Source organism: Schistocerca gregaria, chromosome 8 (assembly GCF_023897955.1).
Source record: "Schistocerca gregaria isolate iqSchGreg1 chromosome 8, iqSchGreg1.2, whole genome shotgun sequence".
In the NCBI taxonomy this organism is placed as follows: Eukaryota; Metazoa; Arthropoda; class Insecta; order Orthoptera; family Acrididae; genus Schistocerca; species Schistocerca gregaria.
Window position 1 is genome coordinate 368,274,658 of NC_064927.1, and position 144,179 is coordinate 368,418,836.

The following is a 144,179-nucleotide window of genomic DNA, read 5'->3' on the forward strand; positions in this document are numbered from 1 at the left end:
GAGTGCCTAAAATCGCTATACAGCCCAAAAATTCATGCTGCCATACAACTGGTGTTACCCAGCTAGGATAAAATTTCACGATACCACTCAAAGCTAGTGACAGGCACACTAAAAACTCTACCCTTCACCTACAAGCTGGCGTGGAAAATGAAGGAATGGGAGCTACTATCTTTATTTTTGGTAGGCACTGTGTTCAGCTGACGAGATGCTCGTGTTGGACAGAAAGGAGTTTAATAATTACGAGGGCTGTCCAGAAAGTAAGTTACGATCGGTCGCGAAATGGAAACGACTATGAAAATCCGATAAAGCTCTGCAAAGATGTGCCTCTAGTATGACTCTAGGTAGAATTATGTCGCTCTTTTCATTCCTGAGCTCTTAGTGAGCGCGTAAAGATGTTATAGAAAATAATGTCTCCCGCCAAGTAGGAGGGCCTGGTGAGAATTTTCCCCTGAAGCTATGCAACCAACATTACATAACTGTCGTGCGGTTTCTTCTTCAAGACAATTCTCAGCCTCATTCTGCAGCGGCAATGAAGATGTTCCTGCATCGTTTCAATTGGAAATGTTCGGTTACCCACAATACAGTCCGTAATTGTCCCCCACTGAGTTTCATCTCTGCTCAAACGAACCGCTGGCTATGAAGACAACATTTTGGCACAGACAACGAGCTTTAGGCCAGCGTAGAGAATTGGAGGAAAGCACTGGCGGCTGCCTTCTATGATGACGGTATTGGAAAGTTGGTACAACGCTACGACGAATGTCTGAGTCAGAACAGCGACCACGTAGAGAAGTAGCTGAAAGGTGTAGCTAACTGTTACAAATGAAACATTTCTGATTTTCACTGTGATTTTCATTTCGCAATCAGCCGTAACTTACTTTCTGGACAGCCCTCGTATATTACCAGTAAGCATACAGCTGAGGACAGTGTGACGTCAGAGTTTGCTAAAGACGCTTCCCCCTGCATTTCTTGACGATCATCCTGCAGCCCAGGTAATCGAAGCCAATACAAATCTACAGCTACATTCAGATCACATGTAATTTCCTGGCAGAGGGTTCATTAAACCACCTTCACAATTCTCTATTATTCCAATCTCGCACAGCACGCGGAAAGAACGAACACCTATATCTTTCTGTACGAGCTCTGATTTACCTTAATTTATCATGGTGATCGTTTCTCCCTATGAACGTCAGCGCCTAAAAAATATTTTCACATTCGCATGATAAAGTTGTTGATTAGAATTTCGTGAGAAGATTCTTCCACAGCGAAAAACGCCTTTGTTTTAATGATGTCCATCCCAAATCCTGTATCATTTCAGTGACACTCTCTCCTCTGTTTCGCAATAATATAAAACATGCTTCCCTTCTTTGAAGTTTTTCTATGTACTCTGTCGATCCTATGATTCAAATGGCTCTGAGCACTATGGGACTTAACATCTATGGTCATCAGTCCCCTAGAACTTAGAACTACTTAAACCTAACTAACCTAAGGACAGCACACAACACCCTGCCATCACGAGGCAGAGAAAATCCCTGACCCCGCCGGGAATCGAAACCGGGAACCCGGGCGTGGGAAGCGATAACGCTACCGCACGACCACTCGATCCTATCTGGTAAGGATCTCACACTGCGCAGCAATATTCTAAAAGGGGACAGACAAGTGTAGTGTAGATAGTCTCCTAAGTTACATTTTCTAAATGTCCTGCCAATAAAACGCAGTCTTCGGTTAGCCTTCCCCCACAACATTTTCTCTGTATTGCTCCCAATTCAAGTTTCTCATAATTGTAATTCCTAGGTATTTAGTTGATTTTAGGGCTTTAAGTTTGAGTGATTTATCGTGTAACCGAAGTTAACGGATACCTTTTAGCACTCATGTGAATGATGACCTCACACTTTTCTTTATTTAGGGTCAATACAAGCTACCACAATTGAGGGGTAATGCTTCTCTGCTCTAATTACAACGCGAAATTGTGAAAAAAACAGCACTCATAATCAACAGGCCATAATGCAACAGATGCAATTGGGAAATTCGTCATCCCAGTTGACTGGAACACGAGAGGGGGCGGCATTGTAATGTGCATTCTAATAAATGTATGGGCGGGACCTACTCTCCTCATCTCTCCCCTTCCCTCCCTCGACCTCTGGGGATGCACAGCTTTTCCAAATGGTTCTACTGCTACCGCACACTGTACATTTCTCTGTGGCAAACGGCCTTCCAGCCGATGGACGAATGCGAGATCTCTGGCTGCACCCATCACGACTTAGAGCGATGTTTCAGACACTGTCACTTTGCCAGCAATGCCAACAAAACAATGTGAGATAAATGATGGCTACCCCAAGCATAATTTGCTTCTTACTCTAAAATGTAGCCGTATTGTGTCATTCCGCACACAGCCCTCAAGCCACCATGTGGTCAGAGCACAGCTGCATCGGACAACCACATCCAATAGGCATGCTCCCAATGTCTCAGGGAGGCAGCCGTTCTGTGACGGAGAACACTTTTCTTTAACATGAATGCATCTCTTCTAAGGGGGCATCTATTAAAGAGGGAAACGCTATCAGGATGATGATAAATGTCCTCTGCCCTCAAAAATAGGTGCAGCTCATTTTCTTTTACTTTTATGAGCAAAATCGGAATAGTTTGTGTGTTTCACAGCAGGATACAATTCAGGTCTCTCCCCCCCCCCCCCCATCCCCCCCCCCCCCACCATCCCACTATTTTACAAAGTCCAACATAGTGAAAAAAAACATAGCACCACCGGCTATTACAGAACACCAAACTACAGAGAATGGGCTACACACACCCTATATATATTATCCACTCTGCGACGAATTGAAATAAAACTTCCACTATTTTGCTACAAAATTAACGATCACTGCAGAATGTCCTCATTATTTTGAAATCATCAACTTAGCAAAGAAAATTTGAGGATTGATTTAAATTCCAAAGAATCAGAAACATATATGTTAAGCCATTTTTTTCAGCTTCATGGACAAATTTCAGGGGTTCAGAAAGTCCCTCACTTTCAAATCAGTATCTGTAAGTAAACTGTCATGTGCATGTGTATCAAAAACATTTCATTTCAGATACATAAAATAACATTACAGAATACGGTTTTCGTACCATTTGCTCATATGTCGGGAATAGAAACAATCCTTTTACATCCAACAACAGCAAGCGGAAATTCAATAGGACGTTGCAGTTTTGTACACTATAGCAAGCCCCACTTTACCAGTGCAATGCTATATCACACACTCTCTCTCAATATATTGAAAAACAAATATAGTCTGCATGATAGCATTGAGCATATTACATATACATGTATTACTCCACAGGAGCAGGTAGCCAGATGTGAAAGTCGTTGCACAAGAGAGATTTCCTGCATTGCTCTTTCATAAGCAACACATCCAAGCAGTGTATACAACAGCTTTGTACACTGACATACACTTTGCTCTTCTACCGTCGGTCCGACACAGTTTTAATCTGCCAGTAAGTTTCTTATCAGCGCACAACCCGCTGCAGAGTGGAAATCTCATTCTGGAAACATCCCCCAGGCTGTGGCTAAGCCATGTCTCCACAATATCCTTTCTTTCAGGAGTGCTACTTCTGCAAGGTTCGCAGGAGAGCTTCTGTGAGGTTTGGAAGGTAGGAGACGAGATACTGGCAGAAGTAAAGCTGTGAGGACGGGGCGTGAGTCGTGCTTGGGTAGCTCAGTTGGTAGAGCACTTGCCCGCGAAAGGCAAAGGTCCCGAGTTCGAGTCTCGGTCCGGCACACAGTTTAAATCTGCCAGGAAGTTTCAAATTTTAAAATGATAAATCTACTTCAAAAATGGTTCAAATGGCTCTGAGCACTATCGGACTTAACTTCCGAGGTCATCAGTCCCCTAAAACTTAGAACTACTTACACCTAACTAAACTAAGCGCAACACACACGTCCATGCCAAAGGCAAAATCTACTTCGTTCTGCACTATTGCAGTTGGACTTGAGTGTCCAGGTACCCCTATCCCACCTCTATTCTCCACATTTCATGATACTTTTCCATAATTTTATATATTCTCAATCAATTTACGTAATTTTGCTAGTTTTATCGTGATGTTACGTGTTTCGTCGTATTCCCATCAATTTTACGTATTTCCATCAATTCGTTGTAACTGTACCAGGTTTTTGTCGATTTTTATGGATTTTAAATCGTTTACACTTTTTCGATTGTTTTCCATATGTATATGGCCATATACCCATGCGTTGTTTGATTTTATAGAAGGGTATTTGCGTGTCCTACATACCAGCCTACTAAAAACTTTTAGGAATTCCCCCTTCCCGATGATCTACATGCATAAATTTATGGATAGGACGATCATCAAAAGTATAGTAAGCATGGCCTCATACGTAGATGAGGCTCAATGAGTGGTAAAGATAGGAAACTTATAGTGTGGAAGCAAATCCTTGTACTGATACGTCTCATGTAGCAATCCACTTGATGCAGACTCAAAGTCTGGCACAGTTCTACACGTTCATTTGAGTTCCACTCTGCCATGAAGGAATCTGCCGCAGGGAACTGACGTGTGTACAGAGCAGATTTCAGCTGCTGCTCTGATATTTTCCCCATGAGTACATGCTCTTATGGCTTACCAGGTGAGCTTCGCTACTTTTGTATACACCTTGCAACAGTGGTAAGTCCCCACAACCATGTCAGGACGTCTACAAATTATAGATTTAGTGTTTTTTTTTATTATAGTAATAAGTTATAAGTTAGTTTACATTGTGTCGACTGCACTTACCATCCTAGAATGTTTCCCTTCTCCATACCTACAAAGTGCGCACTACCAGCAATGTAATTTATAGATGAACAGATAGCAAATTATGCATTCAAACTGCAACCGTCTGCACAAACCGCTCTACGAACATACATAGAGAGACTGTGTGTGCATATTACCAACCATGAAGTCTCGATTTCAGCCATTTGTACATTATTTTCAAAAGTGCCATAGCCTTGCAAATACCGAAGGAAAAAGATTCTGTGGATGTAAGCACATTTAAATTCATTATATTAAAGAAAAGAACATCTTCGATGCAAGTTATATTACTGATATTTCGTAACAATACCGTCTAGATTATCCAGTGATAACAAACCAAGGTACCATGCTGCACTTACCGCACTTTCTTTTATAATCTTAAAGCTACATGATGATGGCACATGATCATCACAATTCCGCTAATTCGTGTGTTAGATATCCATTGGATGGAGAGTGACAATCCTCATGAGTATTATTGATGTGTACAAGATAGAGTAGCACATTAGTCAGATGGTACAGTATAGCACTGTACTCAAATGCGCCCAGTCAGTCACAGCCAAATATTCTACAGATGCATTGGATATGCTCTGTTTTCTGTATGTCTACGTCCTATTTGGTTTATAAGCACCTCAAGCAGCGGATATACACTGACGTAGCCTTTCTAGGGCACTACAATAGTGTAGAAGGAAGTAGTTCTAGCATTTTAAAATTTGTCACCATAGTGATTGGGGAAGCAAACTTGCAGGCTCGATGTATGTCTCATTATGGACAAATATATCCTCCATTAAAGTACTAACAGCATTGCAGTTCGCATTACTAATATGTCAGAAACCATATACCTTTAACAATATAGCAGAAACATGTAGCCTTAGAAGTGCGTGTTTGTGTTCTTCAGTCATTTCTCCCATGCTGGTACCTTCCTAGTACTGACTCTAAATAGAGGTATAATACTTCAGAATTGATAGCATGGTCGATTTACGCGAAATGTTTCAAGCTGCATCCATCTGGAGCTCCATCATGTATAAACAACATGTTTCTTTCTAGCTGTCTGTTGTATCACCACTATACTCGCATGTCTACTACACGTTGATAAGGGCTGCTACCCTCTTTGACATGCACAGATCTGGAGAGATCTTGAGCGTTTGCAGAGCGCTGTGGGAAAGATTCCTGTAGAACAGTCTTGGCTGAACAGCAGTTATGGACATAGGTCACCCAGTTCCTTCACTAGAAGTGGAGTGTAGTGGGTGTAGGACCCTCATCCTTCAGATCAGTTGCAGATTCAATTGCCTACCATGTTGCAGGAAGGATAGGTCAAGGACAATGTGGGAGGGATCTGTCAATCTCTGACTTTATCCTAGGAATGTGAGATACGCTGTGACGCCCATCGACATAGGGAAATCGTATGTTCTGTGCAAAGATCGATGCGCTGGAAAAACACAGATAATCTAATTACATTGATATGGAACACTGGTTGGTTCACATTGGTGTATATGGCTGAATGAACGTATTGCACAGTCATCATCTGAATTCGCAATCTAGTGTATCGTACTTGCAAAGTAGTGGGGGACAGATTTTGTCATGATACAGAAACTCGAAAGCATTCTGCTGGCTTTGAAATTATGGAACAACTGTTTTATTTTGGTGTATATGACTGAATGGACGTGCTGCACAGTCATCTATGTGAATTCGCAATCTGGTATATGGTACTTGCAAAGTAGTGGAGGTGTGATTTAGTGATGATACAGAAACTGGGAACCGTTCTGCTATGTCACAGGATGACGTTGAAATTACGAAACAACTGGTAAAATTTCTAAAACTGATTGCAGTATCAGCTGCAGTGCATATTACAGTACATCATCCTATGTCAGTGGTGTCTTTCCCATCCCATCTGTCAAAGCTACGCTGTTGATTACCACATAATAATTGACTGGCACCATTTGGTAGGGATGGAGGGAGGCTTGGTAGAACACTGGTTATCTACTACTTGTCACTGTGCAGCATGGAATTAAATATAGAGGTCACCACATCAGACAATTGTTTGAAAGCATTCCTCAATGCTGCAGACTCCTGTTTCCATGTGCTGCGATGTCGTCTGTCGTCCACATTAATGTAAAATGAGGAAACAATGCTCTTCAAAATGAAACACCAAGAAGTGTGTTACCCCGTCACTGTGGAAGATGATATTAACTCTATATGTCACCACCTTCAATATCTGTTTGGAACGCTCTACAATGCTGCAAACTCTCTCAGTTTTCACACGTCTGATGTATTTCACATTCTTGTCAATGTTCTACCATCTTGTGTGTTGTGGGAGCTGCATAGTTTCCACCACATAATGTTCATCTTTCTATGACAGCCACTCGATCACAACAAGTTAATGTTAGTTTATATCTGACACAGACCTCAAAGTCATGGTAGAAAAACAAAATGTATAGCTGTGTACAAAGCTGTAGTCCTCGTATTAAACTGCTTATGAAGGAGCAATTCATGAACCTTCTCTTGTGACTGATAGTCTGTTGGATATGGTCTTCCTCCAGCACAGTCAACAAAACTTTATACAGGTCTGTGCAGTGTCTTCCACTTCTGGCCACCTTCCCCAGTGGAGCGAAAGTGTAATATTCTCGATGTCAACATTCATATCATTTTTTTCCCGATATATCAGATGAGAGAGAGAGAGAGATGTGGTAAAATCTTATAGGACGTTCTATCATAGGAGTGGTGTAACTTTTGATGCAGGTAGTTCTCTCAAAACTACACCATTTTGCTCATAAAACTAACAGAACTGAGATGTGTCTATTCTCATAGAATCATGACTTTTATTATTATCATCACAATTGCATGTTTAAAAATAAATGTTACCACATGTCCTACATTATTTCATACTTCATAACTTCTAATTTTAAATGAGACAGCACTTGAATTATAGCTCATTGTGGAACCTAGAAATGATAGTGTTTTCCCGACGTGTGGTTACATTGCGAGAAACAGGCTGTGAGGATCTGATTGCTTATAGAACTAGAATGCAATATTCTGCTGTTGTACATGATTGTCTGCTGGATGACAGAAGCTGTACAGCAGATCAGTATAGGGGAGTTACGTAGCAAAAATGTCAAATGTAAGCAAGCAGACGATATTTGTTTTCGATGTATCGGAAGAGAGACGTGATAAAATCTTATAGAAACTTTTATTACAAGGCAGGCTCTCACAATTTGTTTCGTAAACGCCAGTGTGATACAAGATTCCATTGGTAAAACGGGACTTGACATAGTGTACAAAACTGCAACGTACTCTTGAATTACAGCTGCTGTTGATCGTAAAATGTTATGTTCCTAGCATGTGAGCAAGTGGTGTGGAAAGCTTATTCTATAATGTTATTTGATGTATCTGAAATGTTTGTTGCGCACACGTGCATGGCAATTTATTTACAGAAACTGATTTGAACTCTAGAGATGTTTTGAAACCATGCAATTTGTCCATCAAGCTGAAAGATTTGGCTTTACATACATGTTTCTTTCATTGGAGTTTAAATTCTCGTATTTTCTTTACTACGATGATGGTATCAGAATAATGAAGACGTTCTGCAGTGATTGCTAGTTTTTGCAGAAAAATAGTGGAAGTTTTATTTCGATTTTACGCAGGGTGGACAAATACGAGGCGTGTGTAGCTCGTCCTCTGCAGTTTGGTACTGTAGGTGTTTTTTTCACTATGTTGGAGGGAGAGGGAGAGGGGGAGAGAGAGAGAGAGAGAGAGAGAGAGAGAGAGAGAGAGAGAGACGAACTGTATCCTGCAGTCAGATATAAAAACTGTTCCGATTTGGCTCATAAAACTTAAAGAAAGTGGACTGCGCCTATTCTCGTGGGAAGAGGACGTTTATTATCGTCGCAGTTATTCTCCTTTTTAATAATTGCTCACTTTTAAGAGGTGCATTGAGATTAAATAAAAGTTTTCTCCATCGTGGAATGGCTAGCTATTGGAGGCTTGTGCCTATTGTGTGTGGTCGCCCAACGCACCTGGGATTATGGGGGCTATGCGTGGGAGGGGGGGGGGGGGGAGGGGCGAGGGGGCAGCATGGTACAGCTTCATTTAGGCAAACAAGCATGTTGCACTTCGGGTAACAGTCATTTATCTCACGTTGTTTAGTTGGTGTTACATTCTTTTGTGTTGGCAAGGGACTGAAGCCTGAAACTTCGCCCCAAGGCAGCCCAGGTGCAGCCAGCGAACTCTTGCCCATCCTCCAGTGGGAAGGTGGTATGCTACAGAGAAATACATGGTGTGAGGTAGCTGTTGACCATTTGAAACAGCCATGTCCCCAACGTAGGTGGGGGGATGGATGAGGGAAACTAGGAGGGTCTAGAATTATGCTAGTACCTGTCTGTACATCGAGGGGAACGCACTTTCAACTGACGCACCTCTCTCCTGTTGCAGCCTTTTGGGATGACAATTGTCCCCAGTACAACTGTTGCATTACGACCCATTGATTGTGATAGCTAGTTTTATTTCATGACAATTTCGATATATAATTAAGACAGTGAAGCATTTTCCATCAGTTGCGGTAGCGTGTATTGGCTTCGATTACCTGGGCTGCAGGGTGATTGTCGAGCAGAGATCTATGGCGAACTCTCATGTCAAACAGCAACAGATAATATCCTGAGCTGTATGCTTATAGGTAATACAATGATTAAAATTTCTCTCTGTGCAACACCAGCATCGCATCACTTGAATACAATTCCAACCAAAAACAAAGACAGTACCTTCCACTTCATTTTTCCCCGTCAGCTTGTAGGTGAAGGGTTGAGTTTGAATATTCCTGCCACTAGTTTCGAGTGATATTATGAAATTTTCCTAGCACTATAACACCAGTTGTACGGAATCATCAATTTTTTGACTGTATAGCAATTTTAGGCACTCCAAGCGTGGCACCTTGTACATAGTTGTGTAATTAGGACTGATCTTTATTATTAATTACGTAATTAAGACCGATCTTTACTTTAGGTTTCCCAACCAAAATAAATAAAGTACACTAACCTATCGTTCCTCTCCTGCAGCTGGACAGTTTCCAGCTATTAGAGGGTGCACTTGGTCTTTCTATCCAGAAGGACTAGGGTTCGAGTCCCAGAAAGGGCCCCACCATTTTTAATTTCCCGCCAATCACCGAGTGGGGTATGGGTGGGACGTCGGCGCAGCTCTGGGACAAAGAAATTCCCACAAAAATTTGAAATTACCGCCAATAGGGTTGGAGGAGAGGGAGGGGGTTGGGCCCACGTGCATGGGGAGGGGAGTGGGTGGGGACCCGCGTGCTGGCTCAGAAAAACACATGACATCATCCAGGGTTAGGGGGGGGGGGCTGTGGAATGCAGGGCGGGGTAATTAATTGATCAATTTAATGAATTTGCATACCAATTTGATATCAAAATTGGGGTAGGAGCCTCCGTACCCTACTAGTTTTGTCAATCTCCTAGTACCTCTCTCTTTATTCATCTTCTCCTTCCGCCTCTTCTCTCTGTCCATCTCCTCCTCCCACTTCCACTCCATGTCCTACTCCGCCTCCCTCCCCCCTTCTTCTCCCTGTCTCCTCCTTGCCCTTCACTATATCCATATCTTCCCCTCCTCTCTCCTCCGCCTGTATATCTCCCCTTTCCCCTCTTTCTATGACTGGGAGCCTTGTTTATTATTACTGCAAATTCACATTCCGTAGCTGTATTATATTCATAAGCTGGTAAGCCATAAACACAACTTTACTCTTTTCTGTTACAACATATTGTGAGGAAGGAAACTAAACAGCACAATGTTGGACACACAATGTTTGTCTGAAATGTACAGAACGAGAAAGAATATACAGGGTGATTCAAAAAGAATACCACAACTTTAAAAATGTGTATTTAATGAAAGAAACATAATATAACCTTCTGTTATACATTATTACAAAGAGTATTTAAAAAGGTTTTTTTCACTCAAAAACAAGCTCAGAGATGTTCAGTATGGCCCCATAAGAAAAAATCGCAGGAGGTAAGATCAGGGCTTCTTGGAGGCCAGTGATGAAGTGCTCTGTCACGGGCTGCCTGGCGGCCGATCCATCGCCTCGGGTAGTTGACATTCAGGTAGTTACGGACAGATAAGTGCCAATGTGGTGGCGCTCCATCCTGTTGAAATATGAATTGTTGTGCTTCTTGTTTGAGCTGAGGGAACAGCCAATTATCTAACATCTCCAGATACTGGATGCGTGCTACATTTTCATCACTCGTTCTCGGCCGTCCGGAACTTTTCCTTTTGCATAAACACCCATCCTCTGTAAACTGTTTATACCAACGTTTAATACACCACCTATCAGGAGGTTTAACACCATACTTCGATCGAAATGCACGCTGAACAACTGTCGTCGATTCACTTCTGCCGTACTCAATAACACAAAAAGCTTTCTGTTGAGCGGTCGCCATCTTAGCATCAACTGACGCTGACGCCTAGTCAACAGCGCCTCAAGCGAACAAATGTACAACTAAATGAAACTTTATAGCTCCCTTAATTCACCGACAGATAGTGCTTAGCTCTGCCTTTTGTCGTTGCAGAGTTTTAAATTCCTAAAGTTGTGGTATTCTTTTTGAATTACACTGTATATAAGAGAAACAGTTTGCTTTGTGGTTTAAATGAATTGTTATCGTAATTAAAACTAAATGCGAGAAAGAAAACAAAACCGCACATTTTCACAGCAGTGTACAGCACAGCATGTTCTTTCTCGCAGTCGGTGTTAACATTGTTCTTTACAAAAATATGTTGTATGTCCATCTGAATGATTAATGGAGTACTGTGTTAAAATTTGAAGTAAATCGGTCTAGGACTTTTGAAGTATTGTAACATTGCTTCTTTCGACATTAAGCATAAATTTATATATAAGTTACAGGGTTGTTGCGAGAGTTTGCTTATTTGAAACGCGTGCCACACAGTAGATGTCATTCATTGTTTTGTGCGGTTTAGCACATTCGAAAGGGCTCGATAAATTTGTTTCTTAAGCTTACTTCAGTAGGGATGATACAAGAGACGAGAGAGGAGTGCACGCTCGCCATGGCGACGTCCTTTTCCATCGCAACCTAGTGTGGGTTCAGGTAACAGTTTAATATCCCGCCTGCAGATCGTGTTCCTTGATCGAAACTAGATTGTTTGTGGGTGTACATGTTTACGGATATTGGCAGTGTGCGCAAAAATAAACCAGGACATCGCAGAACTTAGAGAAAGTGAGGTTGGTGATTTTGAATTCCCCCGAACGCAAGCATGCAAGTGCTCTTGCAATTTCTGATTGCACAGTGAGACAAACTGGCAATAGTGCACACGCTTTTGTTTCACGAAGAAGTGCATGAGAAGCCTTGATCAGAAACCTACCTCATGACGCCCTTGCGCTCTTCAATGTCGAGGCTTTTTTTTTTTGTCTGGATGCAGTAGTAAAGAAAACCTGCAATACTGAAGTGGCAGTAACGCCCCGAGAATTTCACGAGCAGCTCCTGCATACAGAACGTGTGACTGTTTGGTGTGCATTATCCGAAACTGCGTTATTGGCCCCTTCGTTTTTCGAAAAGGACGATAGCGCAGCAACGGTCATTTCTGAGCGTTATGTTCAGATGACTGACGAGTTTCTTCTCCTCGAACTTGAAAAATGGATATTAGGGATGTCCGGTTCCAACAAGAAGGCGCCACACTTTACACGGCACGAACATCAATGAATCTCTTGCGCGAGCATTCGTGTAGCTATTACCAACATAGATAGGGATATGCTGGCCAAAGTGGACAGAAACTTCCGATATCGACTGTCCAAATGCATTGAGAAGAACGGAGGCCGCTTTCCATATATTACTTTCAAAAGCTAACTAAATAAAACTTTAAATGTACCTCTACGTAGAGAAGAGAGAATTAAATCGATATCTCCAATACTTTGGTTTACGTTTTTTTTTTTTTTTCAAAATAAGGAATTTTCCGCGTCGCATATACATAACGTATGTCTGTCCGAATGTTCATTACAGTACCATGTAAAAATCTGAAGTAAATCGTGCTAGTATTTTCCAGATTCTCGGTAACAATATTCAACAACGCCTAGTCATAATTATTGTTGTATAGATTACCGTTAGGCCAGGCAGGTCGTCCGCCGCGTATCTGTGACCACTGCCTATTTCGTTTAGTATTTATTATCAAAGTATTCCGTTCTGGCGTTCAAACGGCAAATGTGTTTCGCCATTTCCTTACTAGCTCCTGTCGGTCTTCTCATGCACATCACCATCCCTCACACAACTTTGCGCCACTAGAACTGGATGCGTTGCAACAGACGATTCTGACAGCTAACAATCTGCGGGAGCGCCCGTTAGCTGCTTCTTCAGTAAACCACAGACCTTCTGACGTCCCTTACTGCGTAAGATTTCGTAACTCGCTCCATGTTTTATGTTATTTGTAATGAAAGGAAGAGAATGTATATAACGTCCGGCGCGTCGTGAGGACAAAAGCCACAGCTTCGGTCCACGTCCATGTGGTGAAGACTTGTTTCTTCTCCTCGGGCTTTTCGCACCTTCCCTTCACTGACAATGGGTTTTGTTTGTACTTGATCTGAATCTAGTGGTAAACGTAGCTCCAGTTGGTTTCGTTAGCATCACCAAACTCGTAGCCAACAAACACTTTGAGTACTGAAAGTCCCGCATTGTTCGCCTAAGTATTTTGTCTACTTAAATTTGTCCTGCGCGTCGAACTGAAACAGGCGACGCTTCTAAAACAATTCCACGAGTACAGGAAAGTAGAATGTTGATCTGGGTGAGATTAACGTTTGCTTCAAGCGATGTATGCAGAAATTGCGTGGCAGTACGATCTCTGCGGCGACACACCCCGCCGGGAACACACAGACGGAAAACGACGCAGTTTTTCTGACACGCAGAGGAAAGGAACACTTCACTGTGTACGATGAAATTACCTCCTAACGCTCTACCTCTAGAGAACTGTCCAGTCACCGCCTGCGAGAGGAAAGACATGGACGCACAAAAGTTTATCTACAAATGCTACAATCAACTCAAGTTTCGCATGCAACGTCGGAGTCAGCTGGGCGATGGTAATGACTTGCTGAAACTAGTAATATGAACTTTTTTGTAATAATCAGTGATGTTGATTAAATAAAAAAACTAAAGACATACACAATGAAGTCCGAAGTCTCGTCTGAAGTGAAGGTTCAAAAATGGTTCAAATGGCTCTGAGCACTATGGGACGTAACTTCTGAGGTTACCAGTCCCCTAGAACTTAGAACTACTTAAACCTAACTAACCTAAGGGCGACACTCACATCCATGCCGAGGCGGGATTCGAACCTGCGACCGTAGCGGTCGCGCGGTTCCAGACTGTAGCGCCTAGAACTGCTTGGCCACCCCGGACGGCCGTATGAAGTGATTCCTGTCACTAACTTGTGATAGGTGATAACCAGATCCGGTTTCTAGCCTATACAAACCGCACCTGTGGTCTTCTTTGCAAGCTAAATTTTCTAAATTTTGCTTTTCCTTAGAAAGAATCGTCCTTCATTTTATCTGCAGCCAGTTTTACACGTTAGCATGTCCACTGCAAAGAATCTGTCCTGTGACAATCGGTGATTGGAATACGCAAACTATGACGATAAACTCTCCTGCACTTAGCGTCCGTTAAGCAACAGCAGACCGTAAGTAACATGGGGCCGCTTTCCGACTTCCTGGAGCGTACAACACCAAATATCGGCCAACGGTACTCATCGAGAACGTTATACGTTGTTGGCTGAAACCCCAGGATGCCTAACGTGCCATTACATGTCGTTAGCACAAGCTCTGAACAATAGGCGGTCTAACCATAAGCATTTAACTTTATCAGCCTGGGAGTTTGAGCTACCTCCCTAGTACATAACTACAGACACTAGAGTTGTGGTTAACACAGACAGACAGGTTCAACTGCGTATGTAGAAAAAAAGAAGAAAATAAAAATTTACAGTTAAAAAGAAAAGGGCGGAATATATCGAAGAAGAGGCAAGAAAATCAGCATTGGAGTCCTGACCAGAACCATTCGTAACAACTAAGAACGAACTGTCGCCCACAACCGGAGAAATCCAGATGACGAAATGGGAAACATAGCTCGGAAATAATGAATAAAAAAAAGAGGCGAGATATGAAACAGAAGCAACGGAGACCACACACAACTTTGAACAACAACTACTGAACTCAGACAAGAAATCAAAGGAGGAAGAAACAACAAAGCGGTGGATCAAGATGACAAACTGTTGTGTACATAGTTCCGCGTAGTCAGCGCGTACACAACTTTCCCACTAGAGCGCGCCCCGCTAAGCACAACAGCGCAGGCGCAGCGCTCGTCCGTCTCCGGTCTACGAGATGGCGCTGCCATAAAAACGGACCAAATTCTGCTTCCGCCGATCCGCGTATTAGTATGTAACGCAGCCAATGAGATTGCTGATAACGTAGAACCTTTTCACCTCGCGGATCACACTCGCGCAGTGATACCTGAACGCGCGAGGTATTATAACGAGCGTACAGACCTCCGATTAGTCAGTCTGCATTTGTCTGTACCAGTCTGAATTAATCTGCAGTAGTCTATAGTCAAGTTTCAGTCTGCGCCTAATAAGATTATCTATTCCTGTACATAGCCATGAAGATAAATGACTAGACACTTTGTCAAGTATTAGAGCTATGTGAGAATAAGATTAACGTACCAAGACCAAAGGAACTTCAGATTGTCAATTGTAAACAGCATCCAGAATCAAGTTACGTAATGTCTATGATTTTTATTATTTTAATAAATGTGTGTGAAAATTAATTTCTGTTTAAAGTTGGTGGCACTCACCTACTTCGTTAGAGCGACAAGTCAAATAATCTGGTGGTGAGTGTACCTAAGGTCTTACAGTACGCACACCACACAAACGGATAAAACATTCAAAGCCAATCGACAGCATCGAGAGACTGGGGAACGAGCTGACGAAGCAGTGCCTAAAAATAGGAAAACTCTCAGAAAACTGGGAAACAGTAAAAATAAAGGTCCTGTGCAAAGGGTAGAGAAGCAGAGGAGCCTCGGATTCATTCAGGAGTGGCGCTAGATAACGCTTTCTTAAGAATATTTACGAAAATACTCAACAAAAGACTACTCGACGCTGTCGACGGAAACATTCCAATATGCCAGTCTGGCTTTGTAAAGGCCAGGAGCACAGTACAGGCAGTGAAAAACTTAAAGGACAAATAGAAGATATACCGACGCACCAAACAGAAAAGTACTACGCAGTCTTTGTAGGTCTCGAGAAAACGTTAAACACAGTATATACACAGGAAAAATTATGGAGAAATTGAAAGGACTGGCCAGAGAGGGAGACCCGGTAGTGAGGCAATCGAGGCATGCATTTAACGAAATGTGATCCAAATAAACAACAATGTTGAAATTTCAGAAGACCCTCTGAGTCCAACGCTGTTCAACGTCTTGTGATGATACAGTGCATTCAGGCCTTACCATAGATAAATGTCCGCCGTCGTAATGATACACAAATTTTTTAATGATAATAAAAAGAAAAGATCTTGTACATTTTGTACGAATATATGATGCTGTAAAAATGTGTGTTACGGCGTGTGTTTCTTGTTACGAGCGTGGTGCGTGGCGGTGGCAGAAGAAACAGCTTTCCTGTATAATATATTTGTCCAATGACTACCCTTTTATCATCTGCATTTCTTCTTGGTGTAGCAATTTTAATGTACAGTAGTGTAACATTTTCAAGCTAAAAGCATTTGTTATGATTGATATCACAGGTTTAATTGGGTCTACATTTCGTGCGTTCGTTCTAAACAATTTTAAACTGAATACTGGCGCACTAGAGATACTGAACTGATTGGAGCTTGCACGTAGTGAACATCTGTGAGTTACTATAACAACTAATACAGAAGGCCGTGATAAGGCAGTCCAAATCTTCAACATTACAACTACTATTAATGCCGAAATGCTTAAGGCCCCGACGACCGACCACCAAGACATAATCCGCGACCTAGTTAATTTCATCTTCGGAACAATACAGGTATAGTGGTGTGCGCCTGTTGTTCTAGTTAAGGATTACAGCCGTAGCAGTAGATATGAAAAACGTAATAGAGGAATACTCAAATGCAGTAGTTAATCTGTACGCAGACGACATGGTGACATGATCAGCAATAGGGGAGGGCTTACAGAAGACATTACAGAGACCAGAAACTTGGGCAAAGAAAAATGACCTAAAAGTAAACCAAGAGAAGACAGTTCAAATGAAATTCAGGAACGGAGGAGAAACATCACCTAATGACAGTGTAAGTGTATACAATGAACCTTCAAACTGATATGGAAATATGAACATCTGGCATACATTACCAGACAACAGAAACACCCTTCGGTATGCATCTTCAGGTAAGGCCGCAGTAGCAGCCATCAAAGCCTGGTGCAATATCATGAACACAACCAGTCTTTCGACTAGCACAGCGATGACACTGTTCAAAGATGCAGTGGCACGAGTCACAACACATGGAAGAGGGAATACGGGGGAGAAACTTAATACGATCGACGGTATGAAAAGAATAGAAAATGTCACGACGATATTCATGAAATTGCTACGAGTAATGTCAAAAACAGTGTCGTCTCGACTTCCATACGAACTCATGAAAGAGACTTACCCCACAGATGACATCAGATTACAATAATGGCTACCGTTGAGTCTACTTCATATTGGTTAACGTCAGAACAGCTCTTGTTTAAATGTAATGTGGTACAATTGCAACATATATCTTTATCTGTAAGAGTCATGGAAATATTCGAGTAAAAAATTGAGCAGCAATCTTAAATATTACAATGACGTAGTAAACAACGTCAGTAAAATAATTGATGGACCGTCAATTTAAGCATATGTTGACACGTTAATAGTTGCAACGCTACAGTATTCGAGGACGTGCCAGTCAGGTACAGTTACAGGTAATTTACCTCGCACCTACCTACTTAAACATTAGTTCGGGTAAATAATGACTTAACTCAGCTGTTATCTTCCGATCAATATGACCTGAAAAGGCAATTGCTTTCCCATAATTTTTAATATTTAAATCGTATTGATCCAAACTTGATGACTTTGCTTTTCTAAACATTATAAATACATTAAACCCCAAATTAAAAAAAATAACTTTTCTCCTTCTTGCTAAAACTTAATTGTTCCACTTGTGTTTCTCGGGTCAATATGACACGGAGGGGGGGAGGGGGGGGGGCTTAAAAATTCATAGAATGTACAAAATCATAATCAAGTTTTATTTCTAAATGCGTAGGGTACATGCATAATAGTTCTTTACGACAAAGTAAATATCTAATTCCTTATTGTTGAAATGGGCGAAGGTTACACGACAATTCAACTTGCTGACTGCGTTCAAATTATTATAGCATATTATGGCTAACAGTTACATTTTATGAACTGCTGTGTACAGACGCAGTTCATTTATCTATCTTAGTAATTTCTGTGTGGCTATCGTGACAAAACGAATTCTTTCTGCTGAGCAACTACTGTAGAAGCAGTAGGAAATGCATCCGACGCCGTGGAGAACATTTCTCAAGAAGAAAATCACACCAGTGATGACAACATTCATCCTTCATCTGATTCAGAAGACATTTCAATACTGATACCTCAAATAGCAATGTGAGAGCTATTCAACTGATTCAATCTAAGGACAAAAAAAATCAAGTGCAGCTTACAACCTTTCCCGCAAATTGGCAAAGCAACTAGCGCAAACACTATAAAACCTGAAACTTCCTGGCCGATTAAAATTGTATGCCGGACCGAGACTCGAACTCGGAACCTTTACCTTTCGCGGGCAAGTGCTCTACCAACTGAGCTACCCAAGCACAACTCACGGCCCGTCCTCACAGCGTTACTTCTGCCAGTACCTCGTTTCCTACCTTCCAAACTGTACAGAAGCTCTCTTGCGAACCTTGAAGAACTAGCACTCCTGAAAGATAGGATATTGCGGAGACATGGCTTAGCCACAGCCTGGGGGATGTTTCCAGAATGAGATTTTCACTCTTTTAAAGCTATGATGAACGATAGTATTTAGAGTATTGTGGTGGAAATGAGCAACATTGAGGGTCGAGGAGTTTATGAGAATAGTTGGAAACCATTACATGAAATTACATTTGAAGCCTACACTGTCCTGTTATTACTGGATGATGTGCATAAATTATGTGGTGAATCAACAAAGATTCTGTGGGATCCAGAAAGAGGTAGAGCCATCTTTCCTTTCGTAATGTCGCTGAAACGGTTCTGTTGTTTCTCACGTGTGTTACAAGTCTGATCAAAAAGCACTAAGAGTAAATGATAAACTGGCACCTGTAGGAGTTCTGAGGGACAAGTGGGTGGAAATGCTTTCAAAAATATAGAATCCTGGTACAAATGTAACCGTAGATTAACAACCGATGGCTTTAAGATAACGTTTTCCATTCAAACAATATATAGGAAGTAAACCCTCAAAATACGTTGTAAACTATGGACATTTAGTGTAGTGTTACTTCTTATGCTTTGAAGACAGAAATCTGCACAGGAAAATTTCTTGGACAAGCACATGAAAAAATTCGAGGTATGAGGATTGTCATGGATCTGACGCATGAGCTAAAATGCATAATGTCACATGTGACAAATTCTTCACATCAAGGCCAAGGACTTCTCAAAAAGACTTCTTACAATGCTGGCAACTGTGAGTAAAAATAAGCCTGTACTCCCTAATAATACCGGGTGACCAAAAACTCAGTATAAATATGAAAACTTAATAAATAATGGAATAATGTAGGTAGAGGGGTAAAAATTCACACACATGCTTGGAATGACATGGGGTTTTCTTAGAACCAAAAAAAGCAATGTTCACAAAATGTCCGACAGCTGGCGCTGGACAGCAAAACGTCAGTGACTGCACATGACAATCGTGTATAAAAGGACCTGTAATGAGAGAGAGATAAGCAGATGCGCCAGCAGTCGCAGCATGCTGACGTTACCTGAAAGGCGCTTTTACTGAAGCTGTATTATCAGAATGGAGAATGTGCTAGTTCAGCGTTACGATCCTATCGCCATAGGATGGGGATTCGAATGGGTAAAGGTCCGTTGACAAATACAGCAATGGCGAAAATGATTTCGAAGTTCGAAGACACGGGTTGTTTAGACGATAGACCCCGTAGTGGCCGACCGAGTACAAGGCGTAATGCTGCTGAGACATTTCAGGAAGAAATGGAGACCGTAGCGGGTTCATCTATGCACGGGGAAGTCAGCACTCGTGCAGTCACACATCGCACCGGCATTCCATACACTACTGTTTGGTTGGCACTGAGGCGTACCATTCGATGCTATCCGTACAAAATTCATCGGCATCATGAACTGTTACCTGGCACTTTAGTGAAGCGGAGGGCATTTGCGGTGTGGGCGTTTCAAAAGATGGCGCAAGATGACGATTGGTTGAGTAACGTGTTGTGGACCGACGAAGCTCATTTCACGCTCCGAGGGTCTGTCGACGCCCACAACTGCAGAATTTGGGCTACCGAAAATCCTAGAACTGTCGTGGAAACTCCATTGCACGACAATAAAGTCACGGTATTCGTTGGATTTACCACATCTACCGTTATCGGGACTTTTTTTCTTCGAGGAAATGCGTGATTCTGGTTTTGTAACTGCTACCGTGACGGGTGAGAAGTACGCCGATATGTTACAGAATCGCATCATTGTGCTGGAACGTAAGATGTTTATCCAGGACGGCGCTCCACCTCGTATTGCTAGACGCGTGATAGATCTCTTGCGCGCGTCGTTTGGTAATGATCGTGTGTTCAGCAGCCACTTTCGTCACGCTTGGCCTCCCAGGTCCCCAGACCTCAGGCCGTGCGATTATTGGCTTTGGGGTTAACTGAAGTCGCATGTGTATCGTGATCGACCGACATCTATAGGGATGCTGAAGGAGAACATCCGACGCCAATGCCTCACCACAACTCCGGACATGCTTTACAGTGCTGTTCACAAAATTATTCCTCAACTACAGCGATTGTTGAGGAATGATGGAAGACATATTGAGCATTTCCTGTAAAGAACATCATCTTTGATTTGTCTTACTTTGTTATGCTAATTGTTGCTCTTCTGATCAGATTAGCGCCATCTGCCGGACATTTTTTGAACTTTTGTATTTTTTTGTTTTAATAAAATCCCATGTCATTCCAAGCACGTGTGTCAATTTGTACCTCTCTATCTACAATATTCCGTGATTTAGTCAGTTTTCAAATTTATACCGACTTTTTGATCACCTGGCATATCAAACAAAGGAGATGTTCACACTTTATAAAGTTCGTTTTTGCTAAGGATACCATAATCGTATTTTTCGTTCCAAGGAAGAACGAACAGGTCGTCCTGACGAGCTCAGCGCACAACGGTGCAAGTTAAGGGAGCATTTGACACATTGGATCAGCTTATTGGCACCTACACATGCAAGAGCAAAACCAATCGCTGGCCAATGATCATCATCTACAATATTATTGATACTTCTGCCTATAATGCTTTTGTGCTGTGAAGAGAAATAAATCCTGGGTGGAAAAAAAGTTATTCACAGAATCAGAATATTTCTCGACGAATTGGGAAGACTCCAAGTTACTCCTTACACGGAAGCTAGATAAATGCTGCCACAAAATGAACAGGCAGCGGCCATTGTCAGAAGAATACAAACAGGTAGTCCATCAACCCAAAGTTCCACCAGTGGCAACTCTGCCCATCGAGTTGTGACGACAAAACACCAATGAGGTGTTGAAACTCGCCAATCCCCAAATTGTAAACTCTATGCAAAGCTCTATTCTTATTTCTCCTGTGATTCACAGTTTATACGCTAAGCAAAACTCTATTGCGCAAAAGGTAATTGAGGGCTGGAGTTCATAAGTGCTGAGATGGTTGGCATGTAATACCTCAAAATTTTTTATATCGCAGCAAATAGGTACGTGTGTGAATTCCTATGGGATCAAACTGTTGGTATCATCGGACCCTAGTCTTACACACTACTTAAACTCACTTATGCTAAGTACAACACACACATCCATGCCCGAGGGTGGACTCGAAACTCCGGAGGGAGGGGTCGCGCAATCCGTGACATGGCGCCTCTAACCGCACGGCCACTCCGCGCGGCCTTCGCAGCAAATAAATCTACATTTAAAATTATAATAATTTTTAACAATTTGTAATCGTCACACCCCTTAAATACCACACCTGGTCATTAAGACCAGAAAGAGCATATGTGTATAGCTTTTTAAAGGAAGGTACCGTAGTTACACAAGAAATTTTACGATAACTTAGTAACTATTTACGAGATCATGCGAACTACCAAGAAGAAATGCTAGAAATTCTTTTTTTTCCTTTTTTAATAAACGCTAGTTTACAAAATTAAAGCAACAAACCGCCATTTCCCCATCCTGTGTCTACAAAATTAAAGCAACAAACCGCCATTTCCCCATCCTGTGTCTAATTGACGAGATAGTCATACAAACTGTCAACAAGATGTCCATGCGATCGTGTTCTGCACGGAAGATGGCATTCCGGCCAACGGACAATCATGCCAACGATGACGTCAGGGCAATTATGAAACGAGGTAATGTTTACCGGGTAGCCCCACGTCCACAGTCACAGACGGTGCAGTATGGCACAGAGAAGATGCCTACCAGCCCTCTGCGGTGGAGGGCCATAGAAAAATGAAGCAGAACAGTCGCAAATTGATATGGCGCGATGGCTTAATGCGAATCGTTCTGTTGTTTCTCGGATGTGGTGGCAGTTAGACTGAAGCTGTATCCCGAAGACCAGGACAGGGCCGACCGAGTGCGACTTCAGAAGAGAGGACCGTTATTTGACTGTAAGGGCACGAAGGTACCGCCTTCGTAGTGTACGGCAACCGGCTTCTGAATTCGCCCCATCCACTGGACGTGTTGCATCAAGGCGAACCGTGTGCAGAAGGCTTCGGCAGAGTGGCCTTTACTATCGGAAACCAGCTATATGTCTACCTCTGATGCATCTTCACAGAAGGGAATGTCTAGAGTGGAGTCGCCAACGTGCCACTTGGGCGGTCGTCGACCCATGGGCCAATGTTATTGTCACAGATGACTCCCTATTTAGCCTGGAGAGAGATTCTCGATGGATTCCCATCTGGAGGGAATGTGGAACACGACTTCGGGACCCAAACACTGTGGAAAGATACCGATATCGAGGAGGATCCCTAATGGTGGGCAGGGAATATCTTGACCACTCAAACCCTTCTTCATGAAATTATATGTGTGAATAGGCAAGGTATAATTGCTGTCAGGTACCGTTACGAGATCTTGGAACCTCAGCTGCCGTTGTTGAGAGATGCTGTGGGATCAGACTTCGTATTGATGGACGATAATATTCGACCTCATAGAGCACAGCTGTTGATGTTTTCTTGGTAACGGGACATAACAGCACACATGGCGTGGCCTGTCGCGCTCCCTAGCTGAATCCCATAGATCATGTCTGGGGTGCATTAGGGAGACTGGTTGCATCACCGTTTTACGAGAAAAATCAGAGGCGCTAAATAATGACGCTAGGAAGCCAGAATTTGGTCAGAAGGTGTAGTCTGAAGTTATCAATAAGTGATGCTTGTTTCCAAAACCATAAAACAAAAATTAACGCCAGAATCCATGTTTTTCGGAAAAATCAGAGGCGCTAAATAATAGACTTAGAAACTTGAAAATTTGTTTTATGCGTCAGTAGTCCCCAAAAATAATAAGACAGAGTCCACGTTAAACTACCTCTTATAGTTTTTGAGTAATTAAATAAAAACTAATTTTTTGTAACTAAAATGTACCTAAGTGTTGTAGATTAAGTACTTGAAATTTCAATGATAGAGGATTTTGGTTAAACCAGATTATCAAATATATCAAATAATAGAGCTACACCAAGTTTAAGACTTTTAACATAAATAGCAACTGATATAAATCATAGCAAAGGTATGGTTCAGGGGTAACAATCTACCGCCATAAATAAATTCTGTTAAGCAAAGTATTCATTCTAGCGAACTGAAACTTTCTACGTGCTTTCAAACTGCTTATCTGCATACCAGCAAAATTTAAGAAGTTTCTGAAGTAATTGGTAACTATATTATTAAAGATTATGTGCCCGAGATAGCGGTCGTTTGTAGTCTGCTGCCGTATGCAAATAGACGGAGACAAGAGATGTTTTCTCGGCAGTCCGCACCGGCACCTTATAAATACAGCCCCTGAAGCAGTAGGAAGGTTCACCTCGCTCTCAGACACTGCGAGGTCCACGCCAGTTAAACGTCTGGTCGCGCTCTGCCTCGGATGACGTCAGAGCCGAGCTGTGACATGCGCGTGTTTGGGAGTGAAAACGAATAGTGAACTCACGAGGACTGTACACCGTCCTGGATCGTTTAGAATTCGGTAAAATAACTGTTAGTGTTCCGTCCGTGTGAAATTCAACGTGGCAAGTGGTGAATTTATTTCCACTTTTATGGCGAGCATTAATTTTTCAACATTTAATGCGAACTTTCAATTGAGTGATGTTAGTCGGGGCGAAAAACAATCTGGTAGGATGTTACCGTAGAGGTCGCCTCTGAACTGCTAAAGGTGCTGTTAGATTAGCAAGACTTGTTTTCAATTGAACATAACGCCATTTTAAGTGTTGTTTGTGAGAAACTTTAATTAAATTAAATCTTGATTGGAACTTTAAACTTTTACTGAAGTCATAGTCGTGATCCCGCAAAGGAATGGGAAACGGACACGGAATGTGGCCGTGCAGACTGGAAACTAAGGTCACTATGTTTCCCTTCGCTTTCTGGCTGACCACCAAATTAGTTGTCAGGCTCACGTGATTAAAGACGGCATCAAAACTTTAAACCAGTGAAGTAACTTACTCGCCGCCCCAAACGCTGTAGTCACTAGACGAAGCTGTAAAATGTGTGTCCTTATGCTTCTGATAACTATAAGATGAAAAGTAACCGGACACCCTCAAAAACATATTTTTTCGTATTAGGTGCATTGTGCTGCCACCTACTGCCAGGTACTCTATATCAGCGATCTAAGTAGTCATTAGAAATCGTGGGAGAGCAGAATGGGGCGCTCCGCGGAATTCACGGACTTCGATTGTGGTCAGGTGACTGGGTGTCAGTTGTGTCATACGCCTGTACGCGAGATTTCAACACTCCCAAAAATACCTAGGTCCACTGTTTTCGATGTAATAGTGAAGTGGAATCGTGAAGGGACACGTACAGCACATATGCATATAGGCCGACCTCGTCTGTTGACTGACGGGGACTGCCGACATTTGAAGAGGGTCGTAATGTATTAGACATCTATCCAGACCATCACACAGGAATTCCAAACTGCATCATCGTCCACTGCAAGTACTATGACACTTAGGTGGGAGGTGAGAAAACTGATTTCTTGGTCGAGCGGCTGCTCATACGCCACACATCACGCCGGTAAATGCCAAACGATGCCTCTCATGGTGTAAGGGGCGTAAATATTGGACGATTGAACAGTGGAAAAACTTTGTGGGGAGTGACGAATCACCGTACACAATGTGTCGATCCGATGGCAGGGTGTGGGTATGGCGAATGCCAGGTAAACGTCATGTGTCAGGATGTGTAGAGCCGACATTAAAATTTCGGAGGCGATGGTGTTTTTCATGGAGGGGGGCTTGCACCCTCTTGTTGTTTTGCGTGGCACTATCACAACAGAAGCCTACACTGATGTTTCAAACACCTTCTTGCTTCCCACTGTTGAAGAGCAATTCGGGGATGGCGATTGCATCTTACAAGAAGATCGAGCACCTGTTCATAATGCACGGCCTGTGGCGGAATGGTTACACGGCAATAACATCCCTCTAATGGACTGGCCTGCGCAGAGTCCTGACCTGACTCTTATAGAACACCTTTGGGATGTTTCGGAACGCCGACTTGGTGCTAGACCTCACCGACCGACTTCGATACCCCTTCTCAATGCAGCACTCTGCTGCCATTCCACAAGAAACCCAGCACCTGATTGAACGTATGCCGAAGCTGTTATCAAGGCTGAGAGTGAGCCAACGCCATATTGAATTCCAGCATTACCGATCGATGTCGCCACGAACTTTAAAGGCATTTTCAGCCAGGTGTCCGGATACGTTGGATCACATAGCGAATAGTTTTTTCTTAAACGCAACCACACTCCAAGCACGGAAAACATCCTTATCCCGCAACATCATTTCCTCCGTACTTCACTGTAGGTGCTATGCATGATGGCAGGTAACTTCTTCAAATGGTTCAAATGGCTCTGAGCACTATGGGACTTAACATCTGAGGTCATCAGTCCCCTAGAACTTAGGTTTAAGTAGTTCTAACTAACCCAAGGACATCTCACATGTACATGCCCGAGACAGGATTCGAACCTGCAACCGCAGCGGTCGCGCGGTTCCAGACTGAAGCGCCCAGAACCACTCGGCCACAACGGCCGGCGGGGTAAGTTCTCCAAACATTACCCAATGTACGGGTTTGGGTTTGGCGAATCACAGGGAATAGGGTGATTCATCAATCGAATTCACGAGTTTCCAGACATCCACTGTCAAGCGGGGTCTTTCCATGAGCGAGCGCAAGCATCGCTTAGAAATTGTAAGCAGGCAGTTTAGGTTTTTATATTGGTAACGCCACGTAGCGCTCTGTATGAAAATCACTGGCTGTGCTGTGTGCAGTCTGTGTCTGGTTTGCATTGTTGGAATTTGCTATTGTGGTGTTGGGCAGTTTGATGTTAACAGCGCGCAGAGTTGCGCAGTTGGAGGTGAGCCGCCAGCAGTGGTCCATGTGGGGGGAGAGATGGAGTTTTGAGAGCGGATGATCTGGACGTGTGTCCATCAGAGACAGTAAATTTGTAAGACTGGATGTCATGAACTGATATATATATGATGACGACTTTTGAACACTATTAAGGTAAATACATTGTTTGTTCTCTACCAAAATCTTTCATTTGCTAACTATGCCTATCAGTGGTTAGTGCCTTCAGCAGTTAGAATCTTTTATTCAGCTGGCAGTATTGCGCACGCTGTATTGCAGTAGTTTCAGTACCGAAGATTTTGTGAGGTAAGTGATTCATGAAAGGTATAGGTTATTGTTAGTCAGGGCCATTCGTTTGTAGGGATTTTAGAAAGTCAGACTACGTTGCGCTAAAAATATTGTGTGTCAGTTTACTGTTGATCATAAAGAGCGATATGCTTGAGTACGTTCAGTTCTGCTCACCTGTTTGAAAATAAAATTTTGTATGTGGTTTACCAGCACAGTAATTCACTAATTTTTCCAAGGGGACGTTTCAAAATGACTACCAAAAAAAAATGGTTCAAATGGCTTTGAGCACTATGGGACTCAACTTCTGAGGTCATCAGCCCCCTAGAACTTAGAACTAGTTAAACCTAACTAACCTAAGGACATCACACTCACCCATGCCCGAGGCAGTATTCGAACCTGCGACCGTAGCGGTCTCGCGGTTCCAGACTGCAGCGCCTAGAACCGCACGGCCACCATGGACTGCCAGATGACTACAGAAATGAGTGGGTTATGCGGAGCTGCTCGATCACTGTACCCCATTCTTTGAAACTCCTTTGGAAAAGCCACTGTGCTGGATGAACATACGAGGGGTTCCTTTCGCTGAATTCTTACGATTTTTTTACTACCACCTTCTGCAGTGCTCTACAGACCCCGTCCGTCAGTACACGAGGCCTCCCTCTTATCGGTATAGCTGTAGTTGTTCCTTCACGTTTTCCACTTCACAGCCACGTCACCAACAGCTGAGCTGGGGTAGCTTTAGAAGGGCTGAAATGTCCCTGACAGATCGGTTATTCAGGTGACGTCCAGAGACTACCCCACGTTCGTAGTCAACGAGCTCTCCTGATCGACCCGTTCTGAGGTTACCGCGTCTGTGCTGACAAATCAGTCTTCCCCCGCCTCCGTTTACAGTGGCAGGTCCGCTTCTCGTGCCGTCTAGTAGTCAGTTCCGTTTTATAGTAGTGTGTCAGGAAAATTTCTCTTCAGATGGTGTATAGTCTGAACACTTTCTCGGTGTATAGCGTACGCAAGTGTTTACAGTCATGCAGTTCCTTCGGGTCCTATTTTAGTCTCGTACAGAAAAAAGTGTACTAACGTTTGTCGTTTCTCAGTTTCTTTACAATAAAGCTTTACAGAGACAAAAACTGATGCTACCACCTTCTTCAGGAGCCCAGCAACTCATTGACGACAGAAGTAAGAGAGAAGTCTCCTAATGGGTACGTTCATTTTACGTCGTCTGATGGACCAGTTGGGTGGAACGTCCCGGCTTTTTCCATCTGACAGCATTTTGTTTGCGTATCGGTAGAGACAGCAGCTACCTCTCTGAGCTTCGAGTAGAACTGCTTTTCTAGAGCGCTTCTGACTGCTTCCCGTCACGTCAACTGCAGCTATCGTTTAGAGTGGTCGACACAGTGTTCGGGGCTTCGTCTGGGCTTCGGCCGACGTGAAGAGAAGTCAGTGACGGGGATTTGCCCTTACGATAGGACAGGTTTAAACGTTAAACATCGCCCCTTTAACCTACAATGTCATTACCATGGTGGTTTCCGGTACAAATTTCCATTACCGCATGTCATTACAGACACCTATGACGTCCATCGAAATTTCGTTATCCCAGCTGATGTTGTCAGTAATTGGATAATAAATAAAACGATTTCTCATAATATAATGCCTCGACTCGCTTGTCTGATTCCACGGAACCGCGATGTCGGGTACAGAGAGGATCGAAAACAGGATGAAAGAGGCATGAATTACGCCTTTTGGGGCTTTTAATTATGCGCTGGTTGCACTGGAGGACTCCGGTGTCTTCAAAGAGACGCATTATCTTTCCATCTACACCACTTTCTAATTTGTCTTGCAAAGGTACTAAAGATGCACATCAAAATATTTACAAAAAAAATTTTGTCCTCATGTTATGCCTTTAGAGTTCTGTCATCATTGTGTAACAGCCAGTATCTTTGAGTTCCATACTCTTCATACCTACATTCATTTCTTAGCTACGGAATTCTTTTCTCAGGAACAAATGCACCTACTGTAAACACTGTTTTCAAACTACAGAAAAGGACTGTAAGAATAACATGCAAAACCTTGAGCATATTGTAAAGACCTATCAAAAATTATTGTTGCTCGACACTGTCAGCAGGAGAGCGATCTCTGAAAGAGTAAAATGTAATTTCTTACTAGAGAAGTTTTATTTACCCAGACCGCAAAAAATACAATAACAGACGAGTAGTTTCGACAGGTATGATATTATTATACATGACGTTACTTCTTCAACCACTGTCGTTTACGACTAGATGACAGAGCACTACATGAAACGCACAATGGCTGATGTAAGTGGACTATCCCAATTTGGCAGTTTAAATTTCCAAAACTAGTCGTCTACGTGTGTATTTATTGCCATTTGGTAAATGAAACTTCTGTAATAAATGGTTCAATTGGCTCTGAGCACTAGGGTACTTAACATCTGAGGCCATCAGTTCCCTAGAACGTAAAACTATATAAGCCTAACTAACCTAAGGACATCACACACATCCATGCCCGAGGCAAGATTCGAACCTGCGACCGTAGCGGTCGCGAGGTTCCAGACTGAAGCGCCTAGAACCGCTCGGCCACAATGGCCGGCTTCTGTAATAAGATTACATTATTCACCTATTAAAAATATTGAGTACATTTACAAACAGTTTTGCACATCGAAACTAATCTTGATAATAAATGCACAGACAGTTCTATCCATGACCATGGAACAAGATCCAGACTGAAGAACTAATAAATGTAAAACGCAAAACAGCAATATATATCAAGGAATATAACAGTATAAAAAATTGCCCAAATACATTAAAAAGACTACAAAAACGAATTTATTCAGTAAGACAGTTATAAAGCACTACTTATTCGATACATTCTATACACTAAATGATTCCATAGATAACATAGAGAGTACGCATTTCGTGAACATTGCAAAACAAATACATAATATAATTGTAACAATACATCTGTCATTTCACTTGACACTTTTCATTTTTTCTGGAAAACTTTACTCCACAGAAAGGCAATACAAAACACTAACATCTTATCCTCCTATCTGAGCTCAACATCGCACTCATTACGGACGGATGCTGACTCAATTTTTATCCTACAAATGCGGAACGCAAAATGGAAACTAAAGGCCCTGATATAAGCTGACAGAGTGTGTACTGTCACATTATCAAATAATATGTAAATAATGAGTAATGTGTGTGGCCCGTCGGTAAAGAGAAATGTAACACTAGTTTTTCACAATAACCTTTTGCAGCACAGTATTGGACACTGAGGTTGCGGGACTTTAAAAAGCCTGGCTTTGTATTCAGAAAGATGGAAGCTCCAGCACAGCTGCACTCGGCATTCTTGACTGAGGACGGAACGTACCAAACTCAGTGGAAACAGTGGACAAACGAGAAAGTGTGAATATTTGGAGTCCGGGAGGTGGGAGGAGGGAAGGGGGGAGAGGCGGTTGGCACTGGAGTATTGATGACAATACGCAACTTTAGGGACGTTAGGGAATTGGAGATATTGTCTCTCTTTCAGTCAACTCCAAAAACAATATTTTAAGTATACTATGCCCAGCATCTGGACATCTGTGCAAGACTTTTTCGAAGACAATGGGCGCCACTAATCTCCTGAACTAGATGTTAAACATGATATCCCTAGCCACCGAACTTGAGTCGTAAATGGTAGGCTGGGAACTAGTTCGCAACTGCTGTTGATGATTTTTGGACTTGCATAAAAACCGCAATGAAGTAGTCTATTTTTATTTTTAAAGCAGCAGCTTTACACCATATCATTAAATTGAGGCGCTATGATTGCACCAGGTGGCGTCTTCACAGTACGTTCAGTTCTCAACGACTGCTTTAAGTTTTCGCATCTCCGGTTCAAATGGCTCTAAGCACTATGCGACTTAACATCTGAAGTCATCAGTCCCCTACAACTTAGAACTACTTAAACCTAACTAACCTAAGGACATCAAACACATCCATGCCAGAGGCAGGATTCGAACCTGCGACCGTAGCAGTCGCGCGGTTCCGTACTGAAGCGCCTAGAACCGCTCGGCCAGCATGGCCGGCTTAGAGAGTCGTCGGATACCCCAAAAAAGTAAAGAGTGAATGGCTACATGACGCACTTTGCATGTGGTTTTGTGCAAAGAGGAAGTGTGGTGTTCCGAATTCAGGCCCGATATTGCAGAAAGAGGCCGTACGTTTAATGAAGTTTTCTAATGGTGACCCTGACTTCTAAGCCAGACAGGATTGCTTAAAAAGGCGGGAAGACGGATGTGGAATACGTCAGCTGTAAATGCCTTTGAAAACCTGTCAGGGGATAGCGTAACTGCTGAAAATTTCATAATGGAGTTCGGAAATCATATTTAATGCGACAGATTGACTGCATGTTACACCACGAGCCACTAGCTTCCAGATTATGTGACTGTGTGAAAGGCTGCAAACAGAATAAGGGCAGAATCACAATAATCGCTTTCAGTAATGCAATCGGGAAACATAAAACCACTGTTATTTTTACAGAAAAAAAGAGCTTTGACACACACGAATCGGCCTTCTTTGCCAATTTCGTATAATTCACAAAATAATTCGTGTATTGACAGTATGATTTTTAACAACTATTCGGCCTACTTTCAAGATTTTGCGTGAAGTGTAAAAAATTTCTGTAACTACGTTTGCCTCTGAAGTTTCGTCATTTTTTTGGTGTAAAAAAACTGGCCAGTGCCAGCATCTAAGTGAAATTTCTACTGCTTGGTGTAATTAAATTATCGTTGTTTATTCATCTGCAGATAATAATGATAGTGATGTTAGAATAGTTGACGAATTTGGCGAATAACCTGAGGACACTATGACTCGTATTAAGAAAAGAAAGTAGCTGAACAAAAGATTAAGACTATTTTGAATGCCAGGCAGAAAAATCTTCGGCCGAACTAATGTTAGTGAAACGTTTGCGTGTTCATACCGAACATATGCAAGACACGAATATGGCTCAAAAGAAACCTAATTTGTGATTTCACTGCTTTAAACTCCGCGTATACGCACTTTGACTGCATTTAAACGATGTTATTCTACTATTTTCTGAATTATGGTCGCTGTTAGTACAGATAAACGAGGTTCACTTGTATCTAACCTTTTTGGTGTAACAGTCTTCCGAACACTAGTATAAAAAAATGTTTTCTAGTACTGAGGGATACCAAGAAACGTACATAGAGTCGTCGTATTCGTAGCTGCTCGCCAAAGGTGAAGAAATAAAGCAATAGTAATTTTGATTTCGAAACACAACTTGTTAATGTAAAGTAAAGCTTGGTAATACTCTAAAGAAGATGAGAACAGCGGCGTAAAACATTCTTCCAACCCAGCGGGTTGTGAAAAAGCGAACTGTTCTTTCATGGTCTTCAGAACGACCACCCCCGACCTAAAGTTGCATCTGGTTTGGAGACTGGACTGTTTCGTGAGGTTTAGATTTACTCTACGTAACACAGAAAAAATATTACCTTAACTCCTCCCTCGTTGATACTCATCTCACGCAGAAAGCAAACGGAGCGCCTTAAGTGAGAGTTTCAACAGACGTGTCGCACAAGTTAAGTGGAAACATCTGGGAGCGCGACGTGAATTAAAACGACGCGAAAATCTACCAGCCTCTTTCACTGCTGTTTCGTTTCTACCTGACTTGCGTCTCATCCACAGTAACAAATGGCCGCAAAATTTAAATGAAATTTTTCGGTTTGGCCCAAACACTGCAGATATAATCCTTTTCTCATTTTCTTGGTTAGCACACAAATTAGTTTCCCACCTGGGAGAAATCTTTGTCACAATTAATATTTCCTCTAACATGCACCGTAAATTTTTTTCTGACATACTTACAGTTTCATCTGTCGCGTACGCAAATCATCACCAATATGATATGCTCGTACGACACTGATAGGACGGAGACCTTGTCTGTGATTGGCCGATCATCCCATAACATGGAACTCCTCCCCCGTAACATTGCTAGTTATCACCTATCATCTTCACTAATTTCTCAACCCTTGAACACGAAAGAAGAAACTCTTTACAAACTCTTTCCAAAGTTGAATGAATTTTGTTGCTAGTATACCATTCAAAACATAGAATTTTACGGTGGCTTGGTGTATCGTTTATCCATCTGAACCAAACAAGCACAACATTGCTCCTTCAAAAATCCGCATGTACAAAATTTCTTCTTAAATTAGGCTGGTAATTGACTTGAGCTATTGTGGGACTTCTACCAACACAACAGAACTAAGCTCCCATTTGTACCAACCTAGGCGGAGGACATTTCATCTCGCCGCCGCGCGTTACGTAGCTGACGCCAAAGTTGTGGAAGACACAGGTCTGTTGGTGGTCGCGGTGGCATCTACTCGTAAAAAATTGCTAGAGGGCGCCACTGGGCTATGAAGGTAGGAGTAAGACCTTAAATGGGCTCCAGGGTCGCGTAGCTCGGACATGAGTTGACCAGCTCAGTCGCGGACATTTTGTGTGGTGAAATCAACGACAAAGCCACGAAAAGAAACAATGGGCAGGCGGTGGATAATTACAACGTTCGGTGCCTAATGACTGACAATAAATGCAGTCTTCTTCTATGCATGGGGGGAAAACGCTCCTAGTTAACTATTAGTAACTGAGATATTCATAATTCTCGCTTAATCGGTCTGTTGCTAGCTTAACAGTTCCGGATTTTCCATTCTGCTGGTAGCTTCACAGCTCCCACTACAAGCAATCACAGAGGCTATCGAACAGTGTCAGAGCGGTATCACAACATCTCACCATGAAAACTTGTACAGTGTAACCATGTCTTAGTTATTGTAAATCAGTATGGGTCAGAGGAAACGAATGGCCGTATATCATAATGCTGCCAGGGCGCGTCAAGTTTCTCCGTGACTGGTGTCCCCGTCTAACGAACGTACCACCTCTGCCGTTCTGACTGACGCACTCCCTTCGTCATGCTTGGGAAAAACGTTCTAAATTTGCGCGGGACGCTACCCTGCAGTTCGGTGACCAAGAACGCAATGTAGCAGCATTTCTTCTTAATGCCCACCAAATTCCAGAGTTCCGCCGTTGATCATCGGGTCGTGAAGTGTGATATACTGACCATGGTCATGAAAGGGAAGAAATATTCGTCATCCGAATGGGAGATCCCATTAGCCTCATTCTACTTGAAATATTACACGAAAACCTCTCACGCTCACGTCGTCTTACCAGGAGTAACTGCGCCTGTCTTCGCCTTATCCAACCGTAAGCAGACGACTAAACAAGTCTGCGCATTCGCATCTAACTGAACGATACACGCATTTGTTGTCGTTCTCCAGCATGATCTGAAATCTGAAGAGTCGTTTCCTTTCTGAGGTAAAAGTTCTACATAGAAACATAAGAGAACAACAGGAATGAGTAATTTTTCAAAATAAAAATATTATCTCATCAATCAATAAATACCTGTAGTTTTCAGCATATAGAAGATTTTTTTTCCCTTCAGCGCGTTTGCTTTAGCGTAGCTGACCACTCCAACATTAGCACCAGTCGCAGTACTCACCTGAAAGAAAAAAGATCAGAATTATTGACTCATTTTTGTTCGATAACTCTGAATTATTTGCGACATAAAGTTCATATCGAAATAGAAAAATTAGGTAATATACCCACGAATGGAAAGGATAATGTAATTGATGTGGATTATAAAACTATCCCGAGCTTGCTTTTGAGGAACACAACTCAGTACTTTTCATATAGGATGAAACAAGTTCGCTGCATCTCGGTCTAATGTACATAGTGTCAAACGGTCTGTCAAAATAATACGTTTCCTCAGCGGTTATTATTAAAATGACCGTCTTGTGTTTATTTTTACGTTATATGCAGTATAAGTTTTGCTACCTAGTTCATTGATTAAACCTAACGATAAAACGTGCAGAAAAGAAAAAATTAGAATAATTTTTCGCGAAATCAACAAAAAAATGGTTCAAATGGCTCTAAGCACTATGGAACTGAGGCTATCAGTCCCCTAGACATAGAACTACTTAAACCTAACTAACCTAAGGACATCAGACACATCCATGCGTGAGGCAGGATTCGAACCTGCGACTGTAGCAGTAGCGCGGTTCCGGACTGAAGCGCCTAGAACCGCTCGGGCACAGAGACCGGGTCGCGAAATCATTCTCGATTTCCTTGCGTTATGATAACTCAGACTTCCGTCTTGGGACGTTATTGTAAGAATGACTCAACAGTTGCTAGGATATCCAATCGTCAAACATTGTTCACTCAGGCAGATCGCACAAAAGTTATAACCACAGGAAGGTTTGGCACAAGCTCTTTTTTTGAAAATCGTTGAAGGCAGGCCATATTTCTCAGCAAATATGAATGTTTTACTTGCAGCAACGGTAAAACATTACAGTGATCCGCTCGAGTGAACTTTCATTAACGGATGTTTCAAATAGCTACATTTTAGAAACAACAGCGATACAGATGGCCGTACCGTAGGTGCAACCACAACGGAGGGGTATCTGTTGAGAGGCCAGACAAACGTGTGGTTCCTGAAGAGGGGCAGCAGCCTTTTCAGTAGTTGCAGGGGCAACAGTCTGGATGATTGACTGATCTGGCCTTGCAACATTAACCAAAACGGCCTTGCTGTGCTGGTACTGCGAACGGCTGAAAGCAAGGGGAAACTACAGCCGTAATTTTTCCCGAGGACATGCAGCTTTACTGTATGATTAAATGATGATGGCATCCTCTTGGGTAAAATATTCCGGAGGTAAAATAGTCCCCCATTCGGATCTCCGGGCGGGGACTACTCAGGAGGATGTCGTTATCAGGAGAAAGAAAACTGGCGTTCTACGGATCGGAGCGTGGAATGTCAGATCCCTTAATCGGGCAGGTAGGTTAGAAAATTTAAAAAGGGAAATGGATAGGTTAAAGTTAGATATAGTGGGAATTAGTGAAGTTCGGTGGCAGGAGGAACAAGACTTCTGGTCAGGTGACTACAGGGTTATAAACACAAAATCAAATAGGGGTAATGCAGGAGTAGGTTTAATAATGAATAGGAATATAGGAATGCGGGTAAGCTACTACGAACAGCATAGTGAACGCATTATTGTGGCCAAGATAGATACGAAGCCCACACCTACTACAGTAGTACAAGTTTATATGCTAACTAGCTCTGCAGATGACGAAGAAATTGAAGAAAAGTACGATGAAATAAAAGAAATTATTCAGATAGTGAAGGGAGACGAAAATTTAATAGTAATGGGTGACTGGAATTCGAGTGTAGGAAAAGGGAGAGAAGGAAACATAGTAGGTGAATATGGATTGGGGCTAAGAAATGAAAGAGGAAGCCGCCTAGTAGAATTTCGCACTCAGCACAACTTAATCATAGCTAACACTTGGTTTAAGAATCATGAAAGAAGGATGTATACATGGAAGAACCCTGGAGATACTAGAAGGTATCAGATAGATTATATAATGGTAAGACAGAGATTTAGGAACCGGGTTTCAAGTTGTAAGACATTTCCAGGGGCAGATGTGGACTCTGACCACAATCTATTGGTTATGACATGTAGATTAAAACTGAAGAAACTGCAGAAAGGTGGGAATTTAAGGAGATGGGACCTGGATAAACTAAAAGAACCAGAGGTTGTACAGAGTTTCAGGGAGAGCATAAGGGAACAATTGACAGGAATAGGGGAAAAAATACAGTAAAAGAAAATGGGTAGCTCTGAGGGATGAAGTAGTGAAGGCAGCAGAGGATAAAGTAGGTAAAAAGACGAGGGCTGCTATAAATCCTTGGGTAACAGAAGAAATATTGAATTTAATTGATGAAAGGAGAAAATATAAAAATGCAGTAAATGAAGCAGGCAAAAAGGAATACAAACATCTCAAAAATGAGATCGACAGGAGGTGCAAAATGGCTAAGCATGGATGGCTAGAGGACAAATTTAAGGATGTAGAAGCTTATCTCGCTAGGGGTAAGATAGATTCTGCCTACAGGAAAATTAAAGAGACCTTTGGAGAGAAGAGAACCACGTGTATGAATATCAAGAGCTCAGATGGCAACCCAGTTCTAAGCAAAGAAGGGAAAGCAGAAAAATGGAAGGAGTATATAGAAGGTTTATACAAGGGCGATGTACTTGAGGACAATATTATGGAAATGGAAGAGGATGTAGATGAAGACGAAATGGGAGATACGATACTGCGTGAAGAGTTTGACAGAGCACTGAAAGACCTGAGTCGAAACAAGGCCCCCGGAGTAGTCAACATTCCATTAGAACTACTGACAGCCTTGGGAGAGCCAGTCATGGCAAAACTCTACCAGCTGGAAAGCTAGATGTATGAGACAGACGAAATACCCTCAGACTTCAAGAAGAATATAATAATTCCAATCCCAAAGAAAGCAGGTGCAGACAGATGTGATAATTACCGAACTATCAGTTTAATAAGTCACAGCTGCAAAATACTAACGCGATTTCTTTACAGACGAATGGAAAAACTGGTAGATGCGGACCTCGGGGAGGATCAGTTTGGATTCCGTAGAAATGTTGGAACACGTGAGGCAATACTGACCTTACGACTTATCTTAGAAGAAAGATTAAGAAAAGGCAAACCTACGTTTCTAACATTTGTAGACTTAGATGATGCTTTTGACAATGTTGACTGGAATACTCTTTTTCAAATTCTAAAGGTGGTAGGGGTAAAATACATGGCGCGAAAGGCTATTTACAATTTGTACAGAAACCAGATGGCGGTCATAAGAGTCGAGGGGCATGAAAGGGAAGCAGTATTTGGGAATGGAGTGAGACATGGTTGTAGCCTCTCCCCGATGTTATTCAATCTATATATTGAGCAAGCAGTGAAGGAAACTAAAGAAAAATTTGGAGTAGGTATTAAAATTCATGGAGAAGAAGTAAAAACTTTGAGGTTCGCCGATGACATTGTAATTCTGTCAGAGACGGCAAAGGACTTGGAAGAGCAGTTGAACGAAATGGACAGTGTCTTGAAAGGAGGATAGAAGATGAACATCAACAAAAGCAAAACGAGGATAATGGAATGTAGTCAAATTAAATCGGGTGATGCTGAGGGCATTAGATTAGGAAATGAGACACTTAAAGTAGTAAAGGAGTTTTGCTATTTAGGAAGTAAAATAAGTGATGATGGTCGAAGTAGAGAGGATATAAAATGTAGACTGGCAATGGCAAGGAAAGCGTTTCTGAAGAAGAGAAATTTGTTAACATCGAGTATAGATTTAAGTGTCAGGAAGTCATTTCTGTAAGTATTTGTATGGAGTGTAGCCATGTATGGAAGTGAAACATGGACGATAACTAGTTTGGACAAGAAGAGAATAGAAGCTTTCGAAATGTGGTGCTACAGAAGAATACTGAAGATAAGGTGGATAGATCACGAAACTAATGAGGAGGTATTGAATAGGATTGGGGAGAAGAGAAGTTTGTGGCACAACTTGACTAGAAGAAGGGATCGGTTGGTAGGACATGTTTTGAGGTATCAAGGGATCACAAATTTAGCATTGGAGGGCAGCGTGGAGGGTAAAAATCGTAGAGGGAGACCGAGAGATGAGTACACTAAGCAGATTCAGAAGGAAGTAGGTTGCAGTAGGTACTGCTTGAATACTGCTCAGCAGTGTGGGATCCGCACCAGATAGGGTTGATAGAAGAGATAGAGAAGATCCAACGGAGAGCAGCGCGCTTCGTTACAGGATCATTTAGTAATTGCGAAAGCGTTACGGAGATGATAGATAAACTCCAGTGGAAGACTCTGCAGGAGAGACGCTCAGTAGCTCGGTACGGGCTTTTGTTAAAGTTTCGAGAACATACCTTCACCGAAGAGTCAAGCAGTATATTGCTCCGTCCTACGTGTATCTCGCGAAGAGACCATGAGGATAAAATCAGAGAGATTAGAGCCCACACAGAATCATACCGACAATCCTTCTTTCCACGTACAATACGAGACTGGAATAGAAGGGAGAACCGATAGATGTACTCAAGGGTACCCTCCGCCACACACCGTCAGGTGGCTTGCGGAGTATGGATGTAGATGTAGATGTACTGGGAGATGAAGAAGCTTGCAAAGGATAGAGTAGCATGGAGAGCTGCATCAAACCATTCTCAGGACTGAAGACAACAACAACAACAACGACGACGACGACAACAAAGTGACACAGTAATAAACTGTACCAGTAATTATCTAACCATGAAATGGTTTCTACCTTCTGTGTGAATAATACTAATTTAGGTGTTTGTTTCGCTGACAGAACTTCCGAAATTTCGACTCAACTACTAAAAAGCGTCCCGAAAAAACATTTGTAATTCTAAAACAATAATGTCAGGTTGGTGGAACAGAAAATATTAAGCTCTTCAAGTAGCAAATGATTAAGGAAAGTAGCAAGTGCTTCACGTACTATGAAGTATCAAATTTTTGAGGCGGTATTGGAGAACATCGTGATGGCTTCCGCACATCACTTACGTAGGGAACTTTTATATATTATTACGTAAGTACAGTAGGCACACAAACATAGTAGTTGCCATCCTTGCCATCCTGTATTTCTTTATGTATCGCGAACGATATTTATCACAGTGAATTCCCTATTAGAAGGAAAGATGGAATATCTGCAGAGGTGGAAAAGGAATGGAAAAATCGAGAGACTTGCAGATTGGCATGAGGGGTTAGGTCTACAGGTCGCGATTGTACCTTACACGACATCGATATTTTTTACAGTCCATGTTGTCCATGTCGGGCTCAACCTCTCATTAGTTGAGATCTTGCCTCTACTTTCTAGTAAAAATTAGGCGTGTTTTAGATGCCAGTAAATATCTGTTCATTAAATCAGATCCACACTTGTGTCTGGAAACGGTGTAACGAGTTTGCGAACAGAGCACAACTGTAGCGACACAGTCATAAAGTACGCTGGAGGTGAGGCATCGATGGAAACGGCGGGCAGCTTACAGCTGCAGAATGTATGGCTTCACCTTGCGCCGGGACGTCGTCTTCGGCGTTCTCAAATAGCGAGTGCTCGTAACTCATAATGCCTTTTCTACACGACGAGATCATGTACGAAGATCGATGCAGCCCATCCATATCTTGTTATTAACATCTGCATTGCAGCCTGTACATGTGAATATAGGCTACTTCAGCGAAATCGTCCTAGGGTATCAGCCGAGATACAGATTCGTCCTCTTCACGTTCTGGCAAAGAACGAAATGGAATAAATTGTGCAACAGCACCAAAGTGTTTCTCAGTTCATGCGGGAAAATGTCCGCATGCATTCCTTAGGTTTCACCAGGACATGAAACTCGGTAGGACAAAGCTCTTACATCGTCAAGTAATTTGATGCCGCTATTTTGAACAAAACACACGTTTAAAAACCAGTTTCTGCGTTTGTTCACGACATTTTGTGACGTACACGTGTTGGCCATAACATTCCATCTGCAACGAATACCCCTACTTACACTGAAACTAGATTACTTTTCCTTTTCTCAGCGTTCTATGAATACTATTTTTACAAGGTCAGCGTTTCTCTTTCTCGTATTTGTGGCCGTTGACATCTTATGTTAATCTTTCTTCTAGCTCACATTCTTCTTCTTTAGCTAACTTTGTGTCAGTAAGCGTGACCTACCGTTGTTGTAATGTAAAATTCCCCCAGTTTCTTTTATTTTAGATGCTATATATGTAAGCAGGCTGTTTAGGTTTTTATGTTGGTAACGCCACGTAGCGCTCTATATGAAAATCACTGACTGTGCTGTGTGCAGTCTGTGGCTGGTATGCATTGTAGGAATTCTCTATTGTAGAGGGCAGATGTGTGTGAACAGCGCGCAGCGTTGCGCAGTTGGAGGTGAGCTGCCAGCAGTGGTCGATGTGGGGGGAGAGATGGCGGAGTTTTGAGAGCGGATGATCTGGACGTGTGTCTATCAGAGACAGTAAATTTGTAAGACTGGCTGTCATGAACTGATATATATATATAATGACTTTTGAACACTATTAAGGTAAATACATTGTTTGTTCTCTACCAAAATCTTTCATTTGCTAACTAGGCCTATCAGTAGTTAGTGCCTTCAGTAGTTAGAATCTTTTATTCAGCTGGCAGTAGTGGCGCTCGCTGTATTGCAGTAGTTCGAGTATGGTTCAAATGGCTCTAAGCACTATGGGACTTAACATCTATGGTCATCAGTACTCTGGAACTTAGAACTACTTAAACCTAACTAACCTAAGGAATCACACAACACCCAGTCATCACGAGGGAGAGAAAATCCCTGACCCCGCCGGGAATCGAACCCGGGACCACGAGCCGCGCACAGAAATTCGAGTAACGAAGATTTTTGTGAGGTAAGTGATTCATGAAAGGTATAGGTTTTTGTTAGTCAGGGCCATTCCTTTGTAGAGATTATTGAAAGTCAGATTGCGTTGCGCTAAAAATATTGTGTGTCAGTTTAGCGTTGATCAGAATAAGTAAAGAGAGAAATGTCTGAGTACGTTCAGTTCTGGTCAGCTGTTTGAAGATCAAATAATGTAAGAGGTTTATCAGCGCAGTAGTTCAATAAAGTTTTCTAAGGGGACGTTTCATGTGGGATGTTTCATTAATGGCTTCATAAAGAAGAGTTCCATACCTGTGTCGAGTACTGAAGTTACTGGCAGCTACTTGTGTAAACGGCAGCTACGCCGGAAACGACCGAGAAGAAGAAGAGTCTGGTCTTGCGCTCTCTTCTGCAAACCGCCGCCACGCCGCTCTGCTACTTCAGGCGCTAGTTTACAGTTACCGCAGTTAGTTGCCTATGTTCCAGTATTATAATCCCCGACCCGTTTTCCTACTCCAGTCGCTCAAGGTGCTAGCGCAGCAGCGCTGTCGGTAAACCTGTGCCTAAGCTAGACCAAGTAGTCATTACATACGGAGCGTAAGTCGTGGTTTTGTGCTTAGTGCTCCATCTTACTCTGTGTGACAGAGGTTGCATCTTGCACCATTTTCCTCTCTCCTAAACACCTTTCTCCCAACTGATACAATCGTGAACAGTACGTGGAAAGAAAGACTAACATTGTGTATCTGTATGAGGTATAACACGATTTCACTGTCATGACCATTTCGATGTATGTTGGCTGAAGTAATGTACACTACTGGCCATTAAAATTGCTACACCACGAAGATGACGTGCCACAGACGCGAAATTTAACCGACAGGAAGAAGATGCTTTGATATGCAAATGATTAGCTTTTCAGAGCATTCACACAAGGTTGGCGCCGGTGGCGACACCTACAACGTGATGACATGAGGGAAGTTTCCAACCGATATCTCATACACAAACACCAGTTGACTGGCGTTACCTAGTGAAACGTTGTTGTGATTCGTCATGTAAGGAAGAGAAATGCGTACTTTCACGTTTCCGTCTTTGATAAAGGTCGGATTGTAGCCTACCGAGATTGCGGTTTATCGTATCGCGACATTGCTGTTTGCGTTGGTCGCCAATGACTTAGCAGAGTACGGAATCTGTGAGTTCAGGAGGGTAATACGGAACGCCGTACTGGATCCCAACGGCCTCGTATCACTAGCAGTCGAGATGACAGGCATCTTATCCGCATGGCTGTAACGGATCGTGCAGCCACCTCTCGATCCCTGTTTCAACAGATGGGGACGTTTGCAAGAACCTTAAGGAGTCTCCGTCCTTTTCCGGCAAGTTTTCGCAACACACTAACTTCATCCTCCAGGCTGCACGCTTCTGTCATCCTTTTAACCGCCTTCAACAGGGCGTCAAATTTGTAAGGCCTGAAGACTCAATGTGCTTTTCATTCTCTGAAGTAGTGATTGTGCTCCGCTCCCACTTTGGCTTCGTTTACGCCAAGTAAACCATTAACTCTGGCTGCCAAGGCGTCCAGTATGGCGTAGCTGTGGTCCCGTTGCATTAGTAGCTACTTGGCACCGAGCAGTTGATCACTTACACACCACAGACGCTTTCAATGGCGCTGGGTAAGTGTTCACAGGTAGAGAAAGATGCCCTGCCTTGGTCGGCGCGCGTGAGATCGGACAGGTTTGCGCGACCTTGCGGCGATGATGACAGACTCCTCGCACAACGACTCGTCGAGCTTTTGTTCCCTGCAAGATCTCCGCACACATTCTGCAAGCGCATACGAATATCTGCGATGCTCTGGTTTTACACCAAAAAGAAGCTCGGCATCTCATATCGGAACTTAATGAAACTATAGGGGCTGAAGCGAGAAAATTCCGCGATGTCCAACAAAAAAAAAAAAAAAAAAAAAAAAAAATCCCCCTGTTTTTCAACCGGAACTGGGAGAGAAATAAATGTGTTGCATTACTTACTGAACGCCATTCGTATGTGGTCCTACTTGCAACTGTACCCACGCAAGAGATTTCCCACCAATGCATTACGATATCTCAACTGATCTGTACCTGCTTTTACCCGAACAGATATTTATCTTCTGTAGTTTACGGAAATGTAAGCAAATCTGGATAGCGGGGAATCTAAAAAGTTTGAGTCAAAGGAGTTCTAAAGCTATCCGATAAATGGAACCTTATTTGAGAAGTAGGCTAAGTCGGCTACTACGAGTGTGGTATTTTTTTGGGGGAGGGGGGCAGGGGGGTGGGGGGGGGGGGGTACCTCAGGAATGTTAGGACAGTTTTATCTCTTGCGCGCAGTGAAGTTACAGTATGTGGGAGCTGGGGTGTGAGCAACAGAAAAAGGACGCACTAGGACTCTGGGTGGAGATGAATGGTTACGTGGACAGAAAACACAAAACACACGTGACGATTTCACTGTATTATATCTCTTTTTCCGACAGGCCCCGGATCTGCAGGGGACGACGGATTAGCGAAACGCAGATAGTAGCAGCTGCTATATAGAAGGTAATACGCCAGAGAACTTATCTGCACTCTGAAAGCACTTTACAGGATTAAGAGCTTTCTCGGCACAAACCGTGTTCTTCACCGCTGCTCGACGCTCCCGCACTGCGCTTAACCCACAAACGCTATACTTAATTTATTACACTTACTTCAATGGACGCCATATTAATAAAATGTTGTTGATAAGTAACCCAAATAAGGAAATATAAACGTGTTATACTCAGGCACAACACAATTTCGTTTGGCGCTCTGAAGATTCTTTTTGTGCCATCTTCCCAAAACTTCTTGACCGTCCTACTGTTCGTATGTTTTGCAGTTTCAGACTTGTTCCTGTTAACTGTCTCGACGCGAACTTATTAGGGTCAGTCTCCAGTCTGTAAATCGTCCGCGTGGTTTACAGTGGGTCAACGACTTCCTTGAGGTCCCCCTATGCGTCAGCTAACCATCGTTTCCCAGATAGTGTCTATGATGTCAAAGATCTTCCTGGTTAATCTAAAGACGCTCATCGTTTTATGCGTTCAATACATTGTAAATGTCTTTTCCGTACACTGAAACAAATCGTTTCGCCACGGAGTACAGTTATTCTGAACCTTTTATGGAGAATTGTAGGACCCTTATGGTTGTTCAGGCCGCGTGTTCTGAGAAGAGCAACCCGAAACGTCACACAGGCGAGTATGACATAAAATTTAAAAATCGTTGGTAGACAGACTCCCGAAAAACCACAGTTAATATCTCACGAAAACCTGATTACAATGTTTCAAAAACCTAATTTCTTGTAGTAATGTACGAAATCACTTTTTTCCACTTTAAGTATACATAATTTTGGGGAACGAAAACAGTGGGAGAATTTTTAAAATAATAGAAAAATGTCAGGAATATGAAGGATTAGTAACTGTATTAAATTCGGAATATGACAGTTTCATATGTAGTTGGGAAATCAAGTAAATCGTTCAAGACCCATCAGAATGAGCCGCGTATTATTCAACCGTTATATCAACAGAAGTAATATCACATTATCGAAGATATTTGCTATCCAAGTTCAGTACAATAAGGCACCTCTGGATGTACTGATAAAACTACTGACTTTCCGATCACCACTGAAGGCCGAATGACTACTTTGGATTTGTGGTTGCTGCTTTGAATCCATAACTGCACCCCTATCACTGTACCTTAACGTGTCTGGATTTCCTATGCATTGGATGACAGAATTAGGAAACAGGATACCTTCCTCCAGTCTCTCTCTCTCTCTCTCTCTCTCTCTCTTTCTCTCTCTCTCTCTCTCTCACACACACACACACACACACACACACACACACACACACACAGATAGATAGATAGATAGATAGATAGAGGGCGACGGGCGGGGGGCGACGGGCGGGGGGCGACGGGCGGGGGGCGACGGGCGGGGGGCGGGGGGCGACGGGCGGGGGGGCAGGGGGGCGACGGGCGGGGGGGCAGGGGGGCGACGGGCGGGGGGGCAGGGGGGCGACGGGCGGGGGGGCAGGGGGGCGACGGGCGGGGGGGCAGGGGGGCGACGGGCGGGGGGGCAGGGGGGCGACGGGCGGGGGGGCAGGGGGGCGACGGGCGGGGGGGCAGGGGGGCGACGGGCGGGGGGGCAGGGGGGCGACGGGCGGGGGGGCAGGGGGGCGACGGGCGGGGGGCAGGGGGGCGACGGGCGGGGGGCAGGGGGCGACGGGCGGGGGGCAGGGGGCGACGGGCGGGGGGCAGGGGGGCGACGGGCGGGGGGCAGGGGGGCGACGGGCGGGGGGCAGGGGGGCGACGGGCGGGGGGCAGGGGGGCGACGGGCGGGGGGCAGGGGGGCGACGGGCGGGGGGCAGGGGGGCGACGGGCGGGGGGCAGGGGGGCGACGGGCGGGGGGCAGGGGGGCGACGGGCGGGGGGCAGGGGGGCGACGGGCGGGGGGCAGGGGGCGACGGGCGGGGGGCAGGGGGCGACGGGCGGGGGGCAGGGGGCGACGGGCGGGGGGCAGGGGGCGACGGGCGGGGGGCAGGGGGCGACGGGCGGGGGGCAGGGGGGCGACGGGCGGGGGGCAGGGGGGCGACGGGCGGGGGGCAGGGGGGCGACGGGCGGTGGGCAGGGGGCGACGGGCGGGGGGCAGAGGGGCGACGGGCGGGGGGCAGGGGGGCGACGGGCGGGGGGCAGGGGGCGACGGGCGGGGGGCAGGGGGCGACGGGCGGGGGGCAGGGGGCGACGGGCGGGGGGGAGGGGGCTACGGGCGGGGGGGAGGGGGCTACGGGCGGGGGGGAGGGGGCTACGGGCGGGGGGGAGGGGGCTACGGGCGGGGGGGAGGGGGCTACGGGCGGGGGGGAGGGGGCGACGGGCGGGGGGGAGGGGGCGACGGGCGGGGGGGAGGGGGCGGGGGCGACGGGCGGGGGGAGGGGGCGACGGGCGGGGGGAGGGGGCGACGGGCGGGGGGGAGGGGGCGACGTGCGGGGGGGAGGGGGCGACGGGCGGGGGGGAGGGGGCGACGTGCGGGGGGTAGGGGGCGACGTGCGGGGGGGAGGGGGCGACGTGCGGGGGGTAGGGGGCGACGTGCGGGGGGGAGGGGGCGACGGGCGGGGGGGAGGGGGCGACGGGCGGGGGGGAGGGGGCGACGGGCGGGGGGGAGGGGGCGACGGGCGGGGGGGAGGGGGCGACGGGCGGGGGGGAGGGGGCGACGGGCGGGGGGGAGGGGGCGACGGGCGGCGGTGAGAGGGCGACGGGCGGGGGGGAGAGGGCGACGGGCGGGGGGGAGAGGGCGACGGGCGGGGGGGAGAGGGCGACGGGCGGGGGGGAGAGGGCGACGGGCGGGGGGGAGAGGGCGACGGGCGGGGGGGAGAGGGCGACGGGCGGGGGGGAGAGGGCGACGGGCGGGGGGGAGAGGGCGACGGGCGGGGGGGGAGAGGGCGACGGGCGGGGGGGAGAGGGCGACGGGCGGGGGGGAGAGGGCGACGGGCGGGGGGGAGAGGGCGACGGGCGGGGGGGAGAGGGCGACGGGCGGGGGGGAGAGGGCGACGGGCGGGGGGGAGAGGGCGACGGGCGGGGGGGAGAGGGCGACGGGCGGGGGGGGAGAGGGCGACGGGCGGGGGGGAGAGGGCGACGGGCGGGGGGGAGAGGGCGACGGGCGGGGGGAGAGGGCGACGGGCGGGGGGAGAGGGCGACGTGGGGGAGAGGGGGGAAGAGAGGGGGGGAAGAGAGGGGGGAAGAGAGGGGGGAAGAGAGGGGGGGAAGAGAGGGGGGAAGAGAGGGGGGGAAGAGATGGGGGAAGAGATGGGGGAAGAGAGGGGGGGAAGAGAGGGGGGGAAGAGAGGGGGGAAGAGAGGGGGGGAAGAGAGGGGGGGAGAGAGGAATTGAGGGAGGGAGGGAGAGAGAGAGGGAGAGAGGGAGGGAGAGAGGGAGGGAGAGAGGGAGGGAGAGAGGGAGGGAGAGAGAGTAGCACGCACGCAATTCAAATAGGTCTCAATAAATGTAAGACATTCATAGTCCAATGGCTACGTTGGTGTGCAGGGGACGGCAACACACCCACCGCATTGCCCGACTACTATTCTGCTAACTTTCATAACTGACTAACATGCGGGCAGGACGTGGCTGGCGATATACAGTCTTTAATACAGCTTAAGGTACTGTAGAGTAAATAAAAAGTTTACTTCACACTTGATTATCTGCTCTGACTGCAACGACGCATTGATTCGTGAGCTCTATCGGTAATCCACCATGTCCTCAACACTTTGCTGCTGTTGAGAGCTAAAGCCCAATAAATCGACTGCGGAAAAGTTTTCTTACTTCACGAACTTTTGCAAAGATTTGCCACTTCAACGGCGAGCCCTTCAGTATAGTAACCCTGACAAATACGACAGTCGCCTTTGATAGCCTTCTGTCTTGCATAGTATGGCCGGTAAAACGTATTTACTGTACATTTATTCCTAAGTCTATTCGTATAAACATTTTACGTAAGTCGCTTTTATTCACCAAGATTCCTGAGATGCTCAAATATGACAATTGGATTTATTTATATTCGGAAATATTGTGTAATGTCTTCCGAGGGTTTGGCGTAAACTTTTCAGCTAACAAAAAACCATCCTAAACTTAGCACTAACGCAAGTATTATGTGTACTAAGTTTTTGAGTTATGTACACACATCAAAGAAGGTTTCGCATCACCCCGGTTCCCAGAACCCCTGAAGATAGATGTTGACTGTGGATATTGCATCACAGACACAGTCCCTTTAACTGTTCCGAGACGTCACTAAACCCGCCAAAAGATGTAAACAACCATGCATGAGCAGCGTCTATTAGACGGAGGGGGTCCGACAGCCGATCAGTTCCAGTCATTCCACCAGGAAGGAGGTACAAAGCTCGTCTTGTTTGTATTTCAATCATGCCAGACAGTCCATATCGTGGTTCGATCGTGATCGCATTGTTACTTTGTGCCAGGAAGGGACATCAACGAAGGACGTGCCCAGGCCTCTCGGTGTGAACCACGGCAACGTTGTTCGGACATGAAGGAGATACAGAGAGACAGGAACTGTCGATGACATGCCTCGCTCAGGCCGCCCAAGGGTTACTACTACAGTGCATGACCGCTATCTACGGATTATGGCTCGGAGGAACTGACAGCAACACCTCAACGTTGAATAATGTCTTTCGTGCAGCCTCACGACGTCGTGTTACGACTCAAAGCGTGCGCAATAGGCAGCATGATGCGCAACTTCACTCCAGACGTCCATGGCGAGGACCATCTTTGCAACCACGACATCATGCAGCACTGTACATATGGGCCCAACAACATGCCTAACGGACCGCTTAGGATTGGCATTACGTTCTCTTCACCGATGAGTGTCGTATATGCCTTAAACCAGACAATCATCGGAAACTTGTTTGGAGTGAACACGATCAGGCTGAACGCCTTAAGACACAATGTCCAGCCAGAGCAGCAAGGTGGAGGTTTCCTGCTATTTTGGGGTGGAATTATGTGGGGCCGAAGTACGCCGCTGGTGGTCATGGAAGGCGCCGTAGCGGCTGTACGGTATGTGAATGAAGTCCTCCGACCGATGGTGCAACCATATCGGCAGCATAGTGGCGAGGCATTATTCGTCTTCATGACCGACAATTCGAGCTTCCTTCAGCATACCGACATCGCTCGACTTGAGTGGCCAGCATGTTCTCCATCGAACATGCCTGGCACAGATTGAAAAGGGCTGTTTATGGACGACGTGACCAACCAATTATTCTGAGGTATCTACGCCGAACCGCCGTTGAGGAGTGGGACAATCTGGACCAACAGTGCCTTGGTGAACTTGTGGATAATTTGCCACGACGAATACAGGCATGCATCAATGTAAGAGGACATGCTACTAGGTATTAAAGGTACTGGTGTGTACAGCAATCTGGACCACCACCCTGGAAGCTCTCGCTGTATGTTGGTACAACATGCAATGCGTTGTTTTTATGAGCAGTAAAAAGGTCGGAAATGATGTTTATGTTGGTCTCTATTCCAGTTTTCTGTACAGGTTCCGGAAGTATAGTAACCCAGGTGGTGCAAAACGTTTTTTATATGCGTATATCTTCTTAAGATGCCATGGTCAGAATTTAAACCTAAGGAGAATTACACACCCACAGATAGCTGTCCTAATTTATTATACCATACTGGCCCTATACCTAAGTTTTTGATATTGTGCCATACATAAATGCGCTTTTTAGTCAACGGAATCAACATTGCGGCACATTTCTAAATTTGTACCGCTTTAGTGACGTTTTTAGAGAAATCAACATTGATTCCGCAAACAGGGATCCTGCGAAACTCAGCTCGTTCTGTTCCTCCACGAGATTCACAGCGCCGTAGACAACGGCGCCCATGTTGATGCCGTGTTCCTTGACTTCAGGAAGGCATTTCACACCGTCCAACACTGCCGTTTAGTGGAAATAATACGAAGTTGTTGAGTATCGGAGCAGATTTGCGACTGAATTCAAGACTTCCTTACAGATAGAACTCAATACGTCTCTCGTAACGGAACAAAATCGACAGACGTAAAGGCAATTTCCGGAGTACCCCAAGGAAGTGTGATAGGGCCGTTACTGTTTCCAATCTGTATAAAATGATCTAGTAGAAACTGTTGGATGCTCTTGAAGGTTGTTCGCAGATGATGAGATTCTCTATAACAAAGTTGTAACTCTAGAAGACAGTATCGATTTGCAGAATGACCTGCAAGGGATTCATGAATGGTGCAGGTTCTGGCAGTTGTCCCTGAACGTAAATAAATGTAATATATTGCGCTTGCGCAGGGAAAAAATCCATTACTGTACAGCTACACTATTGATGACAAACCGCTGGAAACAGTATCTACAGCAAAATATCTAGTAGTAACTATTCAGAGCGACGTTAAGTGGAATGACCACACAAAACAGATAGTGAGAAAAGCAGATCCCAGACTCCAGATTCATAGGAAGAATCTTGAGGAAGGAAGTGTCTTGTAAAGCGCTTGTTCGACCGATTGTTGAGTATTGTTCATCTGCCTGGCATCCCTGCCAGGCAGGACTGATAGAGAAGGGAGAAGAGTGTCATCAAAGAACAGCGCGTTTCGTCACGGGATCATTAGCCGGCGCGAGAGCGTGCTCAACAAATTTCTTTGGCAGATGTTAAAAGAGAGCCGTTGGCATCACTGAGACACTTGCTATTGATATTTCGACACAGCACTTTCCGAGAAGAGTCGGATAACATATTACTTCTCACCCACGTACGTCCCGCGAAATGAACACGAGGAGAAAATTCGGGAAATTAGGGCCAATACAGAGGCTTTTGTGGCACAAAAACTACTCTACGCCACACACGACGAGGTGGCTTGCGCAGTATGATGTATATGTAGACGAATAACGAACCTAACACTGGTTTTTGACAGTGCCATTTAAGCGCTGTCAGTGGACAACTTGGTTGTTTCTATCACGTAAGGTATTTCAGTGCTAGTAACTTTTTTTCAAGACCTACCGTCGTTTCTAGCTAAGGTGGTTTTCCTTCCACAGAGCGTTCCTAAATGTGCATGCTCGCCTTGTATTTCTCTGTCAAGTGGGGTCATTGCCTGTTATCCATCTTTATTAATACTGGTTTCACTCATCTGACAGCCGTGAAATACACTCTAAGAGGAAAAAAGAATGACACACCACGAATGAATTATCCAAATGGTATGGAAATCTGTAAATGTGATGCACATGTGCACACAAACAAGTGAATACACTTCCAGAGGAACTGTATGACTTATTCAGGAGAAAGAGCTTCAAAAACTGAGCAAATTAGCGGCGCGTTGGTCCACCTCAGGAGCTTATATAAGCGGTTATTCGGCTTGCCAGTAGTTGATAGCTGTAGGATTTCCTCCTGAGGGATATCGTTCCTAAATCTGTCCAACTGCCGCGTTGTATCGGCAAAATCCCTAACTGGTGGAGGACCGTCCCCATAATGCTCCAAATTCCCAACTGGGAAGAGATTCGGCGACCTTGCTGACAGAGGTAGGGTTTGGAAAGCACGAAGACAAGCGGTAGAAACTCTCGCCGTGTGTGGGCGGAAATTATCTTGCTTAAATATAAGCCCAGGACGGCTTGCCATGAAGGTTACGTTAGTGGATGGTTAGGTTAGGTTCACAGAGCGTACAATATCATCGACGTTCCGCGTCGACTTACCGCTGTGCTGAAAGGGTACCGCAGATGAAAACCAAAGAGGTCCTGCTATGAAATGAAATGGTCCTGCAGACCATCACTCCTACTTGTCGGGCCGTACTGGGGCGGCAGTCAGGTCGGTACCCCACCGCTGCCCTGGTCGTCTCCAAATACGTCTTCGTTGGCGCTGGGGTCCCAAGTGGGACTCGTCACTGAATACAGTTGTACTCCAGTCAATGAGATTCCAGGCCGAAGACGTGTCTGGAGACGTATCAGCGTAACAATGCAGCCTGTCACGAAGCAGCATCTGTGTGAGAATGGTTTGAGGACAATAATAACACTGATGAGCCAAAATATTATGACCTCCTGTTTAACAGCGTGTTGTTCCACTTTTAAACACAGTACAACAGAGATTCACAAAGTGCTTGACAGGATTCAGAAGTATGTGGCACGAGATGTCTTCGAACAGATTGTGTTCCAAAGGGTACGTATCAGGCGTATTTGCTGGCAGAGACATCAATGTGAGTTCAATATAATGCCCTTCAAACCACTGCAGCAAGATTCTGACCTGCAACACCGACAGTTAACCTGCTGGAAGATGCCATCGCCGCAGGACGAGACTTCAAGCATGAACTGATGCAGGTAGTCCACAATATGTCCATGTAGTTCACTAACGTGCCGTTGCCTTCGATTACCGCCAGAGATCCTACGGAAACCCAACTCAGTGTACCACATAGCATAATTCTGCCCTCACTGGCCTGCATCTATGGCACGGTGAGTGTTTCGTGCAGCCATTCGCCTGGGGGACGGCGTGAAAGGACCCAATCGTCGACATGATGTAAAAACAAATGCGATTCAATCCTCAGGCGACACTTTTCTATTGATCCACGGCGGAAACTCAGTGATGCTGTGCCCACTGGAATCGTAACTGACAATTTCGTTGGGTCAACAGATGAAGACGTAGGGGACGTGTGATGTGGAGCTCCGTGTTCAACAATGGCCTTTGAACGGTGTGCTCTGAAACACTTGTGTACTTGTGTACTCTGGCGTCTGATCTGCCACAATCGCTGCCTTTCATTAATTACACGGTGTCCGATCCTCCAACGTCTATGTTTTCTGACGAGACGTGGTCGTCCAATACCATGCAGCATACTCGTTATTTCACCTCCTTCAACCACTTTCCACAGGTGCACACGACAGTAATACGCCAACATACGGCGAGCTTCGCCGTTTCAGAGATTCTCGTTTCCAGTCGCAACGACTCACCAATGTGCCCTTTATCAAAACAGTTTGGATCAGTGGCTTTCCGCAGTTGCGGGCTGTATCTTCGCTATTATGACTTCCGCTTACATCCTCTCCTTAACGTGTCACGCGCCCACAATGTCACTAGGAGGCATTCAACCTCGGGGTGGGCAGTGGTCATAATATTCAGGGCTGATCAGTGTATTCCGCTTGGCATGGATTCTACAAGTCCTGGGCAGGATTGCAGGAGTATGTGGCAGCGGATGTCTACACACAGGACTAACCTGCCCAGAGTACCTACCTGAACCAAAACGAACAACCTCTGATATGAGTTAGAACGTCCAGATCCCAGCGTCTCACTACTATCTGGTTTCGGCCCCTAAAGAAGAATGCGCTGTCAGTCCTGCACAGACTTTCATACGCCTCATTGAAAGTGTCCCCAATAGAGTTCCAGCCGTCATATAGGTGAAGGGTGGATATACACTGAAACGTCCCCACAAAAGAATGGCCCTGACTAACATTAACCTATACGTTTCACGTAGCACTTACCTCACAAAAATCTTGGTTACTCGAACTACTGCAATACAGCGAACACCACTACTGCCAGCTAAATAAAAGATTCAAACTACAGAAGGCAAGAACTACTGATAGGTATAGGTAGCACATGAAAGATTTTAATGGAGAACAAACAATGTATTTACCTTAGTGGTCATAATATATATAGCAGTTCATGAAAGATTTTAATGGAGAACAAACAATGTATTTACCTTAGTGGTCATAATATATATAGCAGTTCATGACACCCATTCTTACAAATTTCAAATCTCCGCCATCTCTCTCCCCACATCCACCACTGCTGGCGGCTCACCTCCAACTGCGCAACGCTACGCGCTGTTAACATCCAGCTGCCCAACACTACAATGGCAGACAACAATGCAAACTAGCCACAGACTGCACACAGCAGAGCCAATGATTTCCATACAGAGCGCTACGTGGCGTTACCAATAAGAAAACCTAAACAGTCTACTTACAACACCATACTAATGTCCACTAATAGTTGTCTGGATACTTCTGATCAAACAGTGTATATTGTTTTTTTATCACACTGTATAACGGTGAGACGAAACGTCCATCGAATGCATGAACTGCGAAGCACAAGTGATATACGCCGACCGATCATTATACTAAAATCGACAGGAGGATAACATAAAGACAAGTATGTCGTGTCTTTGCAATTGAGAAATCATGTGGTTTATCTAGATAGCCTCCTGCAACTAAGAAAAAGATCAGAGATCGTGGAGGTAGCATAGCAACCGTCCAACAGGTACGGCGAAGAGCACTCAGAGTTCTCGCTGTATTGACTGCCCACTTGACCACAGCTTCCTATCAACATACAGTACGAAATAGCGCCCAGTAATCTGCAAACTGAGGACTGGGCTGCATTTGTATATTGCAAGGCAGCAACCATAAGTTCCAAGTAGTCAACCGCCCACATGTGAAGGCAGCCAGCAGTAGTTGCCGAAGCGTCAGCAGTTTCGCTATATAATGACGCAGTAACACACCCGAAAGAATTTTAGTGAATTCGAACCAAAATGCACAAACGATGTATTAAGGGAAATCACTCAGATATTTGTCTGAGATAGAAACTTATATATATATATATATATAACCAGCTGGTTACAATTACACTTTCCCTATTTAACAAGCTGTAACACGGGTTACTACTGGTTATTACTGTACGGGTACCAAACTTGGCAGCATTAATTTCCACAATATGGGGTACAAGATTTCCATGCGTCACAGCGCCACGGTCCATTTCGAAATATGGCCACCACTTGCCGTGATAAGTCATCGTCATTCATAGTCACACACACACACACACACACACACACACACACACACACACACACACACACACACACCCGACCAATCGCAGTGCACTTCTTGACGTGCCAACATGAGCCTGGAGAAAAGGAGCAGGAGATTATTGGCGAAGCTCTGTTATCAAAACAACAGTAATACTGCACCTGCACTTCGAGAATAGCGTAAGTTAAAATGATTACGAGAGGGTCCTCTTTCTCCACCTACTGTGCAGAGCATGATGATGAATTTCGAATCAGCTGGAGAACTGGGAGTCTCTCCGGAAAGAGGCCGAATACTGTTTGCATCACAGGTGGTTGATGATATCGCTGGCTTCGAACCATTCTCAAATGGTATACCTACAATATCCGTACCATACAGCAGCTTGCGCCACAGAACCTATAACGTGTTGACTTCGCTCTCCACTTTCTCGCAAGGATTATAGTTGACGAGGACTGGTCCTGGACCGTCCTATGGACAGACGAAGCTCAGTTTTCTGTGACGGGTGTGGTGAACACAAAGAATCGCCGAGTGTAGAGGTCTTCACCTCCAGTAACGGTGCTTGAAGTTCCTCTGTGTGGTGAACGTGTCACCATAAAGTGTGGCTTAACGGCTACGTTCATCATTGGCCCATTTTTATTTATTTTAACAGGTGGGCGCTCAAAAACCGAAGTCGTGCAATGTGACTGTCCAGCGTTAATGAGTTATGCTTCGCCAGCATATCATACCCGCCCCACAAGAGAAAGACGCATTAAATTCAATAGTTTTCATATAAGATGGGACCCCATCGCACATCACTCGTGAAGTTCACCTGCTTCCCCGAAACACGTTTGGAAACAGTCGAATTATCACCCGATTATTTCCAGATGCTTCGCCGGCACGATCACCTGATCTCACTACCTGATGGGCCGAGTTTACCAGTGGAATATTCACACGTATGCTAATCTGAAGCGTAGCATATCAAGAGAGGTGGCCAGCATACCGATAGACATGCTTCGTTCTGCTGTCAAGAATGAAATCCTGCACTTTCAGACTCTTCTGGACACTAATGGGCGCCATATTGAGCCCCATTTCGTAGCATTAATGGTACCGGTATGTAATGGTATGATGTACCATAGCAACACATTCAAAGTATTTCCATTGAATTGATTCCGCATTATTTCTCTTTTCCGTGACTTTCACATTAATGCTACGAAGTTTTTGTATGTCCATCCTTTCGACAGGAGGTCTTGCGGACGACGACCGTTTACTATTGAGAGAAAATGAAACGCCTACAACCGCCCTTATGATTTTATTTATGTTGTGGCTACCAGTTTCGGTGCGTCAGTGCGCCATCTTCAGGCTGTAGTTGAAGCTGAAGGGACTGACATGATCCATGATCCATATATACACAGCATCAGTGACCAACATAACTGATAACGCAGTCTATATGAAAACTTCGGTGGCAGCACTGTCAACTGCCAACTCAGTGCTGACACCAAAGTTTTCATATAGACTGCCCAACCAGTTATGTCAGCCACTGATGCGGTATGTATAGGGATAGTGTCTATTCCTTCAGCATCAACTGCAGCCTGAGGATGGCGCACTGAAGCGCCGAAACTGTAGCCACAAAATTAATAAAGTCATAAGGACGGTTGTAGGGGTTTCATTCTCTCACATTAATACTACCAAGTTTGGTCGTCGTACGGTAATTAGTTTCCGTGTTATAACATGTTAAATAGGGAAAGTTTAATTCTAAGGAAGCGGTATGTAAGTGCACGGAGATCACATTTAGATATAACAAGAACCGCCACAGTTATATATTTAGGTACGTTTGTTATGTACCTTACCTGTCCGTCCACAGTACCAATATGGGGTCGTAAGTCGGGTTCTATTGATTATAGAGATAAGGGTTTTAGATAGCCCTTGTGTTAGAGGACATTTATATGCCTACCGGAAAAACAATCCTACTGTAGCTATCATACGGCACAGCGTTAAAATTTAAACAGTATATATTCCTCCAGTCCAGCCAAATTGAGCAAATCTTCTGATTCTTTTACATTAGGCGTGGACTAGGCTGGGCTTTAGGCGCCTTATAAAAGCACGATTTGTTAATGGGCGGTTCCTATGAAAAACCCAAAAAATCGGTTATGAAAGTACAAGTTGAGGGGATGACCCATTATACAATTTCTATTCATGACAAATCGTCGACATTTGTTCTTCAAATAATGTTCTTGGGGAAACATTTTTCGTGATCATTATCCGTTACCGAGGGCCAGAGGCTCAAAGTTACCGTACTTATGGACGTAACATCAGGTCTGAGGCATAAATGTAATTCCAACTGAAGTAGTGAACACATGGCAAGGGTTCAGGTCTCATCGCAAGTGTTCTGCAGTCACCAAACTATGTTTCTAGCCATCATTTTTTTTCACCAGTAAAACTTCATGATGCGCTGTCTCTGTATAACCGGCACTTGAGGCCTATACAGGCTGTCTTGACCTGGGAACTATCCGATGGTGCCACCTGGCGGCGCATGCAGCCTACGAAATTCTTTGAACTTGGAAATCAAAAACCGCAATTTTAATATACTGTAGTGTAAACCAATTATGATGTGCATTTTTATGCAAAGTAATATAAAATGAATTTGCGTTGGTTGGGAGTAGATTTTGATTTAGCCTTATATCATGCATACTTAATTGTTGTTTATGCGTGTCCAAGTATATAAATGTGTCTAAGTATATAAATGAACTCTCAAAACTTTAATGATGTGTACATTTCGTTTTGTATAAGCAGTACGCCCTGCTGTAAGAGGGAAAAGAAGGAACCGACGAAAAAGTGCTCTCGTCACAGCACAAAATGGAGAACATCCCCCTCATTAGAAGACTCTGGCATCATATTGGGGAATCCGCTTTCTCAATTCTCATTACGCTTTCCACACAAAAAATTTCGGCATGCGAACATATTCGTGTGAAAGATAGTAGCAGAGAAGAGAGAGAGAGAGAGAGAGAGAGAGAGAGAGAGAGAGAGAGAGAGAGAGAGAGAGAGATTGGTGAAGCAAAGAGCAAAGGGAGCCATAGAGAGGAAATAGTAATGGTCAGTGAGAGGCAGTGGCAGTAAAAGAGAAAGAGAGATGAATGAAGATAGTAGCAGTGGAACACACACACACACACACACACACACACACACACACACACACACACACACACACAGAGAGAGAGAGAGAGAGAGAGAGAGAGAGAGAGAGAGAGAGAGAGAGAGAGACTGTGGAAATGAAAAAGTGAGGTGAGTGGAGTCAAAATACAGAATCGGGCTGTCTGGACACCCCCCCCCCCACCCCTTTCTCACAAATCCATCCACCACCCACCCAGACCGGCAGGCTTAAACACGAAAAATCTGCCCGTTTCCCCCCATTCTTTTTGCCCAGTTGCTAAGGTTTTCCGGTTTAGAAGTCAGACCTCCGAGCAAACCACCCCATGGACGTGTGTCAAGAGGACAGAATGGTGGCTGAAGAGAGAGACAGGAGACTGTAAGAGAGAAGAAAAGACAGTGGCAATGGAAGAGAAAAGTATGGCCAGTATGGCAGAAAGACACTGAAAGCGGCAGAGAAGGGACAGTGACGAGGAAAAGCGACAGAAAGGGATGAAGGCAGTGACAGTGAGACAGAGAAACATGAGGAAGTGCCAATGGACGAAGAAAGGAGACAGTGAGAGAGACATATGTACTGTAGACAGTGGCAGCAAGAGGGAGATGCTGAGTATGAAAGCTTCACTACAAAGAGAGAGACAAAGGAGAAAAGTATTTACAACGTTCCGAGTTAAAACAGCACGAATATGCTCACATTTGAAAATTTTCGGTGAAGAAGGCGAACGAGGATTGGCAGAGTCTTGTAACGAGGAGCTTATAACCCTTCCTTCTGCTCCAACAGGAACATTGTTAAGCTGGTTTAATGTAGTACATGAATATGGTGTGGATAACGAAATAACTAACTTAATCCAGCAGACTTTAACAAACATTGCCTCTGAAGAAAAAATTTTGGTCGAAATCTACAACTATTTCGATATATAGACGCAAAAACTGCAGCTAGATAAGACCAAAACATGTCAGAAAGAAATGCCTGGAATAAATATGGGAACAAAAAGTAAAAGAATCATCATCAAATCCCTTTCTTTTGTCGGTGACCGTGAAACAGTTACCAAGATTGCCACTCGAGTCAGACACACCTAAAAGAATCTTCATATGATCGCTGACAGAGCTGCTTTCCACATCTTTTATGAGAAGACGCAGTACATGGACTCAATCCATGCAGATCTGCCTTACGTCACGGCGAAGTGTGTCAATGTTACTCACGTTCAACACCTCAAGTTCTTTGGTGAAATGATCGGTAACCTGGCAACAACTAAGTGAGCAATAACATCTCATGCAGAGAAATTGCTTAATGCATACACACTCATTTGCAATCTTTAAAACACGAAATCCCGTTCTACCAAAACCAAAGTACGCCACCAGGAAACAGCCATTCTCTCAGAAGCACTGTACTCATTTGAGACATCATTATTAACCAGGAACGTCAAAGTTATCGAGAAAATGGAACGACAAATAGTGCGAAAACTGTTCTTGTCACCTGCCGACCTATCACCTTACAATCAATTACGTCCTTCACATCATTAACAAATAGCAAGAATTGTAGTAGCCTAACATATTTCTCTGGTGTCCAAATGAAATTTAGGTCTGTCCTTTAGTGTTCTGTAAACCGCCTCTGGTATAAAATTCATCCCCAGACGGTCATTGGACCATTCAGCCTTCTGTCATTGTGGTGTGCCTAACAACTAACACTTTTTATTAGCGTAGAATTAACTGCAGTGGATACACAACACATTATTATGTCTAATATGGTGTAAGAAGCCAGCTTTCATTCAAAACAGCTTTCAGTCTCCTTGGTATGGGTAAATACAGGTTCTGTAAGGTTTTAAAGGGCATCGTATACCATTCTTCCTGCAAAATAGTGGTAAGTTCGGGTAACGATGAGGTAGATGAATAACAATCACGCACACTTCTCTCTGAAGCAAACCACAAACACTCAATAATACTGAGATCTAGTGACTTAGGTGGCGAGGGAAGATGAACCAATTCACCCTGGTGCTCACAAAAGCAGTTCTGGACGATGTGAGCTGAATAGCGCCGTTCCCGTCTTGGAACATAGCATCACCATTGGGGAACAAGCACTGTACCATGGGATGGACACGATCAGCCAAAATGGTCACGTAATACTTGGCAGTAACGTGACCTAGAAGAGTAACCACGGGGCCCAAGAATCATTATCAGGTGGGTGCGAAAATCATCACAGAACCTGTGTCTTGATTCGCTCTTGGGATGGGAACTCGGCCAAAAGTCATAAACAGTGTGAAACAAGACTCAACCGACCAAGTACTTTCTTCCGTTGCTCGACAGTCCAGGTTTTATTGTTGCGGGATGATGGTTTCCTATTATAGGCGTTTGCTTCATTGATGAGCGGTTTTGGACTTCCAGCTCGCCGTGCAGTTTCCAGCTTGTGAAGCTCCCTTCATTGTACAGTGACAGAAAAGAGGAGTTGTGCGACTTAACGAAAGTTGGCAGGCGTGTGTCTATATCTGAATGATGATGTGTGTTCAGATCTCGCCCCAGTTACACAAAAGTGGCGCTACTAGCGCCACTAGGAGGATGCTAATCAGATCTGCTTTAAATACATGCTGTAACGGTCGTCAGAGTTAGTAACCTTTAAGATTTAACGTAGTGAGTTAACGTTAGTGAAAAATGTCTTTTAGTCGACTAGGACGCCGTTATCGACTCCTCACTGAGTTTGAACAAGGTCGTGTAAGTGGACTACGAGAAGCTGGATGCGATACTGCAGAAAGACTTGTCGGGAATGTAGCCACTGTACGTTCTGGCAGCTTTGGCCACGGTGGCAAGAAGAGCGGGCTCCGGACGGCCGGCCAAGTGGCACTACCGGGACGGAAGACCATAGTGTGTGGCGTATGGCTCTGGCGCGTCATTCTGCATCTGCAGCTGCAGCCTGAGCAGCGAGAGGCACCGCAATGACACAACGGAGTATTACAAATGGGTTACTTGAAGGACAACTCGGAGCCACGCGCCTTGTAGAATGCATTCCACTTCTAACATTCTGCGTGGTATCTGTCTGTTCTACATCGTGTCTCCCTACCACTTTCGCGCAATGACGCTCTGAGCGTGTTTTTTAGGGAATTAACTAGTTTGAACCTGGGACCTGTTGCTGCTAAGGAGACGCCAGACCACACACGACATGTAGAGTTCAGAAGAGTTCAGTGAGACTAGCGATCAAATACTTAATGATTTCAGCGTCAGCTCCACTGCACTCCCTGTAAAAGAATCTTAATACTAACTAAATTTAGTGGAAGGGGTTCAAGGCTTTCCTATTTTTAGTTAGCTGGTAAAATAACGTCGAAAAAGCAATTAAATTTACCATTGGAAATTTTATTCTACTCACAAAACATTGTTTATAAATTGCACTATTGATAAAAGGAAATGTTTTAATACAGGATGGTAAAAACCAACTGCGTTCAACAAAAGTGTGAACGAATATTCCCTGAATGGGAATGTAAAGAGACGCCAGACCACACATGACATGTAGAATAGTTTCAGATCTAGATAGCTTACCTCAAGAACTCGCCTATCTAAAGACAGTATTCAGCGAAAATGGGTATTCCATCCGGCAGATTAACAGGCCACTAACAGTTAAAACTAAGAAGCAGGAAGTGGATAAAGAGGAGAACATGCCGGAACAATCTTTAGCTTTTCTTCCTTTCGTTGGCAACACTTCGTTTAAAATAGCAAGAATCCTCCGAAAATTTCAAATAAAAGTGGTTTTCCGCCCACCATCGAAGATTGCTCAACGTTACACCCGCCTTTTGCAGCCAAGCAAGTCCGCTATTGCTGAACATTGTACTTCTACTGGACATTCAATGGAGTATGAGAAAACAATGATTTTGTTCGCAGCAATGTCTTTCTGGGACTCCATTATTAAAGAATCAGTAGAAATACGACTGGCGGAAAATCTGTTAAACCGTGACAGCGGCTACCAGCTGGACAGTGCATGGAATCCCATCATCTCCACGATTTGCTCAAATCGAAGACGACAGAGTGCGTCGATGGCCGTGGCAAACAGCAACGCAGAGGGCGACTGAGTTCCGCTATTCCACCAGCGAGGGCGCTGCAGGCGGGCAGTGTGGTTCAAGTATCAAGTTTTCTACGCATGCGCAGAATACTTACAGTACGCTATATATTGCGGAACGGAGGACTCACCTGAAGATAACTGACAGGTACACAGTTGAAATATCGTGCGAAGTATTGAACGAGGACCGGCTGCAGGCCCGAAATTTGTTTGAACAGTCAATTCGCCGGGAAAATTTTAAAATTCACATTCCCTGAATGGGTTTCCAAGTTCTACAATGGATCGAAGGAAGACCTATGCCGTATCACATCTATAATCTAGGTTTAAATTAAGTTTCACAAAAGAGGACACTATCAAAATGGTCTACAATGACCCTCAGTTATCTTTAATTACTTATCTAACTTGTAAATTACAGTGGATGATGTGGCTTCTCAATAACTATATAACAGAAAAATCATCGCGTTTCAGATTTTTACTTCAAGTGGCAAATGTGAACACCATGAGCTTTAATTGACGATCGACACTAGTATTACGCAAAAAGGGGGTGTAACAGATGAGACTTCTGCAGTTCTGAGTGAAGCTTTATGCGCTGTTATGCGGCATCGCGTGCGTTCATTACCTTGTCGGTGTTCGTCAGGGGGCGGCGGTCAGCACAGCTCCGCTCACTTCGCTGTCTCGGAAGCAACTCTCCCCTAACTTCTCCTTACTACAATTTACCGAAGTTGGTTTAAAAAAAAAACTATGGGGCTGTGTTTTCATCTGACCAATCGGGGTCTCAATGTTAACCTTAAGCTCCACCTACAAAAATTCAGTCTATCCAATGAGAAACGTTATACTTTTCGTGGTGGGGCAATGTTTTTAAAGTTTGCAACGTAACAGAGACGCGAAAAAGCCTCACGCTAAAACTTGCGGGTGGTGTGGCCATTTTTGTGTTATCGTAAGAACTATACTGTTCTTCTGGAGGGCTCTAGCTTTTAACATGGGCTGGGAGTGGTCCTAGTGTTAGCTGGCGACGTGGGAGTCCGTCCCTTATCGTAGGGCCTTCTAGCTTAACACGGTTCTGCCCTCGGCTTCTGTTCTCGTTTCTCCCCTCGGAACTGCGTCTGTCTCACGGTGGGAAGGTATGACATGCATTTAGGCATTCTTGTGTTAGTCTGTGATATTCCATTTGCTCACTCGTTACTTGTATTACTTTGGTTAATTTAATGTCATAATTTATTCGGAGCTATGTGACATACTACTGGATTTGCTTATCATGTCAGGGTTTTCATGGAAGGTGTTGGATTTGCCTGACACCTTACGCACTGACCCCAAACCACCATCGTTAGCGACTGCATGTGAGTGCGATTCTGGGACAGAAGCTGATGTAAATCATATCTTGTTTTCCGCTTCCAAATACGACAAAGAGCGATCGAAATATCTGAAGGCTTTGATGAGTATTGGTTACCTCCTCCCTCAATGAGCGTCTTTTGGTTTCTGAAGATATACGCCTGTATAAAGTGACTGTTCCTTAACAGTATAGGAAACAATCTCTAGGATTCAAATTTCCATTTATATGTGGCACTTATTATTCAATTTAAGAAGGAGAGTCAACAGATAACATGTCCAGTTTATTTATCATCCTTTTTGTTAAACGTTTGTTGCGAAAAGTGGACTACTTGAGCTTCCAGCTCTATAAAATATGAATAGAGTACAAACTCTGGTGGCCAAATAAAACAAGGAATGAACACAGAGAAACTTGCTACAGCCAGTAAATGTAGTTAGATACATGGATCGTCCGAATTGTGGATGGATATGCCAAGAATCTACCGTACTTCAGATTTGTTAATCGTACATATACTAAATCAAGGTGAACTACGAAACAGCCCTCTAATAGGTGAACAAACATTTTAGAGTTAGTTGATTCCGTCCCTGAAAGCACGATTCTGCAAGGTCAATGATATACTAAATTACACCGGGAGTATCCGGCGAATGGGTGGACATTACAAACATTTATATTTCAAATTATAATCTTTCCTGATTCCAAAGTTATTCTGCAAAAACGTGCTTTAGTTCGGGAGAACCAGAGGAAAGATGTGTTTCTGTTGTTTTGCAATCCAGGCCTCATCTCTCTTTACCACGGATTTGGTATAATACGTAGTTGTTTCAACTCAGAAGGCTCTGGAATTAACCTTTCTCATATCAACTTAAACTTTATTGGCGCAAAGGAGTGTCTTTCCTGCTGCTGCTTTGATTGCTATTTCATTTGTGTGGCAGTAGATTCTCAGTCTCTGACACATATACAGCTGATCAGCCCGTCTTTTACAAAACTTTTCAGAGTTGACAATGCTGTACGTGCTCCAGTGCAGGCTACGTATACACTGGCTGTTGATATACTTTCCGGAATGTGAGGTCGTGGTGCAAGAACTTTTCTGCTCCTTACGTTTCGTCCAGGACTGCGCTGGACTTCCTCAGAGGCGCTGCTCCGCTGAGTCTTGCCGACTGACTGGTCGGGTGTCTGAGAGCGACTTATATATTGTGAGAAAGGGGGGCGTGGTTCAGGTGACACGTGATGAGCAGTGATAATCCATAGCAAAGATAAAGTTGACTATCGATTACCACCTTGTCAAAGATAAAAATTGTTAGCAATTTTGTAGAGCCACTGTCCATATATCGCTAAGTTTCATAGACTACTCTTTCCTATTAAAATCATCGTGATGTTTATAAATTTCAATAGCTTCTCTATATAGCCGTGGATAGTAATTTAACGTTGTAGATAAAACTTCGGTATCCGAAAACTTCACTTGGTGGTTGCCTGGTTGAAGAGCATGTTCCGCTACAGCTGATTTTTCTATTTTTCCAAGTCGACAAAGACTTTTATGCTCTTTCAGTCTCGTATTTACGCTTCTTTTGGTAGTACCAAGATAAACTTTACCACAGGTACACGGAATTTTATACTCACCACATGTCGACAGGGGAGGGCGTTTATTCTTCACAGATCGTAGTACTTGACATTTTCTTTGTTGGTTTAAAGACCGGTTTTATGCCATGTTTTCGTAAAATCTTACCGATCGGACCTGTTACTTTTTTAATAAAAGGGAGAACTACTGTATTTTTCTGTCGTTATGGTTCATTCTTATCTTTTGGCCTTCTGTTCCTTGGACGCAAAATTCTATTTATCTCTATTCTTGGGTAGCCATTTTTTTCAAAAGCCTGCTTCAGATGTTTCACTTCAGCATCCAAATGTTCAGGTGTACATATCCGTTCCGCTCGATCGACAAGACTTTTTATGACACCCCTTTTTGTTGTTGATGATGATTAGAATTTTTATGTAAGTATCTGTCCGTATGTGTTGCCTTCCGAAAAACTTTATATCCCAAGCTTCTATCGGACCGTCTCATAACTAAGACATCCAAGAAAGATATTCTGTTATCCTTTTTTATTTCATGGTAAACTGTATTTTTGGGTGAATGTTGTTTAGATAATCAAAGAAATCGTCCAAGGCCTTTCTGCCATGGGACCAAGCCACAAATGTGTTACCTACATATCGATGCCAACGAGATGGTTTGTTATTAGCTTTGTCTAGGGCTGATTGTTCAAATTTGTCCATGTAAAAATTGGCAATCGCAGGGCCTAATGGATTACCCATTGCTACTCCATCAAGTTGTTCATAAAACTCATTATCCCACTGGAACTGACTTGATGTAAGACTATGTCTGAAAAGAACAGTCAAATCTTCTGGAAAAATATCCGCTTATTCACAATGATTCCTGTTAACAAAGTTATGATTTTCATAGCTCAGTCATATCGGCCGGCGTTACTAAAAAAAAAGAAAAAAACTTGGTACACGGACAATATAAAATCTCACGAAAGAGGAAAAAGACGACGAGTCTGTCTACCAACGACATATGTAAATTAATGAGAACAATTTAAAATGTGTGATGGGCAGCAACCAGGCCAGCCCACGGAGCAAGGGCACCCCATCTCGGGTCGAAGCAGGATACGTGGCACCCTTCCAATACCTCGAGCGGCTATCGAGGCTAACGTGCCCGACGTCACAGAAGAGTAGAAACCACTTTAATGGGTAAGATGTAAAACCGTATCAGCAACTTTGGCGTCATCCGCTAACACCAGAGGTAGTCCAGTACGTTGCGGGCTCCACACTCACTGTGCGATGGATCCTCACGTCGGAGAATGTTTAATGTATCAAGATAACGCAAACGTAACTTGCAAGATCGCTTGCTGATGTCCTACCGGCGGATTACATGTGCATCACTTTACATATTCACAAAAGCATACAGTATATCACGGTGCAAATAAACATATATCTCGCAGACGAACGACAACAAGTACAAGAATAGAATAATACGCTTAACGTGTCCATAATTTACAAAACTACAAATTGTTTTGTAACACGTCTTGCCAACTACACCCGAAGGACGATCTAGCAATGACCAGAAAACTGTCAGAACGAGAAAAACAATCAATTATATTCCACTTTCGCAAGTTGAGTGACACCCTGTGCATCAATGTGCCAAAAATTAACTTTATAACTACGCGATATAATAAACAACGATTTTGGTGAACTCTCTTGTACCCTGTGTCAGAAACTTGTGTTAGAGAACCACGGGAGATCGGTCGGTGCTGAACTGTGGGGCTGAGAGAGTAACAATGAAGACTGAGGTACCCGCGGAGGAAGCGCCATCACCCGGGAAACTGTGTTCGGCTGTGGAGGGGGCGGGATGAGCCACTTGCCCATCTTGAGATGGGGCCTGATGGGAACCACGGCCGTCGAAGTGGTGAGTATCGTGCCACACGTCGTACCCTGTAGCGTATTGCGGTGCCATTAGCTTACAATCGTCTTTTGACACTTAGTGTATAATTAAACGAGTGAATACGCCAAACGGTTAAAAACTTAAAAACTTAGGTAGAAATGAATTTACTTTGACCAGCGACGATGCACTGCCGTCGCTTTCTGGTGTGTATTTTAAAATGTTTGATGTCATATTGTCGTTGCTTTAGAAAGCAACTATTTTTTAATGTCCATCTTCAAGTTTCTGTGCTCCAATACGTTTCGTGTGTGCTACCGTTGAAAATCTGTTTCTTCGGCTGATACTTAGGTCATTTTGCGGAAAATGGTCAGAATGTAATAGATTATTGAGTTAATTTCTACTTTGCGTGAGAAACGGAATGCGTACTCTTATGTATTGGGGGGAATGACATTTCGTTCAACGTTATCTTTTGTTGTGAAACATGGTAGACGCCGCGGGTCTTGGTACAACAGCAGATTTCGAAGATATTTTTGAAGTGAGCAGGAGTGTTGAAAGTGAAATTCCTCGTTGTTTTCAGGTGCGCTACGAAGCGCTCTCGCCTCTTGGAAGTAGTAGGCCTATGTAGTTAATTGTTGCTGATGTTAATTTATAAAAGAAATACATAAATCATTGTCCCTAACTGCCCACCTGAAAGATACTGTTTGAACTTCAGCTACATACACATAACTTACTCAGAATGAAAGAAAAAGTATTTGATTTAGCATTTGTTAACTTAAATAATGTAGCCACTTGTAAACAACTGTAGCCAGTGGTAGTCACAAACCGTGCTTAGCCTAATGGATATTGAATTGGAAGAGGCAGCGCTGGTCCACACTGAACAACAGACCCAGTAGGGTTTGCAAGCTGTATTAAACTACTAAATATCTGAACAAAGTGCACTTTTCCAACAATGGAAAGAATTGTAACGCAGGAAGCAAATGTCTACGTAACGCGCCAGTAAACTTGTTTTGATCAAAGTTCATTCATATCTCTGCTGTTTAGTAAATTTCGTAAACACTGATTCTAAAACCACAGTCGGTAGCGTATGTTTAAGCTTCATTCAGATGAGATAAGTTAGTATGTAACACTAAAACCATTTCTTTCTTTGCAACCTATTCCTTGGCCCAAAAAATTCTGGACACGATATGCTATCAGTGAAGAAGAACAACAGTGTAACATCCTGGAGAGTTTGTGAAAGTAATGAAACTGTTATTCAGCCGCGCTAATACTTTCAGATCATACGCACAATTCCGCTTTCACTGTCTATCAAACTGTTATTCATGTTAACCGAGTGAACAGACTGAAAAAAGTAACTTCCATTCCATATGATAGCAAGAATTACGAAGAGACAGTTTATTTCTGTCTGCACAGAACACAATCTTGTTTGTCAGTTACTGTATTAAATTTATCACAATATCTATATTTGCAGTAAACACATTTCCCTCTCTTTCCTTCTCTTATCCTGCACCACATGGTTTCCTTTCTCTTCTTATATATGTGTAATATAAAACATTTTCCTGTTTATGGGTGAGCGACCATACTAGGTTTATCCACAGGCGTCTTTACCAATGATGTCGATTAATGCCAGTCCTTTTTACTACATTGTGTGGGCACATTCATCTTTTTTAAGTGAAATGCAGTACTTTCTGACCACAATAGCCATATCAGTCTCACATTTTCTTCTCCACAAACACCACTGCAATATGGTTACTTGTGATCTTCACGCCAATATACTATCGTGTAGGTATAGTTCTCGCACCAAATTTTTCAACCTTGTTACGCTCTTGTTGTGTCACTATATTTCACCAGCTGAATGTGCTACAGCTCCCTGGCGGTGAGAAGCAACGTTTGGTGGTGTTTGGAGGTTAGGTAGAGATCAGAAAGTCGACGGTTTATCAGCCAAGGAACGTGGGTACGGCGATTCCGAGGGCAGGTGCCTGTCTCACGCCCAAAAGCGTTATTAAACGTTTATTACAATATTGAACTTACGATGCTCACAAAATAAAGCAGCCGACGTGTCGGCGTTCAGTCAGCCAGCGCTGGAGGCAGCGGCGGTGGAGTTCCGCCGTGAAGTGCGCCGGCCAACACTCGGCATTGAGCTACACGAGGCCGGGTATCTCGCCTGTGTCAAGCTGTCCGCACACGGGACGAGTTGGTTATCGTTGACGTGGCGCTCTACGTGTTTTGTGACTTCACTTCCTGCTATTTCACGTTGAGGAGGTACTTCTTCACAAATATAAAATAAGTTCTGCGTTATTTCGGCGACGTGTGACGTAAAGGAGAAACAGTTGGAAGCAAGAATGCTCACTACATCACCGGCAGAAACTTGAGCCCCGTAGAAAGTATGACGCTATATTTACTTTTCCTGTTCAGCAGAGTTCCGTATCGGTGGGTTTTATGTTATACCTTACGCCCCACGATTATATGCCTTTTCTAAGCATCAGCACATTAAATGTCTCGAAAACGAATCCCCGTTGTAAGATTTGTTGTAATAAAAATACGGGAAGCGTGATATCAGTGGTTAAAGAATTTTCATATTTACAAGTAGTTATTATAGCGTCATACGTCGCTTGTTACCAGACTAAGCTGTTTTAAGGCAACAGAAAATTATAGAAAAAAAAAAGGTGTCGTTGTTGGGAGAATTTCTTATACTTACATGCAAATTAATAACAAATCGGCGACTAATGCCTACAGGGGACTATAAGGTAGAATCCAATGGCTCTTGTAACAAAGCTACAGCTTAGTGTAGAATTTATAGGCATTGTGTTACACTGGAGAGGTTAGGCAGGTATATGGTTTGAGTCCTGTTGCATCTAGCTATCACGTTTTCCAAAGGGCTGAGGGATTTTCTTACGAAATTAATAGAAATTATCTCGGTAATACTGAATGCTATGTGAATATAAGTGCGTTCTCTGTCAGGAGTAAGTTTACTCGATTTGGGAAACTTTTATGAGCTGATCTCTTCAACGACCCGGACATATATCTTCCCATTTTTTCTCATTACATGTTCACGGATATTGAAATCTTTATGTTTACCGCAGACAGAACAGCACTACTATCATATGGGCAAGGGAAGAAATGTGTGTTTTAATAGAGTTAATGTATGAAATTCACGAGTGTCCATTTGTGTGGGCGAACTATATTGTTTGCGAACCAAATTAAGCCGAAGCCTGCCGCTGGAGAAGAGTGAGAACGCAAATGGCGTTAACTAGATCGTCCGCATGCCGACGGCGCTATGTGTCGTGACTTTCGACATCCCGTCTGTGTGCACATCAACATTAGCTGCCTCGTCAGGTGTGCCGATTTCCTTAGCAGGCAGATGCTCCTGCGAAAACTAAGGCTGCTCAAAGCTTCTGGTAGATGATGGACAGGGCACAAGGAAGGCGTCTACCAGCTCTGCTCTGAATAGTTGAAGACGTGTAGAGAAGTGCCGTGGCCTTCTGTCACCAGAGAGAAACTGACGCCACCGAAGTCTGCCATAGGAATGGAGCCCGAAGACAGTAGTAGCATGTCTCTGTGATGACGGATCACGATCTCTCCCAGCCCTTGCTAGTTAGGCTTCCAGAAGGGATACAAGATGATGATGATGATGGCCACAGCTTCCATGTAAGTCTCGTCTTGGTATTTAGTACTGCAGCTCACAGTGACCGAGTCCCGCCCGACAGGACTTGCTGCTCGATGGAAGAGCGAACGTGTCTGGACGAACAGAGGGTCGACTGACATATTCTCCCCCTTCTCCATAAGACAGCTGCAAATTGAACAGACGCCACCTGATCGGTAATATAAGGGACTTTCAATAAATAATGTACACATTGTTAGGTTGCTTTTTCTCACGGGTTCTATATACCATATTATTCTCCACTCTTTTGATTACAAACTCCTGTTTCTCCAAATTAATCTCCGTTGAATGCACCAGACTTAAGCTACCTTGCTGGGAGAGCCTCTGTGCATGCATGGTACCACTATACTGGTTAATGTTGGAGCCATCGTCTCGCTGCATCATTAACCTCCTCATCACCCATGTACTGCTTCACATGGACTGCATATTTCGTTGGGGCAAACAGATGGATGTCGGAAGGTGCGATATCCGCCTGCAGGCTGGATGAGGAACAATAGTCCAATGAAGATTTGTGTTCTCTTCTTGGATGTGTAGAGTTATCTGAGGTCTTGTGTTGTCATGGAGAATGAGAAGTTCGTTTGAATTTTTGTGGCTTCAAACACGCAAAAGTTGTTTCTTCTTAGGTGCCGAGTAATACCGGGGCCACACACCTCTGAGTACCCGAGATGGTGGACAGGTGTGTCGGCACTACCATCAAAGACATCCAGAAGTGCAGCGAGGTGTATGAGGGACTGGACAGTTTTATTTGAGGCTTGTTGCGATGGTAACAGACGCTCACCCTATCACTCACCATTCTTTTGTTCACTACAAGATCTTCACAGACGTTCTGCAAGCGCCTAGGAAAATCCGCAATGCTCTGGTTTTTTGTCAAAAGAAACTCAATGACAGGTCTCCGCTCGGAGCGCACCTCCATCACAGAGGACACTTTGAGGACTACATATAGCACTGCCACCAATAGGAACTTCATGAAACTATGTGTGTTGAAGCGGGAATATTTCCCCAAGTTCCATAAGAAATTCTGCAATTTTCAACATAAATTGGCCAAGATGTCCCTCGCACTTTTTTCTGTAGGACAGTCTCATTTGCTCTCCTATGGGACCCAACAATGACATTATTCGCTCTGCTTTCCTCGTTTGGTCAGCTCGCTTGGTTGCTTCAGCATTTCACAACTTCACCTTGCAGATACTCTTTCTGCTGTGCTATTATTCTAAACAGTTACCCTTGCATCCAACTTAGGCGTGCTTATACAGAAACCATTGTGATGATATTCCTACGTTGGTATCAGGTTGTCCTATTTCATAGCTGGTTCGAGTGCCCAGCTCATTGAAGGCATCACAATCACTTCGTGATTTGCTGCTGCTCTATCAGTGATCCTTGTCGCTCAAATTACCCTTAGATATTAACCCGTTATGCTCTGCTTCTGGTGTTGCGGGGGAAAATATGGATATTTTTCTGGCTCCACTTAATATACTACCATCTTGGTCAGCAGTGCAATAAATGCTTTCCCCTAACCATTTACATTAACCAAACAGCTTTAAATTGCTCTGTCTCTTTTACTAATGGAACAGTTTGAATAAGGGAAATACTTGGTTAATATTACTTCAAAAGTAGTTACATTTTAATGCTCCAAGGCATGGAATGATTATCTGTTCATACAGCTACACAGATGTCGTCCCTGGAACCCATTCAGTGTTTTTGTCTGACGGATCTTAGTCAACATTAAGCTAGAGAGTTTCTCAAACTGGTACACAGGTAGTTGTGGTGCTTTCACTTGGGGACCTGACATCACACGCCCTACACTCAAGCACTGATTCAGTTACACTATCACAGACAGCTCTGGCCTGTATTTGCAGCTGCTACAGTATTCATTTAGGGTGTTTCTGCATATTATTGCTACATGGGTAACGTTTAGTTTTCGAAACCATGTCCGATTTATTTACGATAAATAACTGTTTTTTGTTTTTTCATACTGTGTATCTACAGCAGCAGAGCTCTTTACGGTACTCGTTTCTATTTATTCCTAAGAAATGTTTGTTATTAGTTTGCGATTGTTCATGGTAGTTTTAATTCGAACTATTTTTTCCTGATGTAGAAATCCTCGTAGTCGAAATTGTCGTTATTGTTTATGTTACAAAATATCGGCAATCATATGACGTCATAATCATCATGTTTTCATGTTGTATGTCAAGCTTTCGGTATGTCACTGGCCGAAGCAGTCAGCTAGTCTCTGTACACAGAGTATATACAGGGTCACGTTACAGAATAATGGTAATTAGTCTTTAAATAAATAATATCTGTAGCATTCGAATGAATTTGATGTAAAGTGAAGTAGTTCTTAAACCAGAAGTTGTTTCAGCCACCACAATATCTGGGATTTTGCCACTCGATTAACCTACGTATCTTGACGTTGTATTGTTTGTCAAAATGACCTCATACAATCTACATCTACGTCTACATCTACATTTATATTCCGCAAGCCACCCAACGGTGTGTAGCGGAGGGCACTTTACGTGCCACTGTCATCACCTCTCTTTCCTGTTCCAGTCGCGTATGGTTCGCGGGAAGAACGACTGTCTGAAATCCTCCGTGCGCGCTCTAATCTCTCTAAGTTTACATTCGTGATCTCCTCGGGAGGTATAAGTTGGGGGAAGCAATATATTCCATACCTCATTCAGAAACGCATACGACATATATCTCAGATATACGCAGGACAGAATATGTCACGCACCAAAATCGCTATATTACTTGCACTGTCGTACGATACATGCGGTAAGAAGAATGAGGACTGAGGTATTGGACTGCCTCGTGGTACAATAATTAGGTTCCCATGTACTTCGAATTAACATATTATTTCTTATAAATCTGAAATTTTTCATAGTAACGCTAAGGAAAATAAAACGATTGCAGTTTGGTACTGCACTCGACTTTTCACCACTCTTATTTCAACAATTTAACCTTATATCGATTTCCATTGTACAGCATTCTACCTTCGAGCGCTGTAGCTCCAGAGAAACTGTCGTTACAGGATTGGCTGACATAGAAGAGTAGTATATTCCGTCACGTTTTCCTTCTCCCCCTCTTCCCCCCTCCCCCCTCCTGTAATATACAGATTGCATTCCATTCATTGTACTACAAACAAGTGAAGTTGACGTTCATTCATTGAATCACGGTGTATAGTTTAGCTGAAGTGATTCACATTCTAATAACGGTACTAGTTGAATTCCAGCTCTTGTTGATATCACAGATAAAAAAGCTGCTTGCAATAATAACCACATGATGGTAATACAAGAGGAGAGGTGTGATGCTAATTCTTTTTCCGCAGGTGGGTAACGCAGTACTGCTGATCAGCCACTTCTTTATGGGCGACAGCGAAACTCCTGTGCGTGAGTACTTCAGTGCCCTGACAATAGTGACTCTCAGCTACAACGTACTGACCTCTTGTTTTCTTATTAGTAAAAGAATTAAATTTGCTAAATGAGTCTGTAACCACTGTGGACATTATGCGAATGAAGGCATCTAAATAGCTTGCGATTTTTAGTTTGTTTCTAACGTTATCAGATCTTAAATTTGATCACGTAAAAGAATGTTTAGTGCCAGTTGCAATGCAACCCATCCGAAGACGGGACGATCCACCCTTGAACGAAAATATCCATAAAGAGTCCCACATCCTGATGTATATCCTCCTCATAAAAGGTCAATGAATGCTTCGTGACTGCTCCTGTATTCATAATAGCCCTGCCCAACCACGTGGTATCATTCTGTCTCTCACATTGCTTCTTTTACCTGATTAGGTTTATCCGATTTTCTAAACGGATCCTAGCGAAACGCTGCCACAGTTTCTTCATAACGTGATTATTCTGGTGCTCATTGCTATTCGGCCAAGCTGTGCTGCCGGATAGATACACTACGTACAACGAGGGAACATGCAACGTAACACCAACAAAGCGCGGACGCTTCCTCCATGCCTCCATCAACGCTGACACGAAAGTAGCAGTTGCTACTGCAGCGATCAGCAGCATCGGAACGGTCCTGAGTATCACTAGCCCACCAACAATATTGCATTCAACCAAAACCAGCTTCACCAACAACATTAAAAAACAGAAGTACAAATAACAACAGAACGATCATCATCACTCTCATGAGTGGTGAGCATCGTCAGAACGGCCAGCAGCACAGCATTGCAATTACAGTCACGACCACGGTTCACCACTACCACAGTTGTTATCACTTCCACCTCAGCTATGATTTCTCTGCCTTCAACACAACCACCTCAGACCCTGCCTGAAAGCACCATCACAATTACGAGAGCATGGTGTAAGAATCTCGACCCGCCAGCGAAAACTGCGTTTTAGGCACGCCCCCCCCCCCCCCCAACACACACACATATATATCTGCTTTAAATCCCTATCACATCAGTGTACTTTGGTTAACATTTTTCCAGTGAGAAGCATATTTCTGGAGGTCCACGATGTGCACAAGGCTTGTATAACCTTTTTGTTGGACTCAGTTTCCACCCTGACATATGGAAGAAATTTTTACACAGACAAGATTGAAGTCAAAGTATGTCAAATCTTGTGACTACAATGTTCCAGTCCTTCGACGTTCAATCCACCATCCCCCCCCCCCCCCCCCCCCGGCAACTTCCCTATTGCTTAAGCCTTTTGTAGTGTTAAAAGCTATTTGTTTTCATTGCAGGATTATTCTCAATTTTTTTCATGAACCTGAAATCTTGCAGTTTTACTCTTTCCGAGGAAATTAATAAGATGAAGCCTATTTGCAATCACAAGCCATTCGTTTTCAACAGATGAAATCGAGTTCACCTATTTTAATGCAGGGCCACCATTTTGCACCGATGGTTTGATTGCAGTCTTAGAGCTGTGTACATCATTTGAACATTTAACTTTGTGTTGGCCTTATTCCAGAAATGTTGTTGTAGCCACTGTGCACAAAAATTTCTCATACTTTATTCCTTGTATGAAAACTGCTGCACACTTGGTCGGTGATACGCTTTGCTGTACCTATAAGGAGGCCTATGAGTATGAAACCACAGTTACGAGAAAACTTCCGAATACAACTGTATTTGAACCAATTTTGTATTAGATACTGCCAGTTTCGTGGATTATAGCCACATTATTAGGTGCATATATACGTTAATACATAGTCAACGAACTGGCGAGGAATACAGACAGGTCCAACCATAATTGCAGCCATAAACTCCCTAGAACAGAGAGCCAATGAACAGGACTTTTTGGTGAGGGAGAACATCTGCTTGTATGCATTAAATGATTTTTCAGCGATGTTGGTACCGTCGTTCAATCTATGAATGCTGATGCTCTCTCTTGCAAACAAAGTTGATTCATTTACTATACGTTCTACAGAGATTATGGTTTTAATTACGGTTGGGCCTTCTGCATTCCTCGTCATGTCGTTTACCACGTTTTAACGTTTATTTGCACTTGGTTATGTGGGTATCGGTAGCGCCTCGTAGAAATTGATTCAAATATAACTGTTTCCGCAGTTTCAGCTATAAAATGTACAAACACAACTGCGAATGCCCTGACCACGGAGTCGTTTGTAAAAACAGATGGCTAAACACAAATTTAATGTCAAGTACTATGAGGGCAAAGAAAACTTTTGATGCTATGTACCAGCAAGGTCGCCGTTTTGGAAGACGTCATCTTGGATGACATAAATAATCTTCAAAAGAAAAAGGAGTCATGTGACAGATGAAACTCATACAGTATTACAAGACAACAATGTCAAAACATACTGGCCCGTTTGGAGCACTGGTCTAGAACTCGTACCATCGGTCATACACGTGGTAGTAGACGTGGTACATACGTGTCCGTCAGATGCATCTAATCAATGCAGTAAGATGAGTCGCCATAGACAAGTGACAGAATGGCAGAAAGGAGATACTGTGTTTCGATGTATCAATGATCACACAGTGAATCAAACTGCCCGATTTGTGGCATATTAGCGAGGACTGCCCAACTTGTCTATGGGGAACCAACTCACCCGCCTTCCAAGACGCCAACACCGCTTCTCGCATGGGTACATGGTTTGACAAACGTTGAGGGACCTTGCTGAACCTCGACTGGCCTGCTATATCACCTCATCGTAATTTGGGTATGGAAAATCCAGGACAAGATGTAACAGTATTGTGGAAAGGATGGTTGTTACTCACCAAATAGCGGAGATGCTGAGTCGCAGATAGTCACAACAAAAACGGTCACACAATAATCTTTCAGCCAACCAGGTCTTTACCAAAAATAGACACCAAACACAAACCAACTCTCACACAGACGAAATTCATAGATACATGACCACAGTCTCCGGCATCTGAAGCCAGACTGAACAGCAGCACATGATGGGAAAGGCAACTGGGAGGGGGCAGGGGGTGGGGGGGGGGGGGAAGGGAGAGTTTGCAGGGTAAGGTTGGGGGACATTAATGTGCTGATGTGGGCGATGCAGGGATGAGGCTGCTAGAGGGTAGGGCAGCTAGGTGCAGTCAAGTGTTAGACTGTGAGCAGGACAGTGAGGGGGGCATGGGCGGTTAGCGGAAGACGAGAGAAGTTATAACGAATGAGAGATATAAATAGTGGATGCGTTGGTGTTGGTGGAATAGAGGGCTACACAGTGCTGGATTGGGAATAGGGAAGGGGCCAAATAGGTAAGCACAATGACTAACCAAGGCTGAGACTAGGAGGGTTGCAGAAAAGTAGAATGTATTGCAGAGAGAGTTCCCACCTACTCACTTCAGGAAAGTGTGGAAAGGACCCAGATGGCGCAGGCTGTGGGCATGACAACCAACTGTATCAGTAACCACTGACAAACTGGCTAAGAAAAAAACTTGACCACTTTGTTGCTCAGCACACTGGCCCACAAGACATTCTTCATTTCAATGACTGCTTCATAGCCCATGCCATCTTCATCCTTGCCACCAACACCAACTTTTCTCAGTTGTGCAGGTGGTAACTCTCTCTTCAATATATCTTACTTACCTGCAGCCCTACTGGCCTTAACCTTCGTTAGTCATTCTCCTTGCCCATCTAGCACCTTCCCTGTTCCCAATCCAGCACTTCTATTCCACAAATGCACACAGTTTTTTACTTCTCTCCTTTTTTCTTCTCTCCTCTTCCGTACCCCCTCCCACGCTCGCCTGCCCTCCGTTTAACCTCATTTCTGTATGATCCCCCAGCAGCACATTGAAGTCCCTCACTCTTACCCTGCCATCCCTTCCACACCTCTCCCCCCCCCCCCCCCCCAGTCACTTCCTTACCCCCACCCAGTTGACTCTCCCATCAAGCACTGCTGTTCATAGTCTAGCTTCAGCTACCAGAAACTGTGGTCAGGTGTGTGATCCTAATATGGTATTCTTTCGAACAGCAATCAATACCTATGGGATCTTCTAATCCAATAGTGCCTTCAGTTGCATATGGCATACGTGAGTTGCCTTATGGATTAGTCCTCACGCTGAACTGAGAAAATATTAACGGACAGAGGCGCTGTTACATGATATTAGGGTGATGGCTCATGGAGATGGGTAATGTTTGGTGCATTATGGTTCAAATGGCTCTGAGCACTATGCGACTTAACTTCTGAGGTTATCAGTCGCCTAGAACTTAGAACTAATTAAACCTAACTAACCTAAGGACATCACACACATGCATGCCCGAGGTGGGATTCGAACCTGCGACCGTAGCGGTCGCTTGGCTCCAGACTGTAGCGCCTACAACCGCACGGCCACTCCGGCTGGCCCCGAGGCAGGATTCGAACCTGCGACAGTAGCAGCCGCACGGGACCGGACTGAAGCGTCTAGAACCGCTCGATCACAGCGGCCGGCGTAGGCAGTCTCTTTAATAGAAATGTTGCACGTTCTAAGTGTTCCGCTACTAAAACGCAGTCTTTGGTTCGCCTTCCTCATAACATTTTCTGTGTGTTCTTTCCCTTTTAAGTTGTGCATAACTGTAACTCGTACGTATTTAATTGTATTTACGGCCTTTAGATTTACCTGATTTTCGTGTAACCGAAGTTTAACGGGCTCCTTTCAGAACTCATGCGGATGAGATCACACTTTTGATTACTTAGGGTCAAATGCCAATTTTCACACCATACAGATACCTTTAGTTTTGCAATTACTTTTGATCTTCTGATGACTGTACTAGACTATAAACGACAGCATACTCTGCAAACAACCTAAGGCGGTTCTTCAAATTGTCTCCTAAATCGTTTACATAGGAAAGTAACAGCAGAGGGCCTACAGAACTCCTTGGGGAACGCCAGATATTACTTTTGTTTTAAGCAATGACTTTCCGTCAGTTCCTACGAACTGTGGCGTCTCTGACAAAGGACTGCTGTGAAAACCTGCTATGAAGCATTATGGGCGACAAAGTGACTGACGAATCGTTGGCGGTATAACAAATAAACAAAATTTATGTGAGCACTGACTGATAACATTTATAGCCACTGTAATTTGCTGTCATCCCACCATCATATATGGATATTGCCTGAGAATTTTAACGGTCTAACCATAATGACGTTAGACGGTTCGTTTCGATTTAAGATTTCTCTCGTCCAGTTCATCAAATGTGTATTAGCTGTCTTTTTATATAAATAATGAGTATCTAAATAAGAGAATTTAAGTCGTAATGTTATTCTGTAAGAATTGATATCTTTGGATAATTATTTTATACTGACACAAAAATGTATATCTTTCCTTCAGCTATTGTGACATCTCAGCACGCTAACATTTATGTTCTAGTTCTCAGAGAGGCGGAAGTTTATGTCTGCACTGTTAATATCCTGTTTAACTGTTTCTTCTTCTTTGGAGCATGGAAGGTGAGTCCTGTAAGTTAGACCAGTAGTAGTATAGAATGAGGGCTAAATATTTAAAGAAAAAGATTTTTTCTCTATGTAACCTCTTTTTTGTACGTGGTAAGGATATAATTACCGCACTTTCAAGACTACCGAGTTGTTCTTTGAGGAACGTCAGTTTAAAACTCGTTCTTTCGATCAGAAACATACGACCACTAAGTAACGTAACGCTCCATTAACAAAGCAAAATCTCCACCAAGTTACCAGTGCCCTTAATAACAGTCTATACAGGGGTCTCCAAACTACGGGCCCGCCAAATATTTGAGGTGGTACCTATACTGCCAACAATTGAGTTTCGAAGCCTATCGCGACCAATACACCGCGACATTGGCTCTGCTACTCGCTACAAGACTGCATAACTTAACTTATTGTTGCGCCGCTTGAAGTAACAATGCGTTGACATACTCTTCCTCTGTTACGTCTTGCAGTAATAGTGTTGCTAACAATGATTTTGAGATTTCGTTAACTTTAAAGGACGCTTTCGTGAAGAATGTGCAGTGACATACTTTTTGTCGGTGAAATTCGCATGAGTAAAATACGCCAGAATTTTGTTCAGTTACGTCCATCAATCAAAATTATGTAATTAAATAAAAACCGTAGTTCATTTCAGTGCTAGCTATTCCCACAACCTTAGATTTTTGCGATTTCATCTTTCCTGTAGCCTTACATTACGGTGATCGTGGAGTGCTAGGGTGCTTTAATCCCACTAGGAAGATCTTGGCCCTTATGACTTCGTGGAGGAGTCAATGTGGCCCACGGACTAAAATGTTTGGAGACTCCTGGTCTACAAAAAAAGTCAAACGTTGCTATGGGCGGCAAGGAACAAAAGTGGCAAACTAGGTCATAAGTGACACAACTGGTTCATGACTGTCACTTCTGTGGTGGGAAATAGCAACAAGTACATATCATTTATCCGTAAACAATCAATGAACTCAATGGTAAGCAGAGTTTGTTAAACCTAACCTAACGATAGTGAAGTTTCTCTGTGAAATTTCGGAACTAACATCCGTGCTCTTTAGTTGTATTTTGGATATGAACACCATGTTGCAATTGGAAATGGCACTAAAAGAAGCTGGAACAAATCACCAAGTAAAACTAGAACCAAAACATGAAGGGTTAAAATCAACTGCTTTGCTTCGCCAGAGACAGCTTCAGTCATCTACATCTACACCTTCATCATCGCTCTGCAAGTTACCTTACGGTGTGTGGCGGAGGGGAGTTCTGATACCAGTAACCAACCCCCCCCCCCCCGCCCCCTTATCCTGTTCCATTCTCGAATAGCACATGGAAAGAATGACTGTCGTTGTGATTTGTTTAGCTCTAATTTCTCTAATTTGTTCCCATTTCACTGGACCTAAGTGGAAGGAAATACTACATGGGCTATTCGGAAAATATGGAATGATCAGTCGCGAAATGGAAACCACAGTGAAAATTCAACAAAGCTTTGCACAGCTGTGTTGAGCAATGTCTCTAGTGTGTCTACAGATAAGCGTTACATCGTACTTCCCATTATGTAGCGCACACAGAGAGCTTTAAGATGCCTAGAAAACAGTGTCTCCCATAAAGTATTGGTGCCTGCCGAGAGATTACGCCTGATTTCATGCAACCCCACGTCACGAAACTGTAATGCGTTTCTTTCTTCATGACAGTTCTCACCGCTCACCGCATGGTCAATGAGGACGCTCCTGCAGCGCTTTCGATAGGAAGTGTCTGATCAGCCATCATACAGCCTGGAGTTGGCTGCCTCTGATTTTCATCTCTGTTCAAATGAACTGCTGGATCTGTCTGTCCTTACTTTCCTAATAACCCTCGTATGTTCTCCGATTCTTTCCGGAAAGTGGACTCTCGAAATTTTAGTAGTGAATCTCTTCATGATGCATAACGCCTATCTTGCGTCTGCCAGTAGAGTTCGCTGAGCACCTGCATAGCGCTGTCGCTTCGATTAAGTGATCCTGTGACGAAACGAACCGATCCTCGTTGGATATTAGCTGTATCTTCTATCAGCCCTACCTGGTAACAGCCCCATATTGATAAGCAATACTCAAGATCTGGTTGAACAAGCACCTCGTAAGTCACTTCTTTATTGGTTCAATTGCACTTAAGATTCTTCTTGTGAACCTCATTCTCGCATCTGCTCTTCCTATCATTTACTTTATCTGGTCATTTCACTTAAGGTCGATCCCTATAAATACTTCTAGATATTTTACGTTGGTTACTGTTTCTGGCAATTTCTTTCCTTATCCTATGTCAGCGCAGTGTATTAAATTTATTTACTTCCAGCGTCAGCTGCTGGTCGATACACCATTCATCAATGCTCTGCGGGTCCTTCTGCAAACCCTTACTGTCTTCACAGGTTGCTACAGAAAACCACATCCTATACAAAGAGCCTTAAGAGTTCAACTATATCACTTATATACATTGTGAACAGTAAAGGCAGAGTAATACTTCTTTGGGATTCAAATAAATCTCCTCGGAAAATACAGTCTGAGGAAACAGGTCTAAAAATATTTTTATTCAAAATCAAGTACATGACTAACTAGGTGGACGCTCAGAAACAATTATACACTGGCACTCCAACGATTAACAAACTTCAAACATTCATATTTCTACGACAAATCATCCAAATAAACCGATTAGACAAAGAAAACAAAAGACATGAGAGCCGAAGAGAGAGAGACTGCTTACTGACCCTCAAAAGTCATCTACAATAAAAGAAATTTCCTTAATGGAAAAATCAGGCCTTATTCCGCTGTAATGATATATCAAGTACTCCATGCAGCAGAAAACACAGAAAAAGAAAGAATAAGAGAAAAATCCTTCTAAAGATTATCGGACGAAAAATACAGGGTTATTACAAATGACTGAAGCGATTTCACAGCTCTACAATAACTTCATTATTTGAGATATTTTCACAATGCTTTGCACACACATACAAAAACTCAAAACGTTTTTTTAGGCATTCACAAATGTTCGATATGTGCCCCTTTTGTGATTCGGCAGACATCAAGCCGATAATCAAGTTCCTCCCACACTCGGCGCAGCATGTCCCTATCAATGAGTTCGAAAGCATCGTCGATGCGAGCTCGCAGTTCTGGCACATTTCTTGGTAGAGGGCGTTTAAACACCGAATCTTTCACATAACCTCACAGAAAGAAATCGCATGGGGTTAAGTCGGGAGAGCGTGAAACTTGCCCACACGCGTTCAACCGTTTCTTCGCTCACTGCAGGCCGACCCGTTGATTTCCCCTTACAGAGGCATCCAGAAGCTTTAAACTGCGCATACCATCGCCGAATGGAGTTAGCAGTTGGTGGATCTTTGTTGAACTTCGTCCTGAAGTGTCGTTGCACTGTTATGACTGACTGATGTGAGTGCATTTCAAGCACGACATACGCTTTCTCGGCTCCTGTCGCCATTTTGTCTCACTGCGCTCTCGAGCGCTCTGGCGGCAGAAACCTGAAGTGCGACTTCAGCCAAATAAAACTTTATGAGTTTTTCTACATATCTGTAGTGTGTCCTGACCATATGTCAATGAATGGAGCTACAGTGAATTTATGAAATCGCTTCAGTCATTTGTAATAGCTCTGTAGATGAAAATGGGAGACATACGAGTACTAAGGAACGACAGAGAGCTCTGTAGGAAGCTCCAAAACCTTTCAGACACAATTCAGAAGAATCGTACTATTTTCGCTGGAATTTATTTAGTGAAAAAAGAATGGAGGAGTGCAGAACACCAACAAACATATATTCCAGTATTTCAATGAAAAACAGAAAAATATAACTGGATCAATTAAACTCAAAAAAGACCTTGAAGAAATGAACCTTTCTGAAGGAAATTATCAAACACAGGAAAGTTGAGACTCTAAATAAAGCGCTGGTGGGTTTTCAAGAAAAGTATCGTAACAAAGCAACAGCTGAAATAATGGAGTGAAAAAATAGAAAAATAGGGTAATAAAGGAGAAAAAAAACACTCTCGGAAATAGGCATTTATAAGAAATTATTGTAAGTGGCAAATGGTTGGCTGGATCCAACACACACAATAGATTTTAGACTCTTATTGGTGGGAGTTACTAACTAGTATTGACACTCAGTATATGGGCTGTTGAAAATGGCTGATGAGTAGAAACAGGCTTAGCTATTCAAATATTTTATGCAAGCGTATGAGTGCGATAAGCTTTATTGCTTACTCTAATGCGTAACTCGTCTGGCACCAGTGGATAAACCTGCAATGGGCACAGGCATACAGATTTATAAGGATTTATAAGCACTACAGGCACACGCTGCGTCAGTCTGTATAGCTATTGGCTACTGACGTCGTAAGCCCACTACAGACTACAACTGGCCAGATCATGCCACGAGATGCCTATCGTATTATCCCGTCCTACAATGACTGACTGCTTTTGTTATCTTCGCATTTTTTTTCATATTGGCAATAAATATTAATACTCCTTTGAAGTGACAGAAACGCATGTCCTGTATCAACAATAGTATCACTGCGACAATAAGCTAAAATAATAGTAAGCCCACTCGACAATTAATTTGTACCTTTCCACTTTGGAATGAACAGCAACTTGCAGTGCGTGTAGACGACGAGTGTAAAGGTTCATAGCTCAAGGGAGGGGGTGAAACAGCGCGAATGCTGCTTCGTTCCACGTATGTAAGAGAAGGGGTCATCCTGTGAAAGAACAGCTGGTATTTGCAGGGGTACAGCATGTACTGTTCTATACCTAGCAGTGAGAGATACTGAGTTGCTATATTTGGATAGCACAAACGCTTTTCATTTGACCAAGAAGAAGTGGAAGACGAAATTAATGTGAGAAGAAATCAAACTCATGGCCTGATGTGAGTTAAAGCTTCTGTAATATTGTATCCCAAGATTTGGGCGTGTGAAAAATTTTTCACAAAGAAGATTCTAAAAAATGTCATGCCTGAGCAGAATAACAATAGGGAAGATTTGTTTCTCGATCTTTAAGAACGACTTCAGTGGGAGGTAAAATTCTTCTGACATTTTATCACAAGTCTTCGTCACGAGGTTATGGATACGATACCGAGGGAGCCCCACTGTAGAGCCTCCACTTCCATACAGAGCTACAATGAGCAAATTTAAAATCAACTGTATGCTCTACATTTACCATTTCTTTTAGTCAGTGTATTGTCCACAAGAAATTAAATTTGTGCCTCTATGAGAAACTGTCAATTGAACTTTTCATCGAGACGTCCTCGCACCCCGTCACAACGCAATATTCATTAAAGGATTTTTGGCAAGAAAATTCATTGCTGTAGTTCCTCAGCTATTTTGTGTGCCAGACCTAAGTCCCGTCCTGGACATAGTTCATAGATTTGACTACGACACCACCAGGTCTTGTCCCGACTTCCTGCAACAGCCAGAGGATGACGTCATCAGAAAAACACCTGCTGTACCTGAGCCACGTCTACCATGCAACCACAATCATCGCTGTCTCCTGCAGGTAACATGCGCTAACAAACGCTTTCTGTTAATGTTCAGGGTTCTTTTTCATGCCTGTGAAGCCGTTGATTCTAGGGAAAGCAACATTGAATTCAAAAAAACAACAGCCATTGATTTCATTACATAGTAATTTATTACTTATTTTGGTGGAAAACTAGCGTTTTCTCCATGGCTTCGCCCACAAATACGTTCAACACATCTAATGAACACACCTCCTCGTCCTCATCCTCCCCATCTGTGTCTCCATCTCTTCCTCCCTCTGTCTGTCCACCTTATATTCACCCCTCTATCTACTTATCTTCTGTTCCCCAAACGCTCTCTCCCCATCTCCTCCACCCATTCTCTCTGACAATATTTTCTGCTCCCTACATCTGACAATATCTTCCTCCCTCCTCTCTTTTCATCTCTGCCTCTCTGTTTTCCACCTTCTCACTAACCCTGTATACCCTCCACTTGCCTCTTTCATCACCCCCTTGTATCCATCTTCTCTCTATTCATTCATCTTCCCTCTCACTCTGCCATCTGAGCTCTATCCATCTTTACTTCCCCTAGCCATGCTCATCGACACCTTTAGCCCCTGCAATGCACATCAATAAAGCAGGCCAATACTACTCTCAGAACATACTTGTCATAAGGTCAGGCTACATATCGAGTGCTTGAAAATCATTTGTATGCCCTTTGCTAAGCAAAGCAGGTGAATATAGCAGGCTGATACTACTTGGACACAACTCAACTTTCATGCAGGGCAGCCTACTTGTCAGGGCACAGAAACTGTTCCTCGGTCCCTGTCATGCACGTTGCCTTGACAAACAGGTTGATATAGCAGGTAGATACTGTTCACACAGAATGTGCCTGTCGTGCAGGGAAGTCTACATACCAGGAGCTAGAAGAAACTTATTTTTGCCCGTATCTGCACTCTTATTAGAGCTAAGAGGTTATAAATCTTATGATGCTGACACCCATTAGGCCTGATGTTTCTTTGTCAACAGTTAAAGAGTTTGGTGAGGAGATCCCGGACATACACACAACACGCACAGCTTTATATTTATAATAGACAGATTACTGTAAGGATGTTCCACAGTGATAAATATACTGCTTTTCATTAAAATTGCAACAACATGAGGACAGCTTTAAACGAAAGTGAAATGGCCATCAACTGTACAACATGACTGAATACGCAAATAAATAGGACTTCAGCACAACTGTACAATCCCACCTACATTCTGTATAGAAGGAGAGATTGCACAGTTGGTAACTTAAACAGTAATCATATGAAAATCTTAATTGCTACTGAGAAACTCCTGTTATGCCTCAAGTATGTAGGAGAAATGATTACCAGCATGTGTCAGAATAACACAGCGGCAGTATCAAGGCCTATCAGGACTGCCGTCTTTCATTCTATGACTTTGCTAGTTGTGTTTGTAGCAATCCCACAACTGTCATGCGAATACGGAATCGATAGGTTCAGTAGGGTCATACTCAATCTTATGGAGGATTTATTGGCCCCACATGACTAGCTGCTGAGAAGACATTCACATTGTCCCCTGTCATGCGGGATCTTACTGCCATGAAACATACCTCAGATAATGACATGGGCTTGTCACAGCAAGCCAAGTATCCACCCAGACTGTGTGACAATGTTGCAGCATTGCAGACTGCCAACATAGCAACAGTTTATGAAACTTCCCATGATGTAGCAGCAGAAAGAGACGTGCAATTGTGAGTTGGCTGAGGACAAATCTGGAGTGAGCAGAGGCGCTGCTGTACTACTACTTTTCAGATAAGTCCTTTTTCTGTGAACAGAACCAAAATAGACGTACCTGACAGTGGAGAGACTGAGGAGGAAGAGGGTTATTAGATTACATTTCTGTATTATACATGCCTAGCACCTAGTGTCATTGTATGACATGCAGTTGGGTACAAAATATCATAAATCTAGTTGCATAGTCATATTAATTTGCTCACTTGTCAAAAGACTGAAAAACCAACTTGCAGCCTGCGCCGTCCCGAGTGCAGGGAGAGAGTCAATGCAGTTCTGGAAGGTACCAACAGGGATGCGGAGCCATGCATTGCTGTGTCCAGCTGAGCTAGGTCTTCAGGTTTTTCAGTTGAGGATCCACAGAGCGTACAGCCTGATAGAGGCAGTCACACAGATTCTCAACTGGGTTTAAATTCGGGAAGTCTGGTGTCCAAGGGAGGACAGTAAACTCATTCTCGTGGTCTCCAAACCACACACGTTCTCTGCCAACGGTGTGACACGTTGCATTGTCTTGCTGGTAGATGCCCTTAGAGCTGAGGAAAAACTAAGTCCAGATAGAGGTGGACATGGTCGCCAAGGGGACATTCAACTTGCGTTAATCAATTGGGCCTCCAGGATGACGGTATCATCCACGGATTGCCGCGAAAACATTCCTCGGATTATAACGCTCCCTTCTCCAGCCTGAACCCTTCTCACGATTTTTGCAGCATGCTTGCTTTCAGACGTTTCACATCGATGGAGTATAATATGTGATTCATCTAAAACGACCGCCTTCGGCATTTAGTGGGCATCCATTTGCGGTATTGGCAAATTCCAACCTTTGTCGCCGATGGACAGCAGTCAATTTTGATGCATGAACTGCAGATGCCTATAAGCAGCAATGTTCGCTGAACGGTCATTGAGGGAGACAACTGGCAGCCGTTGGTTTCTCTGCGTGGTTAGTTGCTTGAAGAGTGTTGCACATCAATGCGCCTGTACACATCTCCGGAGCTGTCGTTAACCCCCGCCATCTATGGCCTATGACACACTGCAATTGCCTTGGCGCCAGTTTTGGATAGCGCCATTTTGCCGCACACAGTACTCTTCAACCACGACGGCACGCCAACAATTTACACTCTTATCGGTTCAGAAATGCACGCACCTTTGCCCTGAAAGGCAACGGATCATGCCGTTTTCGACGTCAGATAAATCGCTGTATCATCACATTAAAACGACTACGCTGTTATCCGCATCCGCTCCCCCCCCCCCCCCCCCCCCCCCCTCAACACAATTCATATATCCTTCACCGATAGTGCTGCCACCTGTCAACCGCGAATGATTACTGCGGTGATCACGTCAGTGACACTGGAGCATGTACATCATGAGCAGTTGTATTGCATGCATATACCTAGTAGCAATGTGAATCCCCACGTCTCTCTGACGACGAATTATGCCACAAATTGGAAGCATTATGGGTGCATACTGATCTATTGTCCCCCATCCGCCACCCACAACTCTCATGGAGAATGGTATCAGCCGGGGCACACTTATCGCTCGATAGCGGCGTACCAGGAAAGCTCAACATGACTGAATTCACGCGACTTGGAAGCGTCACAAGCAACCAGAGGGCATGAAGTGTTGGCCGACAGGCTCGAAGTGATGGATCGGTGCGATGATTTACTGAAGATACAGCTCGACTGTGGGATCCTGTGTGCGAATCAACCATAGCATACGGTACCACGGTAGATTAATATATCAGTCGCTGGCGAAAGACGACGGTTGTGTGTCAGTCCAAGCAAACATCCCTCACACCGGATCACTAACACCATCTGGGGGAACAGTGTCCATTACTCATATCCTCACACATTCTTCGACGTATTCTTATTTTGCCATCAGTGAATACCAACGTGTTCCACGACATATCTCTCAAGGGGGCCATTTTTGGTCAAATGGAGTGAAAAAATGACTCCCTGCCCAGAAATTATACAACGGAAAATAGGCAAACGAAGAATATGAAATGGAGGAATAGTATATCGAAATGATCAGGGTAAGGTCTAGTTTCACAAAATTAATTTTACTGCTTATAAGTAAACAAATCAATTAAGAAAAATTTAATTGCTGATTTGAGGGAAACGTGAACTATGTCATGAGCAACTACCGATAGCTGTGTAAATGAAGTGCCAAAAACTTCTTGTCAAAATATTACTTTTTCAACGCCTAGCTACTTTGTGCATACGAAGTTTTATTCGTGTAGAAACCATGGATCGTTCCTTTCATGTTCAAGCACATAGCGGTGTCACATACCAAGAAAAAGTAGATGCACTTGCAAAGGAAGCAGTATCGACAGGTATTCATTTAAATATAATATTTTTGCATACAGGATTTTATAACGTTATCAAATCTGGCAATTCCCAGTAGCAAAAAGACTGGAACTCATCATGCCAGTTACAGCACAGTACCTATAGAGCAGCAGGAGACAAGATCCACACCAAACCCTGTTTCTACAACACCAACTGCAACCGAAGAAGCATCCCCGGTTTGAACAGGATGAGACTAAACCACGGGAATTTTTCAAGCCATTCACACCACCTTCGTCCACGTGACATACCCTCCTGCGACTGAGCTAACGAAGCAGTTGCCAATGTGGAACACCACCTATTGGCTGGTCCCCTATTAAGGATTCAGCATGAAGTGCTAATGAAGAATCTGATACCTCTCTCTATGTCCAGTAGACTCTCATAGGGTCAGGAGTTGCTGTCATCTGTAGCTTAGATATGAAAATATATTAATGTATTTAGTGCTTGGTCATAACAAGTGCTGTAGACATACATAAAAATACTGTAAAATATATAAAGGAAAAATTGTACTAGTAATCTTTGTGATATGATACATGTTAGTAATAATGATTCTAAAACGTGGATGCACACATTCACTGTTATTATCTGACCTATTCAGTACCTTAAATAATCTTGTTATCTACGGTTGAATAACAAGTTAACTACCTTTTTTACTCGTTTTTGTTTTTCCTAACGAGTTTTCGACTCATTGGTTCGTCTTCAGGGAACAATTGACTAGTGCCCGCAAGAGCCGCTAGTTCTTTGGTAACCAAACATTATAAGCAAAGATATCATCCAGCTGAACATAATTTTGTGGACCAAACTTTTTTTACGTTGCAAATTACACTTTACACAATGGACAATATTAAACCCAATTAATAACTAAAATACCCAGTATTATAGGTTATATCGTTATGATGCTATAGTTTTTGGGGCTGTGAGTTAGGTTTGCAACTGTCTGTGCACCAGTCAATTACGTTGTGTGGCAAGTATGTTTTGCATGTTGTTATTGTCAGTCAGTATTTTTGGTGAATATGTAGACCTTTTCGCCGCCCCCCCCCCCCCCCCCCCGCAACACACGCACACGCACGTGGCAGACAGTTGTACTGTGTAAATGCCGACAACCAAGGAAGGACCAATAAACTAAATAAAAAGACAGAATCCCAGGGTTACGTCCCTTTTAATCCGACCACTTCCCTTCCTTTCCTTTCAGTCTTCCATTCACAGCATCATATTGTCACGCACATCGTGCAGCCTGGCTGGCGTTAACTGCTAATGCCGTCTTCGCAGGAAAGCCGGTGGCTGTTGTTTTACGCTCTCCCGTGGTTGCTCCTACAAATCAGTCGCTACACGGCGCCAACAGTTCCTGTGGAGGACCGCGGCATCATGGAAAAGATCACAGCTTTCGCTATCGTCTGTGAGTCCTATTCAACTTAATTATTTCATAAGCAATAGATGCTATCATCAAAGCATAGCTTGAATTTCGCTGCATTGTTCTTCATTGTTACTTCACCTTTCTTATTTTAGGGCGATCCTGTCCTTAATAGCAAGCATTTAGTTCGACTTTACTGTAAAAGATGTAAGGACAGTAAATTATGATAACGGAGACAAACCGCAGACGGAGATGAGATGTGAGATACAATACCGCAAGAAGAATTCGACACAGCATCGAATGATCAAAGTCGAAGCAAGCTACCTGGAGTGGCTGACATTTCTTCAGAATTATCGTGATCCTTGGGAGAGCCAGCCATGACAAAACTATTTTCTCTGGTATGCAATATACATGACACGTTACTAACACAGTCAGACTTCAAGAAGAATATAATCATTCCTATTCCGAAGAAGACAGATGCTAACAGATGTATTGCCGAATGATATGTTTAATACGTCATAGTGACGTAACACTGACAAAAGTATTTACACGACTGCTAGGGTAGTCCATGCAGTGCCCATTGTGTCCGGATGGCGCAGTTGTCTGAACATCAGGCGAGTAAGCAGGAAACCAGGGTTTGAACCCCGGTCGGGAACAAAGTTTCAACTTTCCCCACCGATTTAAATCACTTTCTACTGGCAGCTAACGTCATTAATTCCTTTGTGTATTTACAGAAGTTTGGAAAAACTGGTAAAGGCCAACCTCGGCAAAGATCAGTTTGAGATCCAGAATTGTGTAGTAACATGTGTTGCTATACTGCCTGTATGGTTTATCTTAGGAGGGTAAGTTGAAGAAGAGCAAACCTACTTCTGTAGCATTGGCACATTTAGGAAAACCTTTTGACAATAATTAATAGAAAACACTCTTTGAAATTCTGAAGGTAGCAGGGGTAAAACGCAAGGAGCGAAAGGCTATTTTACAACACGTACAAAAGAAACTGTAGTTTTAAGAGTTGAAGGACATAAGAGTGAAGCAGTAGTTGAAAAGGGAAAAAGATAGGGTTACAGAGTCTTCTTGGCGTTATTTAATCTGTAGATTGAGTAAGCAGTAGAGGAAACCAAGCAGAGGTTTTAGAAGGCAATTCAGGTTCACGAACAAGAATTTTAAACGATCGGGTTTACCAATGGCGCTTTAATGGCATCAGAGGAGCCAAATTAATTGGAAGAGTGTTGCACAGCATGGTTTGTAGTTAAGGCAAAGCAAACGATAGTGAGGTATTTGGATTAGTAAGACACTAACATGAGCAGATGAGATTTATTATATGGACAGTAAAATGGTTGATGGTGGCCAAACCGGCCGTTGTGGCCGAGAGGTTCTAGGCGCTATAGTCTGGAACCGCGCTATCACTACGATAGCAGGTTCGAATCCTGCCTCGGGTATGGATGTGTATGATCTCCTTAGGTGAGTTATGTTTAAGTAGTTCTAAGTTCTAGGGGACTGATGACCTCAGAAGATAAGTCCCATAGTGCTCAGAGCCATTTGAACCATTTCATGATGGCCAAAGTAAAGAAGGTATAAAATTTAGACTGTCTCTGAGCACTATGGGACTTAACTGCTGAGGTCGTCAGTCCCCTAGAACTTATAACTACTTAAGCGTAACTAACATAAGGAAGTCACACACATCCATGCCCGAAGCAGGATTCGAACCTTCGACCGCAGCGGTCGCGCGGTACCAGACTGCAGCGCCTAGAAACGCTCGGCCACCGCCGCGGCTAAACTTTAGACTGCCTCAAAGCATCCTAGAACTGCTTTGCCGCTGCCATCGGCCATAGAATATTTTTGGGTTTTGATACGACCAGTTAGCAGAAACTGTCAAACATTTACCTATTTCTTTGAACATTTCCCGATATCAGCCCTATAATTAAGAAACAGTTTGTTCAGTGATGCTCGCTCTCAGTAATATGGCAAGTATGAATAAAGTATCCTTCTCTTCTCTTAACATTTCGTTCAGAGTTGTACTGGGTATCTTCAGAGGTATGGTTTTCCTATAACTTCCAGTTGTTATTTGGCCCATCTAATAACCAACCATTAGAGGAGTATGTAAGCTTTTTCCTGAAGGTACATTAGTGTCATTCAGGCTTATGGTTGTTATTTGGAGCAAGCTACAATGAAACACCAGACAAACAGATCTGCATCTCATCCCTGAGTTGCCATATGGAGCCGCACCATGCACCTTCAGGGGTCTGATGTTCTTCTGAGTTGGTGGTTGTTGTTTGGCCCAAATTGTTCCCTTCTGGCGGTAAATTCTTGTTTGGCCCTGTCAGACGAAAACTAGGGCTCACGACACCGGCCGCAATACCAGCTTTAACATCTGGAGTAAGCCCACACCTTTTAGTTCACTGAATATCAGCTCACTAAGCTCGTTACTGCGTCCATACATGTTGTGTGCATCTAGTAATCTATAGACAGCAGACAGCGAAGAAGCGGACGAGCCTTGCAGAGTACCTTACCTAGACACTTGTTCACAGGCATGCGACTTGCCACTCTGATCCTGGCGGTCCTCTTCCAGTGGCAGGTAGGCAAGGCAGCCTGCTGACGCTTGGGCGACGCAGCTCATGTCGCTCGCTCACCAACATCTCATTCCCTGTACCGGATAAATTTGCCCAGTCACATGTACCAATTGTAATTTTTGGTGCCTTCTCTCTGTGTTGTATATAAATTGGCAATAAAATGTTTTCACTAAAAACAGTGCACGCTGATTGAATTAAGGAGCCGGTGCTCCTAACGCTTGGCGAACTGGTTATTTTGGTCTGGAGTGTCACAGCAGTATTAAAAGAAAAGAAAAGATATGATACACTGGTCGACAGTGGCCACCGAGATGGAACTAAAAGTCTCAGTGCACTAGACTCAGTCCTATCACATGATCTGGACACAGATGCGGGCGCCATGCAATCAGACATTCCGCTAAGCCGCTGGTATAATATCTAAGCAGCACATCACAAGCTACTACATCAATCATTCGTGTGATAATTTACCTGAGCAATTCCCTCAACCCCTCACCAGTCGAACTTACTTGATACTGCCATATGCGACTGAGGTGACAAGGAAACAGGAAACGCTAACCAAGTTTTCTTGAAAACACCAACGACATATGGAGGACCCAAGCTGTAATTATTAGTCGAAGGTCATTAAAGGGAAGCTGCAACCTAGAAGGGATTGTGACAGCGTTGTAGCCTCTCCTCGATTTTATTCTAACTACACACATGCTCATAAATTAAGGATAATGCTGATACATGGTGACACAACGTTCTTGTGGGCGCTTTGCGGGTTTAATTGACCTCGGGGTATGACCATGCGGTAGATTTGAACCTGCGGTCGTCGCACGGTGTCGTTGGCAGCAGTCCACATATGCAGAAGTGTGTTGGTGCATGTCAGAGTATGGTGCAGCGAGTTAGTGTACAGACGTTTCCAGACGTGCTAATGGTGACTGAGTTGAAAATGGCTCAAAGAACACATATTGATGACGTTATGAGGGGTAGAAAACTAGGGCGACTGTAGGCAATGATTCCAGCAGACAGGAAACGTGTCCAGGCGTTACAGTACGGGACGTCCATCGTGTACAACACTGTGATATCTCACCATCAGTGCCCGCAGACGGTCACGGAGTACTGCTGGTAGCCTTGCTCGGGACCTTACCGCAGCCATTGGAACATTTGTCTCCAGACACACAGTTTACAGACGATTGAACAGACATGGTTAATTTACCCAGAGACCCGAAACGTGCATTCCACTGACCCCTGGTCACAGGAAAGCCCGTAAAGCCTGGTGTCAAGAACATAGTACATGGTCATTGGAATAGTGGTCGCAGGTTATGTTCACGGACGAGTCTCGCCGGGTTTTCATCTGGCGTGAACGAGGAACCAGATACCAACCCTTTAATGTCTTTGAAAGGGACCTGTATGGAGGTCGTGATTTTATGGTGTGCGATGTCTGTCTGTCTGTCTTTGACAGAGGAACCATAACAGGTCAGGTGCATCGGGACGTCATTTTGCACCAGTATGTCCGCCTTTTCAGGGGTGCAGTGCGTCCCACCTTCCTCCTGATGGATAGTAACGCACGGCCCCACTGAGCTGCCTTCGTGGTGGAGTACCTTGAAAGAGAAGATATCAGGCGAATGGAGTGGCCTGCCTGTACTCCAGACCTAAACCCTATCGAGCACGTCTGGGATGCTCTCGGTCGCCGTATTGCTGCACTTCTTCAAACCCCTAGTACACTTCAGGAGCTCCAACAGCCACTGGTGCAAGAATCTGAGGCTATACCTCAGCAGCTCTGTACGTGTGCATGATGATAAAATGGCTCTGAGCACTATGGGACTTAACATCTAAGGTCATCAGTCCCCTAGAACTTAGAACTACGTAAACCTAACTAACCTAAGTACATCACACACATCCATGCCCGAGACAGGATTCGAACCTGCGACCGTATCGGTCGTGCGGTTCCAGACTGAAGCGCCTAGAACCGCTCGGCCACACCGGTCGGCTGCATGATGATCACCAATATGATGGACTTATATACCTGTGTCCTGTGTGTTCACTATGTGCCTATGTTATTAGTGCCAGTTTTGTGTAGTGCCACGTTGTGTGGCACCACATTCTGCATTTGTCCTTAATTTATGAGCAAGGGTGTATATTCTTAGCATACAGTAAAGGAAATGAATGAGGTATTTGGAAAGGGAATTAAACTTCAAGCAGAAGAGGTACAAAATTTTAATGTTTGCCGTAAAAAATTGTAATTCTGTCAGATATGGACTTTGAAGTGGAGCTGAACGGAAAGCATGCATGTGGAGCCAAACTCGTTGCTCTTCATGGTTACGTTAGACGTCGAAGAATCCAGTGGGCATACAACTTTGAGTAGCCCGACTGGCGGAGGAGTGTATCAGCACTACGAACCGGGACATGCAGTTGAGCAGCGAGATGTCTGTGATACTTTGACCACCTGGAATGAGTGTCAACACGTTCCGGCGTTGCAGGAGTCACAGCTGCGTGTGGCCGACCGGCACAGGGGAGATCGGACTGGCTTGCGTGACTTTGTTGCGAAGATGACAGACGCCTCGACTAACGAATCACTGCCAGGTCTCCGTAGACATTCTACAAGCGCCTATGAATATCTGCGATGCTCTGGTTTTACGCCAGACGAAACTCAATGACAGCTCTCTGGTTGGAATGTACCTCCGTTACAGACACCATTCTCGAGGCTACGTATGGCGCTGCCATCTACGGGACTTTCATGAAACTATATGGGCTGGAGAGGTAATATTCCACTATGTCCCACAATAAATTCTGCATTTTTTGAAACGAAAGTGGCTGAGAAAACTATGGTGTTGCATTACTTGTTGAACGTCTTTTTAGATTAGACACTAAAAACATAATGGCTAATAACAAGAAAACCATTTATTAAAATGAGTTATTTTTTAATACTTAATATAAATTCAATTGCTAGGAAGTCTTTTGCGGACGTACTTTCAGACAAAAATGGAACGGAAGCTTCTGTAGTGTACTTCTACAGTAGAATGTTGAAGGTGAGATGGATAGTTCGAATAAGTAATGAGGTGGTCCTGAATCGAATTGATAAACAACATGGCTGCAAGAAGGGACTGGTTGACGGGGAGCATACTGAGGCATCAAGGAATCGCAAATTTCTGGAAGAAGTGTGAGGGCTAACAACTCTAGTAGGAGACCAGGAGTTGAGTGTAAGTAAACAGGTTCCAGTGTATGTATGTAGTTAAGCAGGAATGATGAGACTTACACTGGGTGGACTAGCCTGGAGAGCTGTATTAAAGCAATCTTCTAACTGAGGAGCACACCATGGCTGTATTGTGCAGCAGCGCCGCAGGGCAAATAAAATATGACAGTAATCCGGGCGGAGAACGTACTCTTCTGAAGCTGCAGTTAGACTGCCTACAACGAAAACTTCGTTCAGAAATGTTGTTGCGACATTGGTTCGATTAGCAATCAACAACTGCGGCAACCATTTTGCAAAAACTCCTTCCTACGATTTTTTCGGCACGCGTGTGGTCCGAATTCTTTCTTCTAGTGCACTTACTGTGTCAGCTTTTATCTCTCTCTCTCTCTCTCTCTCTCTCTCTACGTTTTGACTGTGATCGTGGTACCAATCATTTGCTTAGGCATCTCAAAAAACACCCCATGATCAGTATACAGAAAACGGCAGATTTGGAGATCAGTATGCAATGCTTTGTTATTGTCTGCCCACACCGTAACACATTGACCACCAAAACGATGATGTTCGACCATCTTCCTGGGTGTATTACGTGTTCCCACCTCGCGCCATATGAGGGTAGGTAATGCACCCAGGAACACAGTCGAATGTGATCTCTTTGGTCGCCCAGGTGTTATGGTGAGGAGAGGCATAATGTTCCATGGGCGCACTGACCTCCAAATCTTTGAACACAGTTCACTAACAGGTCAACGTTACTGTAATGATGGACTCCATCCGTATGTGCCTCTTTTCAGGTGTTCATTCGATCCTGACTATTTTGATGGAGGACAATGCGCGAAGGCATCGTATGTCCCAGATGGTGAAGCTCTTGCAACGAGGGCATACTTGGCGAATGGATTGCTCTGCCCGTTCCCCGACTTGCATAAATCCCGTCCAGCACGAATGGAACGTGTCGAGGAGATATATCTACAGGCACCAACGACCTTCAGGCAGTTATCTATATTTTACACTTATTGATAGTATAACCTGTTTTCAAGACACTGTCCGTCGCGATTAACTAATCTTCCAAGATTTTTTACTGCCTCTGACGACAGTATTGCAATGTCATAAGCTAATTTACATTGTCATCGACAGATCGAAAGTTTTTATTCGTTCTATCTCAATATTAAAGCCTTTTCCAAAATCATCTTTCTTTTCTTTTATTGCTTGATTACAGATTGAGTAACATGGGACAAGCAACACGTGTACGTCCATTCTGAGTCACTGCAACAGTTGTAACTGCAGTCCGATTTCTTTACAAGAGTTAGCTGTCCGCTCTCTGTATGTTATCCTTTATAACTTCAGAATTTCGAACCGTGCCTTCCAGGCAAGTTGTCAGATTCTTTTCTATATTTACAAATGTTGAGATGTGGATTTGTCCATCTTCAGCGTACCTTTTGAGGTAAGTTTTAAGTTAGTATCGCCAGAGATTTTCCAAACTTACGCTGAACCCAAACTGATCTCAGTCGTGCACAGCTTCACCCTATCTTTCCAATTCTCTGTAAAAAAATACTTCGGACAGTATTTTGCAGTCCTTGATCAATAAACTGTTAGTTCGGTAATACATCTGTCAGCCCCTAATTTTTTCGTACTGGATCATTATATTTTTCTTCAAATCTAAGGATCTCACCGGTCTCATATTTCAGGAATATTATATGGATAGTTTTTTATGTTGTTTCTCTGAAGTATAGTATTAATTTCGAGGGAATGTCGTCTGCTCCATGCGTCACCTTTCACTTATGTCTTTCAGCTCTCAATTAAATTGTTATAGTGGTAAGGCATCATTGATCTCGTCCTCAGTCACATCCTTTCCCCATTCGATAAAATTGTCTTTAAATTTCTTTCTTTTATATAGCCTCCCTAAATATTCTTCCACCTTTCGGTCTTTCCTTCTTTGCTTAGTGCTGGATTTACTTCTCACCTCTATATTTTCATACAGTTGAGTCTCTGTTCTTCAAACGTATGTTTTCTTTTCTTATAAGCGTCTTCTTTTTTGTTTCTATCCTATCGTAGTCCGTGCCTAATGCTCCCTTTGAAACTCTCAACGTCTGCTTATTTTAAATAATACAGGCACCACATTCTTAATTTCCTACCTTTTGCAGTTTCTGCAGCTTCAATTGCATTTCATAATTAATGAATTACGGGCAAAAGTCTAAATCTGTTTCTGGAAGTGTCTTTAGTGTTAAATAATACATTTTTCTACATTTCTATCTTACTTTTATGAAATCCACTTCTAAGCTTCTGTTGTGTCCATGTATCTAACATGTATTCATCCATCTTTCATGATCCTTAAAGTATGTGTTTAAAAGAATAGACTGCGCTCTGTGCAAAAGGCGGCTTCATCTTTCATTTCTTTCGCACAGTACAAATTCTCATTTATTTTGTCTTCAGTTAATTTCTCGTTGCAGAATTCCAGTCTCTCGTCGCTTTACTTACGTTCCTACACTATTTTAATCTCGTCATCAGCTATGGATCTGGTAGGCATGTGTATTTTACTACTGTGATGGTCGCTGCTTTGTGTCTGTCTTGGCTATGACAATCCCTACACTACAAATGGTTCAAATGGCTCTGAGCACTGTGGGTCTTAACATCTGAGGCCATTAGTCCCCTAGAAGTTCCTTCACTACACTTTCCGTAAGAGTTCCTTACTTCGTTTTGTGTTGACAGGCCTGAAATCACGAAGCATAAATCCTTTTGTTCCTACCACCGCACTGTGCTAATTCTAATCAAACCAATACTGTGTTGATGTTGTTTAATATTTACTGCACGTCGGTTTATTTGAGCACTACCTCTTTTTCACACATCAAGTTACACTTCACAACACAGTAAGCCATCTGCCACATGATCTTTTTTGTGAATATATAATTCACTACTGACGACAATTAACTTTAAACTGTGTTGCTGTAGTGTGACTAAGCCGGAAATTCTAGCAAAACATTTACGTAATACGTTATTCACCGAAGTTTCTAGTTCGCTTCTTCATATGAAACAGAAAATGTTTCCAAGAACTTAACTATTATTGCGCTTTGTAACCATCTGTGGTCTGGCGATCGGTTATTCGAAAGTCGGACCACACTTTTTGTGAGTGTTCTACAAAGTTCGTTCCACTCATGGACACATTCACAGTATTTAGATATTGATAGGTGTTGAGGTATCACTTAATTACTATTTACTTATTTCGTAAACGCCCTCCTCACATTACAAACGTAGCGCAGTTCTCAATCGTGCTATCCGCGGATATTTTTAAACGAACTGGAGAAACGTTCCACATTTTCTGTTTCCTGTTTATCTGTGTTGAAAAAAAGGAATTCACACACAATATCTAGCTATTTATAGAGCTTTTTTAAGACAAAACTTAACAATAGATAATTGCATCATCTGGGAAAACGTCTGATGCTACTGTTAATATTTGTCTGTAATGTCATTAGCGTACGATATGATTTGCGAGGGTCCGATTATAGTTCCCCGTGGTTCACCTGTTGTTCCTTCTGCATCTGTCGGTGACTCTTGATCCAAGTTAACATACTGCGTCTTGGGCACGAAGAAATACCTAACCCAGTCAGGAATCTCGTTTGATTAACTATACGATATGCGTAGGTGCCATACTGATATAATGGTTTTTGGAAGTCTAGAAATACTGCGTCTACCTGGCTGTCTTGATCCGTAGCTCTAAGAATGTTACGTAAGGCAGACACAAATACGTTTCACACGATCGACCTATACGGAATCCATGCGAACTAGAGGGGTCATTTTGTTTGACCTCACTATATGTTCTAAAATTCTGAAACAGATGGATGTGAGGCTACTGGTCGGCAGTGCTGTGGATCACTTCTCCTACCCTTCTTGTAGTCCGGTGTGACCTGCACTTCCAGCTCCTGGGTACAGTTTTTTGTAAGAGGGATCTACGGTGAATCATGGTTAAAAGATGGCCAAACCTGTCAAAAATCCTGCATAGAAGCTAAAACTGATATAGATAGGCTCTGAGGCTTTGCTGAATTTTTGCGATTTCACCAATATTTGCAATAACGAGAGAATTAAATTGGGGGCAGTATTTTTGTTTCTTATTATACAAATGAACATTTGAGAGCGGATTCAGAATTTATACTTTTGCTTTGCTACCCTCAATTTCGATTTCTGTGTCATCCAAATGTCACTTTGGCGCCGATGGCAGCCGTCATATATGACTACAAAGCCATGTCCACTCCCACATCCAGTACATTATTCATCAGCGCGATGGCTTCTATCAATAGGATAATGCAACGTGCCACAAAGCTCCTAGTGTCGTGCATTGTTCGAAGTGCACCCTGGCCATTGAATACCACAATTTATACACACATCAAAGAAAGTTTTGCATGACCTCAGTTCCGAGAGTTCCGGAATCTGATCAGAAAATTGGAATAGAAATCATTTCAGCCCTTTTTATTGCTCATAAAAACCACACATTGCATGTTGCACCAACATACAGCGAGACCTTCAGAGGTGGTGGTCCAGATTCCTGTTCTGAGGAGTACCTCTAATACCCCGTAGCAAGTCCTCTTGCATTGATGCATGCCTGTAATCGTCGTGGCATACTATCCACAAGCTCATCACGGCACTGTTAGTCATGATTGCCCCACATTAAACGGCGATTCAGCGTATATTCCTCAGAGTGATTGGGGGGGGGGGGGGTCACGTCATCCATAAACAGACCTTTTCAATCTATCCTAGGCATGTTCGATAGGGTTCATGTCTGGCCACTCTAGTCGAGCGATGTCGTTATCCTGAGTGAGGTCATTCACTAAAAGTGCACGATAGGGGCGCGAATTGTCGACCATGAAGACGAATGGCTCGGCCCCCCCCCCAAAAAAAAAAAAAAAAAAAAAAAAAAAAAAAAAAAAAAAAAAAAAAAAAGGAACTTAACATCTGTGGTCATCAGTCCCCTTAAACCTAACTAACCCAAGGACATCACACACAACCATTCCCGAGGCAGGATTCGAACCTGCGACCGTAGCAGTAGCGCGGTTCCCGACTGAGCGCCTGGAACCGCTAGACCACCGCGGCCGGCTGCCTCGCCAATCTGTTGTCGATATGGTTGCACTATTTGTCGGAGGATGGCATTCACGTATCGTACAACCATTACAGGGCCTTCCATTACAGCCAGTGGCGTATGTCGGCCCCACATTTTGCCAGCCCAAAACAGTAGGGAGCCTCCATCTTGCTGCACTTTCTGGACAGTGTGTCCAAGGTGTTCACCCTGACTGGGTTGCCTTCAAACATGTCTCAGATGATTGGCTGGGTGAAGGCATATGCGACACTCATCGATGAAGAGAACGTGATGCCATTCCAGAACTCCCCATTCGGCATGTTGTTGGGCCCATCTGTACAGCGATAGACGGTGTCGTGGTTGCAAAAATGGAGGTCGCCATGGACATCGAGAGTGAACTTAGGCATCATGCAGCCTATTGCGCAGTTTCAGTCGTAGCACGGCGTCCTTTGGGTGCACGAAAAGCATTATTCAACATGGTGGCGTTACTGTCATAGTTCCTCCAAACCATAATCCGTAGGTAGCGGTCATCTACTACAGTATCAGCCCTTGGGCGGCCTGAGCGAGGCATGTCATCGACAGTTCCTGTCTCTCTGTATCTCCTCCATATCCGAAAAACTTCGCTTTGGTTCACTCAGAGACGCCTCGACACTTCCCTTGTTGAGAGCCCTTCCTGGCACAGAGTAACAATGCGGACACGATCGAACTGCGGTATTGACCGTCCAGGCATGGTTAACTACAGACAACACGAGTCCTGTACCAAGTATTAAAGGGACTGTGTCTGTGATGCAATATGCACGGTCAACGTCTATCTTCAGGAGTTCTGGGAACTGGGGTGATGCAAAACTTTTCTGATGTGTGTACCTCAGTGAAGACACGGTCGGACCACATCGACTGACCAGTTCGCACGGAGGATCCTCAACCAAGAAACGTACAGCAGATGGCCATGCCACTGAAGCCGGCGTCGTTCCGTATCCCTGTCGGTATCGTTCTTGAACCTCAGGGACAGTCTTCCTGTACGTCCCACAGGGTTCCGTGCGGCAAAAGGCGGTTATCAGGCTTTTGACAGGTGGTCACATTAATGTGACTGGACAGTGTAGTTACTGTACAGCATCGATGGTCCCCCATCATGAACTGTTCTACTTGGTACATATCCATGCAGCGTGTGTGTCCGCTATTGCTTTAAATTTGAGTTCTACATGTTGGTGTGCACAGCTAAAGGTCTTAAGAGTCAAAATCCATGCATAGGAAATTTCTGTGAACAGCATACACTGGTGGGCGGAAACGTTATGACCACCTTTTTAACACCGAGTTGACCCACCTTCGTAACAAATTAAAGCAGGGAGTAGCATAAATTCTCCCAGTCTTTGGTAGGTTTCTGGAGGCACGTAGCACCAGATGTCTTCGCACAGGTAATGCAGTTCCTATAATACTAACGATCAGTTGTTTATGGGCGTTGAAATGCGATCACTGGAGTCCCAGATGTCTTCCACTTGGTTCAGACTGGCCGAGTTTGGTGGCCAAGACGTTAACGTTCGTTAGCTGTCAAGTTCCTCATGCCGGAAGAAAGACTTATTTCTTTTCTTTTGAAATCCAGGCCTCATCTCACGTCTTTAACACCCATTTGGTATAATACGTAGTTGTTTCAACTCAGAAGGCTCTGGAATTATCCTTTCTCATATCAGCTTAAACTTTACTGGCGCAAAGCTGTCTCTTCCCACCTGCTGGTTTCATTGCTGTTTCATTTAAGTTGTGTGGCAGTAGATTCGCATCTCTGACACGTATGCAGCTGTTCAGACTGTCTTTTACAAAGCTTTTCAGAGTTGAACCATGCTATACGTCGTTTCAGTCCAGGCTACATATAACTCACTGACATAAGTGAGTAAGTTCAGGAAGAGGATCGATGCGGCGCCGGCGAGAAGGGCATCAGCCTGAAATCTTCTGGCGGTGAGTGATACCATGTCCAGTGCACTGTGTACTAACACCGTCCGCTGGAGCATTAGAGTAATCGTATTACTGTTGAAAGGTCTGTATGTGAGACTCTTCATAAAATTTTAGTTAAATCAATATCTCATTATCTCTAGCACTTCCATTTATGGCACACTTAGAAAATTTCCTCCAGGATAAACAAACATAAAATTAATAATTAAAAAATCAGCTGAGTGCATTCATACGACCCACACCTTATATATTTTCCTTGTTTTGTACTAAACTTTTGTGCTGATTGCCTAATTCAGTCGCATTTGTGCAAAGAGCATTAAGTTTTCCCACTTCTCCGAGTACCACACTCGTCTTCAGAACGTCTGAGTGCCATGTTCCACTGTACCTGTCCATTTTTTCCCCTCCTGGAATTTCGTCGTGTACCTAGGGCCTCCCGTCGCGTAGACCGATCGCCGGGTGCAAGTCTTTCGATTTGACGCCACTTCGGCGACTTTCGCGTCGATGGGGATGAAATGATGATTATTAGGACAACACAACACCCAGACCCTAAGCGGAGAAATTCACCGACCCAGCCGGGAATCAAACCTGGGCCCTTAGGATTGACATTTCTTCGCGCTGACCCCTCAACTACCGACCTCCTGGAATGAGAAAACGTGTGTGTGTGTGTGTGTGTGTGTGTGTGTGTGTGTGTGTGTGTGTGTGTGGTTACGAATTCTATGCGCATAATCACAGGAGTTAGAATAGTCCGCTACTGTGACAGTACGGCGAAGTTGAGTGGCTGCGTTGTGGGCAGCGGAGAGGTTTCTGTTTGCCTTGGTAGAATTTCTCGTGTAGGTTGACGCAATACAGTAGGCACGTTCTCTGGTCATTTCCGTCGGAGGGATAAACCCCGTTTTTGATAGGGGAACACGTCACTGTTCGGTGGGAGTTTGGTAAGACTGGATGCTCGTTAGAGATTCTCCACAATAGTATAGTTAATGTTTGAATTTGTGTAAGTATTCAGTCTCACTGAAGTCCTACCGCTTTCTCTTGTAGCTTTATAGTCTATTAGTTTTTGTAACGAGTTTTATATTAATGTCGCTCGTACTGAATACCTTGACGTTTTTGTGATTTCGTGGACTATCGTTTGTTTCAACTAGTCACTTGAACAGGTGTAGGTGTGTTGAATGGGTAACGATTCACTTTCAGCAGCTAATCATTTTTCTAGCCGCAATTGGGTGCGCATTATATTATGATCACTCTGTGATTTTGCCCCTGATTTTTCAATCAGTTTTATTCCGCACTTTCCATCGTTCGGTACATGCTTTGTTCATTTCCATCGCGTGTTTGTGTCCATGTTGAAAAGGCTTCAGCTCTCACATCTGCTATTCTGTGCATTTAAATTTAATGCGTTTCTTAGCTGATGTTGTGATATTCGTTTGCGTATTTGAACGGTAACTTTACATATTGAAATAGGTCAAATGGCTCTGAGCACTACGGGACTTAGCCGGCCGGCAACTTCACATATCCATTTCGGTTGTTAAACCAGAGGGAGCATCTCTTTGCTAGCCACGCTTGGTCATCGTTGAAGGCGTTTGTTCTTTTCTTTTTTCCTCTGCGTCACCAATTGCCTGTATGTGTGTGAAGTGCGGCCTGCCGGTGTGGTCGAGCGGTTCTAGGCGCCTCAGTTTGGAACCGCGCGACCGCTACGGTCGTAGGCTCGAATCCTGCCTCGGGTATGGATGTGTGTGATGTGCTTAGGTCAGTTAGTTCTAAGTTATAGGGGAATGATGACCTCAGAAGTTAAGTCCCTTAGTGGTCAGAGCCATTTTTGTCAAGTGCATCTATGGTTAACCGTCCTCCTATGATTTCCGTTTCATAAACGACGAATTTAGCAGCGGATTCAGAGCCAAAGGCTGAGATTTATCAAGTATGGAACTTAGATTATCAGCCATCAGCAATCGACACATTTTATTATGTTCACAAGTATTTTTAGCAAAGTTATCTAAGTTAATAAATGTTCATTTTAGCCTTAATTGAACCCAGTCCTTCAATTACTCGAACACCAACCTCTTATCCCGGGCCCATCCAGCAGCACTTCCTTGCGTGATAAATGAGTACAAGCCATCGTTTCTCATGAAATATTTATTATTTAAATTAGCCAAAGGTTAGATAGGATGGATCTTATATTCTTAAATGCAGAGCGTTAACTATTAAATTAGAGCCAAGATTATTGGCGCTGCAGCCGCAACCTTATTTAATATCGCAACGTTCTACACATAACGTAGCAACATTTTACTCTAAATGAGAAAATCTCACAGCTAGGTCTAATTTAAAGAAAGAACTGGAGAAAATATGGAAAAGGGACAAAAGCTAAACGAGTGAATACTTCCAGGAAAGGTGAATGAGGAAGTGAGTTGCTTTTAATGTGGGTACACGAATTCTGTGAACAGCGAGCACTGCTGAAACAACACATTATGCTATCCTACTTGAAACAGTGTCGGCCCACCACTGGAACAAAAACCAGCTGCGATTTTGAATGGTATCGATTCGATAAGTCGGTGGTAGGTTTCCCGAGGTATGTGGCTCAGATGTCTATACGGAGGTTACGAAGTTAACATAAATTACGTGGAACAGGGATCGCTACCGTCTCAAATGTGTTCCATTAGATTCAGATCGCACTAATTTGGCACCAGGTGAGTTTTCACGGTCATTTCTCCCAAGCCACCGTTGCACGGTTTTGGCCACGCGACGTTACCCCAGTGGAAGCTGTCATCAGTGTCAGTCAAGACTTAGACCATGACTAAGATATTCCAGGCCTATGTTGTTCAGAAATACGATGCAAACTTCCTTTGGACATGCACGCAAGTACGAAGTAACTTTGTATCGTATTACTGAACAGTACAAGCACTGCAGTGTCGTATTTGTCCGCCGACATAGGGCAAGCGACCTTCAATGTAAAAGTCTCGAGTCAGCGGTTCTAAGCGCTTCAGTCTGGAGCCCCGCGATCGGTATCGTCGGAGGTTCGAATCCTGCCTCGGACATGGATGTGTGTGATGTCCTTAGGCTGGTAATTTTTAATTAGTTCTAAGGTCTAGGGATTGATGACCTCAGATGTTAAGTCCCATAGTGCTCAGAGCAATTTGAACCGTTTTCTAAAAAGTCTCCCTTGTACGGGAAAATAGATCATGGATGTGCGAGAGCAGGTTACAGACACATGGTTGACGACGCGTGGAAGTTCGGGTCTGGCGTGAGTCGTGCTCGGATAGTCTAATGGCAAGACAATCTCTCGCGATAAGCGGGAGAGCCGGGTTCGATCCCGGTCCAGTACAAAGTTTCATTGTCGTCATTCCATTGTGCAGTTAACGGTTGTCCACATTCCCAATTACGAGAACATTTCGTTTATAAACCATGAATGGGTGAATGGATCGTGGTGGTCCTCAATAATGCTCATTTGATCGACAGCATCCAAAATGCCTTAGGTTATTACCACAGGTTTCATAGAAACCAATGTGAATGTCTCTCCTAGCACAATACTGTTGCCCACTGACTTGGGTCCGAGATGCGGTGCGTGTTTCGAGTAGCAACTGGCCTGGATAACGTCGTATCTGGGCACGACCATTGACCTCGTGTAACAAGAAACGTAGTTCATCCGACCAGATGACACTGATCCACAGTGCAGTTTTGTTGATCGCTTACTCACTGACGATTCGTTGGGTCAGTGTAGCAACACAGAGGTGCCTCTCACAGAGGCGCTAAGGGTGCGCTTCCTAACAGTTGTACTCGGCTGTCCTGCTTTACAGGTCGGACGGACTCAGCCCTCCACGCACTGTAATGAGGCACGGACGTCCAGCGCCTCGTCCTCCCGTTCCCTTTTTACCGCCCTTCAGCAGCCTTCGATAGATGCTCACGACAGCAGCACAGCACCAGCCACCCAGCTTCAGCATTTCCCTACACTCGTTCTGGTGCAGAGAAATAGCATTCCGAGTTTTGTCCAAGTCGCTCATGTCAGTTGATTTCCCTGTTTCCGGCCGGTATCGTCACTAGAATGGTTCCCCTTTCGTGTCTGCTCCGGAAACACACTTAACCACGTGGGCGCAACGCCTCCAGGCGCCAGAAAATCTCAAGAGTGCACAGTGGACATCAATGTGTCTTACCTGCTGCCGTAGGACTTCTGCGGAATGTTGATTCGAATAACTCAATACACTCCTGGAAATTGAAATAAGAACACCGTGAATTCATTGTCCCAGGAAGGGGAAACTTTATTGACACATTCCTGGGGTCAGATACATCACATGATCACACTGACAGAACCACAGGCACATAGACACAGGCAACAGAGCATGCACAATGTCGGCACTAGTACAGTGTATATCCACCTTTCGCAGCAATGCAGGCTGCTATTCTCCCATGGAGACGATCGTAGAGATGCTGGATGTAGTCCTGTGGAACGGCTTGCCATGCCATTTCCACCTGGCGCCTCAGTTGGACCAGCGTTCGTGCTGGACGTGCAGACCGCGTGAGACGACGCTTCATCCAGTCCCAAACATGCTCAATGGGGGATACATCCGGAGATCTTGCTGGCCAGGGTAGTTGACTTAGACCTTCTAGAGCACGTTGGGTGGCACGGGATACATGCGGACGTGCATTGTCCTGTTGGAACAGCAAGTTCCCTTGCCGGTCTAGGAATGGTAGAACGATGGGTTCGATGACGGATTGCATGTACCGTGCACTATTCAGTGTCCCCTCGACGATCACCAGAGGTGTACGGCCAGTGTAGGAGATCGCTCCCCACACCATGATGCCGGGTGTTGGCCCTGTGTGCCTCGGTCGTATGCAGTAATGATCGTGGCGCTCACCTGCACGGCGCCAAACACGCATACGACCATCATTGGCACCAAGGCAGAAGCGACTCTCATCGCTGAAGACGACACGTCTCCATTCGTCCCTCCTTTCACGCCTGTCGCGACACCACTGGAGGCGGGCTGCACGATGTTGGGGCGTGAGCGGAAGACGGCCTAACGGTGTGCGGAACCGTAGCCCAGCTTCATGGAGACGGTTGCGAATGGTCCTCGCCGATACCCCAGGTGCAACAGTGTCCCTAATTTGCTGGGAAGTGGCGGTGCAGTCCCCTACGGCACTGCGTAGGATCCTACGGTCTTGGCGTGCATCCGTGCGTTGCTGCGGTCCGGTCCCAGGTCGACGGGCACGTGCACCTTCCGCCGACCACTGGCGACAACATCGATGTACTGTGGAGACCTCAAGCCTCACATGTTGAGCAATTCGTCGGTACGTCCACCCGGCCTCCCAATTGCTCACTATACGCCCTCGCTCAAAGTCCGTCAACTGCACATACGGTTCACGTCCACGCTGTCGCGGCATGCTACCAGTGTTAAAGACTGCGATGGAGCTCCGTATGCCACGGCAAACTGGCTGACACTGACGGCGGCGGTGCACAAATGCTGCGCAGCTAGCGCCATTCGTCGGCCAACACCACGGTTCCTGGTGTGTCCGCTGTGCCGTGAATGTGATCTTTGCTTGTACAGCCCTCTCGCAGTGTCCGGAGCAAGTATGGTGGGTCTGACACACCGGTGTCAATGTGTTCTTTTTTCCATTTCCAGGAGTGTAGTTATTGCCTTGTAATTATGAAATCAATGTAGAACAACTTGTCTTATCAAGATGTAGGGGTAGATTGATGACGTCAAAGGGGAAATACTCCGAGGCCCTTAGTCACCTAATCCTTTGTTTGCCAAGTTATGGACAGTCCCCATAAGGAAACAGACAGGAGACAAATCGATTGTATCCGACGGTCAAGAAAGCCAAAAGATAAAGCAAGCAGAAGCGAGAGAGGGGTGCAAGGGCTCATTGCAGGCGAGTTGCCTGACAAAAGCCGTTGGAGGCCCGGGTTATTTTACGCACCTTCTGCATCCAACAGATGCTCCCGCACCCTACGTTACTACAAAAAAAAAAAGAAATGGTCAAAATGCCTCAGAGCACTATGGGACTTAACTTCTAAGATCATCAGTCCCCTAGAACGTAGAACTACTTAAACCTAACTAACCTAAGGACATTACACACATCCATGCCCGAGGCAGGATTCGAACCTGTGACCGTAGCGTTAGCGCGGTTCCTGACTGAAGCGCCTAGTACCGCTCGGTCACATCGGCCGACGTTACTAAACAAAAGAAAAAAAAAACTTGGTACACGGACAATATAAAATCTCACGAAAGAGGAAAATGAGGACGAGCCTGTCAACCATCGACAGATTAAAAAAATTAGAACAATTTAAAACGTGTGATGGGCAGCAACCAGGCTAGCCCACCGAGCAAGGGCACCCCATCTCGGGTCGAAGCACGATATGTGGCACCCTTCCATTTTCTCGAGCGGCTCACAGCTACTTTGGCGTCATCCGCTAACACCAGAGATAGTCGAGTACGTTGCGGGCTCCACACCCACTGGGGGGGTGGATCCTCACGTCGGAGAATGTTTAATGTATTAAGATGACGCAACCATAAGTTGCAAGATCGCTTGCTCATGCCCTACCGGCGGATTGCATGTGGATCACTTTACATATTCACAAAAGCATACAGTATATCACGGTGCAAATAAACATATATCTCGCAGACGAACGACAACAAGTACAAGAATAGAATAATACGCTTAACGTGTCCATAATTTACAAAACTACAAATTGTTTTGTAACACGTCTTGCCAACTACACCCGAAGGACGATCTAGCAATGACCAGAAAACTGTCAGAACGAGAAAAACAATCAATTATATTCCACTTTCGCAAGTTGAGTGACACCCTGTGCATCAATGTGCCAAAAATTAACTTTATAAATATAATAAACAACGATTTTAGTGTCAGAACCTTGTGTTAGAACCACGGGAGATCGGTCGGTGCTGAACTGTGGGGCTGAGAGAGTAACAATGAAAACTGAGGTACCCGCGGAGGAAGCGCCATCACCCGGGAAACTGTGTTCGGCTGTGGAGGGGGCGGGATGAGCCACTTGCCCATCTTGAGATGGGGCCTGATGGGAACCACGGCCGTCGAAGTGGTGAGTATCGTGCCACACGTCGTACCCTGTAGCGTATTGCGGTGCCATTAGCTTACAATCGTCTTTTGACACTTAGTGTATAATTAAACGAGTGAATACGCCAAACGGTTAAAAACGTAGGTAGAAATGAATTTACTTTGACCAGTGACGATGCACTGCCGTCGCTTTCTGGTGTGTATTTTAAAATGTTTCATGTCATATTGTCGTTGCTTTAGAGAGCAACTATTTTTTAATGTCCATCTTCAAGTGTCCGTGCAATGCGCTTCGGGCGAGCAACCGTTGGAAATCTGCTTCTCCGACTGATACGTAGGTCATTTTGCGGAAGATGGTCAGAAGGTAACAGATTATTGAACTAATTTCTAATTTGCGTGAGAAACGGAATGCGTAATCTTTTATGTATTGGGGAGAATGACATGTCGTTTAGCAGTATCATTTGTTGTGAAACATGGTAGACGCCGCGGGTCTTGGTACAACAGCAGATTTCGAAGATATTTTTGAAGTGAGTAGGAGTGTTGAAAGTGAAATCTTCGTACTTTTCAGGTGCACTACGTAGCGCTCTCACCTCTTGGAAGTAGTAGGCCTATGTAGTTAATTGTTGCTGATGTTAATTTGCAAAAGAAATACATAAATCATTGTCCCTAACTGCCCACCTGAAAGATACTGTTTGAATTTCAGCTACATACATACAACTTACTCAGAATGAAATAAAAAGTACTTGATTAGCATTTGTTAACTTAAATAATGTAGCCACTTGTAAACAAATGTAGCCAGTGGTAGTCACAAAGCGTGCTTAGCCTAATGGATACTGAATTTGAAGAGGCAGCGCTGGTCCACACTGAACAACAGACCCAGTAGGGTTTGCAAGCTGTATTGAACTACTAAATATCTAAACAAAGTGCACTTTTCCAATAATGGAAATTATTGAAACACAGAAAGCAAATGTCTGAGCATCGCTGCAGAAACGCTGTCTGGATCAAAGGTCATTCACATCCCTGCTGTATAGTAAATTTCGTGAATACTGAGTATAACACCACACTCGGAAACGTATGTTTAAGCTTCATTCAGATGAAATAAGTTAGTGTTCGGTGGCAGGAGGAACAAGACTTTTGGTCAGGCGAATACAGGGTTGTAAATACAAAGTGAAATAGGGGTAATGCAGGGGTAGGTTTAATAATGAATAAAAATAAGAGTGGAGGTGAGCTACTACAAACAGCACAGTGAACGCATTATTATGGCCAAGATGTACTACTGTAGTAGGCATGAGCTACGTGTCTAAGTTTATATGCCAACTAGCTCTGCAGATGATGAAGAAATTGATGAAATGTATGACGAGATAAAAGAAATTATTCAGGTAGTGAATGGAGACGAAAATTTAATAGTCATGGGTGACTGGAATTCGAAAGTAGGAAAAGGAAGAGAAGAAAACGTAGTAGGTGAATATGGACTGGGGGAGAGAAATGAAAGAGGAAGCCGTCTGGTAGAATTTTGCACAGAGCACTACTTAATCATAGCTAAGACTTAGTTCAAGAATCATAAAAGAAGGTTGTATACATGGAAGAACCCTGGAGATACTACAAGGTATGAGATAGATTGTATAATGGTAAGACAGAGATTTAGGAACCAGATTTTAAATTGTAAGTCATTTCGAGGGGCAGATGTGGACTCTGACCACAATCTATTGGTTATGAACTGCAGATTAAAAGTGAATAAACTGCAAAAAGGTGGGAATGTAAGGAGATGGGACCTGGATAAACTGACTAAACCAGAGGTTGTACAGAGTTTCAGGGGGAGCATAAGGGAAACAATTGACAGGAATGGGGGAAAGTAGTACAGTAGAAGAAGAATAGGTAGCTCTGAGGGATTAAGTAGCTAAGGCAGCAAAGGCTCAAGTAGGTAAAAAGACGAGGGCTAGTAGAAAACCTTGGGTAACAGAAGAAATATTGAATTTAATTGATGAAAGGAAAAAATGCATCAAATGAAGCAAGCAAAAAGGAATACAAGCGTCTCAAAAATGCAAAATGGCTAAGCAGGGATGGCTAGAGGACAAATTTAAGGATGTAGAGGCTTTTCTCACTAGAGGTAAGATAGATACTGCCTACAGGAAAATTAAAGAGACCTTTGGAGATAAGAGAACCACGTGTATGAGATCAAGAGCTCAGATGGACTGGCTATCCTAAGGCCGTCAGTAGTTCTAATGGAATGTTGTCTAATCTGGGGGCCTTGTTTCGACTCAGATCTTTCAGTGCTCTGTCAAACTCTTCACGCAGTATCATATCCCCCATTTCATCTTCATCTACATCCTCCTACATTCCCATAATATTGTCCTCAAGTACATCGCCCTTGTATAGACCCTCTATATGCTCCTTCCACCTTTCTGCTTTCCCTTCTTTGCTTAGAACTGGGTTTCCATCTGAGCTCTTGATATTCATACAAGTGATTCTCCTTGCTCCAAAGGTCTCTTTAATTTTCCTGTAGGCAGTATCTAGCTTATCCCTAGTGAGACAAGCCTCTACATCCTTACATTTGTCCTCTAGACATCCCTACTTAGCCATTTTGCACTTCCTGTCGATCTGATTTTTGAGACGTTTGCATTCCGTTTTGCCTGCTTCATTTATTGTATTTTTATATTTTCTCCTTTCATCAATTAAATTCAATATTTCTTCTGTTACCCAAGGGTTTCTACTAGCCCTCGTCTTTTTACCTATTTGATCCTCTGCTGCCTTTCACTACATCCCTCAGAGCTACTCATTCTTCTTCTACTGCTTTTCTTTTCCTCATTCCTGTCAATTGTACCCTTATGTTCTCCCTGAAACTCTGTAAAACCTCTGGTTCTTTCAGTTTATCCAGGTCCCATCTCCTTAAATTCCCACCTTTTTGCAGTTTCTTCAGTTTTAATCCACAGGTCATAACCAATAGATTCTGGTCAGAGTCCACATCTGCCCCTGGAAATGACTTACAATTTAAAACCTGGTTCCTAAATCTCTGTCTTACCATTATATAATCTATCTGAAACCTGTCAGTATCTCCAGGCTTCTTCCATGTATACAGCCTTCCTTTATGATTCTTGAACCAAGTGTCAGCTATGACATAGTTATGCTCTGTGCAAAATTCTACCAGGCGGCTTCCTCTTTCATTTCTTATCCCCAATCCATACCTAACTACTAGGTTTCCTTCTCTCCCTTTTTCCTACTACCGAATTCCAGTCACCCACGACTATTAAATTTTCGTCTCCGTTCACTATCTGAATAATTTCTTTTATCTCATCATACATTTCTTCAATTTCTTCATCATCTCCAGAGCTAGTTGGCATGTACTACTGTAGTAGGCATGGGCTTCGTATCTATCTTGGCCACAATAGTGCGTTCACTATGCTGTTTGTAGTAGCTTACCCGCACTCCTATTTTTTTTATTCAATATTAAACCTACTCCTGCACTACCCGTATTTGATTTTGTGTTTATAACCCTGTAGTCACCTGACCAAAAGTCTTGTTCCTCCTGCCACCGAACTTCACTAATTCCCACTGTATCTAACTTCAACCTATCCATTTACCTTTTTAGGTTTAGGTTTAGATCTGACATTCCACGCTCCGGTCCGTAGAACGCCACTTTTCTTTCTCCTGATAACGACGTCCTCCTGAGTAGTCCCCGCCCGAAGATCCGAATGGGGGACTATTTTACCTCCGGAATATTTTACCCAAGAGGACGCCATCATCATTTAATCATACAGTAAAGCTGCATGTCCTCGGGAAAAATTACGGCTGTAGTTTCCCCTTGCTTTCAGCCATTCGCAGTACCAGCACAGCAAGGCCGTTTTGGTTAATGTTGCAAGGCCAGGTCAGTCAGTCATCCAGACTGTTGCCCCTGCAACTACTGAAAAGGCTGCTGCCCCTCTTCAGGAACCACATGTTTGTCTGGCCTCTCAACGGATACCCCTCTGTTGTGGTTGCACCTACGGTACGGCTATCTGTATCGCTGAGGCACGCAAGCCTCCCCACCAACGGCAAGGTCCATGGTACATGGGGGGGGGGGGGGGGGCCAAGATGTATGAGACAGGCGAAATACCCTCAGACTTCAAGAAGAATATAATAATTCCAATCCCAAAGAAAGCAGGTGTTGACAGATTTGAAAATTACCGAACTATCAGCTTAGTAAGTCACAACTGCAAAATACTAACACGAATTCTTTACAGAGGAATGGAAAAACTGGTAGAAGCCGACCTCGGCGAAGATCAGTTTGGGTTCCGCAGAAATTTTAGAACACGTGAGGCAATACTGACCCTACGACTGACGGCCGGAGTGGCCGAGCGGTTCTAGGTGCTACAGTTTGGAACCGCGCGACCACTACGGTCGCATGTTCGAATCCTGCCTCGAGCATGGATGTTTGTGATGTCCTTAGGTTAGTTAGGTTTAAGTAGTTCTAAGTTCTAGGGGACTGATGACCACAGCAGTGAAGTCCCATAGTGCTCAGACCCATTTGAACCATTTGACCCTACAACTTATCTTAGAAGCTAGATTAAGGAAGGGCAAACCTACCTTTCTAGCATTTGTAGACTTAGAGAAAGCTTTTGACAATGTTGACTGGAATACTCTCTTTCAAATTCTGAACGTGGCTTGCTGTAAAATACAGGGAGCGAATGGCTATTAACAACTTGTACAGAAACCAGATGGCAGTTGGAAGAGTCGAGGGGTATGAAAGGGAAGCAGTGGTTGGGAAGCGAGTGAGACAGGGTTGCAGCCTCTCCCCGATGTTATTCATTCTGTATATTGAGCAAGCAGTAAAGGAAACAAAAGAAAAATTCGGAGTAGGTATTAAGATCCATGGAACAGAAATAAAAACGTTGAGGTTCGCCGATGACATTGTAATTCTGTCAGAGAGAGCAAAGGACTTTGAAGAGCAGTTGAAAAGAATGGGCAGTGTCTTGAAAGGAGGATATAAAATGAACATCAACAAAAGCAAAACGAGGATAATGGAATGCAGTCGAATTAAGTCGGGTGATGCTGAGGGAATTACATTAGGAAATGAGATACTTAAAGCAGTAAAGGAGTTTTGCTATTTGGGGAGCAAAATAAGTGATGATGGTCGAAGTAGAGAGGATATAAAATGTAGACTGGGAATGGCATGGAAAGCATTTCTGAAGAAGAGAAATTTGTTAACATCGGGTATAGATTTAAGTGTGAGGAAGTCGTTTCTGAAAGTATTTGTATGGAGTGTAACATGGACGATAAATAGTTTCGACAAAAAGAGAATAGAAGCTTTAGAAATGTGGTGCTACAGAAGCATGCTGAAGATTAGATGGGTAGATCACATAAACAATGAGGAGGTATTGAATAGAATTGGGGAGAAGAGGAGTTTGTGGCAAAACTTGACAAGAAGAAGGGACTGGTTGGTAGGACATGTTCTGAGGCATCAAGGGATCACAAATTTAGCATTGGAGGGCAGCGTGGAGGGTAAATATCGTAGAGGAAGACCAAGAGATGAATACACAAAACATTCAGAAGGATGTGGGTTGCAGTAAGTACTGGGAGATGATGAAGCTTGCACAGGATAGAGTAGCATGGAGAGCTGCATCAAACCAGACTCAGGACTGAAGACAACAACAACATCTATATTTGCAATAAACACATTTCCCTTTCTTTCCTTCTCTTACCCTGCGCCACATGGTTTCCTTTCTCTTCTTATATATGTGTAATATAAAACATTTTCGTGTTTATGGGTGAGCGACCATACTAGGTTTACCCACAGGCGTCTTTACCAATGATGTCGATTAATGCCAGTCCTTTTTACTACATTGTGTGGGCATATTCATCTTTTTGAAGTCAAATGCAGTACTTTCTCACCACAATAGCCTTATCAGGCTCACATTTTCTCCTCCACAAAGACCACTGTAATATGGTTACTTGTGATCTTCACGCCAATATACTATCGTGTAGGTATAGTTCTCGCACCAAATTTTTCAACCTTGTTACGCTCTTGTTGTGTCACTATATTTCACCAGCTGAATGTGCTACAGCTCCCTGGCGGTGAGAAGCAACGTTTGGTGGTGTTTGGAGGTTAGGTAGAGATCAGAAAGTCGACGGTTTATCAGCCAAGGAACGTGGGTACGGCGATTCCGAGGGCAGGTGCCTGTCTCACGCCCAAAAGCGTTATTAAACGTTTATTACAATATTGAACTTACGATGCTCACAAAATAAAGCAGCCGACGTGTCGGCGTTCAGTCAGCCAGCGCTGGAGGCAGCGGCGGTGGAGTTCAGCCGTGTAGTGCGCCGGCCAACACTCGGCATTGAGCTACACGAGGCCGGGTATCTCGCCTGAGTCCAGCCGTCCACACACGGGACGACATCTACATCTACATGACTACTCTGCAATTCACATTTAAGTGCTTGGCAGAGGGTTCATCGAACCACAATCATACTATCTCTCTACTATTCCACTCCCGAACAGCGAGCGGGAAAAACGAACACCTAAACCTTTCTGTTCGAGCTCTGATTTCTCTTATTTTATTTTGATGATCATTCCTACCTATGTACGTTGGGCTCAACAAAATATTTTCGCATTCGGGAGAGAAAGTTGGTGACTGAAATTTCGTAAAAAGGTCTCGCCGCGACGAAAAACGTCTATGCTGTAATGACTTCGATCCCAACTCGTGTATCATATCTGCCACACTCTCTCCCCTATAACGTGATAATACAAAACGAGCTGCCCTTCTTTGCACCCTTTCGATGTCCTCCGTCAATCCCACCTGGTAAGGATCCCACACCGCGCAGCAATATTCTAACAGAGGACGAACGAGTGTAGTGTAAGCTGTCTCTTTAGTGGACTTGTTGCATCTTCTAAGTGTCCTGCCAATGAAACGCAACCTTTGGCTCGCCTTCCCGACAATATTATCTATGTGGTCCTTCCAACTGAAGTTGTTCGTAATTTTAACACCCAGGTACTTAGTTGAATTGACAGCCTTGAGAATTGTACTATTTATCGAGTAATCGAATTCCAACGGATTTCTTTTGGAACTCATGTGGATCATCTCACACTTTTCGTCATTTAGCGTCAACTGCCACCTGACACACCATACAGCAATCTTTTCTAAATCGCTTTGCAGCTGATACTGGTCTTCGGATGACCTTACTAGACGGTAAATTACAGCATCATCTGCGAACAATCTAAGAGAACTGCTCATATTGTCACCCAGGTCATTTATATAGATCAGGAACAGTAGAGGTCCCAGGACGCTCCCCTGGGGAACACCTGATATCACTTCAGTTTTACTCGATGATTTGCCGTCTATTACTACGAACTGCGACCTTCCTGACAGGAAATCACGAATCCAGTCGCACAACTGAGACGATACCCCATAGCTCCGCAGCTTGATTAGAAGTCGCTTGTGAGGAACGGTGTCAAAAGCTTTCCGGAAATCTAGAAATACGGAATCAACTTGAGATCCCCTGTCGATAGCGGCCATTACTTCGTGCGAATAAAGAGCTAGCTGCGTTGCACAAGAGCGATGTTTTCTGAAGCCATGCTGATTACGTGTCAATAGATCGTTCCCTTCGAGGTGGTTCATAATGTTTGAATACAGTATATGCTCCAAAACCCTACTGCAAACCGACGTCAATGATATAGGTCTGTAGTTAAATGGATTACTCCTACTACCCTTCTTGAACACTGGTGCGACCTGCGCAATTTTCCAATCTGTAGGTACAGATTAACAGGCTAACGTTGACGTGGCTCTCTACGTGTTTTGTGACTTCACTTCCTGCTATTTCACGTTGAGGAGGCACTTCTTCACAAATATAAAATACTTTCTGCGTTATTTCGGCGACGTGTGACGTAAAGGAGAAACAGTTGGAAGCAAGAATGCTCCCTACATTACCGGCAGAAAGCTTGAGCCCCGCAGAAAGTATGACGCTATATTTACTTTTCCTGTTCAGCAGAGTTCCGTATCGGTGGGTGTTATGTTATACCTTACGCCCCACGATTATATGCCTTTTCTAAGCATCAGCACATTAAATGTCTCGAAAACGAATCCCCGTTGTAAGATTTGTTGTAATAAAAATACGGGAAGCGTGATATCAGTGGTTAAAGAATTTTCATATTTACAAGTAGTTATTATAGCGTCATACGTCGCTTGTTACCAGACTAAGCTGTTTTAAGGCAACGGAAAATTATAGACAAATAATAAACGTGTAGTTGTTGGGAGAATTTGTTGTACTTAAATGTAAATTAATAACAAATCGGAGACTAAAGCCTACATGGGCCCATAAGGTAGCATCCAATGGCTCTTGTAACATAGTTACAGCTTAGTGTAATGTTTTGAGGCATTGTGTTACAGTGGAGAGGTAAGACCTGTATAGGGTTTGAGTCCTGTTGCATCTAGCTATCACGTTTTCCAAAGGGCTGAGGGATTTTCTTATGAAATTAATAGAATTTATTTCGGTAATACTGAATGTTACGTAAATAGAAATTCTCTCTGTCAGGAGTGAGTTCACGCTATTTGGTGAACTTTTATAAGCTGATGTCTTCACTTCCTGTTTGTCTTACTGCATGTTTACGGATATTGGAATTTTTATTTGTGTATACCACAGACAGACCAGCACTACTGTCATATGGAGAAGGGAAGAAATGTATGTTTAAACACAGATAATGTATGAATTTACGACTGTTCATTTTCGTGAGCAAACTACAGTTTTAGTCACTAACTGTTGCCACCGAGAATAACTCCGAAGTATGACAATGACACCTGGGACAACGGGGGCTGTGATAAGAACCATGGAAATGTTAATTTGCATAACATGCATTATTGGGCAACTGGAACTCCATGTTGGCTGCGGAAAGTTGCACACTAAAAACCGTCGTCGGAGAACGTATGGTGTGGCATTCTGTAGGACAGAATTATAGGATCATATTTCATTGAAGGAAATCTTAATGGTAGGAAGTACACCACATTCCTGCAAGAAACTTCAAGTCTGTTATGGGAAGAAATACCCTTAGGAACAAGGAACAGAATGTGGTATCAACACGAAGCTGAGGGCTAGAAATAAGTTTCAGAGACAATTTCCAAATCGTTGGATTGGACGAGGAGGAGATGTGTCGTGGTCGGCTCGATCGCCAGACTTGACGCCTCTGGATTTTTTCTTGTGGGTATTCGTACACGAGATTGTTTATAAAGACGTTCCAAATACACCTGAAGGAGTGCGAGAGAGAATTTCAGAGCATGTGCTTCGGTAAGTACCAATGTGATAAGGAATACCACTCACTCCATGGTAAGAAGATAGCAGCACTGCAGTAACACCAATGGTCATCACTCCAAACACCTTCTGCAGATGGACGTTCATACCCCCTTTTTGATCTTCGTTGACTTCAGAGACCTTACTGTTACACGTCACTGCATTCGTCTCGAGAGCCGCTATCAGAAAATAAGTACCAAACTAAAGCATCCGATTTAAAAAAAAAAAAACAAATCTGACCTTCGTATCTCGGACGTGACCCCAACTAGCAACAGAACACCGACGTCATATTATAGTCCCCGCTGTCACACACAACGTTTGTCCCACAAACTTTCCAGCTCCTCTCAGCCTTTCAGAGTTTTTCTTCGTGACAATAGTTACTGACTCACCCTGTACATTGTGTGCGAGCCAAATGAAGTCGACAACTGCCGCTAGAAAGCACCGAGAGCGGAAAATCGCGTTAACCAGATCGTCCCGCATGCCAAGGTGACGTGTGTCGTGACTTTCGAAATCCCGTCTGTGTGCACATCAACGTTAGTTGCTTCGTCAGGTGTGTATTTCCTTAGCAGGCAGTGCTCCTCCGAAAAGTAAGGCTGCTCAAAGCTTCTGGTAGATGATGGACAGGTCTCCAATTAACCTATCGTATACATAACACAAGGAAGGCGTCTAACAGCTATGCTCCGAATACCTGAAGCCGTGTAGAAAACTGCCGTGGCCTTCTGTCACCAGAGAGAAACTGACGCCACCGAAGTATGCCATAGGAATGCCTCTGTGATGGCAGATCACGATCTCTCCCAGCCCTTGCTAGTTAGGCCTCCAAATAGGACACCAGAGGATGATGGCCACAGCTTCCATGTAACTCTCGTCTTGGTATTTAGTACTGCAGCTCACAGTGACCGAGTCCCGCCCGACAAGACTTGCTGCTCGATGGAAGAGCAACGTGTCTAGACGAACAGAGGGTCGACTGACATATTCTCCCCCTTCTCCGTAAGACAGCTGCAAATTGAACAGACGCCACCTGATCGGTAATATAAGGGACTTTCAATAAATAATGTACACATTGTTAGGTTGCTTTTTCTCACGGGTTCTATATACCATATTATTCTCCACTCTTTTGATTACAAACTCCTGTTTCTCCAAATTAATCTCCGTTGAATGCACCAGACTTAATCTACCTTGCTGGGAGAGCCTCTGTGCATGCATGGTACCACTATACTGGTTAATGTTGGAGCCATCGTCTCGCTGCATCATTAACCTCCCCACCACCCATGTACTGCTTCACATGGACTGCATATTTCGTTGGGGCAAACAGATGGATGTCGGAAGGTGCGATATCCGCCTGCAGGCTGGATGAGGAACAATAGTCCAATGAAGATTTGTGTTCTCTTCTTGGATGTGTAGAGTTATCTGAGGTCTTGTGTTGTCATGGAGAATGAGAAGTTCGTTTGAATTTTTGTGGCTTCAAACACGCAAAAGTTGTTTCTTCTTAGGTGCCGAGTAATACCGGGGCCACACACCTCTGAGTACCCGAGATGGTGGACAGGTGTGTCGGCACTACCATCAAAGACATCCAGAAGTGCAGCGAGGTGTATGAGGGACTGGACAGTTTTATTTGAGGCTTGTTGCGATGGTAACAGACGCTCACCCTATCACTCACCATTCTTTTGTTCACTACAAGATCTTCACAGACGTTCTGCAAGCGCCTAGGAAAATCCGCAATGCTCTCGTTTTTTGTCAAAAGAAACTCAATGACAGGTCTCCGCTCGGAGCGCACCTCCATCACAGAGGACACTTTGAGGACTACATATAGCACTGCCACCAATAGGAACTTCATGAAACTATGTGTGTTGAAGCGGGAATATTTCCCCAAGTTCCATAAGAAATTCTGCAATTTTCAACATAAATTGGCCAAGATGTCCCTCGCACTTTTTTCTGTAGGACAGTCTCATTTGCTCTCCTATGGGACCCAACAATGACATTATTCGCTCTGCTTTCCTCGTTTGGTCAGCTCGCTTGGTTGCTTCAGCATTTCACAACTTCACCTTGCAGATACTCTTTCTGCTGTGCTATTATTCTAAACAGTTACCCTTGCATCCAACTTAGACGTTCTTATACAAAAACCATTGTGACGATATTCCTGCCTTGCTATCAGGTTGTCCTATTTCATAGCTGGTTCGAGTGCTCAGCTCATTGGAGGCATTACAGTAGTTTCAGTGATTTGCTGCTGCTCTATCAGCGATCGTTCTGCCTCGAATTACACTTAGCTATTAACCCGTTATGCTCTGCTCCTGGTATCGCGGGTAAGATATTTATTATAATTCTAGCTGCACCAAATATACTACCCTGCTGTGCAACAGTGTAATTAATCCTTTACCCTAACAAGTTAGGTGGCCACTGTGGCGGAGCGGTTCTAGGCGCATTAGTCTAGAACCACGCTGCTCCTACGGTCGCAGGTTCGAATCCTGCCTCGGGCATGGGTCTGAGTGATGTCCTTAGATTAGTTGCGTTTAAGTAGTTCTAAGTCGAGGGGACTGATGACCTCAGATATTAAGTCCCATAGTGTTTAGAGCCATTTGAACCTAACAAGTTACATTAACCAAAACGCTTTAAACTGCCCTGTCTCTTTTACTAACGGAACAGTATACATAATGGAAAAACTGTGTTTATATTAATTCAAGAGTATTTACATTTTACTTTTAGAAGGCATGAAATAATTATCTGTGCATACAGCTACACAGATGTCGTCAGTGTTTTTGTCTGAGGGATGCTAGTCAACATTAAGCTAGAGAGTTTCTCAAACTGGTACACAGGTAGTTGTGGTGCTTTCACTTGGGGACCTGAGATCACACGCCCTACACACAAGCACTGGTTCAATTACACTATCACAGACGGCTCTGGCATCTATTTGCACCTGCTACATTATTTATTTATGGCGTCTCTGTATATTACTGCTATATGGGTTAAGTGTATTTTCCGAAGCCATATTGGATTTATTTACGATAAGTAACTGTTTGTTTTTATCAAAAATGGTTCAAACGTTCCTGAGCACTACGGGACTCAACATCTGAGGTCATCAGTCCCCTAGAACTTAGAACTACTCAAACCTAACTAAACTAAGAACATCACACACATCCATACTCGTGGCAGGATTCGAACTTGCGTCCGTAGCGGCAGCGTGGTTCCAGACTGAAGCGCCAGCGCGGTTCCAGACTGAAGCGCCTAGAACCGCTCGGCCACACCGGCCAGCGTTTGGTTTTTCATACTATGTTTCATTTAGCTGTGGAGGTCCTTACGATTCTTAATTAGATTTCTCCCCAAGAAATGTTTGCTATTAGATTGTGACTGATCATGATAGTTTCAATTCGAAGTATTTTTTTCTTGATGTAGTAAATCCTCGTAGTCGAAACTGACGCTGTTATTTATGTTAAAAAATATCGCCAATCATATGAGGGGTCATAGTCACCATGCTTTTACGTTGTATGTCACGAGCCCTTTATGCCACTGGCCAAAGCGGTCAGCTAGTATCTGCACACAGGGTATGTACAGAGTCACATTAGAGAGTAAGTATTTAAATAAAACCAGAAGTTGTTTCAGACACCACAGTTACTGGTACCTTGCCATTCAATTAACCTACGTATCTTGACGTCGTATTGCTTACAAAAATGACCTCACACAGTCATACAACGTTTATCTCCGAAGAACAAAATATGACTCGCCCCACAGTTGTTATATAACTTGCCCTATGCTACGACACATGCAGGAATACGGAATGAGGTATTGAACTGCCTTCTAGTATAATAATTAGGATATCATGTACTTCGAATTAACTTATGTCTTGTTATAAATACTGAAGTTATTCATAGCAACGCTAAGAAAAATAGAACGAGTGCAGTTTGGTAGCGCACTCGATTTTTCACCACTCTTATTTCCAGTGCGAACCACAGATTAACAATTTAACCTTATATCGATTTCCATTGTACAGCATTCTACCTTCGAGCGCTGTAGCTCCAGAGAAACTGTCGTTACAGGATTGGCTGACATAGAAGAGTAGTATATTCCGTCACGTTTTCCTTCTCCCCCTCTTCCCCCCCCCCTCCTGTAATATACAGATTGCATTCCATTCATTGTACTACAAACAAGTGAAGCTGACGTACATTCATTGAATCACGGTGTACAGTTTAGTTGAAGTGATTCACATTCTATAACGGTACTAGTTGAATTTCAGCTCTTGTTCATATCACTGATAAAAAAGCAGCTTGCAATAATAACCACATGATGGTAATACAAGAGGGGAGGTGTGATGCTAATTCTTTTTCCGCAGGTGGGTAACGTAGTACTACTGATCTACAACCGCTTCGCAGACATCACATTTTGGCGTGAGTACTCCAGTGCACTGCTAATAATGAGTCTCAGTTACAAGGTATCAACCTACTACTTCTTTATTAATAAACAAATAAAATTTTCTGAATGAGTCTGTAACCACTGTGGACATTTGGTCAATGAAGGTGTCTACATAGCTTACGATTTTTAGTTTGTTTCTAAAGCTATCAGATCTTAAATTTGAACATGTAAAAGAATGTTTAGTGCCAGTTGCACTGCAAACCATCTTGAAGACGGGACGAAAATATCCATAAATATCCATAAACAGTCCCACATCCTGATGGATATCCTCCTCATAAAAGGTCAATGAATACTTCGTGACTGCTCCTGTATTTATAACAGCCCTGCACAACCGCGTGGTCGCATTCTGTCTCTCACATTGCTTCTGGTATGTGTCTTCAATTAAGTTTATCCAATTTTCTAAACGGATCCTAGCGAAACGCTGCCACAGTTTCTTCATAACGTGATTATTCTGGTGCTCAGTGCTATTCGGCCAAGCTGTGCATTACGCGCCCGAACGCTTCCTCCATGCCTCCATCAACGCTGACACGAAAGGAGCAGTTGCTACTGCAGCGATCAGCAGCATCGGAACGGTCCTGAGTAACACTAGCCCACCAACAATATTACACTCAAGCAAAACCAGCTTCACCAAGAACAATAAAAAACAGAAGTACCAATAACAGAAATAACAACAGAACGAACATCTTCGTCTTCACTCTCATGAGTGGTGAGCATCATCAAATGGCTCTGAGCACTATGGGACTTAACATCTATGGTCATCAGTCCTCTAGAACTTAGAACTACTTAAACCTAACTAACCTAAGGACATCACGAGGCAGAGAAAATCCCTGACCCCGCCGGGAATCGAACCCGGGAACCCGGGCGTGGGAAGCGAGAACGCTACCGCACGACCACGAGAGAGCATCATCAGGACGACCAGCAGCACAGCATTGCAGTTGCAGTCACGACCACGGTTCACCACGACCACAGCTGTGATCACCTCCACCTCAGCTATGATTTCTCTGCCTTCAGAACTACTAAAGCCCTTTGTTGGACAGGTGAAATTTGTAGAGATAAAAACGATTTGTTTTCATTCCAGGCTTATTCTCAGTTTCTTTTTTCTCATGAAACTAAACTCTTGCAGGTTTTTTTTTACTGTTTCCGAGGATGTGAATAAGATGAAGTCCATTTTCAATCACAGGCCATTCCTTTCCGATCCATGAAATCGAATTCGCCTGTTTTAATGCAGGGGCACCATTTTGCACCGATGGTTTGATTGCAGTCTTAGAGCTGTGTACATCATTTGACCATTTAACTTTGTGTTGGCCTTATTCAAGAAATGTTGTTGTAGCCACTGTCCACAAAAATTTCTCATACTTTATTCCTTGTATGAAAACTGCTGCACACTTGGTCGCTGATGCGCTTTGCTGTACCTATAAGGAGGCCCATAAGTATGAAACCACAGTTATGAGAAAACTTCCGAATACAGCTGTATTTGAACCTATTTTGTATTAGATACTGCCAGTTTCGTGGATTATAGCCACATTATTAGGTGCATATAAAAGTTAAAACATGGTCAACGACCTGGCGAGTAATATAGACAGGCCCCACCATAATTGAAGCCATAATCTCCCTATAACAGAGCGCCAATGAACAAGACTTTTTGGTGAGGGAGAACATCTGCATGTATGCGTTAAAAGATCTCTCAGCGATGTTGGTACCATCGTTCAATCTATAAATGCTGATGCTCCTCCTTGCATTGACTATATGTTCTACAGAGATTAGGTTTTAATTATGGTTGGGCCTTCTGCATTCCTCGTCATGTCGTTTCCCACGTTTTAACGTTTATTTGCACCTGGTGATGTGGCTATAAACCACGAAACCGGTAGCGCCTAGTAAAAATTGATTGGAATACGACTGTTTCCGGAGTTTCAGCTACAATATGTACAATCACAACTGCGAATGCCATGACCACGGAGCCGTTTGTGAAAACAGATGGCTAAACACAAATTTAAAGTCAAGTAGTATGAGGGAAATGCTATGTACCAACATGGAGGCCGTTTTGGAAGACGTCATCTTAGATAAAATACATAATCTGCAAAAGAAAAAGGGGTCATGTGACAGTTGGAACAGGTACAATATTGTAAGAGAACAATGGTCGAACATACTGGTCCTTTTGGAGAGCTGTAGACAATCTAGAGCTCGAAGCAGCCGTCGTGTGACCCGACTGGTCATATGACACTACACTGCTGAGATACGTCTTGGTAGAAGTGGTATACACGTGCCAGTCAGATGCATATAATCAATGCAGTAAGATGAGTCGCCATGGACAAGTGACAGAATGGCAGAAAGGAGCTAATGTGTTTGGACGTATCAATGACCACACAGTGAATCCAACTGCCCGATTTGTGGCTTATCAGGGAGGACTGCCCAACATGTCTGTAGGGAACCGTGTACACCTCGCTATGATGTAACACGGCGTCAGAAAAGAGGAACCACGACGAATGTCACGACTATCCAGTGTCAATCGGCTTCAAGACTGACAGCGGCTACAGCTGTCAGTGAACGCAGGTTCACCTCAACCAGTCTCTGAGTGAACATTGCAAAACAAAATGAAAACGAAGGACGCTGGTAGTCACAAAATTCGCAGAAGGTCACCGCTCAGAGCTGCACATAAAGCTGCACTATTTTGTGGGCCAAGGAGTGAACAGCAGTAGACGGGAGACGAGCAGGGTGGTACGAAGCGTGGGGATTCAGCCGCCACTTCTCAGTTGATGGAAGCGGTCGACTGCACCGAAGACAAAGTGAAGTGCTTAACCTACGGTTTGTGGAGGACATACACCTGATCAGAGGTTTATCTGTGACATTTTGGAGGTGGGTTCTGGACTGTAACATGGGATCAGTCGTTCAGGTTACTCTTAAGACAAACAAATATTCGTATTACTACAGTCAAAGTGACCAGCCTTGGCATCCACATTTTCAGTGGGAATGTTCCACTGACTCATCCGTCTTCGAAGACGCGAACACCGCTTCTCGCATGTGTACATGGTTTGACAATCGTTCAGGGACCCTGCTGAGTCTTAACTGGCCTGCTACAGCACCTGATCCTATTCTGGGAAAGGAAATGTAGGACAGAATGTAACAGTATTATGAAAAGAGTAGTTGTTACTCACCATATAGCGGAGATGCTGAGTTGCAGATAGGCATAACAATACCGACACACAGTAAGTTTTCGGCCAACCAGGCCTTTGTCAAAAATAAACAAACACAAACACACATTGTAAGTAGGCTGTTTAGGTTTTTTTATTGGTAACGCCAAAATGAAATGTATGAAAAATCACTGGCTGTGCTGTGTGCAGTCAGTGGTTGGTTGGCATTGTTGTAATACTCGCCATTGTAGTGTTGGGCGGCTGGATGTTAACAGCGCGTAGCGTTGCTCAGTTGGAGGTGAGCCGCCAGCAGTGATGGACGTGGGGAGAGAGATGGCGGAGTTTTGTAATTTTTAAGACTGGATGTCATAAACTGCTATATATATTATGACTATTAAGGTAAATACATTGTTTGTTCACTATTAAAATCTTTCATTTGCTAACTATACCTATCAGTAGTTAGTGCCTTCAGTAGTTAGAATCTTTTATTTAGCTGGCAGTAGTGGCGCTCGCTGTATCGCAGTAGTTCGAGTAACGAAGATTTTTTTGAGGTAAGTGATTTGTGAAACGTAAAGGTTAATGTTAATCAGGGCCATTCTTTTGTAGGGACTTTTGAAAGTCAGATTGCGTTGCGCTAAAAATATTGTGTGTCAGTTTAAGCACAATCTTGTATAATTTTTCTAAGGGGACGTTTCAACATTCACGCAAACGAAACACACACACACACACACACTATCACAGTCTCTGGCATCTGAAGCCAGACTCTCAACAGCAGCATGTGATGGGAAAGCCAACCGAGTGACGGTAAGGAAAATACTGGGGTGGGGAGTGGGAGAGATAACAGAGTAAGATTGGGGGACAGTGAAGTGCTGCTGTCAGAGCGTGCAGGGACTAGGTGGGAAGACTGTTGCCAGGTAGGTGCAGTTAAGCGTTTAGACAGAGAGCAGGGGGGAGATGTGCGGTGGGCGGGTTGCGGTGAAGGAGATAAGTAAAAAGGAGAGACGTAGAATGATTGGATGTGTTGGTGGAATAGGGGGCTGTGTAGTGCTCGAATAGGAACAGACAAGAAGCTAGATAGGTAAGGAGAATGACTATCGAAGGTCGAGACCAGGAGGGTTGCGGAAACGTAGAATATATTGAAGGGGAGTTCCAACCTACACATTTAAGAAAATCTGGTGTTCATGTAAAGGATCCAGATGGTATAGACTGTGTTGCATTCTATGTGGGCATCACAACCAACAAGCTATCTGACTACATGAATAATCACTAACAGACTCTGACCAAAAACAAAAATTTGTACGACCCTGCGGCTGAGCATACTGGCCAACATGGTGTTCTTCGTGCCCTACCCACCAACACCAGCTTTTCTATATTGTGCAAGTGGTAACTCTCCCCTTAATATATCCTACTTTCCTGTACGCCTTCTGGCAACAACCTTTATTAGTCGTTCTCATTACCCATCTAGCACCTTCCCTGTTCCCAATCCAGCTGTACACATCTCTAGTCCACCAACGCACCCAGTTTTTTACTTCTATTTACTTCTCTCCTCTTCTGCTACCCCAACCCAGCCGTGCCCAACGCCTAACCTTCCAACTGCAAGTAGCTGCCCTCTCCTCTCCCCACCTCATCCCTGGACGCTCCCACAGAACAACATTAATGTCCCCCACCCCCTTGCATTCCCACCCCCTCTGCCCAGCCTCTTCCTTACCCCCACCCAGTTGGCTCTCCCATCAAGCACTGCTGTTCATAGTCTGGCTTCAGCTACCAGAAAATGTCGTCACATGTGTGATCCTAATCTGGGAATACTTAGATTAGCGATCATCATCAGTGCAGTTTGGTTGGACTATTGCATTTCACCATCTAAGTGTGTCTTCAGTTGTATTTAGTATATGTGAGGTACTTTATGGATTAGTTCTCTCGCTGAACTGAGAGCATTATCAAGGACAGAGGCGCTGTTACATCATGTCAGAGTGATGGCTCTTGGAGATGAGTGATGTTTGGTGCGTTATAGTAATCATACAAATACCTAGGAAATACATTTGGAGACATAAGGAATTTGGACGATCACAAAATGTGCTGTAGGTAAAACACGTGAAAGGCCTTGATTTACTCGCACGATACTGCAACACGACAGCTAGACCAAAAATCCTCGTTTACGAAACAATTGTACTATCTGTACTGGAATGCTGCCTGAGAAGGCCGCATCAGTATCAGACTGGACGCACAGAGGGCATCGAATATACTCACAGGCCAGCACAGTGGCACGGTTGCTCACATGCTTGTTTGGCAGACTACAGAACGCAAGACAGTTACTGCAAAATCTTAACTGGGACACACTAGATAAATGGCGTGTATATTCATCTACATCTACACGATTTCTCACCAATTCACAATTATGTTCTGTGTACTGACTTGGCAGAAAATCCTAAGAAATTTTGGTCTTATGTCAAAGCGGTAGGTGGATCAAAACAAAATGTCCAGACACTCTGTGACCAAAATGGTACTGAAACAGAGGATGACAGACTAAAGGCCGAAATACTAAATGTCTTTTTCCAAAGCTGTTTCACAGAGGAAGACTGCATTGTAGTTCCTTCTCTAGATTGTCGCACAGATGACAAAATGATAGATATCGAAATAGACGACAGAGGGATAGAGAAACAATTAGAATCGCTCAAAAGAGGAAAGGCCACTGGACCTGATGGGATACCAGTTCGATTTTACACAGAGTACGCGAAGGAACTTGCCCCCATTCTTGCAGCGGTGTTCCGTAGGTCTCTAGAAGAGCGTAGCGTTCCAAAGGATTGGAAAAGGGCACAGGTCATCCCCGTCTTCATTAAGGGACGTCGAACAGATGTGCAGAACTATAGACCTTTATCTCTAACGTCGATCAGTTGTAGAATTTTGGAACACGTATTATGTTCGAGTATAATGACTTTTCTGGAGACTAGAAATCTACTCTGTAGGAATCAGCATGAGTTTAGAAAAAGACGGTCGTGTGAAACCCAGCTCGCGCTATTCGTCCACGAGACTCAGAGGGCCATAGACACGGGTTCACAGGTAGATGCCGTGTTTCTTGACTTCCGCAAGGCGTTCGATACAGTTCCCCACGGTCGTTTAATGAACAAAGTAAGAGCATACGGACTATCAGATCAATTGTGTGATTGGATTGAGGTGGTACTAGATAACAGAACGCAGCATGTCATTCTCAATGGAGAGAAGTCTTCCAAAGTAAGAGTGATTTCAGGTGTGCCGCAGGGGAGTGTCATAGGACCGTTGCTATTCACAATATACATAAATGACCTGGTGGATGACATCGGAAGTTCAGTGAGGCTTTTTGCAGATGATGCTGTGGTGTATCGAGAGGTTGTAACAATGGAAAATTGTACTGAAATGCAGGAAGATCTGCAGCGAATTGACGCATGGTGCAGCGAATAGCAATTGAATCTCAATGTAGACAAGTGTAATGTGATGCGAATACATAGAAAGATAGGTCCCTTATCATTTAGCTACAAAATAGCAGGTCAGCAACTGGAAGCAGTTAATTCCATAAATTATCTGGGAGTACGCATTAGGAGTGATTTAAAATGGAATGATCATATAAAGTTGATCGTCGGTAAAGCAGATGCCAGACAGATTCATTGGAAGAATCCTAAGGAAATGCAATCCGACAACGAAGGAAGTAGGTTACAGTACGCTTGTTCGCCCAATGCTTGAATACTGCTCAGCAGTGTGGGATCCGCACCAGGTAGGGTTGATAGAAGAGAGAGAGAAGATCCAACGGAGAGCAGCGCGCTTCGTTACAGGACCATTTAGTAATCGCGAAAGCGTTACGGAGATGACAGATAAGCTCCAGTGGAAGACTCTGCAGGAGAAACGCTCAGTAGCTCGGTACGGGGTTTTGTTACAGTTTCGAGAACATACCTTCACCGAAGAGTCAAGTAGTATATTGCTCCCTCCTACGTATATCTCACGAAGAGACTATGAGGATAAAATCAGAGATTAGAGCCCACACAGAAGCATACCGACAATCCTTCTTTCCACGAACAATACGAGACTGGAATAGAAGGGAAAACCGATAGAGGTACTCAGGGTACCATCCGCCACACACCGTCAGGTGGCTTGCGGAGTATGGATGTAGATGATGTTCGTGGCAAAGGGTTCACCGATCCACCTTAGAGCTATTTCTCTACGGTTCCAATCTCTTACAGCGCGCGGGAAAAAAGAGTACTTAAATCTTTCTGTGCGAGCCCTGATTTCTCTTATTTTATAAATGATAATCATTTCTCGCTATGTAAGAGGGAGTCAGCAAAATATTTGGCAAAATTCTCCCAATACAATTCCATGAACTGACTGCCACAGTGTAAACAACAAATATTTATTCATCCCCTACATATCTATCGCGCAGATTACGAGAAAGTAAATTTAGAACAAAACATAGCACAGTAACGTACAAGCGTTTGTATCATGTTTCACCGGACGATGCAACTGGAAGCTGCCTTAATAAGCATTACAGTGAAACGTGGACTATTTTTCATTTTACAGTGATTCACTCAACAAGGATCTAGAAGCAGGTGTAAATGGTGAAGTGTTGGAGAGAAATCAGACGTTGTACTTTTGGCCTATCATTTGCGTATTTGAAGTGGGTATTTCGTGAGAGAACACAAAACTTCAGTCAAGGTGGGCGGACGGTGATCTGAACCATGCTCTTCCAGCTACATCTGCATTTACATCTCCATGACTACTCTGCAAATCACTTTCAACTGCCTGGCAGGGCGTTTATCGAGCCATATTCACACTGATTGTCTCTTATTCCACTCTTAAACGGTGCATGGAAAAAAACTACACCTATAACTTTCAGTGCGAACTCTGATTTCCCTTCTCTTGTTTTAATGATCGCTTCTCCCTACGTAGGTCGCCGTCAGCAAAATACACTCCTGGAAATTGAAATAAGAACACCGTGAATTCATTGTCCCAGGAAGAGGAAACTTTGACACATTCCTGGGGTCAGATACATCACATGATCACACTGACAGAACCACAGGCACATAGACACAGGCAACAGAGCATGCACAATGTCGGCACTAGTACAGTGTATATCCACATTTCGCAGCAATGCAGGCTGCTATTCTCCCATGGAGACGATCGTAGAGATGCTGGATGTAGTCCTGTGGAACGGCTTGCCATGCCATTTCCACCTGGCGCCTCAGTTGGCCCAGCGTTCGTGCTGGACGTGTAGACCGCGTGAGACGACGCTTCATCCAGTCCCAAACATGCTCAATGGGGGACACATCCGGAGATCTTGCTGGCCAGGGTAGTTGACTTACACCTTCTAGAGCACGTTGGGTGGCACGGAATACATGCGGACGTGCATTGTCCTGTTGGAACAGCAAGTTCCCTTGCCGGTCTAGGAATGGTAGAACGATGGGTTCGATGACGGTTTGGATGTACCGTGGACTATTCAGTGTCCCCTCGACGATCACCAGAGGTGTACGGCCAGTGTAGGAGATCGCTCCCCACACCATGATGCCGGGTGTTGGCCCTGTGTGCCTCGGTCGTGTGCAGTCCTGATTGTGGCGCTCACCTGCACGGCACCAAACACGCATACGACCATCATTGGCACCAAGGCAGAAGCGACTCTCATCGCTGAAGACGACACGTCTCCATTCGTCCCTCCATTCACGCCTGTCGCGACACCACTGGAGGCGGGCTGCACGATGTTGGGGCATGAGCGGAAGACGGCCTAACGGTGTGCGGGACCGTAGCCCAGCTTCATGGAGACGGTTGCGAATGGTCCTCGCCGATACCCCAGGAGCAACAGTGTCCCTAATTTGCTGGGAAGTGGCGGTGCGGTCCCCTACGGCACTGCGTAGGATCGTACGGTCTTGGCGTGCATCCGTGCGTCGCTGCGGTCCGGTCCCAGGTCGACGGGCACGTGCACCTTCCGCCGACCACTGGCGACAACATCGATGCACTGTGGAGACCTCACGCCCCACGTGTTGAGCAATTCGGCGGTACGTCCACCCGGCCTCCCGCATGCCCACTATACGCCCTCGCTCAAAGTCCGTCAACTGCACATACGGTTCACGTCCACGCTGTCGCGGCATGCTACCAGTGTTAAAGACTGCGATGGAGCTCCGTATGCCACGGCAAACTGGCTGACACTGACGGCGGCGGTGCACAAATGCTGCGCAGCTAGCGCCATTCGACGGCCAACACCGCGGTTCCTGGTGTGTCCACTCTGCCGTGCGTGTGATCATTGCTTGTACAGCCCTCTCGCAGTGTCCGGAGCAAGTATGGTGGGTCTGACACACCGGTGTCAATGTGTTCTTTTTTCCATTTCCAGGAGTGTATTTTCGCATTTAGAGGCGGAAGTTGGTGAATGAAATTTCGTCACACGATTCCGTGGCAACGAGAAAAGCCTTTGTTTTAATGATTTCCAATCCAAATCCTGTGTCGTATCAGTAACTCTCTCTCCCTATTTGTCGAGAATACAAATAGTGCTGCCCTTCAATAATTCTATTGACGTATTTCGTTACTCATGTCTCGTAATGGTCCCTGAACCCCAAGCAGAACTACAGAAAAACACGGACAAGTGCAGCGTAGGCAGTCTCTTTAGTGGGTCTGTTGCACCTTGCAAGTGTTCCGCTAATAAAATGTACTCTTTGGTTCGCCCTCCGCACAATATTTACTATGCGTTCTTTCCGATTTAAATTGTTCGTAATTATAATTCCTAGGTATTTAGTTATATTCGCAGCCTTTAGATTTACCTGATTTTAGTGTAACCGAAGTTTAACGGGTTCCTTTCAGAACTCATGCGGATGACATGACAATTTTCATTACTTAGAGTCAAATGTCAGTTTTCACACCATGCAGCTATCTTATCTAAATCGTTTTGCAATTACTTTTGATCTTCTGATGAGTGTACTAGACTATAAACGACAGCATACTCTGCAAACAACCTAAGGCGGTTCTTCAAATTGTCTCCTAAATCGTTTACGTAGGAAAGTAACAGCAGAGGGCCTACAGCACTCCTTGGGGAACGCCAGATATTACTTTTGTTTTAAGCAATGATTTTCCGTCACTTACTACGAATTGTGACCTCTCTGAAAGCCTGGAAGACACCCTCCACTCCTACTACTTTCTGATACAGCCAGAGGCTAAAAAGCAAGCATAATGGGCGACAAAACGCCTGAGGAATCGTTAGCGGTATAGATAATAAACAAAATTGATGTGAGCACTGATTGATAACATTTATAGCCACTGCAATTAGCTGTCATCCCACCTTTTTCATATGTGGATATTGCCTGAGAATTTTAACGGTCTAAACATAACGACGTCAGGCGGTTCGTTTCGCTTGAAGAGTTCACTCATTATCCAGATTCAGCATGTCTGTAATCACCCTTTGCCCTGTCTTATTACAGAAATAATGATTATATAAATAAGATAAATTAAAGTCGTATTGTTATTCTGTAAGAATTGATATCTTTGGATAACTATTTTATGTTGACTTCGAAATGTGCATCCTTCCTTCAGCTAAGCTGCCATCTCATCACGCCAACATTTATTTTATGTTCCAGTGGACAGAGACGAGGAAGCTTACACCAACATCGCTAACATAGTGTTCAGCTCTATCCTCCTCTTTGGAGCATGGAAGGTTAGTCCTGTACGTTAGATCAGTAGTAGTAGTAGTAGTAGTAGTAGTAGTAGTAGTATAGAATGACGCTAAATATTTAAAGAAGAAAATTTTTGCTCTGTGTCAGCTTCTGTTTCTACGTGGTAAGGATATAATTACCACACTTTCAAGACTACCGACTTCTTCTTTGAGGAACGCCAGTTTAAAACTCGTTCTTTCGACCCGAAACATACGAGAATTAAGTAACGTAAAGCTCCACTAATAAAACAAAATCTCCACCAAGTTACAGGTGTCCTTGATAACATTCTACAAAATAAGGTATAACGTTGCTATGGGCAGCAAGGAACAAAAGTGGCGAACTAAGTCATAAGTGACAGAACTGGTTCATGACTGCCACTTCTGTGGTGGGAAATAGCAATAAGTACATATCTTTTATCCGTAAACAATCCATGAACTCAATGGTAATCACAGTTTGTTAAACCTAATCTAACGATCTCTCATAAGCACTAAACTTACAGTTAAGTTTCTCTGTGAAATTTCGGAAATAACATCCGTGCTCTTTAATTGCATTTTGGAAATGAACACCTCATGGCAACTGGAAGTGGCACTAAAAGAAGCTGAAATAGGTCACCAAGTAAAACTAGAACCAAAACATGAAGGGTTAAAATCAACTGCTTTGCTTCGCCAGAGACAGATTCAGTCATCTACATCTACACCTACACCTTCATCATCGCTCTGCAAATTACCTTGCGGTGTGTGGCTTTCTGTTAATGTACAGTGTTTTGTTTCTTTCCTGTGAAGCTGTTGATTCTAGGGAAAGCTACGCTGAATTCAAAAAGAGAACAGCCATTAATTTCGTTACATAGTAATTTACTACTTACTTTGGTTGCAAACTATTGTTTCCTCCATGGCTTCACCCACATACATGTTAAACACATCTAATGAACACACCACCACCACCACCACCACCACCACCACCACCACCACCACCACCACCACCTCCTCCTCCTAATCTGTGTGTCCATCTCTTCCTCACTCTGTCTGTCCACCTTATATTCACCCCTCTATCTACTTATCTTCTGCTCCCCAAACTCACTCTCCCCATCTCCTCCACCCATTCTCACTGACAAAATTTTTCTCCTCCCTACATCTCACAATATCTTCCTCTCTCCTCTTTTTCCATCTCTGCCTCTTTGTTTTCCACCTTCTCACTAACCCTGTATACCCTCCATTTGCCTCATGCATCACCCCCTTGTATCCATCTTCTCTCTATTCATTCATCTTCCCTCTCACTCTGCCATCTGATCTCTATCCATCTTTACCTCCCCTAGCCATGCTCATCGACACCCTTAGCCCCTGCAATGCACATCAATAAAGCAGGCCGATACTACTCTCAGAACATACTTGTCATAAGGTCAGGCTACATATCGAGGGCTTGGAAATCATTTGTATGCCCTTTACGTACAGGCTCCTAAGCAAAGCAGGTCAATATAGCAGGCCGATACTACTTGGACACAACTCAACTTTCATGCAGGGCAGACTACTTGTCATGGCACAGAAACTGTTTCTCGCCCCTGTCATGCAGGTTGCGTTGCAAAACAGGTTGATATGACAGGTCGATACTGTTCACACACACACACACACACACACACACACACACACACACACACACACACACACACACACACACACACACAAGATGAACGTGGTGTAGGGATACCTACATACCGGGAGCTAGGAGAAAAACAATCCTTATTAGAGCTAAGAGGTTATAAACCTTATAATGCCCATACTCATGAGGCCTAATGTTTCTGTGTCAAATTTGGTTGAAACAGATCATGGGGTCTGGGAGGAGATCCCTGACACGTAGATAATACATACTGCTTTATATGTATAACAGAGAGATTACAGTAAGAACATTCCACTGTATTAGATACACTGCTAGTATATAGAACTGCAACATCATGCAGGCAGCTTTAGACAAAAGTGAAATGACCAATTGTACAACATGCTTGGATATGCAAATCATCAGGATTTCAGAACAACTGCACTATCCCACCTACATTCTGCATAGATGTAGAGATCGCACAGTGGGTATCTTATACATAATTCATATGAGAATCATGATTGCTATTGAGAAGCTCCTGTTATGCCTCATGTAAGTAGGAGAAATTATTACCAGCATGTGTCAGAATACCTCAGCGGCAGTATCAAGACCTATCAGGACTGCCGTCTTTCATTCTATGACGTTGCTAGTTGTGTTTGTAGCAATCCCACAACTGTCATGCGAATATGGAATCGATAGGTTCAGAAGGGTCATACTCAATCTTACGGAGGATTTATTGGCCCCACATGACTAGCTGCTGAGAAGACATTCACATGGACCTCCCAGCCACGCAGGATCTTACAGCCATGAAACATACCTCAGATAATGACATGGGCTTGTCTGCAGCAAGATGAGTATCCACACAGACTATGCGACAATGTCTGGAGCACTGCAGACTGTCAACATAGTGGCCATAGATGAAATTTCCCTTGATGTGCCAAAGCAAGAAGAGCTGTGCAATTGTGGGTTGCCTAACAACAAATCTGGAGTCAGAAGAGGCGCTACCATATTTCTTGTTTTCAGACAAGTCCCCTTCTGTGTACAGCATCACGACAGACGTACCTGACTTGTGGAGAGACTGAGGAGGAAGAGGGTTATTAGATTACATTTCTGCATTATACATGCCTAGCACCTAGTGTCATTGTATGATATGCAGTTGAGTACAAAATATCATAAATCTAGTTGCGTAAGAAGTAATTTGGACAGCCACAGTTACATCTCTAACTTGTAAAGGTTCGTGGGTGTGCTTTATCTTTGAGGACATGGTGGCCTTATCTTTCAACAAGATAACCTAAGATCAAATGTTGTCTCCACTCTCGTGATCAATTTCTGGTCACGGGTTGCTGAAAGAATAGCATCCCACCAGTCGCCAGTAACTAACATGATACAGTCTAGGATAGAGATGAAGCAGCATGAAACGATGTACCAGTAATTGTCATCGAAGCTCATTTTGACTAGTTACCCAATCGGGTCAGAGCCATTGTTGCTGATAATGGTGACAGTTCTGTACCCTTTTACTCCCAAACATCTAGAAAATCGTATCATGTATTCTTCCTACTACACTGTATAAGCACAATAAGGAAAATTTCATTATTTTCTATCCTTTCTGGTGTCGCAGTTTTAATGGCCAGTAACATATAAACAGTGGTCTAACTTTTAACGTTATGGAACGAGTAATTATCGTAAAACTTGGCCACTGTCAAAAGTAAATTACTGAAGCAAACTAAAATAAATTAATCTGTACGTGTACTGTTCCTGAAACTGACATTTATTTATACACTGTACAATCACATTAATTTGCTCGCTTGCCAAAAGACTGAAAAACCAACTTGCAGCCTGGGCCATCCCGAATGCAGGAAGAGAGTCAATGAAGTTCTGGAAGGTACAGACAGGGATGCGGAGCCATGCATTGCTGTGTCCAGCTGAGCTAGGTCTTCAGGTTTTTCAGTTGAGGATCCACAGAGCGTACAGCCTGATAGAGGCAGTCACACAGATTCTCAGCTGGGGAGTTTGGTGTTCAGGGGAGTATAGTGAACTCATTCTGGTGGTCTCCAAACCACACACGTTCTCTGCCAACGGTGTGACACGTTGCAGTCTCTTGCTGGTAGTTGTCATGGAGCTGAGGAAAAAACACATAGGGGTGGATCTGGTCCCACAATGATAGATACATACGTGTGTTAATCAATTGGGACTCCCAGAATGACGGGATAATCCTGAATCATAACACTCCCTTCTCCAGCTACAACCCTTCCGACGATTGTTGCAGCATGTTTGCTTTCAGACGTTTCACACCAATGGAGCATAAAATGAGATTTATCTAAACAGGTCGCCTTTCGGCACTTAGTGGGCATCCATTTGTGGTATCGTCGCGCCAATTCCAACATTTGTCGCCGATGGGCAGAAGTCAATATGGGATTATGAGCCAGGTGCCTGCTACAGATGCCTATACGCAGCAGTGTTCACTGAGTGGTGATTGAGGGACACAGTTGGTAGCCTCTTACTTTTGTGTGGGTTGTTAGTTGGTTGAAGAGTTGCACATCTATGCGCCTGTACACCTCTCCGCAGCTGTATGTCACCCCTGTCATCTATGGCCCATGGTGCACTGCAGTTGCTTTGGCGCCAGTTTTGGCTAGCGCTTTTTTGGCATGCACGGTATGCTTTAAGCATGGCTACACGCAAATAGTTTACACACTTACCTGCCGCCAGTTGTGAAATTCAGATTCGATTCATACTGCGCATAATAAAAGATCATGGCCAGAGGTGTAATGTGGTAAAGCACCAAGGTGCACTTCTCAGCCGTTGTCGAGAAAATTGACAGTTAAAAGAAACCGTTGCGGTGAAATACTCTCTACGATTAATTATTTTCTGCAGCGTCGTGGCGCAGCGGTAAGCGCTGGGGTTCGTAATCCGAAGGTTTTGTATGAATTGCTTATGCATGTTGGTGAGGCCGGATCGCTCTCCAATTGTACCTCCTCCATTTTTACGTTTTTTTAACATGGTGTACCAAAGCTCTCCCGTCCGCATTGATTTTCGACGATGTTATAAGTTGCGATAGAGACCGCATCTACCTTCTTTCGAAGTTAGCAGGCAACTACAACACTGTTATGCGGCAGCTCGTTTTGACCCATTCAATATCTGTCCTTCAAGCGTAAGGAGCGAGTAACGGAGTTTATATTTCATACCTGCCGCAGCAAATTTGTGTTCGTGGGGTCTCTATTCTAATTCGAACGTTTGACTTACGCTACACGTATTCGTTTCGGAATATCGCTTCCACGTCTTCCGTTAACTATACGTGGTTAACATTATAAAGACAATTAATAACATTTGTGAAATACAACTTTCTTTGCGGAAAACATAATGATGTTCGAAGTCGCCAGTTTTTCCACGACGAACCACTTTCAACAACTTATTGTATGCATAATTGTTGCAACTGATTGTCGGGAATTATATATATTTGAATTACAAAAAACAAATACTTAAAAAAGGTTGACTGGGGCGAGATTCGTTCCGGCGACCTTCGGATTACGAACACGAGCAGTTACCGCTGCGCCACGACGCTGTAGAAAATTATTAATCGTAGAGAATATTTCACAGCATCGGTTTCTTTTATCTGTCGATTTTCTCGACAACGGCTGAGAAATGCATCTTGTTGCTTTGCCACATTACACCTCTGGCCATGGGCTTTTATTATGCGCAGTATGAATCGAATCTGAATTTCACAATTGGCGGCCTCCCCTTGTTAGCGATTTCAGAAACCCTTGCACCCTTGGCCTGAAAGGCATCGATCATGCCCTTCAGGATGGCAGATAAATCGCTCCATCACTGCAATATGAGGTTGTAGCCTCCCAAGAGATAAATTACCTATGCCAAGTGTAACCCCCCCCCCCCCCCCCAACAGCTTTATTCCGTAACCTCACAATAAAAGGGTGACTAGCCTCTCAATAAAAATGTGACTCACATATGACCTTTCAACAGAAATCTCGCTGACTGTGAATCTAAACTGGTAAATCTGGACGTCAGCAATGCAGCGTCATGGCCCTGAAAAATCATTCTTAATAAACCGAAAATTCTTACCTCATTGATGTCGCAGGATAACGCGTTTAGGGTGTATCTCCTCCTATAAGGAATTTTTCTGGCGCAGCCCAGAGCAATGCTGGTCATTAGATTTTGTTATGTATGAAAAACAACTCCTTTTCTTTACTATAAACGGCATGAATGTGTCGCCCTAACCGCCGTCTGCTTCACGTCTGCTGTGCAGCGAGCTACCTTAATTTAAGTATTATCTGTATTTTTCTTACTTGTCACTTCTTCTTCTGCGTGTTTTTGCTTTTAGGAAGCTTTAATAGTAGAGTGCTATTAAGTGTTCCATAGATCTCGTGTTTGTTTTGAATACAGTCAGAGAGTCCCTTTAGTCAGCCATGGTGCTAGTAGTGCTAGTGTTTGTTTTCAATACCGTCCAGAGACAGGTAGTGCTATTTTCCTTGTTTCTACAAGAAGTGGTTAGCAATCACAGTTTAGTCAATAATCAACCGCCTTTAGTGAATTAGCAGTCTAGTTAAAAGTTGATTAACACTCTATAGTAAATTGATTTCTTAGGATGGATAGGATGTGTGGCTGTTGTGTACGGACGCAGGAGGAGCTGGCCACTCTTCGCGAACAGCTGAGCGTGTTGATGGCCGCGGTCAGCCGTCTTCAGGCTGCTGCCTCGGATTTTAGCGGCAGTGGGGAGTCTGGTGCGTCGCATGGTGCACCCCAGGTGTTAGATGCTTCACCCACTGTCCCTGCTGTCGAGACATCTTCGCGGGTACCGGGCGCGGTTGGGCCACCCTCTCCCCAAGGGGAGTGGCGGGTTCAGCGGCGTTCGCGGCGCACGAGGCGGAGGGTCAATGTGGAGGCTGGCCGTGTGGCATCGCCCGCTCTGCCTGTGAGAGGAAATGTGGCTGCTCCCTCAGCAAGGTCCGAGCACGCACACAGGGGGAGGGGTTTATTAGTTATTGGGAGCTCCAACGTTAGGCGGGTGATGGAGCCCCTTAGGGAAATAGCGGAAAGGTCGGGGAAGAAGGCCAGTGTTCAATCTGTCTGCTTGCCGGGGGGTCTCATCCGAGATGTGGAGGAGGCCCTACCGGCGGCGATAGAGAGCACTGGGTGCACCCGACTGCAAATTGTTGCTCATGTCGGCACCAATGACTCTTGCCGTCTGGGTTCAGAGGTCATCCTCAGTTCGTACAGGCAGTTAGCGGAGTTGGTGAAGGTGGAAAGCCTCGCTCGCGGGGTGGAATCAGAGCTAACTATTTGTAGTATCGTTCCGAGAACCGATAGCGGTCCTCTGGTTTGGAGCCGAGTGGAAGGCTTAAACCAGAGGCTCAGACGATTCTGCGGAGAGCTGGGGAGCAAATTTCTCGACCTCCGCTATCGGGTGGAGAAATGTAGGGTCCCCCTGAATAGGTCAGGCGTGCACTACACGCCGGAAGCGGCTACGAGGGTAGCGGAGTACGTGTGGAGTGCACATGGGGTTTTTTTAGGTTAGAGAAGTCCCTCCCTAGGCCCGACAAGACGCCTCCTGAGACGCAGCAAGGCAGGAGTAGGCAAAATGTAACAGGGAATAACAATATTAATGTGCTAATAGTAAACTGCAGGAGCGTCTATAGAAAGGTCCCAGAACTGCTCTCATTAATTAACGGTCACAACGCCCATATAGTACTAGGAACAGAAAGTTGGCTGAAACCAGACGTAAACAGTAATGAAATCCTAAACTCAGATTGGAATGTATACCGCAGAGACAGGCTGGACAGTGAAGGGGGAGGCGTGTTTATAGCGATAAGAAGTGCAATAGTATCGAAGGAAATTGACGGAGATTCGAATTGTGAAATGATTTGGGTGAAGGTCACGGTTAAAGCAGGCTCAGACATGGTAATTGTATGTCTCTATAGGCCCCCGGTCTCAGCAGCTGTTGTGGCTCAGCACCTGAAGAATAATTTGGAAAATATTTCGAGTAGATTTCCCCGCCATGTTATAGTTCTGGGTGAAGATTTTAATTTGCCGGATATAGACTGGGAGACTCAAACGTTCATAACGGGTGGCAGGGACAAAGAATCCAGTGAAATATTTTTAAGTGCTTTATCTGAAAACTACCTTGAGCAGTTAAACAGAAAACCGACTCGTGGCGATAATATATTAGACCGTCTGGTGACAAACAGACCCGAACTATTTGAATCAGTTAATGCAGAACAGGGAATCAGCGATCATAAAGCGGTTACTGCATCGATGATTTCAGCCGTAAATAGAAATATTAAAAAAGGTAGGAAGATTTTTCTGTTTAGCAAAAGTGACAAAAAGCAGATTACAGAGTACCTGACGGCTCAACACAAAACTTTTGTCTCAAGTGCAGATAGTGTTGAGGATCAGTGGACAAAGTTCAAAACCATGGTACAATATGCGTTAGATGAGTATGTGCCAAGCAAGATCGTAAGAGATGGAAAAGAGCCACCGTGGTACAACAACCGAGTTAGAAAACTGCTGCGGAAGCAAAGGGAACTTCACAGCAAACATGAACATAGCCAAAGCCTTGCAGACAAACAAAAATTACGCGAAGCGAAATGTAGTGTGAGGAGGGCTATGCAAGAGGCTTTCAATGAATTCGAAAGTAAAGTTCTATGTACTGACTTGGCAGAAAATCCTAAGAAATTTTGGTCATATGTCAAAGCGGTAGGTGGATCAAAACAAAATGTCCAGACACTCTGTGACCAAAATGGTACTGAAACAGAGGATGACAGACTAAAGGCCGAAATACTAAATGTCTTCTTCCAAAGCTGTTTCACAGAGGAAGACTGCACTGTATTTCCTTCTCTAGATTGTCGCACAGATGACAAAATGGTAGATATCGAAGTAGACGACAGAGGGATAGAGAAACAATTAAAATCGCTCAAAAGAGGAAAGGCCGCTGGTCCTGATGGGATACCAGTTCGATTTTATACAGAGTACGCAAAGGAACTTGCCCCCCTTCTTGCAGCGGTGTACCGTAGGTCTCTAGAAGAGCGAAGCGTTCCAAAGGATTGGAAAAGGGCACAGGTCATCCCCGTTCTCAAGAAGGGACGTCGAAAAGATGTGCAGAACTATAGACCTATATCTCTAACGTCGATCAGTTGTAGAATTTTGGAACACGTATTATGTTCGAGTATAATGTCTTTTCTGGAGACTAGAAATCTACTCTGTAGGAATCAACATGGGTTTCGAAAAAGACGATCGTGTGAAACCCAGCTCGCGCTATTCGTCCACGAGACTCAGAGGGCCATTGGCACGGGTTCACAGGTAGATGCCGTGTTTCTTGACTTCCGTAAGGCGTTTGACACAGTTCTCCACAGTCGTTTAATGAACAAAGTAAGAGCATACGGACTATCAGATCAATTGTGTGATTGGATTGAGGAGTTCCTAGATAACAGAACGCAGCACGTCATTCTCAATGGAGAGAAGTCTTCCGAAGTAAGAGTGATTTCAGGTGTGCCGCAGGGGAGTGTCATAGGACCGTTGCTATTCACAATATACATAAATGACCTGGTGGATGACATCGGAAGTTCACTGAGGCTTTTTGCAGATGATGCTGTGGTGTATCGAGAGGTTGCAACAATGGAAAATTGTACTGAAATGCAGGAGGATCTGCAGCGAATTGACGCATGGTGCACGGAATGGCAATTGAATCTCAATGTAGCGAAGTGTCATGTGATGCGAATACATAGAAAGATAGATCCCTTATCGTTTAGCTACAAAATAGCAGGTCAGCAACTGGAAGCAGTTAATTCCATAAATTATCTGGGAGTACGCATTAGGAGTGATTTAAAATGGAATGATCATATAAAGTTGCTCGTCGGTAAAGCAGATGCCAGACTGAGATTCATTGGAAGAATCCTAAGGAAATGCAATCCGACAACAAAGGAAGTAGGTTACAGTACGCTTGTTCGCCCACTGCTTGAATACTGCTGAGTGGTGTGGGATCCGTACCAGATAGCGTCGATGGAGGAGTAGAGAAGATCCAACGGAGAGCAGCGCGCTTCGTTACAGGATCATTTAGTAATCGCGAAAGCGTTACGGAGATGATAGATAAACTCCAGTGGAAGACTCTGCAGGAAAGACGCTCAGTAGCTCGGTACGGGCTTTTGTTAAAGTTTCGAGAACATACCTTCACCGAAGAGTCAAGCAGTATATTGCTCCCTCCTACGTATATCTCGCGAAGAGACCATGAGGATAAAATCAGAGAGATTAGAGCCCACACAGAAGCATACCGACAATCCTTCTTTCCACGTACAATACGAGACTGGAATAGAAGGGAGAACCGATAGAGGTACTCAGGGTACCCTCCGCCACACACCGTCAGGTGGCTTGCGGAGTACGGATGTAGATGTAGATGAATATGGATAGGAGAAATTAGTAAAAACTTTAAATCCAGATGAGTGACTGTCAAAAGTCAACTTTATAAGAAAGACTATTATTTTAAGATTTTTTGAAAACATTCACATGGGACTTTGCTATAACAATAGTGCAAAAATCAGTTGTAGCAATTAACATATGCGC

General features: G+C 44.0%; 1 protein-coding gene and 1 long non-coding RNA gene across 2 annotated transcripts in view; one reads left to right on the plus strand and one right to left on the minus strand.

The window, feature by feature from the left end:
• Positions 1 to 34,330: 34,330 nt before the first annotated feature.
• LOC126285193 (basic proline-rich protein-like) lies at positions 34,331 to 92,464 on the minus strand. Its single transcript, XM_049984500.1, has 3 exons — positions 92,358 to 92,464; positions 45,103 to 45,973; positions 34,331 to 34,438 (listed from the first exon to the last, which is right to left on the minus strand). The coding sequence occupies exons 1-3, from the start codon at positions 92,462 to 92,464 to the stop codon at positions 34,331 to 34,333; spliced, it is 1,086 nt and encodes a 361-aa protein (XP_049840457.1).
• A 41,492-nt stretch (positions 92,465 to 133,956) lies between these two features.
• Positions 133,957 to 144,179, plus strand: part of LOC126285427 (uncharacterized) — an 18,049-nt gene continuing 7,826 nt past the window's right edge. Inside the window, exon 1 of the long non-coding RNA XR_007551651.1 lies at positions 133,957 to 134,029. This is a non-coding gene — a long non-coding RNA (uncharacterized LOC126285427). The remainder of the gene's footprint in view (positions 134,030 to 144,179) is intronic.

Coding starts and splice junctions, on each gene's coding strand:
- LOC126285193 (XM_049984500.1), bottom strand. CDS start 92,464: ATGAGCTGCGTCGCCCAAGCGTCAGCAGGCTGCCTTGCCTACCTGCCA. Junction 45,974..92,357: donor GCCTGTGAACAAGTGTCTAG/GTAAGGTACTCT, acceptor CCCCGCCCGTAG/CCCCCTCCCCCCCGCCCGTC. Junction 34,439..45,102: donor CCGCCCGTCGCCCCCCGCCC/GTCGCCCTCTAT, acceptor TTTTTCTTTCAG/GTGAGTACTGCGACTGGTGC.